Source organism: Procambarus clarkii, chromosome 11, assembly GCF_040958095.1.
Source record: "Procambarus clarkii isolate CNS0578487 chromosome 11, FALCON_Pclarkii_2.0, whole genome shotgun sequence".
Classification (NCBI taxonomy): domain Eukaryota; kingdom Metazoa; phylum Arthropoda; class Malacostraca; order Decapoda; family Cambaridae; genus Procambarus; species Procambarus clarkii.
The window spans coordinates 39911091-40032066 of record NC_091160.1 but is presented as its reverse complement, the minus strand read 5'-3'; the positions used below and the strand labels follow the sequence as shown (position 1 = coordinate 40032066).

Genomic DNA, 120976 nt, shown 5'->3' with positions numbered 1-120976 from the left:
TTGCGTACTAAGATGAATTATTCAATCGAAGCAAGTGACGTCAAGTCAGCTTATAGAGTGGGTACCAAATCATCTGGTACCAATAACAGAAAAAAAGTGTAAAATTAGATAGCTGCTCCCGCAAGACAAATCTTATCAGTGCTGCAGTCGCTAAGAAATCCACTGTTTATGTGAACGAATGCCTAACCAGATTCAGACAAAATCTCTTATTTAAACTACATGGAATCTGCAAAAGATCCACTGCAATCAAACATTGTTTTGTGCGAGATGGTAAAATATTAGTTAGGAAGACTGACACTGGAAAAACTTATGTCATAACCCACTGAGGCACACCTCACTTCTTTCCTGGATGACTGTGGGATAACAGCTGAATAACCAGAACATAAACTGTTAGTCTCATATACTACCCAAATGTACTAAGCTCTGCCTTTCCTTTCCAAAGGTTTTTTATTTTAGTCATCTTTGTTGTTGACATTTCTTGTTTTTTACTCTTAATTATATGTTCTTAGTTAATCCCCTTGTCACTAAACCTAGGACTTTTTATTACCCTGTTATAATTAAAGTAACTTGAAATTTGTTTCTTAGAAATCATTTATTGGAATTAATTAATAGTATAATTGTTTATATAAGCATCTACCTCAGTATCATTGTAAAATCTCCCACATAAATATAATCTCACCCTGTTTATTTTTACACTTAGATTTATATTAAAGTAAATTTCTAGATTCACTTAGATTTATATGTCTTTTTTTTTAATTATCTATTTGAGCTCACTTTGTTTTCTTAGGTTCATACTAATTATAGGATTTTAACTAATCATTACTAAGCTAATTATCTTTAAGATCATTTTACTTTATGATTATTATTTTTTATTTTACATTTATATGTAAAATATGAAGTTGACCAACTTCATTGATTTTTTGTTTTTCTTCTTTTATCTAACTTCTGTGTCCTTCCTGGCTATCTACTGGATCTTTATTTTACTTCTAATTTGTTACTATTTTATGTGTATTTGCTAATATTCTTGTGTTTTGCTATAATTACTTTGTTTTTACAGCAGATTTAGTATTTATCTATTTCTGTAATTGTTTGTATTATTGTATCGTGATCCCTCTGCATTTCCATGCACACTGATATTGATCCTGATCAAAATCTTCTGTCTCATATCTACACCAACCAGCACATTGATCATCATTATTGCAAGTATTTCACAGCACACCAGGCAAAAAACAAACTCCAAAATAGCACCTGCTTATCTGTTTACAACCAAAATGTTAGATCACTTGGTAAACATTTTGACGATATAAATGCATTACTCACAGCACTAGGTACTAACTTATCGTTCATTATTTTAACAGAAACTTGGCTAAATAAAGACTATACCCAACTCTACAACTTAGCTGGTTATAAAGCCATTCACAACTGAAGGCCTAATAAAAAAGGTGGCGGCACAGCTATATATTACCGAGATACATTTATCTGCAACAGTGTCATTAGTGATAGAGATGACTACTCACCTAGTTGTACTCACCTAGTTGTGTTTGCGGGGGTTGAGCTCTGGCTCTTTGGTCCCGCCTCTCAACCGTCAATCAACAGGTGTACAGATTCATGAGCCTATCGGGCTCTGTCATATCTACACTTGAAACTGTGTATGGAGTCAGCCTCCACCACATCACTTCCTAATGCATTCCATTTGTCAACCACTCTGACACTAAAAAAGTTCTTTCTAATATCTCTGTGGCTCATTTGGGCACTCAGTTTCCACCTGTGTCCCCTTGTGCGTGTTCCCCTTGTGTTAAATAGACTGTCTTTATCTACCCTATCAACCCCCTTCAGAATCTTGAATGTGGTGATCATGTCCCTCCTAACTCTTCTGTCTTCCAGCGAAGTGAGGTTTAATTCCCGTAGTCTCTCCTCGTAGCTCATACCTCTCAGCTCGGGTACTAGTCTGGTGGCAAACCTTTGAACCTTTTCCAGTTTAGTCTTATCCTTGACTAGATATGGACTCCATGCTGGGGCTGCATACTCCAGGATTGGCCTGACATATGTGGTATACAAAGTTCTGAATGATTCTTTACACAAGTTTCTGAATGCCGTTCGTATGTTGGCCAGCCTGGCATATGCCGCTGATGTTATCCCCTTGATATGTGCTGCAGGAGACAGGTCTGGCGTGATATCAACCCCCAAGTCTTTTTCCTTCTCTGACTCCTGAAGAATTTCCTCTCCCAGATGATACCTTGTATCTGGCCTCCTGCTCCCTACACCTATCTTCATTACATTACATTTGGTTGGGTTAAACTCTAACAACCATTTGTTCGACCATTCCTTCAGCTTGTCTAGGTCTTCTTGAAGCCTCAAACAGTCCTCTTCTGTTTTAATCCTTCTCATAATTTTAGCATCGTCCGCAAACATTGAGAGAAATGAATCGATACCCTCCGGGAGATCATTTACATATATCAGAAACAAGATAGGACCGAGTACAGAGCCCTGTGGGACTCCACTAGTGACTTCACGCCAATCGGAGGTCTCACCCCTCACCGTAACTCTCTGCTTCCTATTGCTTAGATACTCCCTTATCCACTGGAGCACCTTACCAGCTACACCTGCCTGTCTCTCCAGCTTATGTACCAGCCTCTTATGCGGTACTGTGTCAAAGGCTTTCCGACAATCCAAGAAAATGCAGTCCGCCCAGCCCTCTCTTTCTTGCTTAATCTGTGTCACCTGATCGTAGAATTCTATCAAGCCTGTAAGGCAAGATTTACCCTCCCTGAATCCATGTTGGCGATTTGTCACGAAGTCCCTTCTCTCCAGATGTGTTACCAGGTTTTTTCTCACGATCTTCTCCATCACCTTGCATGGTATACAAGTCAAGGACACTGGCCTGTAGTTCAGTGCCTCTTGTCTGTCGCCCTTTTTGTATATTGGGACCACATTCGCCGTCTTCCATATTTCTGGTAGGTCTCCCGTCTCTAGTGACTTACTATACACTATGGAGAGTGGCAGGCAAAGTGCCTCTGCACACTCTTTCAGTACCCATGGTGAGATCCCATCTGGACCAACAGCCTTTCTAACATCCAGATCCAGCAGGTGTCTCTTGACCTCCTCTCTCGTAATTTCGAACTCCTCCAAGGCCGCCTGGTTTACCTCCCTTTCTCCTAGCACAGTGACCTCACCCTGTTCTATTGTGAAGACCTCCTGGGACCTCTTGTTGAGTTCCTCACACACCTCTCTGTCATTCTCTGTATACCTGTCCTCGCCTGTTCTAAGTTTCAATACCTGTTCTTTCACTGTTGTTTTCCTTCTGATGTGACTGTGGAGTAGCTTTGGTTCGGTCTTGGCTTTGTTTGCTATATCATTTTCAAAATTTTTCTCTGCTTCTCTTACAATATACAATACAATACAATTTTATTTAGGTAAGGTACATACATACAATAAATATTTACAAGGATTGTTTAACTTATAGGTATAGCTAGTACATACAATGCCTAAAGCCACTATTACGCAAAGCGTTTCGGGCATATCGGGCGTTTCGGGCATCTTCTCACCCTGACGTACTCATTCCTGGTTCTCTGGTATCTCTCTCTGCTTTCTGGTGTTCTGTTATTCCGGAAGTTCCTCCACGCCTTTTTGTTCAGTTTCTTCGCTTCCATACATGCCCTATTATACCATGGATTCTTCTGTTGCTTCTCGGATTTTTCCCTTTGGGCCGGGATGAACCTGTTTACTGCCTCCTGACACTTTTGGGTAACATAGTCCATCATACCCTGTACAGACTTGTCTCTGAGGTCTGTGTCCCAAGGTATTTCACTTAGGAAACTTCTCATCTGTTCATAATTCCCCTTTCGGTATGCCAGCCTTTTGATTCCTAGTTCTTTTTGGGGGGAGATAAGTCCTAGCTCTACCAGGTACTCAAAGTTCAATACACTCTGGTCACTCATTCCCAAGGGCGCTTCCATCTTAACTTCCCTTATATCCCATTCATTTCCCTTGTGAATTCTACTGTGAATATACTTTTGCTCAGTTTACAATTAAATCCCTTAAATCCTCCTTGACTATTGGAGCCATCTATAGATTTCCCAATACTAATATAGCTTCATTCTCAGATAACCTAAGGAATCTCATTATAAACAACAATCTCAACAAAAACCACATCATTCTGGGAGAAGATTTCAATATTGACCTGGGTCAACAAAATTGCTCTCAAGTTGACTATTTCCTTAACAGCATGAACTCCTGTATGCTAATCCCCACAATCACCAAACCTACCCGAGTCACTCAAACATCAGCCACTACCTTGGATCACATATGGACTAGCATAACAGCTCCCCTTGTATCTGGTATAATCTACGACAGAACAACTGACCACTATCCTACCTTTCTCATAGCGAACATGGACATAACACCACCAAAAAGCAAGAAACTTACTTTCAGGTTACAGTGAATCAGCTTTAGGCAATCTTACAAATGCACTTTACAATGTTAACTGGTTAGTTAGTTTAGTTCATTTATTATACACCCCATACCCATCTTGTGGGCGGTAGTGGAAAGGGTTACAGAGGCACATAATGGCCTCAGGGACTGAACCCCACAATTCATTTAGCTAAGCAAGTTACAAAATTGAAAATAAATCATCACATCAACAATGGGTTCGAAATCGACCTCAAGTACAGGTTCTAAATTAAGCAACTGACATATGTGGAGAGCTAGTGTCACAATTGATATGTAAATAAAATAATAAATAAAATAAAATAAAATGTTTATTTAGGTAAGGTACATACATACAAGAAATTTTTACAAAGATTGGTTGACTTATAGGTAGAGCTAGTACATACAATGCCTAAAGCCACTATTACGCAAAGCGTTTCGGGCATGAAAAACTTGATGTCCTGCACACCGCCCCCCATCCAGTGGGCAGCGGTGGATAGGTTACAATCACTTAGTTACTACCTACAGTTAGCAAACTGGGGATATTTGGCTAAAATTTCTGGTAGCAGATCATTTTTAATGAAATATTGACACATCGCTGGAACATTGGTTATAGAATTGTCTCTAAATTCACGTATCTTTTCGCACTCCATCACATAGTGACGGAGGGTGTGCGAATAATTTTGTTGACACAGTTTACATTTGGTCAGGTCTACATCAGCAGATAATGAGTGCACGGTACTTATAGATAGAACTAAGGAAAAGTAAAATCGACACCAGTAATTCCATCTATCATCATATTATCATGCAAGAAGAGCCACACATCTATGGATCATCCAATAGGTAAATATCTGTGCTTGGGGTCCTATTACCCAAAATCATCTACGTCCTCTAATTACTCAACACAAATCTGCTATTAGAACTTTGCACCAGTTTTTCAGCCCCGCTCCTGTGCCATGTAAATCCACTACGGGCTCACCATAGCCCGTGCTGCTTGGAACTTTTTGTTCCCAGTTGCTGAATCAATAACAACAACATGGTAAATTTGTCTTTGAAAATAAGGAGTGTCTTGTGAAACGCTTCCATTAGGCATCAGACCATAAATATAGCGTGAAAATGAACTTTGGCGAGTTAACTATTCAACTTCCCTCGACATTGAAGAAAAACATAAGAAATATTAAGATTCGTGTCAGAATCATTAATCTTACCCTTTCGGTGATTTCTGGTAGCAGATCATTTTGAATGAAATATTGACACATCGCTGGAACATTGGTTACAGAATTGTCTCTAAATTCACGTATCTTTTCGCACTCCATCACATAGTGACGGAGAGTGTGCGAATAATTTTGTTGACACAGTTTACTAATTATGAAATTATTATGATAATTATTATAATAATTATTATTGTTGTAATTAATAATTATTGCTCTTCCTTGTGCTGGGTCATGAAGGAAGCGAGCCTCGGGTGAAATGGGCTGTGACGATCTCTGTCTGGAACCCGTAGGTGCGGGGCCGGGACGTCCACCTCCTGGGATGGGGGGGTTGTACCTATTTGTGCTTGCGGGGGTTGAGCTCTGGCTCTTTGGTTCCGCCTCTCAACGGTCAATCAACTGTTGTGCAGATTCCTAAGCCTACTGGGCTCTATCATATCTCAAGGAGCATATAATCTCTAAGAGATTATATGTTCCTTGATGGCGCCCTGTTGCTTATGCATTGTTAATCGCCTGGAAAGAGACGTTGTTGTCTTGCCTATATACTGAGTTCTTTGGGGCTTACAGTCCCCAAGTGGGCATTTGAAGGCATAGACGACGTTGGTCTCCTTCAAGGCGTTCTGCTTTGTGTCTGGAGAGTTTTTCATGAGTAGATTGGCCGTTTTTTTGGTTTTATAGTAAAAAAAACCAGTCCAACTTATTCATGGAAAAACTCTCCAGACACAAAGCAGAACGCCTTAAAGGAGACCAACGTCGTCTATGCCTTCAAATGCCCACTTGGGGACTGTAAGCCCCAAAGAACTCAGTATATAGGCAAGACAACAACATCTCTTTCTAGGCGATTAACAATGCATAAGCAACAGGGCGCCATCAAGGAACATATAATCTCTTCTCACAACCAAACCATCACCAGAGAAGTCTTAACAAACGACACAGAAAATCATCGATACTCGACATCTGCGAGGCACTACACATCAAAAAGTCAACACCAGTAATCAACAGCCAATTAATGTACAAGTACAATTTACCCACTTCAAGACTTCGAACCAATATAGAAGCATCAAGAGGAACCATCATGGGCCAATAGGCCTTCTGCAGTTACTTCAATTCTTATGTTTTTATACCCATTGGTTCCTGTTCTATCATGTGTAAATGTCAATCATCTCACCCCAAAACCTTTGTACCATATCACCTCACCCAAATGCGAGTATAAGTATGGATGTATTTTGCGTGTTTACAGGTTACAGTTGTGTGTAAACTAAAGTCTTTGAAAATGTAATAAGTTATTACGAAACGCGTTCAGGCGTCAGACTAGAAATAAAAATGAATTTTGGAGAATTGATTTTTCAATTACTATCGACAGCGAAAAGAAATATAAGAAATATTGAGAAAATTCGTGTTAGAATTATTAATCTTACCTTTTCGGCCATATTCAATAACATATGTTTACAACGAAGACTGCTAGCAAAATATATATATATATATATATATATATATATATATATATATATATATATATATATATATATTTATATATATATATATATATATATATATATATATATATATATATATATATATATATATATATATATATATATATATATATATATTATTAAATATGACCGAAAAAGTAAGATTAATAATTCTAACACGAATTTTCTCAATCTTTCGTATATTTCTTTTCACTGTTGGAGGTAATTCAAAAATCAATTCTCCAAAATTCATTTTTATTTCTAGTCTGACGCGACACTTGAGCGCGTTTCGCAAAACTTATTACATTTTCAAAGACTTTACACATACACAACTGAATAGAACTTACATATCTCCGATTTGTTTATATCTACATTTGAGTGAGGTGGATGGGGTGAGGTGGTATTTAATAGGGTATTAATTTCATCAACACAAGACAGAACACGAAACAATGGGTATTGAAATGGAAGTGATTGTAGAAAGCCTATTGGTCCATATTTCTTGATGCTTCTATATTGGAGCGGAGTCTTGAGGTGGGTAGAATATAGTTGTGCATTAATTGGCTGTTGATTGCTGGTGTTGACTTCTTAATGTGCAGTGCCTCGCAAACGTCAAGCCGTCTGCTATCGCTGTATCTATCGATGATTTCTGTGTTGTTTACTAGGATTTCTAGGATTACTAGAAATGTAGGTAGTTACTAGATTTTGTAGGTAGTGATCATGTCTCCCCTTACTCTTCTGCCTTCTAGTGTCGCGAGGTGCATTTCCCGCAGCCTTTCCTCGTAACTCATGCCTCTTAGTTTTGGGACTAGCCTAGGGCGGCCTCTTGAGCTATTTCCAACTTCGTCTTGTGCTTGACAAGGTACGGGCTCCATGCTGGGACCGCATACTCCAGGATTGGTCTTACATATGTGGTATACAAAGTTCTGAATGATTCCTTACGCAGGTTCCTGAAGGCAGTTCTGATGTTAGCCAGCCTCGCATACGCCGCAGATGTTATTCTTTTTAAGTGGGCTTCAGGAGAAAGGTGTGTATGTGTGCGTATTCCTTGGTAGTTAGTAGTTAGGGTAGTAAGTGAAGTGTGTACACGGAGTGTATATAGTAATACAGGCAGCAGTAAGAATGGCGCGCGGGTGCAAGTGCATAATGATATACTGATCCAATAATCAAATATACTTCCTGAGCCCACTGCGACCTAGCGAGCGAGGCCACCATCAATGACCTTATCATAAGAACATCTATATATAAATCATTGAGCTCAGCTTGAGTGAAGGATTAAAGGGCAAATAACAGAGGAGGCGTTGTCTCGTAACCCATTAATATCCTATAGCACCCTTATGGTCAATGACCCCTACCGGGACTTACAGATTTACATTCCCCTGGCAGTATATAATGGCAGTCTTCCTCGGCCAGCATGCAAGATTTTGGCTGCCTTGACGACTGAATCAATCCTTATAAATATATAATTAAACCATCAGTGTTTAGCGGCCCAACCTGTGCCAGATAGATCAATTGCTAGGCGGCTCACATGGCCGGTTGCAATTAACCGCATATTGCCCCCACGAAAACGGTATAAATGTAGGTTGGACGAGGGAGTATAAATAGAATGGAGATACATGGGTGGCGGGGCAGAGGCTCCCTCCTCCCCCCATCTGGGCCGCATTAGGACTTGCGCAGCCAAACTCATACCATGGAAACTATAACGCCCGTTTCTCCATGAATTTCCATTGACAGGTGAGTCCCCTTTGCGAGTGAGCCTTCCCCAGCGGCGTGGGAACCCCCCTCGGAGACCCAGAGCCCCGATTGAGGCCTCGGTCGGGTTCATGGGTGGGTTTTTAGGCAAAATTTCATGTGAAGTTGGAGAAAAATTCATGGGGCTCGCAGAAGGCATATTGATTTACCGAGAGCAAGTCTGAGAGGAGCCGATGCACTCGCTGTATTTCTGTAATTAGTGATTTTCTCGCCCTCTGCCAGGCGCTTTGTGTGCAGAGGTTCTGTAATTTGGAACACAGTCCGCGCAAGTTTCTCCAAAAGACTGTTAACATTATTTTCATTAACATTTTAGGAAGTTCACACAAAATGAGATCATGTTTTGCCGAGTCGTACCAACGCTTCGGATATGCATCTGTTTTGGTAAACAGTGCAGGACTCGGAATACGCCCATTATCGCGGTTAGTAATACATTAAAGCAATATTTAACTCTAAAATATCATCAAGTGTTCATAGCAATCCCACAAGTCAATATTTTTAGTCGTCGCTATTTTTTTGGCGTTAGTTTCATCTTTGTTTATTTTACAGGTGTTGGCAGCCCTGGGATCATCGGGCGGTTGTGCATCAAAATGACAGAGTTCGGAACCACGCCATTTGAAGGTTGCTTTTTTGACAAAATGTTCTTTTAGTCACTTAAGAAATGTGGGGTTCAGTCCCTGAGCCCATTATGTGCCTCTGTAACCCTTTCCACTACCGCCCACAAGATGGGTATGGGGTGCATAATAAATGAACTAAACTAACTAGTCACTAAGGCAGAGCTGTCTCCCCTCAAACTGTCCATTAACAAAATAAAGTTGTGTCACCTAGGTCTATTTTAAACCTTTAATCATTTTTGACATATGAACGAATTAGAACATTGAGGAAAATGTTCTATATTGAATGAATTCAGCAATTGTCACACATTTTTATTTTATGAAAATTACATGACAGATTCAATTGTCTAAATAATGTAAATAAATTATGACATTTATATATATATATACAATTTTGTTTTCATACAGTAAATAGATTTTCATATATTTATAACAAGACTGGTTTTTAGATGCTGTATATGGTTGTTCTGATAACTATAAAAGAAATTAATTATCTGGGTTTATATGTATATCCTTAGTACTTAACACATTAATAAGTGTATGGTACATAGAGCAGAATGGAGTAAGAGCAAGGCCTCTATATACTCTCATTATCATTGTGCATAATAGTAGTGCAGTAGTAGTAATAATAACTATTATTTAATATTATATATACTCATATAATACTAGTAACTAGTAAGTTACTAGTTACTACAAGTCAAGTCAAGAACATCATGACATGATGTTCCATACGGAAGTTATTTGTGTTATCAGTTAGCTTGGACTATGGTGAATAACAAATGTTTTGTTCTTTATGATAAGAGATTATAGTGTATAACATTAGCTCTTATTCATTGAATAAAAGAAAGGCAAAAATGGATTTGACATTTATCTAAATGTTCCAGCTTTTATTTTTTATTTATGTACAGTATTGTATTTATTTTTCAAAAGTTACGTACATTATGTTACTACTTCGAACTATTCTTTTGGTAATGATATTATAGAGCGATATTATTTATTTATATTGCTATTGTGTTATTAAAATAATTTGTGTTTTTATTTATACAGTACAGTATAGTTAAATTGAAAATCACCATTCCCCATACAGTTTTATATCCCATTCTCATATGGGATGCATACTAAATGAACTAAACTAAAAATTCTTGCAGTTGTATTATATTACAGTATTTTGAAAAATGCTTTGATATGACACTATATATTTCATTATAGAGAACTCTAAATAGTTTAATGGGCTATGTTACATGTACTTCTGACTTCTCATTTTTTGTTTCTCATTGTTCTTTGCCTTCCCAGTCCAGCCTGTTACCTAGCTTCTATTTGCCTCCTTCACTTCTCGGAGGAGTGCTTTTCACTTAAGTCTCGACTTAATGGTGGTCCACAATCAACCCAAACATTGTCACTTTTCCAGTTTCTAATGCATGGCTTTAGTGCATATTTTTATTTGTCACATTACAATGTCTTTTACTTTTTTCCCCCTTTGATATTTAATTTTCACTTTGCTTGGCCTTGAGCTGTTCTATTGTGATAGACTCCACTGTAATTCCAGGTGTATTAGTCATATATATGCTGAGAGTGCAATAATCACTGCAGAGGCTGAATGAAAACGTAACTTCCTGTTATCAGCTCATCGCCAGTCTACATCAATGTATTGTCCATAAATAATCACCATTCTTCATTTGCAATTTGAGCCTAACAATAAATGACTTGTTAATTCATAATATAGCAATAATATTTGGCTGTGTTGGGAACAGGCAGCCAGTACATCACAGAATACATAAGCTTATATCAAGGTTCCCCCCCCTCTCTCTCTCTCTCTCTCTCCTCTCTCTCTCTCTCTCTCACACTCACTCACTCACACTCTCTCACACTCTCTCACACTCTCTCACTCTCACTCTCTCTCACTCTCACTCACTCACTCTCACTCTCTCTCTCTCTCACTCACTCACTCACTCTCTCTCTCACTCTCTCACTCTCTCACTCTCACTCACTCACTCACACACTCACACACTCACACACTCACACTCTCTCACACTCACTCACTCACTCACAGTTGAACTATTGATCCTCCCCAGAATGTAACCCCACAACATGCTGACTAACTCTTAACTGCCTGTTACCTAGTAGTAAATAGGTACCTGAGAGTTAGTCAGCTGTCATGGGCTACTTCCTGGGGGTGGAGGCCTGGTCGAGGACCGGGCCACGGTGACACTAAGCCCCGAAATCATCTCAAGATAACTCTTGGGTAACTTTTTACTGCTACGTGAATTAGGTGAAATGTGCCCAACCAGTTCTGTCCCACCCAGGGTTCGAACCCGGAATTTCCGATTACAAGTCAAGAACAAATGCATCTGTACTACTGAGACCTTCAATTAATTAATTAATTAATGATTAATGCTCCTCAGTCTTGGCCTTTTTCACTGGTTTGGTTACTATTAAGATGTTAGCAACATAAATGGCACAATCTGTTAGTCTTTAAAAATTGCCAAATGATTTATGGCAAATGTTTTTTTAAATCATTATCATATGATATGTTATCATGACATGATGTCCTTATCAAACCATAATATATCGTTATATAGAAGGATATATAATTGTTATGACAAGACATTGTCAACATAGCATGTCATTATCATGTAATATATCATAATTATCATTTTTGTTAAGAGTAAGTTACTATCAGTTGCTTTGTTGATCTGTTTCTTATTATGATATGTCATTTTCACCTATGTATTATAATTTGCTTGTGGCTCTCCTAGCAGATTTGATCCTGGGCAGCCAGTTCCTTCCTGCACTAGCTACTATTGACAACGAGAATGGAGAGCCAGCAGCTAGAGTAGGCGTGCTTCAGTGTCGACGTTGTGCAGCCAGCTTCTTGCAGGCAAGTTCTTCAGTGTTGCTGATTTTCTTGAAGTGAGCTTCAACTGTTGTACCAGCGTTGATATCGTGACGAATAATAAATGATATAGATTTGTATATTTAAACTGTGATTACATTAAATTCCTGGATATTCTTAACTTTTATCCTGTGCTTTAATGGTTTCTTTGGACTTTGTCTCAGTACTTGTGTATTGTACTGTATAGGTGTTTGTGGTAGGCATGCATGTTAGTTTAGTTTAGTTCATTTATTATGCACCCCATACCCATCTTGTGGGCAGTAGTGGAAAGGGTTACAGAGGCACATAATGGGCTGAGGGACTGAACCCCACAATTCATTTAGCTAAGCAAGTTAAAATTTTGATGAGCTAGTTACAAAATTCAGTACGAGTCATCACATCAACAATGGGTTTGAGATCGACAACAAGTACAATTTCTAAATTAAGCAATTGACATACGTATGTGGAGAGCTAATGTCACACTTGATATGTTTGTCCTGCACAACCCCCCCCCCCCATCCAGTGGGCAGCAGTGGATAGGTTACAATCACTTAGTTACTACCTACAGTTAGCAAACTGGGGATATTTGGCTAAAATTTCTGGTAGCAGAGCATTTTGAATGAAATATTTACACATCGTTGGAACATTGGTTATAGAATTGTCTCTGAATTCGCGTATCTTTTCGCACTCCATCACATAGTGACGGAGGGTGTGCGAATAATTTTGTTGACACAGTTTACATTTGGTCAGGTCTACATTGACAGATAATGAGAATTCCCAGAGATACTTGTAACCGAGTCTAAGCCGAGCAGTAGTAACATCTAGAAGTCTGCTATTTTATTGGATGAACCATAGATGTGTGGCTCCTCTTGAATGATAGTATGATGATAGATGGAATTACTGGTGTCGATTTCACTTTGCCTCAGATCTACAAGATCTTGTTGAAGGTCTCAGTGTACTGCTGCTCTCAGATTGCTCATTGACAATCCAAGGTTACACTCAACGGCTCCTTTATAGGCAGATTCTTTGGCTAACATATCAGCTCTATCATGCATTCGGAGCCCAACATGAGATGGAGACCACATGAAATGGACTTTTGTTACCATCCTTAATAATTTTGTTTTATTTGTGTCTAGCTTCGGACACGAGCATATTACAGTTATGTCTTAAAGAGTTGAGAGCAATTAAGGATGATTTGTTTTGATTTGATGATCATTTGTTTTGAAATTCTTTTAAGCATTTCTTCATCCACAAATTTAAATGCAATTCTGAACCTGATCAGAGTAGCCTAGGTTCCTTTTACTATGCATTTTACATGGTCCTCTGGTGATACTTTACTATCCAATACCACACCTAGATCTCTCTCTCCTCGTCTGAAGTTTTTAGCATCTTTTAAAATAATTTGTCGGATGAATGTGTCCTGGTTTCACTTATCCACATTCCATTAAGTGGCATTTATCCTCATTGAATTCCATGTACTATGTGTTGCTCCATGTGCTTATTTTGTGTAGGTCATTTTGATGTGTATCTAAGTAAGTAGAAATTATTTACGTACCTTATCTTTCCCAGTAGTATTCCATCATCTGCAAATATGATCATATAACTGTATTCCTTCAGGTGGATCATGTATAGAGATAGTGAACATTATTGGTGCTAGTACTGACCTTTGCATAATTCTACTAGTTGCATTTCTCCAATCTGGTTCGCTGCCTCTGATCACCTATCTCAAGAAGCGATTGAGTGGCATGATAAGAAAGAAACTTTACACTCTCAAAGCCTTATTTTATGATACTCTTGCGGACCGTCCTCGGAGGGCAGTTGCTTTCTCACCCAATGAAAATTGGAAATGGAATCATGGCGAAAATGCCGATAGATTTTATTGTGCCTATTATTTATTCGTCATCCGTCTTTCTGCAGGTCCGCGAGGCATTGTCTCACTACCGGTTACACGTGTTTGAGACGCACAAGGAGCACTTTACAGTGGTGGTTGGGGGTGCTTGTCCTTTGCCAGGGTGTGCCCTTGGAGGCGACAAGATCCCTACTATACACTTCCATTGTGCATATTGCTGTTTTACATCTACAGAGGTAAAATTTAATGTTAGACAATTATATAAAGTGCTGCATCATTGAATAAATATAAGTGTTTTGTAATAAAAATGAAGGATATTGATATACACATTAGTTTCATATATTCATTAGAGAACTTCAAATATCTTACAGGTATTTAATGACCTAATTTGTCATGACCTAATGTCTTTATGAAGAGAAATGCCAAGGTGAGGCTAGACTTTATTTGGAGATTAATGTTTTGTCTATGTGGGCTTTATCACATATAGCAGAGCTTATGAGCATAGGTTTGTGGCTTGTAAATAACACCAACAACACTTGCATCACCCTTCAGAACAGGAGAATTGCCGCGTCAAATTTAAAGATGCTAAACTTGTTGCAGCACCAAAGGAGAAAATAATATTAGATGATATTGTATCAAATCTGCAGCCATTAAGCACTGCAATACCATTGAACAGAATGTAGGAAAATTTGACTATACTTCACCACTCGTTAAATTAATACCTAAAATACTATAAATTGTGACCTGTACAATCTCACACCTCGTCCCACTCATGTACCTGACATCACCATGTCTTGATGTCCCTGGCCTCATCCTACAATCATGTCCTTGTCCTCACCCCTGCCCTCATGTTCTTGTCCTCACCCCTGCCCTCATGTCCTTGTCCTCACCCCTGCCCTCATGTCCTTGTCCTCACCCCTGTCCTTGTCCTCACCCCTGCCCTCATGTCCTTGTCCTCACCCCTGCCCTCATGTCCTTGTCCTCACCCCTGTCCTTGTCCTCACCCCTGCCCTCATGTCCTTGTCCTCACCCCTGTCCTTGTCCTCACCCCTGCCCTCATGTCCTTGTCTTCACCCCTGCCCTCATGTCCTTGTCTTCACCCCTGCCCTCATGTCCTTGTCTTCACCCCTGCCCTCATGTCCTTGTCTTCACCCCTGCCCTCATGTCCTTGTCCTCACCCCTGCCCTCATGTCCTTGTCCTCACCCCTGTCCTTGTCCTCACCCCTGCCCTCATGTCCTTGTCCTCACCCCTGCCCTCATGTCCTTGTCCTCATTCCTGCCCTCATGTCCTTGTCCTCACCCCTGCCCTCATGTCCTTGTCCTCACCCCTGTCCTCATGTCCTTGTCCTCACCCCTGCCCTCATGTCCTTGTCTTCACCCCTGCCCTCATGTCCTTGTCCTCACCCCTGCCCCTCATGTCCTTGTCCTCACCCCTGCCCTCATGTCCTTGTCCTCACCCCTGCCCCTCATGTCCTTGTCCTTACCCCTGCCCTCATGTCCTTGTCCTCACCCCTGCCCTCATGTCCTTGTCTTCACCCCTGCCCTCATGTCCTTGTCCTCACCCCTGCCCCTCATGTTCTTGTCTTAACCCCTGCCCTCATGTCCTTGTCTTCACCCTTGCCCTCATGTCCTTGTCTTCACCCCTGCCCTCATGTCCTTGTCCTCACCCCTGCCCCTCATGTCCTTGTCCTCACCCCTGCCCTCATGTCCTTGTCCTCACCCCTGCCCCTCATGTCCTTGTCCTCACCCCTGCCCTCATGTCCTTGTCCTCACCCCTGCCCTCATGTCCTTGTCTTCACCCCTGCCCTCATGTCCTTGTCCTCACCCCTGCCCCTCATGTTCTTGTCTTCACCCCTGCCCTCAGGTCCTTGTCTTCACCCCTGTCCTTGTCCTCACCCCTGCCCTCATGTCCTTGTCCTCACCCCTGCCCTCATGTCCTTGTCCTCATTCCTGCCCTCATGTCCTTGTCCTCACCCCTGCCCTCATGTCCTTGTCCTCACCCCTGTCCTCATGTCCTTGTCCTCACCCCTGCCCTCATGTCCTTGTCTTCACCCCTGCCCTCATGTCCTTGTCCTCACCCCTGCCCCTCATGTCCTTGTCCTCACCCCTGCCCTCATGTCCTTGTCCTCACCCCTGCCCCTCATGTCCTTGTCCTTACCCCTGCCCCTCATGTCCTTGTCCTTACCCCTGCCCTCATGTCCTTGTCCTCACCCCTGCCCTCATGTCCTTGTCTTCACCCCTGCCCTCATGTCCTTGTCCTCACCCCTGCCCCTCATGTTCTTGTCTTCACCCCTGCCCTCATGTCTTTGTCTTCACCCTTGCCCTCATGTCCTTGTCTTCACCCCTGCCCTCATGTCCTTGTCCTCACCCCTGCCCCTCATGTCCTTGTCCTCACCCCTGCCCTCATGTCCTTGTCCTCACCCCTGCCCCTCATGTCCTTGTCCTCACCCCTGCCCTCATGTCCTTGTCCTCACCCCTGCCCTCATGTCCTTGTCTTCACCCCTGCCCTCATGTCCTTGTCCTCACCCCTGCCCCTCATGTTCTTGTCTTCACCCCTGCCCTCAGGTCCTTGTCTTCACCCTTGCCCTCATGTCCTTGTCTTCACCCTTGCCCTCATGTCCTTGTCCTCACCCTTGACCTTGCTCTGCTCTCACATTCCTGACCTCTTTTCACCCTCACCTCCCTGACCTTACCCCACCTTCATCTTGACCTCACCCCCAACCTTCACCTCCCTGACTTCACTTCCACCTACACCTTCCTGACATCACCCCCACCTACACCTCCCTGACTTCACCCCCACCTACACCTCCCTGACTTCACCTACACCTCCCTGACTTCACCACCACCTACACCTCCCTGACATCACCCCCACCTACACCTCCCTGACTTCACCCCCACCTACACCTCCCTGACTTCACCCCCACCTACACCTTCCTGACATCACCCCCACCTACACCTCCCTGACTTCACCCCCACCTACACCTCCCTGACTTCTCTTCTGTTATTGGTTAGATTTGATTAAGCCCTACACAAAATATTATCTTCAAATAAAGCCAACTCTCAGCCTGGTGTTTCTCTGCATCATGGTCAACACTTTCTGCACTGTTCTGCACACTATATATTTTCTTGACATCATTCAATATGTAAAAACAAGAATCTGTATTTAAAATTATGCATTGAAAGGGAAAACAATTCATTTAACTGTAAGAAATACGGCAAAAATAATTGCACGTGCATTAGCGTTAGTTTAGTTTATAATTCCATTCCTGCTATATTTGATTACCATAGATTATGGACCTTCCACTGCACATGGAGAGACGCCATTTAGCCTTCTACCGGGAAGTGAGCTTAGTTCTTCGTGGAGATGACATACAGCGCACCAAGGTCTTACTATAACTTCTGTAACCACTGTAATATATTTTGTTTGCTGTAGTGATCATTGTTTGTGTATTTGCAGTGATTTTAAATACTTACAAGTGCATGTTATATTTTTAAATTATTTATTTGTCATATTACTCTTGTGTGCACTGTGCAAAGCCATAAATTGTCAGTCGTGTGTGTCTTATACATACATAATACATACATAATACATACATACAATAGAAAGCTTAAGAAGTGACGTATTTATTGACATATTTATTGACGTGCATCTCTGGAGAGTAGGTGAGGTGCAAGACAGCTGGGTAAAGTTAGAAATGTTAGCCTTGTGCTAGGTTAAGTAAACGTTTGCTTATGGTTTATCTGTGGCTGGTCATGGGAGTTCGGCTTTTGCAGCTTGGCTATTGCCTAAGTTGATGATGTCTTGATCAGTGAGAGTATTGCTGGTAGCTGCCCAGATAGCAAGAAAAAGTGCAAAAATTGTTCAGGGAATCAGGAATGGTGTGAGGAGAAGGTTTGAGATGCCCAGCAAATTTACGGTGTATAGTAAGTCAGGAGAAAGGAGGCTTTTAGAGAACGTTTATCTGTAGATTAGATATTTTATGTGAAGGAAATATGAAATTGAATGAGTGTGTAATAGTTGAAAGTAAATCCAAAGAAAAGATGGACACTAATTTGCAGAAGGTAAAAAGAGGGAAAGGGAGGATTTTATTCTTGGAAGATAAGCAGACCAACTCTGGTGAGGTGTAAGATTGCAATGCCCAATGAAATATTGAATCAGCAACTGTGTAAATGTGAAAGGGGGTTAGAGAGCAAGTTGTGAATGTGACCGAATTCTTCAGATGGATAGTGAAAGGGACAAATATTTCCATGGTTGTAAAGCATGTATACTCCTGCTGGCCCTGATATAGACAAGTGAAACATGGATATAGAATGTACTGTAAATCAAGAATTCATATTTTGTTAATAAATTATATAATTAAAAAATGTATGTGATATTAGTAAAATGGAGAAGATAAATACTATGGAAATGTATGGTGGATGGGATCTTATATAGGCCTGTTGGAGTGCTCCCTAATACTTATGTTCGAACATTAAGCAGTCTCCGTGGGGTAGTGGTAAGACGCTCACCTGGCGTTCTGCGAGCGGTTTATCCTGGGTTCGTATCCTGGCCGGGAAGGATTTACTGGGCGCAAATTCTTAACTGTAGCCTCTGTTTAACCCAACAGTAAAATGGATACCTGGTTGTTAAAACGATTCTTCGTGGGGATCGTATTCCAGAGAACATAAGATAAAGGACTTGCCCGAAATGCTACGCATACTAGTGGCTGTACAAGAATATAACAACTCTTGTATATATATATATATATGCAAAAAAAAATTAACAAAAGTTGGAAGCACAAGGAGACAGTGACTGATATAAAGCCAGCATTGTGTTCAAGGAAATTGACGAAGTATTGTTCATGCGTGGAAAAGTCTCTTATGATCATAAGAGAGCTGGAAATATGTCCTTGGATTTATTTTTTTAAATTTTGCTGCTTCAACCGAGAATATCTGGGAAAAATGATCTTGGGCATAGATATACTGTAAAGAGAGAGAGAGAGAGAGAGGTAATTCTTTTGAGGCTGATTCAATTAAGGTGAATGGGGTTTCTCTTGAAACTTTGCCTGAGTGCAGGGTGTCTGTTCCTTTATGCTACACTTCATAATGTGGTTGTCAGTCACTTGCATTTCTGAATTTAGCTTTCTGCTTTAGCTATGTTCGGAATTATATTCTCAGATGCTGATTCTTGGAAGACAGAGGGACCCAGAGTTGTCTAATATGGGTTTTTGGGATATGTTGATGTGGCCTGGCTCCTCTCTGGTTGGCTCACAACCTTGGCAGTACCTTTTTTTTGGTAAAGTCTTTGGTGATGTGCTTCATTTACACACACATACAGTGTCCATCCAGTGTTACAGCAAGATGCTTTGCGAGAGATTGTAGGCAGCCTTGTATTTTTTGTCTGCTATTGTGTTGTTGGGCTAAGTGAGCACACAGCCATTGTCCTCACTTAAATTTTCTTTGAGTATTAGTTCCCCTTTGCACCAACTTTCCAACACCTGATCGGTTAATGCAGTGCCTTTTGTTTCTTGTCATATTTCCTTCTATAGTTTCTTATTAAGATCAGCTCTACAATATTTTCTTGTAACTCATTCCACTTGCTTGCAGTTCTTACAATAAAGAAGCATCCCTGACAGCCCATCAGCCTCTCTTACCTTCCTGTGTGTTCCATGGTCCTATTATTTTGATTTTGAATATCACTCTTTGTCTATTCTGCCAATTTCCTTAACTATCTTACACATTGTTAAATATCCTCCTCTTTCTTCATTCCTCCTTCCTTCCTCTTTTTTTTTTCATTCCTCCTTCCCTCCTTCTCTAGAGCTCTTAACAAACTCAACTAATATGGGTTGAGAAGTTGTCTCCAACCATCTTCATTTCAGGTCGGGGTTCTGGTCTAAGGCATTGCGGTGTGCTCACACAACCCATCCTCCTGAAATGATAGTACTTATAATTACTATTTGGTCCAAAATACCAATATGTAGTGATGGACCACCATTAAACCAATTCTTGTACTTTTAATTTTATATAGTCCAGAAAAAATAAAGCTAAAACCAAATTTAAATATTCCTAGGCCTAATATAGTGCATATATGTACCATATTAGGCCTAAGATAGCATGAATTAGGACTAGAATTTATAGGCGAGGTTAGGTTAGGTTTGGTCTTATGGTTATGTTGCAGTTAAAAAAGTATCTAGTTTGTCTAATTTTAATAATACAAATGTCAACTTTCTGGAGGCCCATCACTACAGTATGATACTTTCGACAAGTAGTTACTATAAGTACAGTACCGTACTTTCATTTTAATTAAGAGGGTGTGGTGGCTCAGATCGGTCAGGGAGATGGCAGCAGTGTGGATGTAGTTATGGCACATTCCTCGCATGCTCGACTATCTTGCTCCATTCGGACAGCACCCTGTTGGTGCACTGTCTCAATCGAATGAGAGAGGGGAGGGTTTTTTCCAGTCTTCTCTTGATGTGCCACTGTGTAGCCTTGGGTCATCTGTCTTCTCTCTGATTACTCTTCTTGTTCTAACACCTGGATAGTTTGGGTCCAGTTCCATCATGTTCTGGATATTTTTTGCTCTGATTCCCTTTCATGCTCTGGATTGTTTGGCTTCGGTTCCCTTCATGCTCTGGATTGTTTGGCTTCGGTTCCCTTCATGCTCTGGATTGTTTGGCTTCGGTTCCCTTCATGCTCTGGAATGTTTGGCTTCGGTTCCCTTCATGCTCTGGATTCCTCTGCTTCATGAAAAGTAACTTTCTTACTTTGTTCAGATATTTTAGCTAACCCCATGGTGAAATTTTTCTGGTAGTGACCAAGGGCAAGCCTTGTTCAGAAACAGGGCATCGAGTGGTATGAAGCACTTCTTTCATAGTGACCACTCGGTTTCTCCTGCCTTTAAAATTTCTATCTTCAGAACTTGCTAGGCCTGGGATTTAAGTGGGGGCTGCTAATTCACTTAGATATTTCTTATAGAAGATGCTGCCATCTGGTGGCGGTCAGGTGGCAGGTACCCAGAAAGTTCAACAACTTTCAGTTAGGACAATTGGTTGTCCCCATGACCCCAATTATTGTAAATGTGAAGTTTACTTTTCTTGTGCTCTTTGAGTTTATGCATCATAAGTATTGTTATGGATTTTTCAATGTAACATGCAGTACAGTTGAAACAAATTGCTAAATTTTAAATAATAAATTACAGATTTATTTTGAATTATCGAAGCACTACTATTACTGAATATGCTAATACTGTACTGTACTGTATATTGTGTTACTATTGTTGATTATTATTTACAGTACTTTTGTTATTTAAAACACCAAATCAATGTGCTGTTGGAACATTTTCATCAATTGTTCTCAGAATTCTCAACACGCAAATTTAAATAAAACTTACATCTGATTGTTCAAACACTATAGGCAATCTTAATGTTTTATTTGTTTTAAGTATTTTTCTTAGATTTGTTTTCTTTTCTATGTATAGGTTTACTTGAATAAATAATGTCTTAATTTTATTTTTTAACATACAGGTATACACATGTGGGGAGTGTGGCAAGAAAATCCAAGGTACTGTATCCATAGTCCAACATTTCTTAGCTCATGATTCGGACATGGTGAGGTCTGGGGCTGCCTTAAGTACCATGTTAAATGGTGGTGAACATAAAGACATGGAACAGTTGCTGCTCAACGGTGACGGCAGAAGTGAGAGTGAGAGTGTAGGAAAGGGTCCATTGCATACAAATTTGTGGGTGCTGGAGACCAGACTTCAGAATGGCTCTGATGAAGATAAAAAATGTGGGGAGGATGAAAGCAGTCAGGAGAGACTAAGTGGTGCAGGGATGGAAGCGAGATGTTTGCAGGGTGTCCCTGTCTCGGCTAGTCATATGAACATCCCAGTAACTCAGACCTTAGACCTAGGAACCCTCCTCCAGAATGGCATCAGGGAGAGTGAAGTGACTGAAAATGGAAATGTGATTGAAAATGCAAGCTATAATACTAATTTCCAAGAACCTTTACAAGTAGAAATTAATCCCTTAGACTTGTTGACAACTGTTATTGAAGAAGACCAGAAAAGTGATAACCCAGTTCTTCCTGCTGAGCACTTCCTTCTTAGTCTTCCAACTCCAACGCATTTCTTAGAGGGTGAAGGTGGTGGCCAGGAAGATTCCACAGACGGCTTTCAGGATGGCCAGGAGAACGATGACGAAGGCAGCAACGATGGCTTTTCTGATATACCTAGTGACATATTGCTCGACCATCCTGGGATATATCAGTGTGATAAGTGTGAAGAAACATTTAAATATCAATATCTATTGGTGACGCACAAACATCAGGTGGGTACAGATATATAAAGGAAAGTTTTAATACAATTCTACATATTGGATGAAATATACCTTCCCACAATATGGTGGGGGGGTCATCTTGTTGTAATTTTCATTATAAATTTAAAACATTAATTTTTTTGAGGTTTATAATTCTTTCTAAATATTAATTACTTTAAGTGGAGATGTGTTGTAATTTATCTATAATTTTTAGGGTATATTTGTTTAGACAATATCCAATATCTGCTCTTGTTTTACCCAGGTGCATCAAGGTGTTAATGTTCCGTACGAGTGTCAAGTGTGTGGCATGGAATATGTCGTCCTTCAAGAGTTAAAGCGTCATATGATGACGCACTCGGGAGCCACTATCTTCACGTGTAATGTGTGCAGCCAAGGCTTCTCAGATCGGGCAGCTCTCAAAACACATGCCCTATCCCATGGGTACGTTCTCTTGGTTTTTCACGTCTTGTTGGCATATTGACGGGATCTTTACTCATTTATTTTTGTTGGTGTTTATTCAAATATTTATAGTACATTAGATGTCATTGAGGAAAGTAGGTGCTATTATGAGTGTGAGATTTGGCAAGAATGTCATGAGTGCACTGAAATTGGAGTATCATTAAAGTGGCTAAAGGAAATCTCATATACATAAATATTGTATATTTGTCATTAAAGTAGGAAAGTCGGATTTAGTCTAGTGTGATACAATACAAATTCCCAGGGGAGCATTGTACTGGGGTAAATAACCATAAATGACATTCAAACTCCTTGTGAGAGATGTTTTTGAGTATGATGTCAATTGTGTAGTCCAATGGTTCATGTCAGTAGAATATGCCAGTACAATATAAAATTTTAAGTCATGGAACACACCAGTGCAGTATGGTGATAGATTATGCATACAAAATGCAATTATCCTCTTCATTTATCTGATACCTGAGAAAATTGATGGATAGAAATCTATACTGAATCATTAATGGAGAAATAACTAAGGGTGTTTTAATATGTACATTAATGTATATACGAGTATAAAATCTAGAAATAGGCTTAATCATAGTACACGTGTTCTACTCGGTTTAGTTTAAAATAAACTTTGTAGAAGAATTTGCAAATACAATTTTCAATATGTTACATGTACAATGTAAAATAAATGTTCTTGGCTAAAACTTGTTAAATTTTCAGGGGTACTACGGAAAGAGCTAGCAAGTGTGAATCTTGTGCGTGTGAATTCCCCTCCAAGTCTGAGCTTACTAGACATATTGTCAAGTACCAAGGAACCTGTAATCCCAACAAAAGTGGTGAGTGGATGTTGTAAAATTATTTTGAACACATTTTCATTTAGCATTTCTTTCAAGAATTTGTAAGACGTGATAGATGCATTCTTCATAGATATTTCTTCTGTAGTATAAGAAGCATTTTTTCTCCTATCCATTTCTTGATTAGCACCCCATTAAGAGTGCTTTATGAGTCCCATTTCTTTTCTGAGCCATCACGTTCTGCTGCATAATAAGTAAGTTTTAATGTGTCTATGTGCACAACACAGATGCATAGGAAAGGGGCAATATGGTTTGCAACCCAAATATATTTGGGTCTCTGAAGGTCACAGTTTTGAGTAGATCTGATTGGTCCAATTCCATTTTATTGCCTTTGGCATGGGCTAGGGAAAGTGTTGCTGGTTCATAATTTTATTGCCCTTCATCCATGTGGGCCCATTGACATGTTTGCAAAGATAATTTCTCATTACCACTTCCATTAGTTTAGCTCTCTATGTATCTGTACCTCGAAGCGAGTTTCCTGTTTTCCCAAGATATCTTATGGATAAAGCCCCCAAGATGAAGAGTGTAGACCCACTGAACTAGTCTTGTTTTGGCAATAGAATATGCATATAAAATGAAATACAGAGGATATCCCTTCCTCATTAAGAAAATGTGTGAAGTATGGGAAGAATTGCAAAGTTTTGTTGAAAAAACTCACCCAGATAAAGCTGTAGCAGGCCATTGCATTGACCTTTAAATGACAATGTGATGTCTTACTACAGACAAGTGTTAAAATGTAGGGAAAAACAAGTGTCTTTAGACAGATTCTTAGTAAGACAAGCAAGCAGTGAGCCACAAGCAGGTCCTAGTAGTATGTAGGCAAAACATGCCAGAGAGTGTATCCCAGAAAAGTCATCACTGCCTGATGTTATAATGGAAGGGGGAACTCCCCTTCCAAACAGTAACACCTCTCCACCTCCCCCCCTCATCGCCATCTTCCATACGCCATCAAGAGTCCTCCATAAAGGTAAAATAAACATATGTACAGTATTGTAGTTAGAGAAAAAAATTGTATTCAGTATAAAAGTATAAAATGTATTTGTAAGTGAATATTTTGGAGGGTGGGGAATGGATTAATTCAATTCCCTTTATTTTTTATGGGAAAAATCGCTTCGACTTACGATATTTCGACTTACGATACGTCTCTGGGAACAGATTGCCATCGTAAATTGAGGCCCCCCACTGTACAGTGTACTCTGCATTTAGCTGAACACTTTAGAGAACTGATGGATAAAAATCTATGAGTCATTAATAGAGCAAATAGTAACTGATTGATTACATCTGAAGCAGTTTTTTCAATGATAGGTATAGCTGCCCTATTATTTCTGGCATTGTTTTACCTGAGTTTTCTGTCAACTTAGGACCTCTACTTGTTATGCTTCTGTTATGAAGTCACTAAATTCTTTGAAGCCTAAAATTGACAGCTTCTTTTATCCAGTTCATTCTGATCAGTAATTACCCCTCTTTCCCCTTTTCTTCTCCCCCTTTTTTTTTTTTTTTTTACACCATAGTAGTCATTAGGGGTCTACTGCATTTCTTATGACATGACAATTTTGTCTTTGTGAGTGCCGTTAAATCCAGGTTCTCTTTGTTTGTCTGTTCCTAGAGTTTGTTTACCTTGTATGCTAGTATATTTTGATTTAAAACTTCTTCTGCTTCTTCGCAATACATGCAGTTTGCATGAAGGTATATCCTCCTGACGACTGCATGAGTGGTAATGTAGAAAGATGCTTATATGACAATGCACACAACACATCAACGGTCATGACATGCTCGCATCAAGAAGATAACGACACCGTCAAGGCGGGCGAGGATAAAGGCAAAATAAACAGGAGGAAAGGAACGTAGGATGGGAATAAAGAAAACAAGGTGAACATAAAGCGTCGCCACAGTAAGGAAAGCGAGGGATGAAGGGCGGGTGCAAAAGATGTGAAGGAGGCAAGTGTGAATGTGTAGAAGGGTAGAGGAAGTCAAGATGGGACAGGCGAGGTTAGGACAGGGCAAGGTACGTAGATGGCATCCGGAGCCTCATGACTGGGTCAACGCAACGGACTCTGCAGAAGCGCCAGCAGGACAACGGGAGGAAGATCTAGGAAGGGCACGAGGACAAGTCATGGGAGAACGCAATGTAAGAGGCCCATCAGGCAAGGTGGCAGAGCGCCTGGAAATCGGGACGACGAAGGATTGCTTCCGCTTAGTACTGGGGGAAGAGATGTGCGGCAAGGCAGCCTGGGAAGAGACATAGGGAAGGCTCGCCAAAGCGTTCTGAAGGACGTTGTCCAGCATCGATTCAAACGCATTGAAGATAGCAGAGGCAGCCGAGGGAGGATGGACGTCATCCGTAGAAGAAGCGGAGAAGAGGAGCGATGGGTCATCCTCAGGAACGGGAAGGACGGACTGCGGAAAGAATTTAGTGACTAGGCGGACCAGCCCCATCTTGAGTGCATCCACAACGCGAGCGACAATAGCGTCGACAAGATTGGGACTCAGTTGAATGGCGGGTGGGAGAGAAGAAGCCTCAGGGGCGAGAGGAACGTCGGTGACAAACGGGTCAGGCACAGGCAAAGGCGGCGATGGAGGGGGAGGGGAAAGCGGCAGGTGACAAGGAACTGGGGCAGGATGAGGCAAAGCACGACTGGAGGGCTGAGTGATGATGAGAAGAGCTTTAGGGAGCGCCGCAACATAGGAAAGACACTGCTTGAAAGTGATGGCATGATCACCACCACAGTTGGGGCAACAGAGCTTGTCGGACTCACAGTCACGAGTGAAATGGAAACCAGAGCATTTGCCACAATGGACGTTATTGGGTGCAGCCATGGGAGGTATGGTGAAAACCCTTACAACGAAAGCACTGAGTGATACGGGGAACATACACCTGCAATTTATGGAGGACGCCATTAATCCAAACCCAATCAGGGAGGAGGGAGTCAAGAAAAGTAAGGAGGGCAGTGCCGGTATTACACAGGTCGCCATCAATTCTATGCATAAATTTCTTGACACCAAAGATCGGAAGGGCAGCATCTTGCAGTTGCGTCTTGATGTCGTCCACATTGACGTCAACAACATGCCGAACCACAAGTTGTCCCAAACGGTCACCCAGAGGTGTATAACAGACCTTGTAACCACAGATATCGGTAACGTCCAAAAGCATCAAGTCTCCGGAGGAAGCATGGTACACGGCAATCAAGTTCCTGTGTTTATTTGGCCTGAAATCGTGCAACTTGATCTTAAATAACTTGGGAACGGCTTGATAGAAAAGACTGCGTACCCTACTATTTCCAAAAATACTCCAATCAGCGGGCGTATCGGCATCAAAGGCGATGATGAACGTACATAGGCCAGGAGAACTCGTCCGACTGGGAGGGAGTGGAGGGCGTAGACAGGTTGCAGGGGGGAGAGGGGGGTCACAGGGCACCGCAGGACTCGGGCATCGTTTCGCCTCCACTCTATTAGCCTTACTATGAAGTTTACTGTCCAGAAAAATACCCTCGGGATCCCCCTCCAAGACCGGGAGAACGTCATGACCGGAATGCGTGCAAAGGGACAACGGGTCTTGAAAACCCTCAAAGGGATTGGAAATGTCCACGGGAGAAACGCTGCGTGAACCACCATTCGTTGCCATGGTCGGCCAGCAAGTCAGCGGGATTTAAAACACACTTATCTTTGCATTCTCACTTATTAGCTTCCTTAGTATTGTTGTTTTAATTAACTTTGTAAATTTCATATTTTTCTTTATAATGAAATGAGTTTGATTGTAAATGTTAAGTTATAAATAAAATGGTATCCTAGTAAGAGTTTATGGGTAAATAAATGAACAGTGTTAAAGTTACACAATGGTAGCTAACATTCTGATACTGGGTATTTATAAACCAGAAAATGTTCTAATTCAAAAATCATTTAGGCCAATTCTCTCTTGATTAAACCCTGCGCTGCGCACCTGTTGCATGTGAAAACTCTGTGGAGGGGTATGAAAACAAATTCCAGAGTGCTTTTTTCATTATACAGTAATACAGTATTGTTTAAATGCATTTCTTGATTCTGGGGAAAATATAAAAAATAATATGTAGCATACTTTGACTGTGGAGGAGAGGGGAAAATTCTTGCAATGACTTCACAATTCACAGGTGTTGATGGACAAGACTCCCTGTGGAGGTTGCCTAGGCTGTGCGAGTTGCTGCAAATATATTTATTGCGATTTATTTCAGTGTCACTGATTAGTTGTTTTGCTGTTTTTTCCAATTATGCAATACTGTAGTGTGTAATTTGAGTCATTTCTAGAATAAAATGTGCAGAATATCAGTACATGCAAATATATTCGCGTCAATAATATGCAAAGAGTATTACTGTATATTCTTTGAACAATAAAACAAAACTGTTTTTGTTATTATTACACTGCATACACATGTTATATATACAGTAATTAGCTACATGTTCAAGCACCATTACAAACAGCTAAGCAGTTCTAGTGGGTGTGATATTCTTGTAAACGGGGTCGGCCGGCCGAGCAGACAGCACGCTGGACACGTGATCCTGTGGTCCCGGGTTCGATCCCGGGAGCCGGCAAGAAACGATGGGCAGAGTTTCTTTCACCCTATGCCCCCTGTTACCTAGCAGTAAATAGGTACCTGGGAGTAAGTCAGCTGTCACGGGCTGCTTCCTGGGGGTGGAGGCCTGGTCGAGGACCGGGCCGCGGGGACACTAAAGCCCCGAAATCAACTCAAGATAACCATGATACAAGCACAGAATAGCTCCACATGTTCGTCTGTTGTTGATGACACACGATGCCACAAAGTACAGTGCAACCTTGAATGAATGAATCTTGTTTTGGTGAATTTCTGGTTGGGCGTTTTGGAATTTTTGTTGTTGCAATGTTGCATTTTTTTCGTAGGACAAATGGTAACCCTTATATGCCTCCAATCACGTTTTAAATGATTTTATAGATGGGAGCAACATTAGAAGAAATAGTAGAGAACATTGGGAAAGCCATTGAGCATATTTAAAACCAAATTTTGTGGTTCATTTAATTTTGAGATTGCCCAGTTTTTGTTCACTAATATGGGTACTTTTTCCTTTGAAAATCAGGTTTCTAGGTTAATGCATGGGAAATATGTTAGATGTAGTTAAATTTCTTCTTTACAGGTTCTCTTGGTAATTGCCCTTCACATGACGGATTGAAATTAAAATTTCACTCAATTGAAATCGGCCTATATAGCATGGGAAATATTAGGGAGTGAATGGTAACTCTTTTAATATGGATCCAGTCACATTTTGATGATTTTTGTAGATGTACTCAACCTTGCAAGAAATAGTTTGAACCTCAGTCAAGCTATTGAGGATACTAAAACCAAATTCTATGGTTTGTTTACATTTTGAGGTGGCAAGTTTTTTGTTCACTTAGATATGGCCCTGCTACCTTTTGAAAATGAGTTTTGAGGCTGGGGGACGTGAGAAATAAGCTAGATGTGGTAAAATAAAATTTGCAGACATGTTCGTTTAGTTGTTGTCTATTATATTATAGGTTGAAATTTAAAAATTTTGAACTGAAATAAGCTCATAGGGTGTGGGAAATGCATCCTGGAGGCATCTCCGGTTGCACCTCACTGCAACGATGTGTGCACCACTGATGAAACGACCCTCGGTGATGTGCACAGTTGAAGGGTTAACGATACATCATTGTATAATAAAAATGGATGTTAATTATTTTGCATTTCCAGAGGGAGTAAAATGTGCCACTTGTGGAGAAGATCTTCCTACGCTAGAGGCACTGAAAGAGCACCGGCGTACAGCCCACCCCACACCAGAAATGACGCCAGGGTCCGGTAAAAAAGGATTTGAATGCGACTATTGTGGCAAGACCTTTAACTGTCGCTCTAACCTTAGAGACCATTTGGTGAGTGTCCCCGGAGATTCCTACCACAGGGTGAAAGTTGATGTTACTGTTGATGTTAAATATTGATGTATATATATTTTGACAGCACCACTACTCTGTAAGAACTGGTTTTACTTCTTATGCTCAATATGTTTGTGTTGTGTATTTAAATAACTCATCAGGTTGATTGTACAGACAGTGTATCTGGTATTAGATGAGAATGTTATCAGTATAAATGTTAATGAATTTTATTTTCTATAATTATTAAAAAGACTTGTAAATTTAGCAGTAGCTATGATTTCTTGTTTGAACCAGTCAGAATGATATTTTCATATCTTTGCAATAGCAATGTAAGATTATTTTAATTACTTTTTGCTGACTTGATTTGGATAATCGAAATGTAACTTTGAATATTCATGATAACTACAGATTTATTTGTGTAATAGGCTTTCTTTTTCTCTCTCTACCCATCATGAGCAAATTTTTCATCTAATTACTTCCATTTTCTTAAAATGAATGTAACAGTTATAATGTTGATAAACTTGACCTAATCCTTTAGTAAGCCGCACAAATTTCATTTTAATTTCCTTTTTTTTTTAAAGAAAAAATATGTCCCAGTTTTATTTTTAAATAAAAAGTAGAAGTTTGGGTATGTGTAATGTCATTTCACGTTAATAATAAAGGGACTGTATTTTATTTGATAAAAGAGCAATTCGATGTGTTACAGGTTGTTCACACTGGTGAGAAGCCATACCCATGTGATATTTGTGGCAAGTCATTTAGCTTCATCCACAACATGAAGACTCACAGACTGACGCATAATGAAGGGCGGAATGAAGTGTGCCCTTATTGTGATAAAGCCTACAAGAGCAAGATCTCGCTCTACTACCACATGAAGAAGGGCAACTGTAGAGGACTCTCGACCAAAGAGGCAAGTTTATCTCTCATCTCTCAGGGTGGATGGCTTGAGATATGTACTTATGCTCTATGTCTTTGCCTAGGAAAGAAACACCTATGTAAATACTGGTTTGTAAATAGATTGTTGATTAATGAAAGAAATTTCTGCGGAATATAATAGACATGGGATTGCTGGATTGTATGAAACGAAGGTTAGACATATGCAGTATATGAATGTACAGTATTTGGGTTGATATATGTAACTATGAGCTGTTTCATATAAATGAACAAATCCGCAAGGGCTGTGATGAGGGGTTTGAACCTATGTCCGAGTGGATCCCAGACGCTGCCTTAATTGACTGAGCTACGACACGGTTAAAAGAATTGCAACCGGGAAATCATCCTGATTTACCGACGGATTCTGCAGTCTCTCCGAGACACAAACTAAAGTTTTACGCAATTTCCCCATGCGGTAAGGGCAAAGAGGTAGAACAGCCTATTGACATAGCTTGAGTGCATGGGGGGATTTGCGTAAAACCCTGGTTTGTCTCTCGGAGAGACTGTAGGATCCGTCGGTAAATCAGGATGATTTCCCGGTTGCAATTCTTTTAACCATGTCGTAGCTCAGTCGATCTAACTGAAGGAAGGATGGAATGGTGCCTAACCATTTAGACCATCTGGTGATCAAATGTTGATCTGCAAGAACCATTGCTGTACTGACCAGCGAAGTTGTTGGATGGAGTAGTTGTAGTGTTTAACTCATTAGCTGTGACACTTCTGTTTTAGCCCCATATTTTTCTTGAATCTAAATTGGTTCTTCATTTAAAGTAAGAAATTATCTGCTCTTTCCAGTGACACCATTATTCTTTTTTAGCTGTTAATGGGGAATGTGGTTGCTCCATGAGAATTTGGCTGACACTGTGATGGGTGACCTTTTCAGGCATAACTTTCCCTCTAAATCCATGTTGTGTGTCTTTTACAAATCATATCTTGTCAAACATTTCACCAAATGGTCCTTGATTATTATATCCGATACTCTTTGCAATGCATGTTAGCGAGACCAGTCTACAATTTAGGGGCTTCCTCTATGTTCCCTTTCTTGGAGAATGGTATTAAATTTGCCTTCTACCCACAGCCTTCTTTAGCACCCGTGATGATCTGACTGGTCCTGTTGTCATGAAGTTCCACCAGGTTTCTTGCTACTTCTTCCTCAGTGACTATAGTGCTGTCCCACATTGTAGCTGTTCTGTGGGAATCATTCTTAATTAGTTTTAATCTGTAATCTTTTTAAACCCTTTCACACATCCTTGTTGTTTTCTGTGAGGATGTTGCTTTTGTAAATAGTAGTATTATTATTACAGAATTTGTGGAACATTAGTTCACATAGATACAGTACTGTATATGCCTCATTTATAGGTGCACCATATTATGTTTTTAGAATAATAAAACTTTCTATTTTAACTGTTATCACACTTTACTCATATAATTTATTACAATTTACATGTTTATACAGTGTTGTGAACTACTTGAAAGTAATGGCGGGTGTGATAATCTCCAAAGTAATTGTCCATGCACAGTGCAGCTGCACACAATCTGCACGAAGTTGTAACTGCCTTTAGTCACCGTGTGTGTTCTTGCAGAGAGTACTCATGTTGGGTGTTCTGGTATAGACGTAAGGTAGTGTTGCAGCACTACATTTTGTAGGGCGAGAGATGCTAACAAAGCAAAGTGCTGCCAGTACCACTGCTTTCTGAGCCAAGTATATAATGTTTATAGCTCTCAGAATTGTCCAAGTAATTTATAAGCTTCATAGTTGTACAGTTTTCTATTTATTTCATCATCCATAAGTGATAATGGTTACCTTGTGAGAGCAAGCCGTAGGACCAGGGTGGAAACTCGAGCCGAATTCACAACACATGTTTGCTACATTTATACCACTGGCCTGTAACTAATGCAGGGTATCCAGTTTTTTTTTGCAAGGTGGCATCTGTTTATTGGAGTCCTCAGGCATTGGATGTGAGCCCTATTACCCATTGGAGTTTCAAATGTTGCAGGGTACCTAAAAAATCTCACGATGGCTTGAGCACTAAGAGTCAAATATCTGAGGATGTTAAGTGCAGTATAAGGGTTAATTGGTCCTTTGCTTTTAGATCACTAAGCATAACTATATCCAATTGATTTACCCTGTGGATATTTTTAAGTTGAAGAGGAACTAAATTTAATTTTATTCTATTTCTATCGATAGGTGCCAGAAGGGTATCATCGATGTACTGAGTGCCTGCAGATGTTTGCCAGCGAGGAACGATTTAAGATTCACAAGGACAAAGGTCACTGTCAGATCTCGCACCGCTGTCCACACTGTGGCTTGAGATGCTCGACGGAAACACGCCTTCAGAATCATATTCAAAAGGGTGTCTGCCAAAAGAAGGTGAATGTTGTAAATGCATTTAATAGTTTATGGAATAGTGCTGCAGTCTCTTGTGTACCTATCATTATCACAAACTAATTACATTTCTCTTGACTGTTTCTTTCAGGTATGTACATGTGTGTTCACTGATCTTGAGCCTTCTGTTATATATACTTAAGTTAGTACAAGTGAATAAATAAATGAATTTATTAGTGTTTTGTGTTGGCTATGACCCCACAACACCTCTTTTCGGTCATTGTGAGGCAATTGAACTTTGGGGGTGGTAGTGTTACCCCTGTTGTGCAGTGAGTGCGTCTTTGGCCCCAGATTACAAGTGGGCCTTCTTGTTAATCCTGCTTTCCTTCTTGACCTTTCAGGTTTTAATTACTTCTTTCCTGGTCTACCCCCTCTGCATGACCACTTTTCACCAGGTCCAACTAGGTGGTGGTTTCCTGGATGGTGTCCCTGGACTTACAGGATACCTGTTGGCATATGCCTATTCATTGTTACCACTTTTGGGCTATGCTTTTTAGCTTGAATCTCACACCTCAGATTTGAACAAGGTTGGTATGGCTGGTGGTGTTCCCCATATACAGTAGTTGATAAGGATGCATATCCTGGCCTACCTCGTCAACTGGCTGGTTTGGGTTCCTAGTTGGTCTGCATGTCTGCAAGCTGGAGATTTTTCTCAGCTGGCCAAGTTCATGTCTTTGGTCATTTATTGGCAATCCCATTTGGTTCTGTTGCAGGTTTAAACTTTGCTGGGCCCTCATTTGGGATTTTCAAATGGTTTCCTTTTCCTTACCATTGGCTGTCCTGGCCCTGCTTCATTTGGATGCAAGACTCTGGCTGATGTTGGAGAGTCCCCGAGTTCTTCTGACACACAGCACAGTTTGTGGCAGTTTGGCATGCCTTGTGGTACCACAATCTTCCTCAAGGCTCTGTGGTCTATCTCCACTCTGACTTTTTCACGTTCCATTCAAAACTGTTGTGCGGTGACATGGGTATGAAATGAATGCTTGGGGGCCCCAGTGATCGTCCGCCATCTTGAAAAAAATCCCAGCATGCCCCGCGGCCATGGAGAGCCTCAGTTTCAAAGCAGCAGCCATGTCTAATGCATCATCTATGAGCTTCCGCTCCACGGTCACCCGCGGTCATGGAAAACTACTCTCTGAGGAGGAGATACACGACATTTTGTACGATGATGGTGCTATGAATGATGACTTAGACGATGATCCAGAGAATGACCTTACACAGAAGTCTGATACGAGTGAGGGAGAGACTGAGGTGGATGATGTAGCGAGCGTGTACGGTACACGGACCTCGCCGTCCTGGGTCAACACCGTTATCAGCACCATGAATATCCCCAGACGCAAGTTTATTTAGTGATAGTATATGCGATGAATCTTTCTCAGGCTTCGGTGACATAGGCTCCGATACAAGTAGTGTGGAGGACCCGAGTACGAGCAGCAAGGGTGTTACCAGGCAGGGTTTTGCTGCCTCAGCAACACGTCGCAGCAGGCGGCAGCGTGTCTTGCAGCAACAGGACAATGACGACAGTGGCCCCTCTACATCAGGTGTTCGTGGTAGGCCTACGATACGTAGATCAGCCTCATCTCCTACTATACCCTCACGCAGCTCCAGCACCAGTTGACGTAGCTGTGTTTTTGGTGCTCGTGGTGGTGTTGGCGCCAAAACCAAACCCCCGGGTGTACTTGTGTGGGAGGATTATGCCACATTAGTTCCACAAATACCAACGTTTGATGCTACCGATGTTGGTGTTACACTATCGTATACAGGTGGTGATATGGCAGAAATAGACTATTTCCTCGCGTATTTCGACAACGAAATCATGACCCATCTTGTGACTGAGACAAACCGATACGCTCACAGCCTCATAGACGCCAGCATTTTACCTGCCTCATGCGATGAAAGGACACCACAATTGACGAAATGTACGTGTTTCTCGCACTCGGCATGATGATGAAGCACTCTGAGAAAGCCGTCGTCCAGGATTATTGGAGCAAAGACAGCCTTGTTCAATCGCCCGTGTTCAACCGATACATGTCGTGTGATAGGTTACTGTTGATTCTCAGGTGCCTACATTTTGAGAATAATGCAAATGAGGACAGACACGACAGACTGTGGAAGGTATGGAAGGTGTTCAGTGACATGAGAGGCAAGTTCTGAGATTATTTTGTACCTGCACAGAATGTGGTAATCGATGAATCGCTTGTACTGTTCAAGGGACGACTGGCATTCAAGCAGTACTTCCCATCAAAGTGCCACTGTTTTGGACTAAAGTTTTTCGTGCTGTGCAACTGTGAGACTGGTCTCGTCATGGACATGATTCTGTATTGTGGTACAGACATCGACATACCAGCTCAAGATCCACACGGGTTCTCCGGCAGTGTCGTAAAAATCCTGATGGAACCGTTGCTGAACGAGGGGCATATACTGTTCACCAACAACTATTACACCAGCCCCTTTTTGACCAGATACCTCCTTGCCCACAACACTGGCGTATGTGGCACTGTGAATGCCCACAGGAAGGAAATGTCAGTGTTTGGCATTGGTATAGCAATGGATGACTGCCAGCTGTGCAGGTGTGACAATATGCTCTCAGTGCGGTGGAGGGACAGATGCGAGGTGAATATGCTGACTACGATTCACACCGGTGCCATGTTGGACAGTGGCAAAGTCCATTTTCAAATGCGCTTCCCCATTTATAAACCAGACTGCATCATAGACTACAACGTGAACATGCGTCTCGTCGATAAGTATGACATGATGCTCGGTGCAGTGGAGTGCGTTTGAAAGTCTGTGAAGTGGACGAAAAAGTTCTTTTTCCACCTAATACATGTTGCAGTGCTCAACTGCTTCAATATGTACCTGGCAAAATCAAGCAGGAGACCGCCAATACGGACATTCAGTGTTGGTGTTGTGTCACAAATGCTAGTAAAGTATGGTAAGAGGGCTCTGTTGCACCGTGCGGCGTTACCTTACCTTGAGGTGCTTCCGGGGCTTAGCGTCCACGCGGCCCGGTCGTCGACCAGGCCTCCTGATGGGTGGTGCAAGTAACATTGCCACACACAGCTCCAGACAGACTGAGGGGTAACGAGATGTTCAGTGTCCACATGCTCGAGTATATGCCAGGTACAGCATCACAGGAGAAGGGTAAACGTGTCTGTATAGTATGTAGGAACACTACCCGAAGAGAACAAAAGCAAAGATGCATCAGCACCAGATGCGTGGAGTGCAAGGTTCCACCATGCCCCGATGGCTGTTTTGCACCATATCACACACTCGCGGAGTTCTGAGTGTGTTTATGGTGTGTGTATATATAGTGTGTGATACTGTATAGTGTGTAAATATATTGTAAATATAAATAAAATCAGCATGATACATGGGAAATATGTGCAGGATATGTGTACACATATGTCATGCACGTAACACAGTGTCTTCGGACAGTACAGATGTTCTACTGCCATAATATAGTGTACGTGTTCATTATACATAGGATTCGCACAAAAAAACAAATAAATTGTACTTGGACCTGTGCACAAAAAATGAACAAAAATATATTCGTGGCAACTCGCGCATCTTTAGCCGAGCGCCCTACTGGCCCCGGGAGCGTGCACCACGGGCGATCGGGGATTGATGACGTCACGTGCGAACTTACGGACCCCTTAGCAGCCAAAATAAGTACAACATCGACTTTCTGTTAGCATATCCATACTCAGGGAAGGGTTTTTGACACTTTCCCCCCAAAAAAAAATCCAGAGTTTATTTCATGGGCACATGGGGGGTGCTGCATTTGGAAGCCGAGCAACCCAGTGGTTAAAGTAGTGGTGGAACAAGCTAACTACTTGGTGTCTCGTTTTCTGTTTTGTTCACTTTTTACTTTGTTGTTGTCTATTTGTCTCGTTCACCTCTCTGATGCAAGTTTTTTATTAGTGAACTAGTATTCTCTGCTCTGTTCCTCTGAGGGGAGCAGGTTTTGGCCTCTGGTCACCAGTAGGGTATTAATGACCCCGCAAGGGCTTGATGCAATTTGATAGATGTGGAACTATCTAAAGCAGCTAGCTGTAGGTTCTGTAAGGTCCTGTAGAACAATCATCAGGTTTTTTTTTAGAGAACTTATCATGTATAACTATAAATATCTTAAGGTTTTATATATTTTTGACTGACTTTCAATAGAAGGTTGAAAATTAAATGGCAAAACATTGTGATCAAAGTTTATATTATTTATGGGACTGATTTGAAAGATACTTGATAAATATGGAGAAGAGCCATTCTTGATGACATTCAAAGGATGGGAAGCTTGTTTTATTAAATAGAGGAAAGTATATTCAGGAAAATCTAACCATGTATATTAGGTGTGTATTTTTTGCCAATAACAAGTTATCTGAGCATTAGTAATTAAGTAGGACTGTACAGTTCACACCTACAGCCTGTTTAAGAAATATTGTACAGGTCAAAATGGTGCAAAAAAACTATTTTTCCAGTGTAAGCATATATAAAAAAAAAAAAATGCACTGTATCTGCCAGCTTGCCACCTCATTTATATATTGTTTGCATTCAGTAATCTTGGTTTTCTTTAACAAGATTTAATCATATTTTGTGTAACTGTAACAGAAGAGGGTTCCAGTTTGCGACATAAATGTCCAGTCTATATTTCATGTGTTTTCACAATAGTGGGTTATTATTCCATAAGAGCATAAGACGGGTTGGGGGGGGGGGGCAAAATTAACCTTGGAGTATGGTGGAATGTTATGCCGAGTAATGCCTTATAGTTTAATGGGGAATATTTCTGGCGGATTAGATTTTACAAAATATTGCACCTTTTATAATTAATTGTTATATATTGTTCAGTATGGCTTTTAAAAAAATTTATCCAGAAGATATTATAGCAGTATTATATGTATTATATGATAGATAACATATAGATAGCAGTATTATATGACCAATAACAAGAAATACTAAGTGTTTTGTGGATTTCAGGACTCTACATCAACCCCACATTCGTCAGACACGCCCAAGAGACGTCGTTTAAACAAAGAGCGTGAGAAAGCTCAGGAGGAGATAGTGTGTGATCGCTGTAACTATACCAAAGACTGCTGTTGCACTTTCTCCTGCAATCATTGTGGTAAGCGAGTTTTCTCTATCATGGCATACACTTTGCACTCGGAGAGAACGTGCCCCGTTCTCAAGCACAGACGAGAACGCATTCGAATGGCAATCATGGAGAAGAGGCGGCGCAGAGAGGCGTTAGCTCCAGCTGCAAGAGACTTCCTGGTGCAGCCTGAGCCCACAGTTGAAGTAGAAAGAAAAGTTCAACCTCACAGAGACTATTTCAGAATTGGAAGTGATAGAAACATTGGTGAGAATGATGTTAAAAGAAAAGCTGCCAATATTAAAGCAGAAGTGAAAATCAAAGAGGAAATAATTGAGAAAGCTGTAGTTGTTGCAAGCCAAGAGGCTGAAGATGGAGATGACAGTAGTTCTGGCAGCCTCACTGATCTCTCGACATTTACCTCGCCAAATATTCTTCAACCAGTTACTAATCCTACTGATGAGTGATGAAATGTTTTCAAACTGTTAGTACTTGGGTCGGAGAGCTGTAGGTATAGACAAATATTTAATTTGTTCCAAGGCCTTCATAATTTTAGTCTTCAAATCTACAGTGCTGACAAAAAAAACAAAATCATAAAATTAAAAGTTAAGCAGAAATGCATGTAAACCCAAGTGAAATAAACTCGTAAGCTGAGCTCCGAGAAACTGATCTAGTACCTGACTTTTCATTGTGCCAAAGAAAGGCTAGTGTCAGGGGTGGTATATTAGGGATGCAACACAGGGTGTCGTTAAATTTTCCAGGTGATGTTACTTCTTGTGTATAATTTTTTACGTAATTATATGACACTAACCCAATTTTGATATTGGTATTAAATTTCTTATGAGACCTTGCTGTCAACCCCAAGACAGTGTTACTGGTATTGAAAGAATTTTCCATAGGTGATGACAATGGCTTAAACAATACTTCGGATTATTAGCTATTCAAAAGTCATTGGTTAAGGTTTTGTTAAAGTGAAAAACCTTTGACATGTTTTTGTAGTTGGCGAGGTTCACAGGTGAAAGGTTCTTTATCTCCTATTGGGATCTAGAGTACATGTTTTTGTACTTAAAATGTAAAATTAAAAAAAAGTATAGAGAACTTTATTTAAAGCAATGCATTTGCCCAAAATATAGATAGAAAACAAAACCCAATAAGGAAATATTAAATCTTCTATGCCAGTTCTGTGTAAATATAATTGTTCTTAATATGCTTGCCAAAAGTTATTTATATATGCAACTGATATTCAGTTTGCTCTATATAGGTCACATGTATTCAGGAAGCATCTGTCACCCAGTGTTGGTGTGCTGGCAACACCACAGTAATGATGACAATTGTCTGCTTTATTAAAATTCAAAATAGTTGAAGTGCATAGTTGACAATCTGGAATTGAGCAGGAAATGTCCAACAAGTTGTTTATAGATAAGAAAATTTGAAGACAAACAATTTGAAAGTACTTTCAAATCGAGATGAAAATGTTCTCATGTTTAGTTGCATTGTATGCTTTTCTGTTCTTTTCGGTAGTTGTAATTAGTTCTCAGAGATTTGTATTTGCTAACCATAAAATGGCATTTATATATTAAATGATGTTGAAGTGAAATCATTCAATTATTTCGTAGGGGTGGTTATTTTCTGGGGGTAGCCCCGTCGGCTCCCCTGAGCTTATCCAGGCTGATATGCTAAGGTCAGACTTTGTCATCGGTCATGTGTATGGAGTTCTGTGGGCCTACTGGTGACCACGAGCCAGAACTTGGCCCCCCTCAGAGAGGCATGGGGAGCAATGGCCTATAGAAATTCCCGTGTGGTTGGAAGCATTCTATGTCTGCCATCGATCGGGTCAGGCACCCCAGAAAGGTAAGTGTCCCAAAACAAACCCCTATTCTGGTGAAAATTCCTACCAAAAGCCAAACAAGTAGATAGAACTCCCCAAAAAGAAACAAGCAAACGAGCATGACATCGCATGACGTCACACGTTGCCGTGCCGCTGTCTGCACAGCTCCCCCCTCCCCGGGAAGGGGGAGCCTCAGGCCCTCACACCGGCTATCCACCCTTCAGTTCTAAGGCTTATGCTAGAGGCAGAAATCATGTGCTCCAGTGATTTTTCAGCACTGTGCTTAGCGTGTGGTGGCTGTCTTCCAGGGGTGCGAGAGCCAGGAGTTATTCTGCAGTACTGTACTCAAGCTGCATGCGCCTAGGGTTACCTTCCCTAGGTGCCCTGTAAGTACTGCCCTTGGGGCTTGGGGTTACCTTCCACAAGGTCCTTGGGTCCTGCCTCTGTTGGGCTGTTTCACTGCTTGGTTTTTTGGCCACCCTTTGGGTGCTTGGGTGTTTTGTCTCCCTTGTTTACTTTAGGGTAAGAGGCAGTTTGCACTGGTACGGGGCGCAGGGTGCTGCTCAGCTTGTTTTCACCATTCTTAGCAGCCGGCTCTGTTCCTTTGGGTACGTTATCCTCTTGCGGGGTTTTGTTTTTGTTTGTGCCTTGTGGGGGGTCTACCTTGCTTGCCCCTTGGTATCTGACCTAATACGGTTTTCTTCTGGTGGTGCCGCCTGTTAGGTCCCCGTGAGAGTTCATGTCTTAGGGGTTCAGTTATTAGAAAGTTGTTTGATGCTTGGTTGGTCTGGTTGGGGATGCATCGTGTTTTGTGTTCGGTTGCGGCACTGCGCCATGCTTGACTTGCCACAGCTGCCGTGACTGGGGTCACACTTTGGGTTGTTCAGAGTTCCCCTCTTCCCTGTTCCAGGGTGTGGTTCTCTCAGGTCGTCCGCAGGGTGGTTCGGTCCTGCCAGCCTGCTGTCTGTCCCTGTGCCCACATCATTCGTTGGTTGGCTCTGCGTTCCTTCGGTGATGTTCCTGGGCCTTGTCGGGCCTGTGTGGCCTTGGGTTGGCGGTTGCAGTTTTGTCTCCGCTTCGCGTTAGGGGTGTGTGTCTTCCGCTTCCCGGATTAGGTCCCTCTTGTTTTTATCTTTGGGTAGGTAGCTTTGGGGAGACGATGGGATCCCCTCCAGAAAACCAGCGTTGAATGTAACGAACACCATTTTCTGGGTGAGACCTGGAGGCTCCCCGGCATCCCTCCCTCCCTCCTGTTGGCGTTTTTTTTAATGTCTTTTGACATCCAGCCTCAGAACTGAAGGGTGAATAGCTGGCGTGAGGGTCTGGGCGCAGACAGAGGTGCGGCGACGTGTGACGTCATGCGACATCATGCTCATTTGCTTGTTTCTTTTTGGAGAGTTCTATCCACTTGTTCAGCTTTTGGTAGCAATTTTCACCAGAATAGGGGTTTGTTCTAGGACTCTTACCTTTCTGGGTGCCTGACCCGGTCGATGGCAGACATAGAATGCTGCCAACCACATGGGGGTTTCTATAGGCCATTGCTCCCCCATGCCTCTCTGAGGGGGCCAGGTTCTGGCTCGTGGTCCCCGGTAGGCCCACAGAACTCCATATACATGACTTGATGCCAAAGTCTGACATTAGCATGTCAGCCAGGATAAGCTCCGGGGAGCCTCCGGGTCTCAACCAGAAAATGGCGTTTCATTACATTCAATGCTGGTTTTTTAATTCTACATGTTCATAATATTCTTTGGAGTCATATTTGTATTGCATAGCATACAACTATCAATTTGAAATTTGTTGAATTACGATATTGATAATGTAGTTGTTGTCAATTGATTTTGTGTTACTAGTATTATGCTTGTAAAGCCAAATGATACTAGGTTAACTTGATTAGCCAAAACCCTCTTATTGACTACTTAGTTGAGGTCAATTATGGCCCCAGTGGTGTATTGCAGGAGTAATTATTTTTAGTGTGGCTTGGTATGGGTTGTCAGAATAGGACAGCTTTGGAATTCATCAGTTCTTGTTTATATATTGTAACTGTTGTAGGTTGCTTTATCCCTGGGTCCTGTAGTGCAGCGGTCTATGTTCTTGACTCCCAGTCGATCCCGGGTTCGATTCCTGGGCGGGGCAGAAATGATTGGGCACGTTGTGGATTGCATCCTGGAGACGGTCAGTAGTTGGCCTAAAGAGGCCCTCTATAAGCCTAAGTGCAGGCTTCCTGTCCACAATAACTGGAATTAAAATTTTTAAATTAAATCCGCTGTGAGGCAGTTCATACTCAAACCATTACATGGCTTTAAATTTGTGTGATTATTACTAAGTTCTGTTTGTTGTCTAAATTTGTTTTCTTTGAGTACTAGTGTAGTTTGTGTTGATGACAATCTGGTGTGGCTTTACTAACTAGTTTTTTAATGCTCTAATATTTATGTTGTAGGCTGTTGATTTGACTGATAGTTTGATATATTATGTTGAACAGTACCTGCTTATCGGTCAACTCTGTTGGTGACGACAAGCTTTATTACAGTATTTATTTTCATTCGGCGAAAGTCATTTGCATCTCGTTTGATATTTTTCACGATATAACATTTTGTTTAATTTTCTTAAGCTCTCTTGACCCTCCTTATAAATTATTATTTCAAAGGAACATATATCTTGAGAACTGCTGAAAAACAATACAGAAAGCTGCAATTTCTGGAATCCCATTAAAGGTGTTGCTATTGTAGATGCTGTAGTTGTGCAGATACTATTAGATAATATGAGAGTTGTTGAAAAAAACATAATTTAAATTTTGTATGGAACCTGATATAATGTTAAACAAATCAGTGTTGTAGCTTAGCTGTACCTTAACCTGTTGACATATCTAAGAGGTTTTCTTTGGCTGTTTACAAAGTGTAATTGTGCATTTGCATTTTTATAATGATGTATGTGTTTGAAAGACAATTTACAAAACTGATGTAGAAATATTGTATGTGGACACTTCACATTAATCAGGGGCAGGCTACTTTTATGCCATCTCTATTCAGGGCCACTGATTCACCAATCGCCTGTATGCATACTTATAATTTACTGTACATTTTTATATATTTTCCTATGTGACCAATTTGTAGTTATGGAGTTTTTAATAAATTTGTAAAGGAATATCTATGCCAAAAATGTCAAGATAAGTCATTAATTATAGACACAGATAGGCACTGCTATTTCATTTGATTTTACAGTTTTCAGTGTTATGATCGACAATTTAGCTTCTTATTGCTGAAAATTGTAGGTGTGACACGTGGGATGATTTCACCGACCGTCCAAATGTCTAGTCTAGTTAGTGAGAGCGAGTTCGTAATGGAGGTGATGTATTCTTAACTCTTCATACTTAACCTGGAAATTACTCCAGGAAAACTTCTATTTGTGTGTGTGTATGCATGTACACATATCTACACACTGCACAAATACACACAGGCATGCATAAATACACATATTGTACATGCATAATTACACATACCCATACATACAGTATATATATATTTATTTATTTATGTTTATAATAAATGTTATTTCCAACATATCAAAGTAGTTAGCCTGAGAAGTTTCCTAATCCTTAGATTGCTAGGTCATTACAAACCTTGTGTGATGCAATGAAGGAAAGTTTTCAGTAGCCATACTGTAGCTTGCAATGTCGAGTGCATTATGTATACCCTTTTGATGCTGAAGGCTCTTAGGTCATTCAATTTCTGATGTAAGGAACTACCTGAACATTTCCTTAGCAATATTAAGAAGAAAAGGATATTAGATCGTGTAATACATGAATACTTCATGTATTCAGTAGTCAGGCTTAACCCTTTTACAGTCAACTTCCTTCTTTGTTCTTGTGTGGTTGTTCTACACGGAAGGTTACTTTTGTTGGTATCATTGTGATAAAGAGCTTGAAGCAGTGTTCTGACTCGTGGATGTTTGCAACTTAGAACAAAAAATGTCCAAAAGTTTTACAATTAAAACTGGATTAATTCTGGATAAATTATGTTATCCATTATTTGCATAACAATTAGTGTTGTATATCATGTTTGATTAATCATGTTTCAGCTATTTTAATAAAAATGGAAGCGAACACTATTCAGTTAGGGATTTTTTTAATATACAATATTAGTGGTGTTAATGCTATATGAAATATTAAAATGTTCTCTATTTTGTGTAAGGACTGTTATCAGCCTACACCAAATATAGTCGATGGGAATTAAACACTTGTGATATATGCCCTATATTTTTAAGAGTATTTCTATGTAACATTTAAAATTTGAAGATTTAATTATTAATTGAGTAACTAATACTATTGACTTATTTGTATATTAAACAATGATACTATTATTACTTAGTATTGTAAATCATGACTGTTTACCATAGGTGATACTGTGTAAGTTGTTATCCTGTCTCGATACTCCATGTTTATTGGTTAACTTGTGTTGAATAATATTTTGTCATTTTTCCACATGTCTGGTATCCACTTGTGATGCCTACACTTGTCTTGTGCTGCATTTATCTAGGCCACTGTGGCCTTCCTTAAGCTTCATTAGCATTCTGTATCATTTTTGTCACAAAGTAAGGTGGTCTGTGCAAGGTTTACTGAACATATCTGCTACTGATCAACAACACCAGCAGTCAAAAATGTTAATACTTGACAAAACTATACTTGAATAAGTGATATAAGTTTCCACTTATTATTTAGTTCATATTTAGAAAGAATGATTTGTTCATGAATATTTATACATGGTAGAGTAGAAAAAAATTGAAAGGTAGAATATAAGTCTACCTATATAATAAAATTAGCAAGTATAATGTGGCTGAAATTATAGACATTCAGCCCCTAACTCTAAAAAGTAGAGGAAGTGACAGTGTTTAACTTCATCCTGGACTCTTAAATCATCATGTAGATTGGTCTTTCTAAAATAATCTTTCCTGCCTCTATACTTCATAGATGCCATCTTGTTGATTTGTTTATCGTGCCCAATATGAACCATATTCCTGGCTTTATTGATGTTGATTCTTGCCTTTCTCGGTACATAATTAAATGCTCTAACCTTTTTAACAAATGGTATCTTGACTGAGCTTTCTCTTTTGTTGGTATCTTTTTGTCTATTTCACCTTTCTCTCCCCCCCCCCCCTTTACCATTAGGCCTTCTGCAGATTTTCTTTCTTTGTCTGTTAAGTTCTTATGTTATACTTTAACCTTCTTGCCTTTCACCTCACATTTTGACCTTATATATCGACTTTCTCACTCTTTCACTACACAACCTGATAAAGATCCTGGATAGACCAAAATGACATCACTTGATTATCTAATTTGTGACTTGCGTGTCTAAATAAACAGGGGCTCTTGGCAAAAGGTCTCCGAGTCCAAATTCAGTTTCAGTAGAATACATTATAATAGTTGAAGTAATAATGCAGAAATAGTGATTTATAAAGCATTAAAGAAAACTAGACAATGTAAAGTACATTACCATCTTTGAGCTCAATACTATTTCAACAATGTTGAGAGTAAATATGATAACTATAATTTATTAAATAAGGATTAATTTTATCACCGCAAACAATCCGTGATGCCGGGTATAATTATTTACGAGAAAATATTGAGGTGTAGGCAGCTGCTGTAATACGTTTACAATACAGTATAAGAAATAATGGGTCATTATTTCTTATTTCTCAACTATGAAATGACCTGGTGGTCATTTCATAGTTGAGTGTTGTGCATGAAGTTATATGGATGATCATTTTTGACAAGTGAGCTAACAATTATTATCTATATTTATGGTTTTTTATATTAGTAGTTTTTGTAACAAAAGTTTCTTCTGTAATTAGTTGCATCAGTAATGAGCATATTTTTGGAAAAAAAAAAAAAAGGATTTTTATAATTAGTGCTGTAAAGTCTCTTCCCACATACCACAGAATCCTTAACCAGTCCCAATTTTTGTTTTTACTGATGCCTTGTAAGCCTCCTTTTATATACATTTGATTAATAAGTCTCAATGGGACTAAGTTTATCATTAAACATTTTAATAATACAAGTTCATGTGGATTGTGAACTGGTCATATATTGAAGGGATTTTTTTTTTATGTAACATTAGAAGGCATTAATTTTGCTGCTGTAATTGTTTGGAGAGAATGTAAGTACATTAAGGAGCAGTAGGTTGCTTATTACAGCTCATCCTCCTGTTTTGGTAGTACAGTACTTATAGTAATGATGAGGACCATAGTGTGTGTGTGTGTGTATATACAGTATATATATATATATATATATATAGATACATATACATATATGTACAATGAAAGTAGAAATCTGAACCATTGTTGGACAAACCCTAAAATTATTTTCTACTTCTGTTGCTTTGACAAACTAAACTAACCTAACCTTCCTAGGCTTAATATAGTACATCTTTGTGGTATACTAGGCCTAGTAATATTTAAAATAACTTTGATTTTTAGCTTCATTTATTTTAAAAATTCCTTACTAGTCAGTATACTACTAACTAAAAGCTAAGTACGTACGAATTTGACTATTGACAACCGTCACCATAGGTACTATCTAAACCTATAGTTTAGATAGGGTTGCTTATTAAGGGGGTAGATAAACAAATAAATAATTTTGAACAAAAGATGTTGAAATATAAAGTGCACATTAGTTCAGTGATCTTGGCAAGACTAAACATTTGTGTAAGTATACAAAAAAAAGGCATTCATATTGCACATAGCTAAATGGGTGGTTGGTATTGCTTTTATTAAATTGTAGATCAAGTTATGTCAACTATAGGAACCAGTTTTACATAGTAATTTTATATAACCTAATCTTATGTAAAGCAGTTTATTTACTTGAGCAGATTATAATTAATTTGTCAAAATGTAAACCATCACTGAATATAGATCATAATTATCTGACTGACCACTAAAATGATGCTCACAGAAGTTTAGAAGTGTTACTGTTACATAAATGATTGTTGTAAATAAGTCATGTATAACACTTAATACAGCAGAGTGAATGTTTAACTTCCATTCTATGAATGGGATTTAGTAAACATTTTTCACAACTTTGCCAAGGGATGGCTACTTAATGATACTGTAATATTCTAAATACAGTATATATTTTGTTTGCAATCACCTTTCTTAAAATTTGAGATTAGTCATGCATGCCATAAAAATATTAAATGCTGTACTAGTAATATTGGCTAGACTAACGTAGGCATTTGGAGGAACTGTAAATTAGGCTATTTCAGTGTTGAAGATTGTAGCACTTTCAGATACCAAAGTATTGTTTGGTTATACAGCAGGTCATATTAATATCTGCAGCACTGTACTTAAGAAACTTGTTAAAACTAGTATTCTACTAGGATAAAAATTTTGTTGGTTTTCATGGATGGCTGATAAGTTTTTCAAAATTATATTACTGTACTTGGAAGTGAAATTTTAACACATTGCTAAGGTTGACTTTTGTTTGGCATTCAGTAAATTACAGTAGCAGTATTTTTGTGTGCATGTATTTACTATTTGTGCCTGCAGACTCGAGGTATTAGCTCTTAAGTATGAGCCTTAATAAAGGCTCGTATTAGCCTTTCTAACCAATCTATATTTCCTCTTATATCTACAACACATATATTTCTCTCCAACACACACATTGGAAAAATTTTCTGATAGAAAAAATGAGGGAAGTAATCGGAGGCAGTGTAGCAGACTGGGGAAATGTCACAATTGGAGTACCACAGGGTTCAGTTCTTGCACCGGAAATGTTCATTGTCTACATAAACGATCTACTAGATGGAATACAGAATTATATGAACATGTTTGCTGATGATGCTAAGATAATAGGGAAGACTAAGAAACTTAGCTGAGTGTCATGCCCTTCAAGAAGACCTGGTGAAAATAAGTATATGGAGCCACTTGGCAAATATAAGTTAATGTGAATAAATGCCATGTTATGGAGTGTGGAATAGAACATAGACCTCACACAACTTATAAATTATGAGAGAAATCTTTAAAGAATTCTGATAAAGAAAGACCTAGGGGTGGTTCTAGATAAAAAAAAAATCTGTCACCTAAGGACCACATTAAGAACATTGTGCAAAGAGCCTATGCTACCCTTTGTAACTTCAAGATTGCTTTTAAATATATGGATGGAGAAATACTAAAGAAATTGTTCACGACTTTTGTTAGACCAAACCTGGAATATGCAGTGGTTGTATGGTGTCCATATCTTAAGAAGCACATCAACAAACTGGAAAAGGTGCAAAGATATGCCACTAAGTGACTCCCAGAACTGAAGGACAAGAGTTACGAAGAGAAGTTAGAGGCATAAAATATGCAAAAACTAGAAGAAAGGCGATATGATAACTACGTACAAGTCGGTAACAGGAATCAATAAAATTGATAGGGAAGAATTTGAGAGACCTGGAACTTCAAGAACAAGAGGTCGTAGATTTAAACTAACGAAACAAGCTGCCGCAGAAATATAAGAAAATTAACTTTTGTAAACAGTGGTAGACGGTTGGAACAAGTTAGGCGAAGTGGTGGTGGAGGCTAAAACCGTTGGTAATTTCAAAGCGTTATATGACAGAGTACTGGGAAGATGGGACACCACGAGCATATCTCATCCTGTAACTACACTTAGGTAATTACACACACACATTCCCAGGAAGCAGCCCATAGCAGCTGTCCAACTCCCAGGTACCTATTTATCGAACCTGAGCCATTAGGACTACAACCTCGAGATGTGTATAGACACATACACAAGATAGAGGGGTTGAAGGGCAAACACCTATACCACACATCCACTCACACATGCACATCCATAATTTACAGCACTAATTACAAAAGTAAGACTTATATGTCTTTACAGTACTGTACTTTGATATTTATTACCTTTTTTTTTTTTTTTTACTTTGATATAATTAGGCAATTTATTTTTTATAATAAATTGTTCACATAGAAAGTTTTCATTTACAGACATGAATAGAAATAATGCAAATTTCCCCTCCAACTAATGCAGAGTGCATGATTCTTCTGAGGGGGGGTATATTGAAATAGGTACAGGTATTTTGTTGGTTAGTTTTATGTACTGTATATGAATATATTGGTTATGGAATTCTCAATTCTGGGCAGTGCTCTTAAATATGTTAATGCCAAGATTTAACTTGATGACAAGATGCAGTTTACAAACTATTGAAGAATAAACAGAGTACTGTAGTTCCTTGCATTATAATTTGAGGAGAATACTATACTTTGTCTTGGCTATGAGGTAAATGGCATTAGTAGACTTCTGATTGGAGGGGAACAGTACTTATGATTTTCACTGTGGTAACATTGATTTTCTAAAATAATTTCACCAACATAAAAGTTGATGCATTACATATCATGTACGGTGGTACGTGCTGCGAGCTGAATTGGGTTTTGTCATGTTCATACGAGTTTCACAGCATAAAATCTAAACGATCAGCGTTTCTTTTTAAACAGTTAAGCTTGTGTTCCACAGTAAAAAACGTTTATTCAGAAATAAGGCAGATGATCCAGTTTGTTGTATAACATACAGTTATACTGGATTGTGAACTGCTGTATATATGTTCAGGGATTTATTTTGATCATCATGTACATCTCACTGACATTTGCATGTCAGTGTTTGATAATGTGACACATTTTATGGTTATCATCTCAACTGGTATATGGTACATAGTTTGGGTAAATGGTCAATCTGTGGTCCGAGGCTTGAACGATCACCTGCAGCAATAAATGTAATTGTTACAGTAAAAGGTTTATATATTTTGTGTTTACATTGATCCTTCACATTACTCATGTCTTGTAAACAAACCATTACAAAAATATAATTTTCTCACTTTTCATGTCTTGATAATGTGGTCCCCCATAGGTACGTACAGCTTTATTGGGGCAATAGGGGCTTATTGATCTCTGCTACTTTGGAAGGCAGCAACCTGTCCTAAGACAAAGTCCAGTCCATCTAGCAGTCGACCCCCCCAAAGACGCATTCATAAATTTTAACATGCTGTTCGTTCAAAACAAAATTTCAAATATAAATTAATATTATTATACATTTGCGTATTTAGTCGTTGGTTAGGTTAGGTGTTTAGGTTCTGTTGGCGATTATTTGTATTTGCAGTACATGGATGAAGCATTTAAAGTGTTGTGGTTTGAACAAAAGTCTTCAGCAAAGCACGTGTTCTGGAAGTGTTTGGATGTTATCAGTTGCGAGTCGTGTATAAACCATTTTTCGTTCATAAACGGTTTGGCGGGTGCATGAAACAGACTTTAGCCTCTGTTTATGAGGACAGGCTGAGGGCAGATGAAAATTGCTTCTGAAGCTCTTCTTGCCAAAAGGTAAGAACAAGTCATTAAAATTTTTATTGGTCCTCACAGATACCACTTAAAAATTTTGTTTATACTTCTCATCTGATACAAAAAAAAATTTACTTGGATTTGCACCTTGTGATTTATAACATGATTAAAATGATGATCTATTAAGAGCCATATAGGTAAAGACATCACCCTTGCTACCAAGAGAGAGAACGTATGAAAGAAAAAGAACTAAATACATGCAATCAACCTCATGGTGACGCCCAAAAGTAAAGATCTAGTAAAAGATCATGGTGAAGTAAAAGATTTACACATTCCGTACACAAAATTTTGTAAAATGCTTTTAACTATTGACAGATCCAGCCATTGATCATCTGGAAGAGGCAGAGCCTTAGGAAATGCACAGAATGAGAACAGTGGAAAACAGGCTGAACCAGCTATGTGATGCACAAGTGACTACAATCTTGGCAATACAGGGGGGAAACATCTGGACTGCATGGTAAAGATACAGGAAAATCTATCAGTTCAAATCCAAACAAAATGTGTTTGCAGCAAAGGCCTTGCAGTTGGAAAAAAGGACACACTAGGCAGCCAATAATTCCATGCTGAAGCAAAGAGATCCACCTATACACAAAGAAATTTCACTAACATATCAATAAAAAAGTCAATTGGAGCAATGAGGTGACTCAAACCAGTGATCAAGGTACTCCCAGCCACACCCCTTACCCATGTGCCACAAAATGATTGTATAACTTATACCATGTCATGGTACAGGGGTAAGGTAAGGGAGTACAGTACCTTGATCATTGTTTCGAGTTGCCTCATTGCTTCAATCAATTTTCCTAGATCCACCTATGTGCCTTACCTTTTCTATGTCCAAACATCTTGCATGTCCAACATCAACCAAGTTGAGGACTAATGAGGCATCAACTGGGACTTCTGCCAGCTGACTAGGAAGCAAATAGCAGATGTAGGGAAACAAGCCAAGACTGGCTTGAGGCCACAAAGTTCACCAGGTACACAATAGTCACCTGGGATGTTGGGAAAGGAATGCTTATCTTGACTGTGGAAAGATCAAATATAATCTAAAGCTTGGGAGAGTTCTTGGTTACTAGAATGAAGCTGGACACTACCCAGAGTGATGGTCACCACAATAATGTCCTTGTCCAAAATGTCATGAATGACAGTAGATGGCAGAGTGGAAATTCAAGACAACTTGACTAAAAGTTGATAGCAAGAGCTCCCCCAACACTGAGTGCAAGACATCAGTTTTGGGATACTGTATGGCAGAAATGGGTTACCTGAAAATGATGCAGCATTTACTACAATTATTCTCCAAATAAAAAGGAAGTGCACATACTTTACTTACATATATTCTAAAAAAAGTTAATACCATTTGTGAACCATGTAACTTACAAATGTGTGTTACATACAGTATTTTCAAAAGGAGCGCAAGAAAAATAGTACTAGGCACCGTACATTTATTTCTGTAATTTATAAGTTCAATGTTTTTTATAATGAAGTACTACAGTATTACAAACAAGTGAAAACAAATATGTACATGCATGACCCACCAGTGAATACATGGCCCTCAATGTGTTAAAGGCGAGCATCTATCCTCCTATTGGCTTTGATGAAATTATTGTTTTTCGTAAATAAAGTAAATATTTGATTTTTTTATTATTACAGTACAGTATATGTAAAATTCTGCAACTGTACATAAGTTATACAATGTAGCTATTAGTGCCAACTTAAGAGTAGAACCATGGGTTTGAAGTTCAAGATGAAATACAAGTCTCCACAAAGTCATTTTCACTTTTTAATTCTGTACTTTATACTTTATGACTATCTAGTTTATGAAAAAAGAACAATTAATTATATAATATGAGAAATCTGTGAGCAAACTCACAACTGCTTGTATATTAAGATCTTAATGATATTGATTAAAACATGCTTTTGTTTCCCATGAATATAACAAAAATGTTCTGTTGGATGACTAGTTGCTCACTATAGTATAAAGTCTTTCTATACTGAACATGTTTTCATATCTTCTTACACTGTTCAAGTCCTGGAACTGCAACTATGCTTTTAAAACTGTGAACTTAGAAACCTTTATAGCAATATTACCTGGTTGATACCTGGTTGATGGGGTTCTGGAAGTTCTTCTACTCCCCAAGCCCGGCCCGAGGCCAGGCCTGACTTGTGAGAGTTTGGTCCACTAGGCTGTTGCTTGGAGCGGCCCGCAGGCCCACATACCCACCACAGCCCGGTTGGTCCGGCACTCCTTGGAACTCCTATTCTATGCTATCAACATACTGTACTACAGTCATAGGAAAAAATTAACAGTTAAATCAGTTTTATCTAAGATTACTCTGCTTAAAAGTTCACAAACACAGCAAAATGTTATCCAACATTATTCTTGTGCACTCCAATGTTAGTTCTCATACCCACATGAATCTCCAAATGTGTGCGTGCTACATGCACTCTCTCTCATCCTTTGTACACAGTACAGTACAGTACTCTGTACTGTACTCTATGTGGTAGCTGGAATTAATTACCGAGTCTGAAGCGGGTGCTAATAATATACCGTAATACAACTAAAAAATAAAGATGATAAATTAGTGTTGGAAAATAGAACATGATGATCATAGCTCTTTCCTGTAGCTACAATTACTGTAGACAATTACACTAAAGTGCACACATTCTCGCATATGCTTTTAACAATACTGTAATGCAAATATTTTGTGTAGTATTCAGGACAATTAATGAGGTACTAGTACAGTGGCACCTCGATTAACGAGTTTAATCCGTTCCGGCACCGAGCTCGTCATGTGGAAAACTCTTCTTGTGAAACAACAATAAAACTGTCATAAAAGGTGTTCGAGAACCAGCGGAAACACTCGTTAATCGAGGAAAAGCTCGTTAGTAGAGACAAATGTTCTGCGAGTGGCTTGCTCGTTACCCAAAATGCTCGTAGATAGAGCCGCTCGTTAATCGAGGTGCCACTGTACTTAAATTCCAAGCATAGAGACCTCATGAACAAATCCACAAGGGCCGTGATGAGGGTTTGTGGTTCAAACTTACACCAAGGATGATCCCAGATGCTGCCTTAGTTGACTAGGCCATGACACGGTCAAAAGAATTGCAACTGGGAATTCCACTGACTTCACACGGATCCTGCAGCCTCTCTGAGACACAAACCTGAAGTGAGAGCGAGGAGGTAGAACAGCTTGTTGGCAGAGCCCGAGTGCATGGGGGAATTGAGTAAAACCCTGGTTTATGTCTCGGAGAGGCTGCAGGATCCGTGTGAAGTCAGTGGAATTCCCAGTTGCAATTCTTTTGACCATGTCGTGGCCTAGTCGATTAAGGCAGCGTCTGGGATCATCCCGGGCTTAAGTTTGAACCCTTATCACGGCCCTTGTGGATTTGTTCATTTGATGCATCACGCTATTGTGATTTCTGTGTGTATAGAGACCTCATCTTCAGAAAAACATCTACTGTGGAGAACATTAAACACTGGGTGACAAAAATCATTCCTGCACTTAGTTGATTGCCACACCAGGAATGGTTGAGGGCCACAGGGCTAACAAGATTGCAAACCAGACATGACAGGGCTGATGTCATCAAAATATTTAAAATATTGAGCAATTTTTTAAGATATTGAGCCAGACCACTTCTTGAAAAAGTAAATGCAACACGAACAAGGAGCAACGGATTCAAATTCAATAAGCCTCAATGTAGGACAGAAAACTGGATATGCTTTTTCACCAATAGGGTTATACTCATGGAGCCGCCCACCCACCAAAGCTGTGAATGCCAAAACATTGCTGCAATTTAAGATCCAAATAGACAAAATCATCGGGACAAATAGGGGGAACTTTTGACAAGCTGCTGGCTTCCTGTCCTCATCAAGGCCTCTATAAATAGTGGCTCTCAGGTAAATTCATGTAAAAGACTTATTGTCAATATGTTCCTGCACAATGACATCTTCAAGAAACCACTAAAATGTCTTTGATAAAATCACTACAAAGCCCTAAATATAAAAATTGTATTAAATTGCCAAGGAAAAATTCAACATTTAGTGTATGCCTCCTTTAACTTGCTTAATTCTGCAAAAGAAATACAGTACTGTTCTCTTAACTGTATGTCTTAAATATACAGCACAAATAAATACCATGAATGGTTCTCTTAGACCAGAACTTTATCTCATCACTTAATCAATCACTAACGAGAAGTAAATAACTCTACAGTACTATTTTAAACGAATTACAATATTATTTACATAGCACATTTGTACAATTATGGTATACAACTGAAAACAAAAAATGATGCTAATGGAATGCACAAGGACAACTGGAAATATAAATTACAGTAATTTACACCAATCATTACCAGTGTTACTTCTACAGTATATCGAATATACAATTATTTTTCTTTCAATAATTACACCCTTTAGACAATTATATGAGCCATATATACCACCACATTTACAGAGGGATGGTCTTGGCAAGGGCCCACAGAGTAACAATGATACTAACTTACCACTATTGTACAAAAAGTAAACATTACTAGATTCTCTGAACAAAAACTTGCATATACAATACACTACAATACTTGTAATACTTTACAACATACTGTAGCGATATCCGATTCCCTGTTACCCGTTATAGCCGTTGTAAAGCTATAACGGGTAACATTATACCTGTTATATAATATTTTTATATAACGTGCAAAAATCACAGCCCTGGAGAGGCCACTACAAACCGACAACCAGAGTGCAACTTCATAGTCTCCCGAGACTGATGGATGCCTACTACTAACGATATCTAAGCAGTTGTATTTATTATGTCGAGCCCCAGGTCTACCCCTGTTGTAATACTTGTATACAAATTTTAGGGCCCAATGCATTTACCTACAGGAACCATAAACACATGATAACTTCAAGCAACTATTTGTTACTTTTTCAGTGTATGAAATTTTCTATTTAACTAACATCAATACAAAAATAAATTGGTCTATGAGATCATTAATTAAAATGAACAAGTCCAGGATGAAAGATAATAGCCAATGTAATGGGAGAATAGTTAATATTAAACAATATAAATCCATTATTTTCTATTTACAGTAGTACCCCTTCTCCCAGAAGGTGAGTCAAACACATCTTATCATTACATATTCTAAGCTTATGAGTAAGTTGGCCAGAACAGCTGCCGATATTACCGTTACCAGAACTGAACAAGAGCTACCTTATGTTATAGACTGGAAGTAATCAATAGTGAAGGCCTAATGCTGAACAGAGAATGGAGTACTGATAATGATGCAGAACTACTGAAAGTTAAAGAGTTAACTTTATTGAGGTCTTGTCCTGTAGAGTAAACACCTCCTTTGATATTCTCTGCAGTTTGGTTTCCAACAATGCAACAGTACAGGTATCTGGTCTTTTATAATTGATTATAACACATTGTTTTAACATTAATTTGCTCCATCTACAACAGTTAATAATATTTTCAAGAACTTGTCTCTTCCAATTTGTGCGTTTTCCCCTTTTGTTTACCTATTTGTTTGTTATATTCTCAATTCTACCTTTGCTCATCCTTTTTTTTACTTTCTCTCTGTTCTGACCTAATAGTTCTCTTTCCTTCTTAGAGTGGCCTTCTCTTACTGATCATGCATAGTTTTCCTTCATTGTTATCTTGTAACTTTCTAACATTTCTGAACTCTTCTGCCATTGGGTTTACACAGTTTAGAGTCACCTTCAGGGGGGCACCACTCCTCATTACCTGTCAAATTTCTATTGTTGGACAGTTGGTTTCAAAACGTTATATGACAAAGAGTGCTGGGAAGACGGGACACCACGAGCGTAGCTCTCATCCTGTAATTACACTTAGGTAATTACATTTATCCTTGTTGATGTGGCCTTTGACCACCGATAACTCTTCCTTAGTTCACTTCTACTTCTACGTTTCTTTCTATCTTTGATGTCATTTTACATCTTCCCCTTGCAGTTAAAAATTCGAAAGGATTTATTTCAATCACCTGCATTTCGTTCTATTTTTGGATTTGTGACAAATTATTTACAAAACTCTTGCCATATGTATTCTAGTGCATTCAGACTTGCAGCATCCCTTAAAATTTTTTTAACGATTCTTTCTGGCTATCTGAGCAAAGGTTTGTTTCGTATAAGATCTATACTTTACCCTTAGCTTTGTGACTACTTATTTGATTTTCAGATTTCCTTCCACTGAGGAATGTTCATATCTAGCTTTCTGACTTGAACATCCAAATTTGTACTAACACTTGCCACTGCTCTCAGATGATTATCTCATTCCTTCTTTAAAATTCTTAAAAATACTTTATTCTTCAAAAATCTTGATTCTCTTCATCAACAGTTTCACATTCCAAGCAATGTAGGAAGCTTAGATGTGGAGAGGACCCACAGGGAAGGTCACCACCACCACTGGCCCTCCAAATATAATCGGTTCACAATGCCATAACAATGGAAACTAGTAGCACTAACAGCCTACCTAGTATACTAACCTGCAACTGCTTGCACCATTGTGATATCATAGTAATCAACTAACAAAAACACCACCAAACCCATACAACAAATATATTAACACACACACATATCCTCAGTGGGCCGGGAAATATATTTTACCTACCTACCTACCTGTTGGGTAGGTAGGTAGGTAAATCTGCCCTCTCATCCTTTCACTACATACTGTACTATCTTTTCCCCTTTATCAACTCTTTTGGTCATAAACATAACTAAACAAATAAAGAAACCATCCACTCAGCAATGTTAAGACTATGTTCACTTTCCAACTGTGAACCTATTTATAATACTGTACAATGTTTTCTACTATAATTACAAATGGATTGGATAAACATGTCGAGTGCGAGAGGTGCTGCCGAGTTTATAAAAGTTTATTTACTGTTTCTATATAAGGCAGTTATTTATGGTTATACTTTTTTATTTTATATGTACACGAGTGAAATTATTGAGCTTTATTGCTGTAGAAAGAATAAAAGGTTATTTGAATAATATTTATTCAATAAATGTTAATTTTAACAATAATTTGTGAACTGTTACCGACTGTTGGTGTAACAAAACATTAACAAAAATTTATCCTCACTTTGGAGGATACCAAACCGATACAAAGTCCATATACAGTACTGTATTGTACTGTGTTCGTGGCAGTAAAGTGGAAAAATTTACAAATAATGTTCAGGGAGGTGTTTTATTTTATAGAAAAGTAAAAGTTTTTTTTTTTTTTAGGCCTGAAACCTAATTTCTTTGTCCCCATACAGTATACATACATACAGTATCCATAAACATGCTTAACATTAACTCGGTCCACACATTATCTTGTGCCATTTACATGTACAAAACCTTGTTCCTAGATGCTAATCCTGATCTGAAACTCTTCCTTGACAGATGTAATAGAACCCATAATCACCACACCATAAATAAATCTCTCTTTGATATCCCCCAGAGTCAAACTAAATGTGTAAACATTCTATGCAAATAGAGGGACTATGGAACTCTCTCTCTAATGAATTAAAAAGCTGTCCAACCTATGCCTTATTCAAAAGTAAAACTAAAAAGTACCTAATTTCATCCACAGAGTTTTCTACCAAGTGCTTCAAACTCGCACTGTATCTTGTGCTCCTCACTCCCCCAATATGCCCGAAACGCTTTGCGTAATAGTGGCTTTAGGCATGCCCGAAACGCTTTGCGTAATAGTGGCTTTAGGCATTGTATGTACTAGCTCTACCTATAAGTCAACCAATCTTTGTAAAAATGTATTGTATGTATGTACCTTACCTAAATAAACATTTTATTTTATTTTATTTTTATTTATATATGTGCCTGCATCATACATCACCACCACTGTAATCACTGCTATCATCTTACATCATGATTGTTGTGTTGAATGCAAATTTTACTACAATGTACCTGTTGAGAATTCTCAAATTTTACAGTAATGTACCTATTAATTTTCTTCAAATATTCTTACAATGTACCTGTTAACATTCTTCAATTTTTTCAACAAATTACCTACTTAAAACTATCTGTTAGATTAAGGACCTGCCCAAAATGCTATGCATGCTAGTGGCTTTACAAGAATGTAAAAAAAATCAATCCTATTTACTCTCATAAGTCCAATGTACCTTCTTGTATATACAAGAAGACAAGAAGGTACATTGTTGTGATACAGTACAAAGTCTCCAATAATAATGCAACCCACACACACACACACACACACGTGAAAAGAAAGGTTAAATGATGATGTTTTGGTCATTTTATTTTTGTTTCATGTGGGTTGGGGGTGTTGATTTTCATATATGTTACTGTGACTTATTCCCTGCAAGTCTCCATTGCTTTGATCAAACACAAGGTGTCAATTATGAACCCAGGAATAGGACATATGGATTTTTTTTTTTTTTTTGAACAAATTCTAATTTATCATATAAAAATGGTGTAAAGATATGAAGATAGGACTACTAAAAATAAATTATATTGTACTTTTTCTGAGGAAATTTCTTGAACTACCAATAAAGACAATGTGTGGGTCACTATGTAGCTATAGCTTTTAAAGGCTTGAAGAGCCAACAATATTGTATTCTTAAATCTAGTTTGGAATATCTCACTCAAATGGAGTAATTTAGTTGAAATAGTTATAGCCTTAGGTAGGAACCAGCTTTGCTAATGGATCTAAGACAGCCACTAGACCAGCAAATGATGAAACGCTTCCCAGGAGTCCTACCATTCCTGGAGAAAGTCTCGTGTGACCGAGGCTAGTTAAAGGAATCCATATATCACAGATGTTCTTTAAGCTATCCCAAAATATATCTCGATGGCCCTCAGCAAATTGTACCACTGGTCTTGTTACTGGAATGTAATCATAAGCTGCTTTTATGATTGGGATAGTTTTGTACAGGCATGGCTCTGGAGTCCGGCACTGAACCTGCTGTTGCAAAATCTGAAAAATTTCATATATATCCCTAAGCAAATTCAGAAATATAGACCCTAGCCAAAACTTATTAGAATAATCTGACCATTTCTGCTTGTTGATATCATAGAGACCAACTCTGCCGACCCAGATGATGTGATCAACCATGAGGAAGCAGGTCTGGTAGATCCTAGACAAGGTGAGGAGGACACGCAGGACCAAGTTTGGAAGGTGTTGTGTGCGCAGAGCTCCATGAAGAACTTCAAGACTTTTTCCTAGGCGTAACACTGTTGAAGGACATACAATGTTACTATTATCACAACATGTTCAGAATACACTGGTCTACAGCCAAAATTCCTCTGAAACAAATGAAGTCAATATTGACTAATTCTGGGTCACTGAGAATAGAAATGATATTTAAAATATTTGATTAGCTCTAGTTTTCATCCAGGATGAGTCTTAAAGCTGTTTTGCTACATAATGAGAGTCTTTTGCCATCAATTCCATTTGGTTATGCAGCCCATATAAGGAAACTTATGACAACATGAAGCAGCTTTTGATGTGCATAAATGATGACCATCAGTGGCAGCTCTCTGGTGACTTGAAATTTGCTGTTCTTGTGATGGGTCTGCAGGGTGGATACATAAAATAATGCTATTTTTTTTGCGAGTGGGAGAATCATGTGAGCGATTCCCTCTATGTCACAAGAGACTGGCCACTCCATCCATCATTGGAGCCTGGGTGAAAAGCATTCAGCATCCACCACTTGTTAAATAAAACATGATTTTGTTACCACCCTCACACATGAAACAATAGCTAATTAGCAATTTTAATGATCCTATTTGAATTCAGCATGTCAAAATGCATGATAAACATCTCTTTTTCATCTCAGGAAGAGACAACTTTTGAAAAATTGTTGACCAGTGATGTTTTTAAATAGAGGAAGAATGTTTTCAAGTCAAAATACTGAACAGTACAGTACTAAATAGATCCTTCAGTACAGTATTCTATCCAGTACAAAATAATTTCAAATAATTTGTTCTAGATTTTGTAATTGTTCAGAAATTATTATGTCGCGAGCAGAATGCTCAGTAACATGTCTCGCACGATAAAATCACATTAACGTGACGTATCGATGAGAAAATTAGTAGGAGCCACCTGCACCCAGTGTGGTGCAGGTTCAAATCTTACTCATGGCTCCTACTGATTTTATCATTGATATCATGTTAATGTGATTTCTTTGTGCATCTGAAGAGAAGCACTGAAGGTAGAACTCCTAGACCACAACCAGAGTGCATGGGGGACAATGTGTGAAACCCTGATTGGGATTCAGTGGAAGCCTCAGGACCCCTAAAGGATTCAGTTGAATCCCAGGTTAGTTTTGTTTTTGACCATGTAGTGGTGCAGTAGTCTATGGTGTGGTTGAGAGTTTCCAGCGTGCAGGTTCGAATCCTTCTCATGGCTCCTGATTTTCTCACAGTATATTACTTCCATGAGAGGACACTCTTGTCCTCATTCACAGGACAGTGCCGTCTATGTATTATTTCATGGAAACACCTAATCAATGTGACTAAATGTTTTTGAGTAGATCTCCTTTGGTTGCTCCCCTGAGGTATATACAAGACCTCACCCCCTAGCATTGCTAACATACTAGGCACTGAGCAATTTTACACTCTACCAAGGAAAATAACTTCTCAAATTGTTTTCTAACACTGCCCTGGTTCAGTCTAGCCCGAGAATTTGGTAGGGTGAGCAGCAAGTAGAGTGTGGTTTGTCTTCCTCAGATTATCATGCGAGCTGGCCCCTGGCCATCACTTGTCCAAAATTGTGTCATCCAGAGAGCCAAATATGTTTTGAAGGTGAACTAAACCCTCTCCCCATGCTATGTAAATGATGCACACTCACACAAGCTACCATCACTTCCTCTCTTGGCAAGCAGTAAATCTTTTTAAAGTTACAATATATTAAATGCAACATACTGTATTTATCATTACAGTAAAGCCAAATACAGTACTGTAATTTATGCATTAATGATAAGGAAGCAGTGGAAAATAGGCTGACTTTGGCAGGTCTATGGAATATACAGTATCTCCATTTTTCTCATACTACAGTACATAAGCTTAAGTTTGATTCTCAAGAATTTGCTCTCCATTAGTTTTTCAGCAAAATATCTTTCGTAAATCTAAGTTTACTAATCAAGACTTGTTCCAATGAATTTACTTTCACAAGGCATATGGTAAGAGGCTTACTTCTCATTTAGTATTGTTACCCCTTTAAACTTATAAATAATTTACCTAATTGTTCTATTCTAAGTTATGCTCAAAAGGCTATATGTACTATTGGCTTTATACAGTTTACACTGTGTACCTACAACTACTCCACTGTATCATGCTTCAAATGTATCTTGTATAAATAAACAATTTATATTACTATTACAGTACTACTATTACTACTAAGTAAATTTTTTTTTTATAAAAGCTCACATTTTCTAAAGGAAGAAAAAGCACTCTCCAGGATCTTGAGGCGGGCCACGGCATCCCTCAGGTTCTTCCTGTGCTCCAAGTTGTGCCAGACAAAGCGGCTTAGGTACTGAATCAGCCTACAGTGATAAAGTATATATTTAATTCAGCTAATTGCATTTATTATTAGAAAACCAGGTACAGTATCAGTTTACATCAAATCAAACATTTCTGCTATGTGAGGAAGAATGAGTCCATCAATCAGAAGCGTGCAGGAATTTCTAAACATACTACAGTACAACTTTTCATTTGAGGCTAATGAGAGATTGTTTAAACTTTGCCTAACAATTTCGGTTCAGTACTGTACTAAATTAATTATCCCTTATTTAACAATATTTCTTGAACAATGACTTTGTAATTGTCATATAAATTTCATCTTTAAATTCAATTCAAGGTTTCATTTGTTAAATATTAATCCCTCTCAAGATAACTGTTCCTGTGCTATCACTGATTAAGGCGTGTAGGTTACAACTATACCTCAAACCAACAATTGTACAATGACACAAGCCCTCCATAAAAGGTCTTAGGTGTTAAAAAAAGACCAAATCTTGTATTAACACAAAATACAAGAAGGGTCGTCGTCCCTTCACCTTCTAGTGTGTGGTCTGGTCAACTTACTTTAGCCACGTTATTGTGACTCACCGCCTGCTTAACACAAAATTTTCTTATGTTCAAAACTCTAAAGGACTGTTATTAAATTGTTACAAAGCTTTCCACTATGTGTCTAAAACATATTATGGTACAATATGAATTCTTCAAATTAGTAATCTACTTTAATCTGAAACAGAAAATTTATCACAGTTCATGATCGAAATGGTGCACATAGATAGAGGCTTTATAAAATAGACTAATACTTTATCAACTAAGTAATCACTGCTCACCTGATAAATAAAATATTACTGTATTAGTATTATTAAAATAAAAGAAGACTCGGTTACAAAACTAGAGCGAGTATAAGGTTTACTCACAACAAAACGTATGTACAAATGTCTTTTATGCATCTGACCAACCAATAGAATATGTTTATTACCTTATAAGCTTGTCCTTTCCCGTTGTGCTTGCATTCAGCCTGATCCACGAGTCCATGACTCACACTACAGAAAATACAACAGATTAAGTATACACTACAGGTTTAATTAATACTGAAAATTTTTATTTTTTTTTAGAAATATAAAATTCCTTATATTAATTTTCAGATTAAAGCATTTTATAGATAAATAAACACTGTTCCGCTGGGTCCACCCACGACACCACTCGAACATCCTAACCTACCAGAAATGCACGAACCCAAGTCAACCACCTTACTGAACGAACCCAAGCATAGAAAATGTGTATTCTGGCAAGCTGCTACTTTTTACGTTGCACTTGGTACATTGGTTAACCCATAACCAACGCTGGAAGCAATCGTATTGGCATTTGCCTTTCCATCGGAGATTTTCAGCACCGTGGATAAGGGGACCTGCTGCATGGGTGACAGCTTCTCTCCCGTATCAACCTACCCTGGCTTTGCGCCCTGCAGAAGCCACTCCAAACTGACAACCAGAGCAGAACTCCATAGCCTCCAGAGACTTATGGATGCCTACTACTACCATAATGACATTAGTTGAGAAGATGGGTTTAGGCAACCATTGCCCCACATTGACAGATAACTGTGCTAATGGTATTGCTACATAATTGTAGTAGACAAAAGGTGGAATAGAGTGAGGTTACAAAATAAAAGGTGGTCCTAAGTCAAGTCATGCTGCATTAGTGTTACTCGTAATAGAAACCTAACCTAACCTGGCAGAAATAACGGAGAAACATGATTTTGATGCAGATATAATGGTGGAGTGGGGCGACTTGACCAGGAGCTTCAGAGCCAACACAACCAACAAGTGTCTCACACACAGGAACTTGTGGCTGGTCCACGTGTATAGTACTTGTCATAATTAACGTCTTGGACATAGAGAAGAGTTGTACTATACTTTAGATAAGACCTCACACACGAGGTATGACAATAAAAGCCAAACTAGAGATCATCAAATTCTTGCAAATGTCTTAATAAATCTCTTAAGTCACCACCCAGATTACAAATTAAATAACACACTAATTCCTCACCAAATTGATAAATGTCGAGTCGAAATAAACAGCCGTTTACCAGGTGTGTAGTCTTGGAGGCAGGTGTAGGAGCCGGGTGTGGCTGGCCCAGCCTCCCGCAGCAGCTACACCAATACTAAAGAAACTAGACGAAACCTATTGGAAACCAAGGGGCCTGATAGATCATCATGACTATTACAAACATTATCAAACACAGTATTAAAAATATGTAATTATTTATATTTTGTTATCACAACAGAGGTCAATTGGATACAAATCTATAATAATAAGGTATTATGGGAGTCAGCTGTACATGCCAATATCAAGTAAATCAAGAAAATCCAGTAAATCAGGATTATTATTTTTTTTTGTATTAATAAGAAGCTTGCCTGGTTGCTTTGACGTACTCAACACTGCTAGTGAGATGCGCTTCCTATATACTGTTCTTTATAAGCTTTAAACCTTAAGGTGATCTGTCATATATACAGCAGTTATATTCTTTTGAGATCAAGGATACATACAATTAACATACAAGCCTTTGGTAAAAATGATCCAATACACAGGTATATATATATATATGTATATATATATATATATATATATATATATATATATATATATATATATATATATATATATATATATATATATATATATATATATATATATATAAAACTGAAAACTCACACCCCAGAAGTGACTCGAACCCATACTGCCAGGAGCAATGCAACTGGTGTGTATAGGATACCTTAATCCACTCAACCATCACGACCGGAGGTGATAGCCGAAGCTATTTCAACCTCCCCCCCCCGCTGGCACTCGGATGGTAACTTTGGGCATAGCATTTTATTAAATCGCCTCATTCTTTGGGGCACACGTGAGGAACACAAATGTGAACAAGCCTGAATGGTCCCCAGGACTATATGCAACTGAAAACTCGCACCCCAGAAGTGACTCGAACCCATACACACCAGTTGCGTTGCTCCTGGCAGTATGGGGAGCCGGTCGGCCGAGCGGACAGCACGCTGTACTTGTGTTCCTGTGGTCCTGGGTTCGATCCCAGGCGCCGGCGAGAAACATTGGGCAGAGTTTCTTTCACCCTATGCCCCTGTTACCTAGCAGTAAAATAGGTACCTGGGTGTTAGTCAACTGTCACGGGCTGCTTCTTGGGGGGTGGAGGCTTGGTCGAGGACCGGACCGCGGGGACACTAAAAAGCCCCGAAACCATGTCAAGATAACCTCAAGATGGGTTCGAGTCACTTCTGGGGTGTGAGTTTTCAGTTGCATATAGTCCTGGGGACCATTCAGGCTTGTTCGCATATATATATATATATATATATATATATATATATATATATATATATATATATATATATATATATATATATATATGTATGTATATATATATATGTATGTATATATATGTGTATATATATATATATATATATATATATATATATATATATATATATATATATACATATATACTGTATATATAATTATATAGTCCTGCGACCTTGCGAACTTGTAACCTCGTGCAAGGACTCTTGCACAAGGTCGAGAAATTGTTTACCTCCTGGTTGTGATATTAGGTTGACCCAATCTATGGTCTCGTGATTAAGACCCCCATTATTAGGGTTTGGGTTTCAGATGCCGCATTGATCACATTGTGCAGATCTGTAATTTTCTCTGCCGCTGCTGTGTCAGCCCTGAGGCATACTCCCACGGTCATTTGGCTACCATCCTGAGTTAATATGTTTAGTCGCGGTAACAATCCCCTTTACTCCCGGGTGCCTTAAGCTGACATGAAGAACTCCAAAATTGACTTGAGGACTACTACATTTCCTTGAAGACTACCAATTTAACCGGAAATCCATCAAATTAACTCGAAGATGAGCAAATTGACTTGAAGGACACGAGTCTGCATGTGGTAAAGCAACACACACACCCTTATCATGTGAGTGGTGATACGAGAGGGAAGTATCCGAAACGCTTTAATTGCCTGCCCGAAACGCTTTGCGTAATAGTGGCTTTAGGCATTGTATGTACTAGCTCTATCTATAATTCTATCAATTTTTGTAAAATCTCTTGTATGTATGTACCTTGCCTGAATAAACATTTATTTATTTATTGTTATTTATTATTATATAAGTAACGTAGACAGCGGGACAGAGTTGGCAGCTTCCCGCCTGGGAAAGTTGTAGATCACCGACGTATACAGGTTATGGCGACGAGGTACACACACACACACACATCCCATACTAGTTGAGAGGCGGGACCAAAGAACCGAAGCTCAAGCACAACTAGGTGAATACACACATAGACGGGAGTAGACGGAGACGCACTATCATGGGTAAGGAATTATCTGACAGACAGGTGTCAGAGAGTGAGAGTGAGGGGCGAGGAGTGGGACTGGCGGGACAAGCGGAGTGCCTCAAGGGTCGGTGCTGGGTCCCATACTGTTCCTCACGTATGTCAATGACTTGACTGCATAAGGCGAGTCTTTTATATCAATATGTTTGCAGATGATGCAACACTAATGAGGAAGGTTGAGACAGATGAGGATTGTAAGCTTCTGAGCCAGGATGACTTGAACAGGTTGCCGGGCTGGTCCGAGGAATGGCTGCTAGAGTTCAACACTAACAAGTGCAAGGTGATGAAAATGGGGACAGGAGCCAGGAGACCGAAAGGCCAATACACGATGAAGGAAAACTACCTCCCTACAACGTCTAGAACAAAAGACCCGGGAGTGGACACAACACCTAACTCCAGAGGCTCATATAAACAGAATAACATCAGCGGCATACTCTACACAACCAACAGTCAGAACATCCTTCATAAACTTGAATAAAGAAGCTTTTATATAATTGTATACCGCTTATGTGAGGCCAGCCTTTGAGTATGCCGCCCCATCGTGGAGCCCCCATCTTAAAAAAACACTTAAGGAAGCTCGAAAAGGTGCAGAAGTTTGCAACGAGACTCGTCCCAGAGCTACGAGTGATGAGGTACGAAGACAGACTGAAGGAACTAAACCTGACGACGTTAGAAAAAGAGGAGGGAGAGGGGGACATGATACAGACGTATAAAATACTTAGAGGGATTGACAAGGTGGAAAGAGAGGAAATGTTTACAATGAATAACATTAGAACAAGGGAGGCACGGATGGAAGCTTGAGACTCAGATGTGTCATAAAGATGTTAGAAAGTTTACTTTTAACATAAGGGTATAGTGAGTAAATGGAATGACCTAAAGGAACAAATTGTAGATGCTAACTCCATTCATAATTTTAAAAGCAGGTATGAGAGAGAAATAGGCCAGGAGTCATTTTATTAGACAACTAACGACTACAAAAGCGAGGTCCAAGAACTAGAGTTCGATCCTGCAGGCACAAATAGGTGAGTACACACACACAGACAGAACTTTACGGCTTCGGAGGGTAGGCGGTTCCTTATTGTACACCCCCCTATACTCATCACGTCTACACAACATATAATTTAACATGTGTGTGTGTGTGTGTAATTACCTAAGTGTAGTTACAGGATGAGAGCTACGCTCGTGGTGTCCCGTCTTCCCAGCACTCTTTGTCATATAACGCTTTGAAACTTGTCTTGGCCTCCACCACCTTCTCACCTAACTTGTTCCAACCGTCTACCACTCTGTTTGCGAAAGTAAATTTTCTTATATTTCCTCGGCATCTATGTTTAGCTAGTTTAAATCTATGACCTCTTGTTCTTAAAGTTCCAGGTCTCAGGAAATCTTCCCTATCAATTTTATAAATTCCTGTTACTATTTTGTATGTAGTGATCATATCACCTCTTTTTCTTCTGTCTTATAGTTTTGGCATATTTAATGCCTCTAACCTCTCCTCGTAGCTCTTGCCCTTCAGTTCTGGGAGCCACTTAGTAGCATGTCATTGCACCTTTTCCAGTTTGTTGATGTGTTTCTCAAGATATGGGCACCACACAACCGCTGCATATTCTAGCTTTGGCCTAACAAAAGTCGTGAACAATTTCTTTAGTATATCGCCATCCATGTATTTAAAAGCAATTCTGAAGTTAGAAAGCGTGGCATAAGCTCCTCGTACAATATTCTTTATGTGGTCCTCAGGTGATAGTTTTCTATCTAGAACCACCCCTAGATCTCTTTCTTTATCAGAATTCTTTAAAGATTTCTCACATAATATATAGGTTGTGTGAGGTCTATGTTCTCTTATTCCACATTCCATAACATGGCATTTATTAACATTAAATTCCATTTGCCAAGTGGTGCTTCATATACCTATTTTGTCCAGGTCATCTTGAAGGGCATGACAATCATCTAAGTTTCTTATCCTTCCTATTATCTTAGCATCATCAGCAAACATGTTCATATAATTCTGTATACCAACTGGTAGATCATTTATGTAGACAATAAACATCACTGGTGCAAGAACTGAACCCTGTGGTACTCCACTTGTGACATTTCTCCAGTCCGATACATTTCCTCTGATCACTGCCCGCATTTTTCTATCAGCCCGAACATTTTTCATCCATGCTAGAAGCTTACCTGTCACCCTTCCAATGTGTTCCAGTTTCCAGAACAACCTCTTATGTGGAACTCTGTCGAAAGCCTTTTTTAGATCCAGATAGATGCAGTCAACCCAACCATCTCTTTCCTGTAATATCTGTGGCTCGACCATAGAAACTGAGTAAATTCGATACACAGGATCTTCTAGATCGAAATCCATACTGTCTGTCTGATATTATATCATTTCTCTCCAGGTGTTCTACCCATTTAGTTCTTATTATTTTTCCAATATTTTGACAATTACACTTGTCAATGATACAGGTCAATAATTGTGGGGGTCTTCCCTGCTGCCACTTTTGTAGATTGGAACTATGTTAGCCTGTTTCCACCCGTCTGCTACGACTCCTGTACACAGGGATGTCTGAAAGATCAGTTAAAGTGGAATGCTGAGCTCAGGTGCACATTCTCTCAAAACCGATGGTGAAACTCCATCTGGACCAACTGCTTTGTTCTTACTTTACTTTGTTCCTGACCTTAAAAGCTTCATTGAAGGTTGTAACAGAACCCATGAGCACCACACCAGAAACAAATACCTTTTTGATATTCCAAGAGTACGACTTAATCAAACTAGAAATGCTCTACAAATCAAGGGACCCAGAATGTGGAATGACCTTCCCAATCATGTTAAAGACTGTACCTCTCTCAACGAGTTTAAGATGAAAACTAAGCACTACCTAATTAACTCCCTGTAACCTACCTTACCCCTATAATGTCAACCCATGTCTGTTATTTTTAAACAATGCTGTTTGTTGACTAAATTGTATTTTTTTATGTTTTTCTGCCATGTTCCCCCTTTTTTATTTTTATATTTTCTCAACACATTTTATACTTTAATCTCAATTAGTATTAAGTTTTAGTCTTTAGTGTTTTTCCTGCCCGAAACGCTTTGCGTAATAGTGGCTTTAGGCATTGTATGTACTAGCTCTATCTATAAATTAATCAATATTTGTATCACACCTTGTATGTATGTACTTTACCTGAATACATATTTGAATTTGAATTTGAATTTACTTACCTCCAAGAGCATTTTTTCCACTTCGTCTCTAGACACCTCTATGCGCTCTGTGTTGTTCTCTGGAATTCTTATTGTGTCAGGTTCCCTGAAGATTTAATTTTGTACAAACACACTTTGGAACTTTTCGTTTAATATTTCACCCATTTCCTTTTCATTTTCCGTGAATCTATTTCCCATTTTCAACCTCTGAATATTATTCTTTACCTGCAATTTGTTGTTTATGAATTTATAGAATAGACCTGGTTCTGTTTTACATTTGTCTGCAATCCCTTTTTCAAAATTTCTTTCTGCCTCTCTCCTCACTGCCGTGTAGTTGTTTCTCGCATCTTTGTATCGCTGGTATGTTTGGGGGTTTGGCCTATTTCTATATTGATTCAATTTTTGTGTCTTTTGGTCTCTGGCCCTCTCGCAATGTGTGTGTGTGTGTGTGTGTAATTACTTAAGTGTAGTCACAGGATGAAAGCTACGCTCGTGGTGTCCCGTCTACCCAGCACTCTTTGTTATATAACGCTTTAAAAAGTGTGTGTGTGTGTGTACTCACCTAGTTGTGCTTGAGGAGGTTGAGCTCTGGCTCTTTTGTCCCGCCTCTCAACCGTCAATTAACAGGTGTACAGTTTCCAAAGCCTATTGGGCTCTATCATATCTATGCTTGAAACTCTGCATGGAGTCAGCCTCCACCACATCACTTCCTAATGCATTCCATTTGTCAACCACTCTGACACTAAAAAAAGGCCTTCTAATATCTCTGTGGCTCATTTGGGCACTCAGTTTCTACCTGTGTCTCCTAGTGCGTGTGCCCCTTGTGTTAAATAGCCTGTCTTTGTCTACCCTATAAATTCCCTTGAGAATCTTGAACGTGATCATGTCCTCCCCTATTCTTCTGCCTTCCAGCGACGTGAGGTTTAATTTCCGTAGTCTCTCCTCGTAGCCCATACCTCTCAGTTCGGGTACTAGTCTGGTGGTAAACCTTTGAACCTTTTCCAGTTTAGTCTTATCCTTGACTAGATATGGACTCCATGCTGGGGCTGCATACTCCAGAATTGGCCTGACATATGTGGTATACAAAGTTCTGAATGATTCCTTACACAAGTTTCTAAATGCCGTTCTTATGTTGGCCAACCTGGCATATGCTGCTGATGTTATCCACTTGATATGGGCTGCAGGGGACAGGTCTGGCGTGATATCAACCCCCCAAGTCTTTTTCTCTCTCTGACTCTTGAAGAATTTCATCTCCCAGATGATATCTTGTATCTGGCCTCCTGCTCCCTACACCTATCTTCATTACATTACATTTGCTTGAGTTAAACTCTAACAACTATTTGTTCCACCATTCCTTCAGCTTGTCTAGGTCTACTTGAAGCCTCAAGCCGTCCTCCTCTGTCTTAATCCTAATTGTAATTCCATCTATGTTAGTGTACATTGCCTTGAGGCTCGCTTTCGTCTGTTCCTTCTCATATCTCCTCCTTGGCGAGTGTTCTGCTGGTGGGGGAAGCTGTTCCATGGGCGTGGATTTTTGTGAGGTGGATAACAGGGTCTCAGAGGATACTGGGGTGAGGGGTGGGGGGTCAAGTGAAAGGGGGACAGGGAGCGTATGGGATGAAGGAGGAGGGAGGACTGGAAGGAAAAGGGGGGAGGGGTAGCAGGGTAGGGATGGGGTATGGGGGAGGGAAATTTGGCTGAGCATTTGAGTGGGGGCAGGGAGGGTTTGGGGCAGGGGGATTCTCTATGCAGAGGAGGGTGGTGTGGTTGCTCTCCCCTCTGGTGTTACTGGGTAGCTGGTTGTGGGTTCCCCCCCTCACACCTGGGGATGTTGTGTTGGGAGCTGTGATTTCCTGGTTTTCCCCTCTCGTCCTGCGCTTCTTCCTTGCTTCTGCAGCCATGGCTCTCTCCTCCCTTGTCATGTCCCTCTGGAGCAATACTTTTTTTAATTCTCCCACATATTGCAGGTGACTCTTCCTTGTTAGAATCTTTTCCTTTGGGTTTTGGTTTGCAAACACTATCTTCAACACGCGGTCTCGGTTTTTGTTGTACCAGAATAGCCTGAAAACCTTCTCAATGCTATACTCGGCCCCTTCCATCTCTAGTGCCTTCAGTATTTCATTCACTTGCCGCTTTGTCCTTATCATTCCACTCTGTCCTAGTGGAGCCTTCCTGCTCTCCAATACCCACATCTACCACTGTGTGTGTGTGTGTGTGTGTGTGTGTAATTACCTAAGTGTAATTACCTAAGTGTAGTTACAGGATGAGAGCTACGCTCGTGGTGCCCCGTCTTCCCAGCACTCTTTGTCATATAACGCTTTGAAACTACTGACGGTCTTGGCCTCCACCACCTTCTCACTTAACTTGTTCCAACCGTCTACCACTCTATTTGCGAAGGTGAATTTTCTTATATTTCTTCGGCATCTGTGTTTAGCTAGTTTAAATCTATGGCCTCTTGTTCTTGAAGTTCCAGGTCTCAGGAAGTCTTCCCTGTCGATTTTATCAATTCCTGTTACTATTTTGTACGTAGTGATCATATCACCTCTTTTTCTTCTGTCTTCTAGTTTTGGCATATTTAATGCTTCTAACCTCTCCTCGTAGCTCTTGCCCTTCAGTTCTGGGAGCCACTTAGTAGCATGTCTTTGCACCTTTTCCAGTTTGTTGATGTGCTTCTTAAGATATGGGCACCACACAACAGCTGCATATTCTAGCTTTGGCCTAACAAAAGTCATGAACAACTTCTTTAGTATATCGCCATCCATGTATTTAAATGCAATTCTGAAGTTAGAAAGCATTGCATAGGCTCCTTGCACAATATTCTTAATGTGGTCCTCAGGTGATAGTTTTCTATCTAGAACCACTCCTAGATCTCTTTCTTTATCAGAATTCTTTAAAGATTTCTCACATAATATATAGGTTGTGTGGGGTCTATGTTCTCCTATTCCACATTCCATAACATGACATTGATTAACATTAAATTCCATTTGCCAAGTGGTGCTCCATATACTTATTTTGTCCAGGTCTTCTTGAAGGGCATGACAATCATCTAAATTTCTTATCCTTCCTATTATCTTAGCATCATCAGCAAACATGTTCATATAATTCTGTATACTAACTGGTAGATCATTTATGTACACAATAAACATCACTGGTGCAAGAACTGAACCCTGTGGTACTCGACTTGTGACATTTCTCCATTCCGATACATTGCCTCTGATTACTGCCCTCATTTTTCTATCAGTCAGAAAATTTTTCATCCATGATAGAAGCTTACCTGTCACCCCTCCAATATTTTCCAGTTTCCAGAACAACCTCTTATGTGGAACTCTGTCGAAAGCCTTTTTTAGGTCCAGATAGATGCAGTCAACCCAGCCATCTCTTTCCTGTAATATCTCTGTGGCCCGATCATAGAAACTGAGTAAATTCGATACACAGGATCTTCCTGATCGAAAACCATACTGTCTGTCTGATATTATATCATTTCTCTCCAGGTGTTCTACCCATTTAGTTTTGATTAGCTTTTCCAATACTTTCACTATTACACTTGTCAATGATACAGGTCTATAATTGAGGGGGTCTTCCCTGCTGCCACTTTTGTAGATTGGAACTATGTTAGCCTGTTTCCACACGTCTGCTACGATTCCTGTACACAGGGATGCCTGAAAGATCAGGTGAAGTGGAATGCTGAGCTCAGATGCACATTCTCTCAGAACCCATGGTGAAACGCCATCTGGGCCAGCTGCTTTGTTCCTCCCGAGCTCCTTTAGCATATTTTCCACTTCATCTCTAGACACCTCTATCCGCTCTATGTTGTTCTCTGGAATTCTTATTGTGTCTGGTTCTCTGAAGATTTCATTTTGTACAAACACACTTTGGAACTTTTCATTTAATGTTTCACACATTTCCTTTTCATTTTCCGTGAATCTGTTTCCCATTTCCAACCTCTGGATATTATCCTTTACCTGCAATTTGTTGTTTATGAATTTGTAGAATAGGCCCGGTTCTGTTTTACATTTATCTGCTATCCCTTTTTCAAAATTTCTTTCTGCCTCTCTCCTTACTGCTGTATAATTGTTTCTCGCATCTTTGTATCGCTGGTATGTTTGGGGGTTTGGCCTCTTCCTATACTGATTCCATTTTTGTGTCTTTTGGTCTCTTGCCCTCTCACAATTTCTGTCGAACCAATCCTGTTTTTTGGTCCTGCATCTCTGTTTTGGTATGAATGTTTGTGTGCCTTCCTCGTATAGTTTTAAAAATTTGGCATACATTTCATTTACTTCCCTGCCTAGCAACAATTCTGTCCAATTACACTCATTAAAAAAATTTCGAAGTTCCCCATAGTTGCCTCTCTTTAAATCGAGTTTATCAACTGTTTCAATGTCCCCATTTTCTTCTAGATGATATCTTAAAGCATATTTAATGTCTAACAGGACGTGATCACTCTTTCCCAAGGGAGGAAGGTACTGGATGTCAAAAATCTCTTCTTCTTTCCTGGTGAATACTAGATCCAGTACTGACGGTATATCTCCTTCCCTCATTCTTGTGGCTTGCTTTATGTGTTGATACAAGAATGTCTCCAGAATGAGGTTCACAAATCTGCATGTCCAAAAGTCCTCCGTTCTTGCTTCATAGGCCTCCCAGTCTATTGCTCTAAAGTTGAAGTCCCCCAGTATCAACAGTCGTGATTTATCTTTATCTGCTTGTATAATAATATCTCTCATGACCATTATGAGGCCCTCTCGTTTGTCATCCAGTTCTTCCTTTGTCCACGTGTTGCTTGCTGGTGGGCTGTAGGTATTTACAATTATCAGGTTATCATCCTGATTCCAGACCTGCAATGCCATTATGTCAATATCTCGAGGGTTTTCAAATATTAACTCTTTTACCTTCAGGTGTTTTTTCACCAGTACAGCCACTCCTCCTCCCTTCCTAGTTTTCCTGTCACGTCTCCAAACTGAGTAGCCTCTTGGGAATATGACTTCATTTATTATATTTCCTTCAAGTTTCGTTTCTGATAATGCAACAATATCTGGGACCCTAAGCTGGATTATATCTTGCAACTCCAAAGTTTTTGACCTCACTCCATCTATGTTGGTATATACAATTTTCAGGAACATGTTCCCTTTTCCTTTGCTCTTTACTCCCCCTTCCACTACTGATCTTGTTGCTTTGTTTTTATGTACCATTTCACAAGCTTTCCAGTCCCTGTCACTTTGTAAAAAAAGAATTTCTGTCTTCTTCATTTCTATCCCCATTTAGACGTTTTGCCTCAATTAAGTTCATTTTCAGCTTTTCTCTGTCTTCCTTGGAGAGGTCTTGTCTTATTGACCAAGATTTGCCAACCTCATCACTCTGCAGATTCCTGGCATTTCTTAGCACTTCCATCATGTTTTTCACTCCATTAAAGGTCACCCTTAAGGGGCGGTTCTTTTCTTTCTCATATTTTCCTATTCTTCTAAAATCACTGACATTTTCCTTTGAGCCTTCTCCTAAACCTACTATTTTCTCTATGATTTTCATCTCTTCTGCCGCTCGGTCCACCCTAGATGAAATTTCCTTCTCTAAACATCCAAAAATGATTATGGACTTAGTTCTATCTGCAGTGTTTTGTACCAGTTTACTGTTGGTAACCAGTTCTTTCCTAATTGCTTGCCTAATTTCTGCTTCTTGTTGGTCATTTCTGGTTTTGACTTCCGAACACACTTCTTTGATAGTCTCTTTCTCTTTTACAACTTCAGCATATGTCGCTTTTATTTCTTCTTTATACTTTTCTAGTTCTTTATTCACCTCCTCTATGTGAGTTGTCAGTGAAGTTTCCAGTTGGAGATCCTTACCTAACTCTATGTTAGCCCTTAGGCTTGCTTGGAGTTGTTCACCATATGAGTCTATCTTTTTGTTTATTTCTTCAAAGTCACCACACTTCACTTTCCATGCCTCATTTTCTTTCACTAGTTCCTTGATTTGCTCCTCCTGATTTGTTACCTTGTCTGTTAATGCAGTAATAATCTTACCTTGTTGCAGCATACTCCCTTTTAGAGTGCAAAGCTCACTCCAAAGAGCTCCATTGTCCTCTTCTAATTTAAGCACTTTTTCTTCATACTTCATTTGCATGTCCTCAATTATCTCTAACCTGCCAAGAACACCTCCTTTCCTTATATCTTGTGTTGAGAATCTTTTGAAACCATCATCTGATGGTGTGTCTACCTTCTCAGTGGGGGTGGTGGCGGCGGCCATCTTTGATTTTGTTCTAGACCAAAACAAACTTTTCCACTCGACTATTTTCACTCAGTTTTACTTGTTTATTGTATTTTATTTGCTTTTACTCTTCCCTGAACCTCTATGTAACCTGGGACACCACTGTAGCCCTCAACCTGTTCCCAATACTTAGGTAATTCGATATTTCCAGGAGCTTGCTGCAGTGTGACTTCTGCCTCCTCCAGCTTCACCTCACCTCCCACACACCAAATAGATGAGTTGGATGAGTTCCACCACTCATCCACCTCCTGGCGACTGTACTCTGCATCAAGGCAGATCATTTGTGTGTGTGTGTGTGTGTGTGTGTGTGTGTGTGTGTGTGTGTGTGTGTGTGTGTGTGTGTGTGTGTGTGTGTGTGTATTCACCTAGTTGTACTCACCTAGTTGTGCTTGCGGGGGTTGAGCTCTGGCTCTTTGATCCCGCCTCTCAACCGCCTACCCTCCGAAGCCGTAAATGCTAAAACTACGTAAAATTTAAAAATACAACCTGAAATGATCATCAGGACAAACAGAGGGAAGGGGGCGGGGTGAACCTTTGACAACCCGCCGGCTTCCAGTCCTCGTCGAGGCCACCAAAGTATTAGCGGCCTCACAGATAAACCATCAACCCAACACCCATCCTGTAAACCATGTTGGAAAAAATTTCCGTAATCCCTTAGTGGGTGCGAACTGGCACTCAATTCCGCACAGATTTCCTTGTCAGTTTCTGAATGGTCTCGTCTATTGTATAATCTAGTTCCTTGATTTTTGGATATAACTGTAGTTTGTCTGTAAAGTGACTCACCACTCTAGTGAGTCACTAGTCTAGTGACTCACCAGTCTAGTGACTCACTAGTCTAGTGACTCATCAGTATAGTGACTCACTAGTGTAGTGACTCATCAGTCTAGTGACTCATCAGTCAAGTGACTCACCAGTCAAGTGACTCACCAGTCAAGTGACTCTCCAGTCAAGTGACTCTCCAGTCTAGAAACTTTCCGGACAATTTACACTGGTAGGTCTCACACCAGTGTTGCCTCACCACCCGTGGCAGGGTCACCAGTGTTGCCTCACCACCCGTGGCAGGGTCACCAGTGTTGCCTCACCACCCGTGGCAGGGTCACCAGTGTTGCCTCACCACCCGTGGCAGGGTCACCAGTGTTGCCTCACCACCCGTGGCAGGGTCACCAGTGTTGCCTCACCACCCGTGGCAGGGTCACCAGTGTTGCCTCACCACCCGTGGCAGGGTCACCAGTGTTGCCTCACCACCCGTGGCAGGGTCACCAGTGTTGCCACACCACCCGTGGCAGGAACACCAGTGTTGCCTCACCACCCGTGGCAGGGTCACCAGTGTTGCCTCACCACCCGTGGCAGGGTCACCAGTGTTGCCTCACCACCCGTGGCAGGGTCACCAGTGTTGCCTCACCACCCGTGGCAGGGTCACCAGTGTTGCCTCACCACCCGTGGCAGGGTCACCAGTGTTGCCACACCACCCGTGGCAGGAACACCAGTGTTGCGTCACCACCCGTGGCAGGGTCACCAGTGTTGCCTCACCACCCGTGGCAGGGTCACCAGTGTTGCCTCACCACCCGTGGCAGGGTCACCAGTGTTGCCTCACCACCCGTGGCAGGGTCACCAGTGTTGCCTCACCACCCGTGGCAGGGTCACCAGTGTTGCCTCACCACCCGTGGCAGGGTCACCAGTGTTGCCTCACCACCCGTGGCAGCAACACCAGTGTTGCCTCACCACCCGTGGCCAGCAACACCAGTGTTGCCTCACCACCCGTGGCAGGGTCACCAGTGTTGCCTCACCACCCGTGGCCAGCAACACCAGTGTTGCCTCACCACCCGTGGCAGGGTCACCAGTGTTGCCTCACCACCCGTGGCCAGCAACACCAGTGTTGCCTCACCACCCGTGGCCAGCAACACCAGTGTTGCCTCACCACCCGTGGCAGGGTCACCAGTGTTGCCTCACCACCCGTGGCAGGAACACCAGTGTTGCCTCACCACCCGTGGGAGGGTCACCAGTGTTGCCTCACCACCCGTGGCCAGCAACACCAGTGTTGCCTCACCACCCGTGGCAGGGTCACCAGTGTTGCCTCACCACCCGTGGCAGCAACAGTGCCAGTGTTGCTTCACCACCCGTTGCAGGGTCACCAGTGTTGCCTCACCACCCGTGGCAGGGTCACCAGTGTTGCCTCACCACCCGTGGCAGGGTCACCAGTGTTGCCTCACCACCCGTGGCAGGAACACCAGTGTTGCCTCACCTCCCGTGGCAGGGTCACCAGTGTTGCCTCACCACCCGTGGCAGGAACACCAGTGTTGCCTCACCACCCGTGGCAGGGTCAAAAGTGTTGCCTCACCACCCGTGGCAGGGTCACCAGTGTTGCCTCACCACCAGTGGCAGGGTCACCAGTGTTGCCTCACCACCCGTGGCAGGGTCACCAGTGTTGCCTCACCACCCGTGGCAGGGTCACCAGTGTTGCCTCACCACCCGTGGCAGGGTCACCAGTGTTGCCTCACCACCCGTGGCAGGGTCACCAGTGTTGCCTCACCACCCGTGGCAGGAACACCAGTGTTGCCTCACCACCCGTGGCAGGGTCACCAGTGTTGCCTCACCACCCGTGGCAGGGTCACCAGTGTTGCCTCACCACCCGTGGCAGGGTCACCAGTGTTGCCTCACCACCCGTGGCAGGGTCACCAGTGTTGCCTCACCTCCCGTGGCAGCAACAGTGCCAGCCTCGTCCTTTGTGCTCCGTAAGATACACAATACGTATTGTTAAGACTTGCAACTTGCAATTTGTGATTGAAAATCACTTATGTGTACCATTGGAAAAAACACTTCAAACAAGAGACTCACATATATCTATCTCTCTCGCTCTGTTTGATTCTGTCTGTCTGTCTGTCTGTCTCTGTATCTCTTATATTCTTATATATATATATATATTGGTAGCAGTCTTTCTTGCAAACATATGTTGTTGAATAATTCTAACACACATCTTCTCAATATCTCTTATTGTTATCTTCACTTTCGAGGGAAGTTGAAAAATTAACTCTCCATAGTTCAATATTTGATAATGTTATATCATTTTTAGTATAGCACACCTAATCATAGCAAGAATTCAACCCATTCTCCGGATATAATAATACCTTTTGTAACTTTGTGACCGATCGTTAAAATATCGACATGATGGACAAATACAAAGTAGAATTTTTTTACTATTCATATTAGAGCCCGGAAAAAATAAAGCTTAAATCCAAACTCAAATATTTCTAGGCCTATTATAGCACATATATGTACTATATTATGCCTAATATAGCGTGTATTAGGCCTAGAATGCTTAGATCATGCTAGGCTTCATTAGGAATATAAACAGATAAACTTTTCAGGTTTACACAAATGGAATAATACAAAGAGTCTACTTTCTATTGGTCCACTACGTCAATCTTTGCACGATCGGCCACGTCGTTACTATAAGTACTTTTATTTTAGGAGGCTGAGCTGCAGTTATTAGGTTCAGTAGGGATGCATGCCGTGCGAAGGACAACTCACATAAAAATTCCCCGGAAACCCTAACTCAAAATTCCTTGCCTTGTGACTTATAACGTGTACTTATATAACCCCCCTATTGACAAATCCATTTTTTAGCGTTTCAATCACTGGCTTGTCACGCCCACACCGTGACGTGACTCTGACGTAATCTGCAAAGCCCACCAATCGTCGCATGTGAAGGACTCTGTTGCCTCCAGGAGTCTGGAACCTGAATGGGGGGGTCCAACAGGTAGTCTGTCACAGGGTCTTACTGGAGAAGGTCTTGCCTCTGCATTGCGTCTGAATATTTTCCATGCGATTTATTTTTTTGCGATATTATAAATTTAATTGTTGAGACTCGATATTTATCGAGAGAGGCTGTAGTCAGCTAAAGCCTAATCAAATTGATGAAAAGTCGCACATCGCGACATTTTGTAGAAATTGCATCACATGGCTGCGTGCGAATAATTGTGTTGTGCGTTAAGTTTATCAGAGGCTTTTATTTCGTTAACTCTTGTGACTTACTGCTGCGAACACGACCATGCGACTCAACCAACAGAAACTCTTGGCGTTTTACTAGCTAAACTTATCACAGTTTAATTACTTGAAACGCGACACTTTTAGACCAGCTGGAACTTACAATTCTTTAGAGTCAAGTGGAACTTACGACCAACTTGTCAACTTACATCCCTTTAGAACCAGCTGCAACTTTACGACGCTATAAATTAGAACAGAGCGGTGCTGCCTGTTGTAGACACCAGGAACGAGGGAGCCAGAGCTTGTGATGACCTTGTATGAGGCGCCAGGCTTACAGAGCACCCACAATGGTTCGATGCCAACGCCACCGTTGCTCGCTGCCCCGTTGGCATCGCCCGCACCGTTAGAATCCCTGGAAGTGGCTCTACTGAAGAAGAACCTGGACATGCTCTTCCTCATTGTGTTTGGTATCTTCATTTTCCGTAAGTACCAAAGTACCTTTTTCTAGCTGATATTTATATGGTTTGTTTATACATTGAGAGATTTAGAATTCAATTTGCAGAAAATTTTCGATCCATCCTTGAATTTGACATTGGTTAAGGCTTCCCATAGACGAATGAACACCGAAGAGTTTTGCCGTTTCCATCACGCTAGCTCATATCGACGCCAAAGAAATCCATAATCAATAATGGCAAAAACCGTGTAGTCACTCTTGTAAACACATTTTTGGGCGGGAACTATTTCTACCCTCGTTATTTAGCACCCGCCTGGCCAGCTGGTCCACCACGGTCAATATTTTTTGTTTACTGATTATTAAACAACGCCGGAAAGATTTGTGAAGCCTACGGACAACACCAATACTAATATAGAAAAATACTAAGACATTCCTAATACAATTCATCCTCCTGTTTTAATAGAACTTTTTGTAACTATGTGGCGATCATATCAATATGAAGTAATGAAGCTCAGTATGCTACTTTTTTGCACTAATTTTTGTAGAATTCGAAAAAGAAAGCTAAAGAACCAAACTTAAATATCCCCAGGCTTAGTATAGCACATATATGTACTGTATGAAGCTTAAGATAGCATGTATTAGGCCTAGGATGATTAGGCTAAGTTAGGTTTTATTAGCAACATAGTTATAACAACTTTAACGACTTCTCCAAATTTAGTCATACAAAAGTCTACTTTCTGGTGATCCATCACGACATTATTGTGCCATCAACCACATAATTACTATAAGTACTTACTCTTAGGAAGATGGGTTGGTCTAATCACACAATTGACAGGGCAGTATACCTAGGTCATAAAAGTATTTATGTGTACGTCTGATACCATACTACTTGTGTAAAGGAGGAAATGTATATGTTTATGTCTCAGAATGTTTGGTAATATGTTTATTGCTTATGATGTGTGTCTATGTATGTATTAACACGATGTACTGAACGGGGTGAGAATAGCTTGAGCGACCTCATCCCTTTGTGTGTATTTTACCTCAATAAACTTATTTCAATTTCAATTGGTAGGGCCATTCGTGTCCTCACGTAACCTCCGTAAACGAATAAAACAAACGTCCCATTTATTATCTTTTTTAATTTACTTTTTACTTTGTCACTTGTGAACTTTACTTTGGAATTTACAAGCTGGAGCTGCACATTCTCAGTATAGTTATACGAGGATTACTTTATACTATAAATACCCGGTAAATGACACAGGAATTAATTAATTAAAAACCAAGGTCTCGAGTCGACGGAAAGACTATTATATTCAACATCCTGCTTGTCTCTCCTTAACAACCAACACAATAGTAGTTCCCTCGACGCTGTGTATAGGCTATTAACAGACCCTCAGATAACCTCTTCGTTCTAGACCCACCAGTTCTGAAACCAGTTTCCATAAGATTCCTCTAAAATAATGTTTTTTTTTAAATATAATGTAATATATACATGATTTAGTGCTTAGCTCTTATGAAAATCAGAAATTTATTGTTTAGTCAAAGTTAATTTATTTTTGTATTGAAGCAGGAATTTTCTCCCATGATTCCATGTATGACTAACCATCTTGCGAAATGGGAACATTAGATGAACTTATAGTTAGTTTTTTATTTACAATGTGTAATCTTTCATATAGAATAGGGTAGCAGCACATTGGTGTACTCACCTAGTTGTGCTTGCAGGGATTGAACTCTGGCTCTTTGGTCCCGCCTCTCAACTGTCAATCAACTGATGTACAGGTTCCTGAGCCTACTGGGCTCTATCATATCTACATTTGAAACTGTGTATGGAGTCAGCCTCTACCACATCACTGCCTAATGCATTCCATCCGTTAACTACTCTGACACTGATCTTATTATTTAATGCAATAATATATATATATATATATATATATATATATATATATATATATATATATATATATATATATATATATAACTGAAAACTCACACCCCAGAAGTGACTCGAACCCATACTGCCAGGAGCAACGCAACTGGTATGTACAGGGACGCCTTAATCCACTTGACCATCACGACCGGACATAAGGAAGTGATGAGGACCATTCTGGCTTGTTTGGTTTGGTTTGGCTGGGGACCATTCAGGCTTGTTTGCATTTGTGTTCCTCACGTGTGCCCCAAAGAATGAGGTGATTTGATAAAATGCTATGCCCAAGATTACCATCCGAGTGCCGGCGGGGAAGTGGTTCAAATAGCTTCGGCTATCACTTCCTTATGTCCGGTCGTGATGGTCAAGCGGATTAAGGCATCCCTGTACATACCAGTTGCGTTGCTCCTGGCAGTATGGGTTCGAGTCACTTCTGGGGTGTGAGTTTTCAGTTGTATATAGCCCTGGGGACCATTCAGGCTTGTTTGCATATATATATATATCACTTCTGGCGTGTGTTTTCAGTTGCATATAGTCCTGGGGACCATTCAGGTTTGTTCGCATATATATATATATATATATATATATATATATATATATATATATATATATATATATATATATATATATATATATATATATATATATATGCAAACAAGCCTGAATGGTCCCCAGGACTATATACAACTGAAAACTCACACCCCAGAAGTGACTCGAACCCATACTCCCACAACTGGTATGTACAGGGACGCCTTAATCCGCTTGACCATCACGACCGGACTAAGGAAGTGATAGCCGAGGCTATATGAACCCTGTACATACCAGTTGTGGGAGTATGGGTTCGAGTCACTTCTGGGGTGTGAGTTTTCAGTTATATATATATATATATATATATATATATATATATATATATATATATATATATGTCGTACCTAGTAGCCAGAACGCACTTCTCAGCCTACTATGCAAGGCCCAATTTGCCTAATAAGCCAAGTTTTCATGAATTAATTGTTTTTCGACTACCTAACCTACCTAACCTAGCCTAACCTAACTTTTTCGGCTACCTAACCTAACCTAACCTATAAAGATAGGTTAGGTTAGGTTAGGTAGGGTTGGTTAGGTTCGGTCATATATCTACGTCAATTTTAACTCCAATAAAAAAAATTGACCTTATACATAATGAAATGGGTAGCTTTGTCATTTCATAAGCAAAAAATTAGAGAAAATATAATAATTCATGAAAACTTGGCTTATTAGGCAAATCGGGCCTTGAATAGTAGGCTGAGAAGTGCGTTCTGGCTATTAGGTACGACATATATATATATATATATATATATATATATATATATATATATATATATATATATATATATATATATATATATATATATATATATATATATATATATATATATATATATATATATATATATATATATATATATATATATATATATATATATATATAATGTTTTGTGTTCGTGTACATACAGTTCTCAATTCTTAACCGATCATAACTCATAATTAATATTAGAGCTTTCTTCCCTTTGAAGTACTGTTTCCTTAACAATAGAGAATAGGAGTCCATTGTCTAGTTCAGTTACAGGTTTGTTATATACTGTACAGCTTTACCTGTTTAGTTCGTGTCGAATCTCCGTGGTGTAGTGGTAAGACACTCGCCTGGCGTCTTGCGAGCCCTTTGTCATGGGTTCGTATCCTGCTGGCCGGGGAGGATTTACTGGGCGCAAATCCTTAACTGTAGCCTCTGTTTAACTCATGAAAGTAAAATGAACAGTAAATAGAACAGTAAAATGTGTACTTGGTTGTAACAATGGTTCTTCGCGGCGCGGTGTAACAGGGACTTGCCCGAAACGCTACGCGTACTAGTGGCTGTACAAGAATGTAACAAATCTTGTATATATCTCAAAAAAATAAGTAAATAAACAAATAAAAAAAATGGATATTATCTATGCTGTTGCTATCTGAGACTGTATCAATTCAAAATAGTTGTGTTATGTAATATGTAATTTACGTTATGATATTCCTACTATCTATTTTGCAAGAAATTGAGCTTTCAGTTGCTTGCAGCGGGATTCGTTCCCGACTCACAATCGGGAATTCTGGGTTCGAATCCCGGGCGGGACAGAAATGGTTTGGCACGTTTTTTTTCACCTAATGCCTGTGTTCACCTAGCAAGTAAATAGGTTTCCGGGAGTTGTGTGGGTTGCGTGAGAGCGGTTACGTTAGTTTAGTTTGTCTTTGCAACATAATTTTTTTTCCGGTTTGTCTAAATTCAATATGTCCGCTACAGATACTGGTACATTCTGACGTTCCTTCTGTAAGGCTCAAAATACATAAAACTTGTTTGCAAATAAAGGGGCCAATATGTGTACATGTATATATAACATTAATAATTTTGTAACTAGCGTCAAAAGATTGTTATTTGCCTAGCTAAACGAACTAGAGGGTTCAGTTCCTGAACCGATTATGTGCCTCTGTAATCCTTTTCACCAACCCCCCACGGGATGGGTATGGGGTGCATAATAAAGAAATTGAAATTTAATTTTCATTAACTTTACCAGAAACAACAAGTTTGATTATTATTTAGTCAATTCAAGTGAACTCCGGAACTTGGCTGCCAAAACTCCCATATATTTCCCGATTTTTATTGTATGTAATCAGGGCATTATCTATGTAAATGACACAATTGTAATTCATTCGTATTATGCTAATTAAAATGTGATATAAAGCATGGCATTCTCTCGTTAAGGTATTGTTATGATTACTTATTTAATTACACATCGCGAAGGATAAGGAATTAGGCTACACGAGCGATTCTCTGTTTGCTTAAGTCCCCAATGAAATATCTTAATTATTATAACTCAGGGGGTCTTGCCACCTAATAATCTATAACTTACTAACAAATCCAAATTTATATATCTGAAAATTTACACAAAATATGCGTCTCCATATGTTGTGTACCAACCATTTTTTTTAATGTTTTATGGGACCATTTAGAAAACTTGTATATACTGTATTAAAATATCTGTCTAAATAAATGCTGCATAATATCATCCCCTTTTCTGGGAGGTTTGAGTATTTAATAAAACTCAAATTTAATTTAAATAAATGCTGTTTGTGTTTCAGAATATGAAAACTTTATGTAAATATTGGGAGAGGTTTCTGTTGCATGAATCTGGTATATGATAGCGATGTAAATTGCATTCAGATTGTTATTAAAATTTAAGTTAAAAAACAAAAAAAATTGTCACGTCTGAGAAAAAGACTGAAAATTATTACAAAGCAATATTAATTTTTTTTCACGTAGTCAGAATTACTTCAGAGTTGACCCATTTGTTAATCAATCATTTTGACGCCTGACGATGACGGATTACAGTGTGTTCATGTGCGTGTGTACTCACCTAGTTGTGCTTGCGGGGGTTGAGCTTTGGCTCTTTCTGCCCGCCTCTCAACTGTCAATCAATCAACTGTTACTAACTACTACTAACTATTTTTTTGTTCAAACTCACCCCCAGGAAGCAGCCCGTAACAGCTGTCTAACTCTCAAGTACCTATTTACTGCTAGGTAACAGGGGGGCATCACGGTGAAAGAAACTAGCCATTTTTGTTTCCGCCGGCGCCGGGAATCGAACCCCGGAACACATGACTACGTATCCAGCGTGCTGTCCACTCAGTCACCAGCGCCCTGGTGTGTGTGTGTGTGTGTACTCATCTAGTTGTGTTTGCGGGGGTTGAGCTCTGGCTCTTTGGTCCCGCCTCTCAACCGTCAATCAACTGGTGTACAGATTCCTGAGCCTATTGGGCTCTATCATATCTACACTTGAAACTGTGTATGGAGTCAGCCTCCACCACATCACTTCCTAATGCATTCCATTTGTCAACCAAATGGAATGCATTTGAATGTGTGTGTGTGTGTGTGTGTGTGTGTGTCTGTGTATATATAATGCTAGTGTTGCGTGTGCGTGTGGGCGAGTGCCATGATGCGTACATGAGTGGGTCAATAACTCAGGAAGATCAGCAACACTCAGCCGGACTTATGAAGCAGTGTTGATCACCGGGTACACCCCCTACAGGAAGGTCCTCGGCCACAGTGCCTACCCTTGGGTGTCCGACCTGCACCATACAATACACTTAGTGTACACTCCTTGAAGCCGTAAATATCCCGTACATCCCTGTACTCTGCTCCACGTCGATGACTTCCAGGTGTGTCCTGTGTACTGAACATGTCATCTGTCATGGACAGTGACAGTGAAGCGACACTGGACAGTGGAGTGACACTGGACAGTGAAAGATGTCCCTCTCTTGATACGAGAGGCATGAGAGGTCCTCATACCTTTTGAATGAGGGAGGAGGATTTAGCTTGTATCTCTCATGTCGGTGTTTACAGTCGCCCAGCTGTAAAAGCCGGTCACCCAGCTGTAAAAGCCAGTCACCCAGCTGTAAAAGCCGGCCACCCAGCTGTAAAAGCCGGCCACCCAGCTGTAAAAGCCAGTCACCCAGCTGTAAAAGCCAGTCACCCAGCTGTAAAAGCCAGTCACCCAGCTGTAAAAACCGGTCACCCAGCTGTAAAAGCCAGTCATCCAGCTGTAAAAGCCAGTCACCCAGCTGTAAAAGCCGGTCACCCAGCTGTAAAAGCCAGTCACCCAGCTGTAAAAGCCAGTCACCCAGCTGTAAAAGCCAGTCACCCAGCTGTAAAAGCCAGTCACCCAGCTGTAAAAGCCAGTCACCCAGCTGTAAAAGCCAGTCACCCAGCTGTAAAAGCCAGTCACCCAGCTTGACAAACCCGTCGCTAAGTTGTACAAATGTATAATTCCGTGGAATATAACAGAGTGTTGCACTTACTGAGTGATATCCACGGCGCTCAGGAAAGTAGCACTTAAGGGCATATATATACTGGTCCTAACCCACCAAGGAGAGTTTATATTACAAGTGGCATTGATAGATCCCTAGGGAGCAGGGGAGGAAGAGTGAGGGAGCAAGGGAAGGGAGGAAGGGTCAGGGGGGGGGCAGGGTCAGGGAAGGTCAGGGGCAGACGACGGTGGGAAAGCTAGAGAATAAGGGAGGTCAGGACGTGTTTATTTTATTGTTATATTTCTATTATTATTCTTCCAGTTCTTCAGGCCGGGTTCGCGTTCCTTGAAGCAGGCGCGGTGAGGTCCAAGAACACCACCAACATTCTTATTAAGAACATGCTCGATGTCTGTAAGTTACCAGTTATACACCTTCGTATCTCTCTCTCTCAGTTATCAACGTATATTTCCAAACCTTTTCTCTGATGAGAAAAATATCGAAGCTGTAATATGGGATCGAACCCGTGTTAAGACTCCATTATACGGTTTCACTATTTTCTCTGAGATACATCACGTTCTTGTGATTTCATTGTTTATCTTCTCTGATATCAGCAATGTACTAGCTCTAGCTATAAATCCAACATTATTTGTAAATCATCTATAGCCTTCCTTCACAAAATTGCATCTCCCTCTCTCTCTCTCTCTCTCTCTGTCTCTCTGTCTCTCTCTTTGTCTCTCTCTCTCTCTCTCTCTCTCTCTCTCTCTCTCTCTCTCTCTCTCTCTCTCTCTCTCTCTCTCTCTCTCTCTCTCTCTCTCTCTCTCTCTCTCTCTTTGTATCTCTCTCTCTCTCTCTCTCTCTCTCTCTCTCTCTCTCTCTCTCTCTCTGTCTCTCTGTCTCTCTCTCTGTATCTCTCTCTCTCTCTCTCTCTCTCTCTCTCTCTCTCTCTCTCTCTCTCTCTCTCTCTCTCTCTCTCTCTCTCTCTCTCTCTCTCTCTCTCTCTCTCTCTTTGTATCTCTCTCTCTCTCTCTCTCTCTCTCTCTCTCTCTCTCTCTCTCTCTCTCTCTCTCTCTCTCTCTCTCTCTCTCTCTCTCTCTCTCTCTCTCTCTCTCTCTCTCTCTCTCTCTCTCTCTCTCTCTCTCCCACTTCTGCTATAGTTCCTGCTCTTGGATCCTTGTGGGTTATGTCTCCCTCTTGAAGCATGATCACGTTATGCGTCATAAACGTTGACAGTGGCTGCGTGTGTATTGGTGCTGCGAGAGTATAGCATGTTACGCTGTGTAACCTGACCATCTCTCAGCCATGTTGTCTGAGAGACAACATGACAACATATCACCTTACGCTTCCTCTCACAACTCTGGCAATCGATAACATTATGTCGAGTTATTTAAAACTTAATGATACCGTTTGTCTTTCTGAGTAATATGTTGACCGAATAATTAATTAAGTGTTTACAATAACCAGCCAAATGTGACCACTGATTGTTTTGTATTTACCCGACCTGCTGCTGCTGGTACTGGGATGACCCTACCGGTAACGATCCAATTACTAGTCGCATTAACACCTTGATGCGACTAGTACCAGTATGCGCATCAAACCATCCCCTCTACTCCCAGTGTGAGCCCTACTACTGGTACTGCCTCATCCACACCCTCCCAGTATCTGCCCCACTGCCCAGTACCACCCTTGTCAACTTTACTGATATCAACCCTCATTCCGTCATGGCACTAACCCGTTACTTGCATCAACCCAGTCATTGGTGGCATATCGTACTGGCTGGTGGGGTTCCCGCTGGCATTCGGCGAAGGGAACAGCTTCTGTGGCACGGCTTATTGGGCGTCGTACGGGCTGGCGGACGAGCGCCTGGCCTTCTGGTTCTTCCAGTTCGTGTTCGCTGCCACAGCCGCCACCATAGTCTCCGGGTCGATGGCTGAGCGGTGTGCCTTCAACGCCTACCTCATCTACTCGCTTGTGCTGTCAGGTGGGTGGATGGCCGCGCTCTCTCTTAATCACCTCCATCTAACGAGTATGTAGTGTTGTGAATAATCAACAGGTCAATATAAATGTCATCTGTCGTCATCTCGTGAGTGTGGATACCATCAACCATCTGTGGACCTGCAGGGACAAGGTCATCTCTAAGACACGGCCGAGCTAAGCACCACTTCGATCTGGGTGAACTGAACCAGGAATACCTAGATATTATAACAATTATGAGGGACAGCTTGTATAATGCGTCGGTTACCTGAGTTAAATCACCATCAGATTGCGAGAGACCTAAGGATATAATAATATATTTTTTCTAGGAAATTTTCATGCAAGGGCCTTGAGTTGATGGTAGGCCTACTCTGTCATTCTGGCTGGCCATCTCTGTTTCCCTCACGCGAACAGTGACTGCGTGTCTCTGGTCCTCGTATAAGTATTGATGACCTGCATAATGGCAACAGTGAGGCTGTGTCACAGTCAGACTGTGTTACTCTTCCCTGTCCAGCTGTGGCGTCACGTATGCTCTCTACCCGTCTGACGAGCCTCTCTACCTTGGCTACTTCTGTATGACTCCCATTGTCGGGGACTGGTAGTTGTGTTGGGCATATCTACACCTCCCTCTGGGGTCCTGGACCAGTGTTCCTTAACCTTTTCCGACCTCAGCCTCCCTCCCATCCCACCAGGCGTCACTCACCAGTGCTGGGATGTCGTATGCTGCACTAATATAAGGAGTAAACTTAAAAGAAAGACTCCTTAACAATTTATTTTGCTAAGTCTCCAAAAATGTTGCATTAAAGATGATAACACTAAACAATATCGATATAAAAAGCGAATATTGATAAAGTTGAGCATGAATAAATTGCATCAAACATAGAAAACGGAGGTATTTTAACGGGCACTCATCACTACAACTTGCTGTTGCTTGTGTGCTACACGTTTCTCGAATGAAGGCTTAGAGGTGGCGAGAGCCATCCTTATGGCATGGACTGCTCATCTTGAAGACAGTTGCAGGGTGTTGTTCGGATCTGCAGCATAGTGAAGAATGCCTTCTCACACAAATAGGTCATTGAACAGGTAATAACTTCCAGCACTGGTTTCACAGTTCCAGGGTGCGCTACCAACCCCTTACAACAGAAGTCAGACAGCGGAAGGGCACGTGTACGTCTGACAACCTTGGTTCATCTGCAGATCGAGGAGCTCCTCCTTCGAGTTGTCATCATCACTCACCTGCCAGGAAGGGCTGGTGAATCCATTAAGGATATATGAACCTAGGGAAGGTACTGTGTTAGTGGTCTCAAGGTGCGAGAGATGACTAACAATATTTTATCCAAGCACGAAACTAATCCCCCCCCCTCACCTTCCCACCCAAGACTGGAACCCTTCCTACCGTCCGTCCTGGCACTCCAGGCTTCCAGAGGGAGATCTTACTGAGGGCTTCTACCCTCTCTGTACACACTAGATTATTAGCTTTTGAACCTTGCATGGACAAATTGAGGTCATTCAAGTCATTGAAGATGTCTTCCAGATATGGAAAAGAGAGCAGGAACAATTCGTCTTAAAAATGTTCAGCATAGTTATTATGATACTGCGAGGAGCATTGTAACTTCAGCATGGAGCTCCTAAAGTGCCCTAATTTAACCAACCAGAGGACCTATGAACAGAAAACTGGACATTGTTTCGCGAGCCGCTTCCATTTTCTTGTACACTAGTGTTTGACCTTAGGTAAAGTATACATCAAAATGCGACGTCTTATAACGAGAACAGGTTGTGGTCACAGGCCGTACCGAACGTAACCGAAGTCAGACATGTTCACAAAAAGGCCCAAACGTCACTCTTTGCACGAGATTCAAATTAGAGTCCAATAGGTTACGAGCCCACAGCACTTAACTACCATAATATTTAAATTCATTCAAGCAGATGCACAGGTTACCGGGCCGGGCCTGGCCAACAAAGCCACCGGCTCCATAAATATAGATGAGTGAGGCTTTGATGCCTAACAGGCCGTGATGTGAGCGGTGATCTGTCAGACGAGGCAGAGCCGTGTCCGGGATGTCGTCTGAGTGGTGAGAGCCGGAGCCCCGGTGACGTGGACGACCACTCCAGTTTGATACAATCACTGTATCATACAATTTGATACAATCACTGAGAGACACTTCGAGGGTGAACTTGCTTCCTCGGAGGGGAAGAGATGGAGATTAAGTGATTATAATCTCTTACACAGTAGGATTTAGGTGGAGGTTTAAGGGGTGTGTAGGTGGAGGTACAGGAGGATGGGGTGCCAGGTGCGAGTATGGAGGGGTGTAGGGTGGAGGTGCGGAGGAGGGAGGGGTGTTTGGAGTTGGGGGATGAAGGTGGAGGAGGGGAGAATATATCATCATATCCCGGCCTCAATTTCATAGATAAAAGTAATTTATTCCCCGTGACAGCGGCGGCGGACCAGAGTTAATGACAGTGTTTGGTCACGGAGGTGAGGCCAGCCCTCTACACTTCAAGGTCCACCTCGGAGGTGAGGCCAGCCCTCTACACTTCAAGGTCCACCTCGGAGGTGAGGCCAGCCCTCTACACTTCAAGGTCCACCTCGGAGGTGAGGCCAGCCCTCTACACTTCAAGGTCCACCTCGGAGGTGAGGCCAGCACTCTACACTTCAAGGTCCACCTCGGAGGCGAGGCCAGCCCTCCACACTTCAAGGTCCACCTCGGAGGCGAGGCCGGCCCTCCACACTTCAAGGTCCACCTCGGAGGCGAGGCCGGCCCTCCACACTTCAAGGTCCACCTCGGAGGCGAGACCGGCCCTCCACACTTCAAGGTCCACCTCGGAGGCGAGGCCGGCCCTCCACACTTCAAGGTCCACCTCGGAGGCGAGGCCAGCCCTCCACACTTCAAGGTCCACCTCGGAGGCGAGGCCGGCCCTCCACACTTCAAGGTCCACCTCGGAGGCGAGGCCGGCCCTCCACACTTCAAGGTCCACCTCGGAGGCGAGGCCGGCCCTCCACACTTCAAGGTCCACCTCGGAGGCGAGGCCGGCCCTCCACACTTCAAGGTCCACCTCCTTCCATGTCTCGAGCCCACTCTACACCAGCTTATCTTCTTGAGTTTATCTTGAGATGATTTCGGGGCTTAGCATCCCCGCGGCCCTGTCCTCGACCAGGCCTCCTTTTTGTTACACACTTTCCCAGGAAGCAGCGCCCAGGTATCTATTTTGCTGCTAGTTGAACAGGGGCATGAGGGTGAAAGAAACTCTGCCATTTGTTTCTGCCTCTACCGGGGATCGAACCCGAAACCTTAGGACTAGGAATCCCGAGCGCTGTCCACTCAGTTGTCAGGCCCCTAACGTTGTGGGTACCCCTGTCGGGTACCCATAAAAGTAGTGCAGAATTTAGTATAAAGTATACTAAATAAGGTCCAGGCGAGGCAGGGACTGTGTGTAGTCAACCATTGGTCCAGGCGAGGCAGGGACTGTGTGTAGTCAACCATTGGTCCAGGCGAGGCAGGGACTGTGTGTAGTCAACCATTGGTCCAGGCGAGGCAGGGACTGTGTGTAGTCAACCATTGGTCCAGGCGAGGCAGGGACTGTGTGTAGTCAACCATTGGTCCAGGCGAGGCAGGGACTGTGTGTAGTCAACCATTGGTCCAGGCGAGGGGGAGGGGGGTAGTTGATATGATAGCTTGGGGAGTAGAAGAACTCCCAGAACCCCATCAACCAGGTTTGATATGATATGGAGGTTTTGTAGCCTCACCAGTCACACTGCAACATTTAATGAGGCTAGCCAATACGTTGGACAGGTTATCTTGAGGTTATCTTGAGACGATTTCGGGGCTTTTAGTGTCCCCGCGGCCCGGTCCTCGACCAGGCCTCCACCCCCAGGAAGCAGCCCGTGACAGCTGACTAACACCCAGGTAACTATTTTACTGCTAGGTAACAGGGGCATAGGGTGAAAGAAACTCTGCCCATTGTTTCTCGCCGGCGCCTGGGATCGAACCCAGGACCACAGGATCACAAGTCCCGCGTGCTGTCCGCTCGGCCGACCGGCTCCCTACAGAGGCAGACATCCTATATTATAGATATAGATTTCTGTGCACGCAAATTAAATTGGTTTAGGATAATCTGTGTGTATCCTGTGCAGCTGTTTGTATTGAGTAATAATAATGTTTGTTAATGTTTTGCCCGAAACGCTGTGCGTATTAATGCCTTTAGGGATAGCATTTACTAACTCTATCTAGAAATCCAACATTCTGTTTCTAACTCATTTTGGATGTATGTACTTTTATCTGAATAAACATTATTATTATTATTATTATTATTATTATTATTATTATTATTATTATTATTATTATTATTATTATGAGTGTGTATTGACAGCTGTGGTGTACCCAGTGGTGTCACACTGGGCCTGGTCAGACGCTGGCTGGCTCAAAGCTGAAGCCTATCAGGATTTTGCTGGCTCCGGCGTCGTCCACCTCACAGGGGGCGTGGCAGCTCTCGTCGGGGCAGTAATTCTTGGGCCCAGAATTGGTCGCTTCGGCCCCAACAGCAAGGGGATATGCGGCCACTCCGTACCGGTTGGTTCCTATCATTCAGTTTTAGAATATTAGATCACCAAGAACTTCTGGTACTATTTGACAGGAACTTTCACGACCAAAGATCACATTCACTCCGAAAAAAATATGCCATTTACGGGCTACTCATGCCCGTGCCACCTCTTATGTGGCTTAAGTTTCTTCAATCAATGGTCGGGAACTAATTGCACACAGTAATGAAGCCTAGTGGTCTTCGTCTATTATTGTTTAATTCTGGAAAAATATATTCTTTTCTTGCAAAACGTGTTCCATATTAGTGGGAAATCTAAAAAAATAAATGATAATTTATAATATTATAATTTTTGTGTATTAGCATCAAAAGTGAGTAGATATCAATTCATTAACAAATACATATTTAAATCTCCATATTATTTGAATAATAAATTATTTAAATGGTTTAGTGCTGAGCCTAAGGCCTATCATCCTCTGGAGGATTACTAAGGCCACCACAATAACTTATCCCCTTCAAACATATGTGCAAAATCTGGATGTAACGCCAGGGCTTACTTTACAGCTGGCAGCTCTGGGAGGCTTCATCCTGCTCTTCGGGTTCCTGGCCTTCAACGGAGGGTCCCAAGCGTCCATCAGCCACGAGGGTGATGCCTTAGCTGTTGCCAAGTCCGTGGTGAACACCGTGATCTCTGGGTGTTCAGGAGGCATCACTGTGCTCTTGGTCTACCGCTCCGGGATGTGTTGTCGGCCCTCAACCTGGTCCTTCCTCATGGCCCTTAATGGTTCTCTCACTGGGATGGTGAGCACCGCTCTGGCCGCTGTCACTTGTTTACAACCCAAGCGCTGATAGTGACGTCTAAAGTCTTTATCACACTTACTCAGCTCTAAGAGAATTTCGACCGAAATGTTAAAAGCATTTTGAATAATTGGAATGAATACATAGTTATTATAGGAATTATTATTATGTAATTAGTATTGGTCGCTTATAATTTATACTCATTCTTAATGCATATTTTGTATGAGGGAAGTCAAACTATGCTACACTACATGTATGTAGTGTTGCTACATACAACAGTCAGTGAGTCAAAACACTCATTTCACCAATGGTAAAAGGAGAAATGCATGGAGTGACTGTACACATGCGGCTCAGGCTTATCTTGAGGTTATCTTGAGATGATTTCGGGACTTAGCATCCCCGCGGCCCAGTTCTCGACCAGGCCTCCTTTTTGTTACACACCCTCAGTAAGCAGTCCGTAGCAGCTGTCAAACTCCCAGGTACCTATTTACTGCTAGGTAACAGGGGCATCAAGGTGAAAGAAACTTTTTGCCCATTTGTCTCCGCCTCCACCGGGGTTCCGAACCCGGAACCTCAGGACTACGAATCTGAAGCACTGTCCACTCAGCTGTCAGGCGCTTTCAGGTGCTCGGCTTGGGTACAAAAAATATTACCTGGGAATATGGAATAGGTATTAATGATGATGAAATTAAGTGTAAACTATGTGGTACCTGGTTGATACCTGGTTGATGGGGTTCTGTGAGTTCTTCTACTCCCCAAACTCGGCCCGAGGCCAGGCTTGACTTGTGAGAATTTGGTCCACTAGGCTGTTGCTAGGAGCGGCCCGCAGGCCCACATACCCACCACAGCCCGGTTGGTCCGGCACTCCTTGGAGGAATGTTAAGGTCTCACACCCTCACCCATTATGTTCTTGATTGTCCGTTGATTAATGCATATATAAATAATGAGAGATAAGGACCGTTCCTGAACAAGTAGTCTGGATGTGTCACAACGACAAGATTGATGATATTCTGTAGAGATATAAGACTTTTGTACCAAGAGTTTGCGAACATTCAAGCTTGTTCGCATTTTGTGTTGCTCACGTGGCCCCACAAAGTGAGGTGATTCCATGAAATATCTATGCCCAAGCTTACCACCAAGTCACCATTTGGTCACCACTTGGTCCGGGAGACATCTCCCGTCACGCAGGGTGCAGTTGCACCTCCACAGATCTCCAGTATCAGCTCTTGATACTGGTAATGGCTCGAAAGGGCCACCACTTACGGGCTATTCATGCCCGTGCCACCTTTTCGATGGTTTAATCGTCATCTTGGACACATTCATGGGAGACATCTCCCGTCACGCTGAGTGCACTTGCACCTCCACAGATCTCCAGTATGAGCTCTTGATACTGGTGATGGCTCGAAAGGGCCACCACTTACGAGCTATTCATGCCCGTGCCATCTTTTGGGTGGCTTCATCTTCATCTTCTTCATCTGTTTAAAACACGGGAGACATCTCCCGTCACGCTGGGTGCAGTCGCACCTCCACAGATCTCCAGTATCATCTATTGATACTGGTGATGGCTCAAAAGGGCCACCACTTACCAATTCATGCCCGTGCCACCTATTGGGTGGCTTCATCTTCATCTTAACACATTCACAAGGGAGACATCTCCCATCATGCAGGGTGCATTCGCACCTCCACAGATCTCCAGTATCAGCTCTTGATACTGGGAATGGCTTAAAACCACTTACGGGCTATTCATGCCCGTGCCACCTTTTGGGTGGCTTAATCTTCATCAATCAATCACCACCAAGTGCTGTCGGGTCGTTGGGGATATAGCCTCGGCTACCAATGACTTCTGTACAGTCACGGTGTGCATAGTGCTCCTGGCTGTCTGGGTTCGAATCCTTCTGGGGTGTGGAGTTTTTAGTTATATATATATGCAAACAAGCTTGAATGGTCTCCAAGTATATATGCGTTTGAAAACTCCACTTCCCAGAAGTGACTCGAACCCGGACCGCCAGGAGCACATTACATCTGTTGTCACGGTGCCTTAAACCACTCAACCATCAGTGACCGTACAAAAAGTGGTGATAGCCGAGGCTATTTGAACCACCACCTTGACGGCACTTTGATGGTAATCTTGGGCATAGCTATTTCATCAAATCACCTCATTTTTGTGGGGCCACGTGAGCAACACAAATGCGAACGAGCTTGAATGGTCCCCAAGCATAAATGCGTCTGAAAACTCCACACCCCAGAAATGACTCGAACCCGGACCGACAGGAACACATTGCAACTGGTGTCAGTTTGTACTGACACCAGTTGTACCAGTGATGTACTGACACCAGTTCAGTTAAACCAGTTTGTACGGTCACTGATGGTCGAGTGGTTGTTTGGACTATTGGAACTATTGTGGGTTGCATTTTGGGAAAGTCAGTCATAGAACGGGGCCCTAGGGTGCCCCCGATAATCCTAACAGGTTTCCTGTCCCAGACATTGGGAAACATTAATTTCATCAGTGTGTCCAAATAATATCGCCACAATGATGAAATCAATTGAGTAAAGACAATTCAAAGTAAGGGATATGTATATCCGCCATGCTTGCTAATATGTTCTCCCCACGCAGATTACATCCACTACGGGCTCACCATAGCCCGTGCTACTTGGAACTTTTGGTTCCCAGTAGCGAATCTTAAACAACAACAACATCTCCCCCCAGGTGTCCATCTGTGCCGGGTGTAACGTGGTGCGGCCGTGGGGAGCCTGTGTCACGGGCGCGCTGGGTGGAGCAGTGTTCCTCGCTATCCACTCCCTGCTCCCCAAACTGAAGGGTACGTCCGCTCCGTCTTTACTAGTGTGATATATTATAGTTTAAATTGGGGTTCTCGGTTATTTATTTAAGTCAAATTGGCACTACATTTCCAGCTTTACTTAAATTAACTTCAAGAAATCAAGGTTAGATTCTGTGGAGTATTTTGAAGGACAAGATATTCCTTTGTTATCTTTTAACTGTTGCTATCGTTATACTTAATTTTTCCGAATAAGATGCAGCTGTGTTTCTTCCACAGTTGACGACCCACTTGATGCTGTGGCTGTACACATGGGAGGTGGGTTGTGGGGGCTGGTTGCTGTGGCCCTCTTCCAGGATGGTGGCATTGTGTACGGGGGCAGCGCGGAGGTCCTCGCCTGGAACATAGTGGGGGCGCTGGCCATAGTGGCCTGGTCTGGTGGTCTTTGTTTGGTTATGTTTGGTTCCCTCAGGCTGCTCGGCGTCTTGAGGGTGCCTCCAGAAATGGAAATTGCAGGCAAGTGAATTTATCTTAACCGAATTACTTGAATATATAAAGTTTATCTTAATTTACCAGAGGGTCATCATCCATTTAGTGCCCTCGACGGGCACAGAAAGCCGGAGGTTTGTCAAACGTCCCCCCCTTTTGTTCCTGAGAACTTTTTCCTCCTGGATTATGAACTGCAGTAAGGTTTTGGCACTTACAGCTTCATCGGATAGGTGGTTCCATTTTCACCTATGGGTGAAAAGGCATCAGTTTTTTGTTTTACATTATGGCTTGTTGAGCTTGAGCCTCTTCTGTGTTACATCTAATCTTTTAAAGAAATGGTCTGGATCCTCCAAGTAGTTTTTGTTTGCTCATTGTATTCTAGATGTGTTATTTACGCAGTAGATAAACCCGTAACGTGTTCAAAGATATTTTACAAATGACTGGTATAATACTCCATATAACGAAAGTCCACTGCGTGTGTTAAAAAAAAATGTAGTATCATTATTTATTTTGTGTCAAGGCCAGTAGTTGGACTCAATTAAATATTCTGTATTCTATACTTTGTGCATGGGTCGACCCATGTACACTAATGTTGGGAGAGAATATGATAGAGTAGGATCCTGCAAGGATGTTTTAGCAACTTATCGCATGGAGACATTTGACGTAAAACGAAATATCTGTCAACTGCATATTTTATACAATTAACTCTTTACGATATCTGTACGTCAGGAATGGACATCTTGAAGCACGGGGAGCCAGCCTACCCGGCTGAAGCTTGGCTGGAGAGCCAGTACGATGGCTCCGTCAAGGCTCAGGAGGATATCAACAGGAACACTTGTAAGCTGCTATTTCCCGTTTTCATAAATGATCCTAGGCTGTATCCTAGTTTATTTATTTCGTTTCCTTAATAGATATAACTTTTTTATTGTATATTTTGTAGATCTTTATGTTCCTATACTCTTAGTGTTTTGAGTGTTTCCGGTAATTGTCATATAACAATTTTAAGAGCTAGGCACTTTCTTTTGATAATTATTTCCCAACAATATTCAGATTTATTATATTCTCTCAGGTAATCTTTCTAAATGTAGATTATAAAATACTGGTTCAATAGATTTGAAATATCGCTTATCGTCGTATATTCACTAAAAGTCTGTATAGTTTTGATCTACAATAGTCTTGCTGGTTGGTCAAACTATTGCTATGGCCTTAATAACCCTTTAGACTAATGAACAAATCCACAAGGACCGTGACGAGGATTCGAACCTGCGTCCGAGAGCATCCCAGACGCTGCCTTAATTGACTGAGCTACGACATGGTAAAAGAGTTGAAACCTTTAGACTAGAAGCTGATTAGGCTGAAACCCAATAAACCAATTATGAAAGTCACACTAGCAATCACTTATCTCTTATTGATGTTCAGTACTTGAGATCACAACATTATTAATTTGTTGTCATCAGTCACTAAATACTTCACTTGTATTTACCCACCAAGTCACTTGTGGGTACTGGTTCAGTAACAGGGTTGTTGATTTGTGGAACCAATTGCCGCGTAACATGGTGGAGGTGGGGTCCCTCGATTGTTTCAAGCATGGGTTGGACATGTATATGAGTGGGATTAGGTGATTATAAATAGGAGCTGCCTCGTATGGGCCAATAGGCCTTCTGCAGTTGCCTTTGTTCTTATGTTCTTATGTTCTAAGCAATTCACAATGTTACAGATCTGCCACCCAACATGTCTGCCCCGTGGAAATCCGGCTGGAGACTCCCGGCGCCATACCCAACACACCTGGTACAGTGGAAGGTGTCCGAGGCGCGAGCACCTCACAGTAACGCTCCCCATCTCACGTACAACCTCACTCAACCCATCCACAACGCAAGTGAATTCCATCCCAGTTATGACAGGTCGAGCTATGATCTAGCGGGACGGCTGCGACACCATAATTATGAAGAAACGAGAGGTTACCAAGGACCTACGACGGTGGCATGATGGTTGACACGCGTTAGGGGGGGGGGGGGGGTAGAAATAGCCTAAGCTACTCTACCCCTTTGAGATGTATTTCTTTCTTGTCTCAATAAACATACTTGAACTTGGTTGACACGCGCCTATCGCCCCTGTTCATCCAGCAGTAAACGGGGATTTGGCTGTACATCGATTGGAGGATCTTGTTCTGGGGAAAATATGCTGGTCAAGCTTTAACAAGGTCCATGATGAGGAACAGTTCTTAGCTTGCAGAAATGGTTAAAAACTTGGGTTCCTTCTCCTTTACACTCTAGAGGTAATGATGTAGGCTAACAGGCAGTAGGATAACTCCAAGCAGAAATTGTATGCAAAGACATTAACCGGTTTGGTCTTATTGTGTTTGATTTTAGTTAAGAAAGTTATGGGCTCCGAGCTTGAAATACAGTACAGTAGTCTACATGTAGGACATAAACAATATCTAAAGTTGAGCACTTCATTTTAAAGCCCTTGTGTTCAAGTTGGTTCTACAAGTCCTAAAATATGTTTGGTTATTCGCGCACGTTGCTTTATTTAAACAATTCGTGAACTATTATGATGAATGTATTTTGTTCCAGAGCGAGAGGACAGTATTTCAACATAATAAATGAGATGTGAATTGTTATAAATGGATTAATACATTAACTGTTGTGTAAATAACTTTGCATTGAACAAGTTGTCATAATTCTATTAACTGTCTGTTGTATGCTTCGCGAGGTTTGAAATATTTTCGTCCATGTCTAATGAAGGTAACTGAGAGGACAGATTGATTGATGAAGATTAAGCCACCCAAAAGGTGGCACGGGCATGAATAGCCTTTAAGTGGTGGCCCTTTTAAGCCATTACCAGTATCAAGAGCTAATACTGAAGATCTGTGGAGGTGCGACTGCACCCTGCGTGACGGGAGATGTCTCCCGGACCAAATGGTGACCAGATGGTGTGAGAGGACAGGCTCCAGATGGAGTTGAGTATGTCAACCATACTCAGGAACACTCCAGTCAGATTCACATCCGGTAAAAATGTCCATTGCCTCATCCACCACCCAGTGTTTATCCACTTGAATAGTTTTCTAGGATTTCATGTGTTGGAATCCTTAGGATTAAGCTTTTAAGTGCCTTGGAGAAGTCTAATGACAGCACATCATCTGCCAAAATTGTATTCACGAAACTGGAAAGCATTTCCAGTTATGGGCTTTTTTTTTTAATTAACACATTTTAGTACATCACAATCGACTTGAGAATGATCCAGGACGGACCGAAATGTCGTCGTCCCTTCATCTTGTGGTCTGGTCAACATACTTCAGCCACGTTATTTTGACTCCTCGCCTGCATAACAAAATCTGAATTTGTGCAGCTACCCTCGACTATATGAAGGGGAGTACAATGTCAAAAACGCTTACGGGCTCTATGTAGCTCACCATAGCCGGTGCTACATGGACACTTCGTTCTGAGTAGCTAAATATGAAACAACAACAACAACATCAAAAACTAGCAGTGAGATGCTAAAAATCCCCATCACACAGGATGGTTAGTCATACAGAGGTGGTTTGTTAGGGATGTTTTGTTTTTTTCAGCGAATCTGAAATATTACAATTATTTTTAGACGCTTCTTATTAAGGCATCAAAGAAGGTATAAAATGAAGCCATGAGAATAATCTTAGGATGACCAAGAAATGTTATGATTGAGATAATGAGGATGGAGTTGAATCTGAACAGTATTGGGGATAGAATTTCAGAGATAAATGTAGCCTCTGCCATTGGATTAATGAGAGGTGGGGGAGCTAATTAATTAATCCTCTCGGTTCAAAAGGTGGGAAGTAATGCACAATGTATGATAAAGTATAAAAAGAGAGCATATATGAGTACCTTATGTTCTAATGTTATAAAGTATGATGCTATTCCAAAATGGTTGCTTTGCCTAAGAGACAATTCACATCATCATGGGAAGATTGTAACGTAGATGTAGTAATTATTCCTATGCAAAAGAAAAGAGTATGTATGAGATAGGAGAGCTGAGGGCAACATATGATTGTAGCTACTCGGAACACAAAAGTTCCAAATATCACGGGCTATGGTGAGCCCGCAGGAGCTACAAGCGCTTTGCCCCAAGAGTGTAACACTTATATATTACTATATATATATATATATATTACCTTACTATATTACCTGCAATGTAAAATATGATTCTTGTACTGTGATTTGTGGATTTGTACTCACTGGATTTGTGCGCCCCTTGAGGGACTTGAAGTAGAGGAGGGTAGAAATAGCCTAAGGTACTTTATCCCTTTGAGATGTATTTTTATTGTCTCAATAAACGTACTTGAACTTGATTAAGGCATCGCTCTTCCATGAGGCTGTGTACTTTTAAGTGGTTCATAATGTGTGATTCAGGTTCTTTATTTAAATTTAACAAATGTATACAATGGTAATGTTATAACGTTTATATTTATATTATAGTGATTGTATTTCTAATAAAGGATCAGTATGTAAGTAAGCGTATCGTACTCAATCATTAATAGTCTCGGGAAGAGTTTACAGCTATGGAAGGTTAATTTGATTAGATGGGAGTTGGCTGTTACAGTTATTATTACTATGATATCCAGTCAAGAAATTACTATGATATCCAGTCAAGAAATTACTATGATATCCAGTCAAGAAATTACTATGATATCTAGTCAAGAAATTACTATGATATCCAGTCAAGAAATTACTATGATATCGTCAAGATATATTTCGTGATAAGATAGCCTACTAGCGTCCTCTCTTTTTTTTTTTCATCGCTTCACACAGTTCATAGCTATAATGAATATTTAATTATTTACAAAATTAGCTCAGCTTTGGTTAATTCGTTTATGAGCAATTATCCAGGATTAGCTGAATCCTGGATAATGCGCACTACTCCTATAGTTTCCTCAATACTAAAACGACGACCAATTATTAGACAATGTTGTTTTATTCAACCTATATCAATCTAAAGGAAATACAAACAAATATGATTGTACTTAACCTCTTTAACTTGAGGTTAGGATATACTTGGTTGAGTAAAGTAAAAAGAGATGCTAAGTTAGTTGTGGAGCAAGTCAAGAATAATGTCTCTAGTTATAAGCAGACTAAATTCTGAGAAAGGGAAGGAGATTAGTATAACTAAATATGTCGGTTTGCATGAGGAGTCCAGAAAAATGAAGCTAAAACCAAACTTAAATATTCCTAGACTTAAATAAATATTTAATATATATATGAAATATTCCTACAATGTAACTATTATAATATAAATCATATATTTGACCGTGCACATCGATATGTACTATATTAGGTCTCAGATATCGTGTATTAGGCCTATGATGGTTAGATTATAAAATAAATAAATAAATGTTTATTTAGGTAAGGTACTTACATACAAGAGATTTTACAAAGATTGATGGATTGTTAGGTTTTATTAGCAAGATAAATACAAAAGTGGGATTAAGGCAACATAAATATGAGTGGGATTGGGTGGATATGTTGACCAGACCACACACTAGAAGGTGAAGGGACGACAATATACTATATACTAGTCGTCCCTTCACCTTCTAGTGTGTGGTCTGGTCAACATACTTTAGCCACGTTATTGTGACTCATCGCCTGCATTGGGTGGTTATAAATAGGAGCTGCCTCGTATGGGCCAATAGGCCTTCTGCAGTTACCTTGTTCTTATGTTCTTAAAAACTTTTTCCTGTTTGTCCAAACTCTATAATACTAAATTCTAGTTTCTAGTTGTGCATTACGTCAACATATGTACGATAGTGCGGATCGTTACTATAAGCGCTATATAAACAAGAGGATGGGCTAACTAACATATATTGTAGCCCATTCTCATGTTTAGGTAATAACGATGAGGACCGTCGTACATATATTGACGTAAAAGGCAATTAGAAAGTAGAAATCGGTACTAATGAATTTGGACAAACCGTTAAAGTTTTTGTACTGATGTTGCAAAGAAAACTTATCCTAACCTAACCTTCCTAGGGCTAATACACACTATCTGAGGCATAATATAGTACATATATGAGCAGGCGAAGAGTCACAATAACGTGGCTAAAGTATGTTGATCAGACCACACACTAGAAGGTGAAGGGACGACAACGTTTCGGTCCGTCCTGGACCATTCTCAAGTCGATTGAGAATGTGTATATCACATACATATATGTGTTATACTAAGTCAAGGAATATTTAAGTTGGTTTTTAGCTTTATTTGTTTCGGACAATAAAATGAATAGTACCAAATTCTACTATCTAATTGTCTATTACGTCTATGCATATACGATGGTCTACAGAAAGTAGATTACAGTTACAGAAAGTACTATCTTAACAGGAGTGTGGGTTGTGCATTATAATAAAACATTCACAAGATCTCAGACTCCACCCGCACCACTGCCGGCTTGGCTTGGCTCAACTCTCACTTAAAAAACATCCTATAGCCACCATTCACCCAAGTATTAATGTAACCTGTGGTTAAGAGTGTACTATGTGGTTAAGAATGTAAAGTTTTATACATTTAACCACATATCCTTATAGCATAGCTAAATTAGCTAGAAGCGTATTATCCTCGTACGTTTGAGAGTGCATTAATATAACCGCCACTCTATATAATATAAATCATATATTATACTCACAAGATCACTGCTCGTACTTTGTAGGATCGAGGGTCGTAACAGCCAATCCATGTTTTACAAATAACCACCATGCACTCTGGTGTAGTTAATGCAGTTCTCCACCAAACGCGAAGACCTTCAAATGCATGTTAGTGTGATTTCCTTGGGTATACATCAATGAACTTTTGCTTAGTTGCAGAGGGTCCTTTCACAAATTCAGGAAGAATATGTTGATTCTTTTGTTGGAAAACTTGTATCTCTGTGTGAGAAGTCGACACGGTCCCAGTTTGAGTAAATTGTTTCTCAAAAATTTGTTTTTGTTTACACTCTTGTCAGCTTCAGTTTGTTTGTTAATAATACCATGCCAAGTGCTTATGTGATATATATATATATATATATATATATATATATATATATATATATATATATATATATATATATATATGTCGTACCTAGTAGCCAGAACTCACTTCTCAGCCTACTATGCAAGGCCAAATTTGCCTAGTAAGCCAAGTTTTCATGAATTAATTGTTTTTCGACTACCTAACCTACCTAACCTAACCTAACCTAACTTTTTCGGCTACCTAACCAAACCTAACCTATAAAGATAGGTTAGGTTAGGTTAGGTAGGGTTGGTTAGGTTCGGTCATATATCTACGTTAATTTTAACTCCAATAAAAAAAAATTGACCTCATACATAATGAAATGGGTAGCTTTATCATTTCATAAGAAAAAAATTAGAAAAAATATATTAATTCAGGAAAACTTGGCTTATTAGGCAAATCGGGCCTTGAATAGTAGGCCAAAAAGTGAGTTCTGGCTACTAGGTACGACATATATATATATATATATATATATATATATATATATATATATATATATATATATATATATATATGTCGTACCTAGTAGCCAGAACGCACTTCTCTGCCTACTATGCAAGGCCCGATTTGCCTAATAAGCCAAGTTTTCATGAATTAATTATTTTTCGACTACCTAACCTACCTAACCTAACCTAACCTAACTTTTTCGGCTATATAACCTAACCTAACCTATAAAGATAGGCTAGGTTAGGTTAGGTAGGGTTGGTTAGGTTCGGTCATATATCTACGTTAATTTTAACTCCAATTAAAAAAATTGACCTCATACGTAATGAAATGGGTAGCTTTATCATATCATAAGAAAAAAATTAGAGAAAATATATTAATTCAGGAAAACTTGCCTTATTAGGCAAATCGGGCCCTGCATAGTAGGCTGAGAAGTGCGTTCTGGCTATTAGGTACGACATATATATATATATATATATATATATATATATATATATATATATATATATATATATATATATATATATATATATATATACTGAAAACTCACACCCCAGAAGTGACTCGAACCCATACTCCCAGGAGCAATGCAACTGGTATCTACAGGACACCTTAATCCGCTTGACCATCACGACCGGACATAAGGAAGTGATAGCCGAAGCTATTTGAACCACTTCCCCACCGGCACTCGGATGGTAATCTTGGGCATAGCATTTTATCAAATCACCTCATTCTTTTGGGCACACGTGAGGAACACAAATGCAAACAAGCCTGAATGCCATTCAGCAAAGAAGCCTGATTGCCATTCAAACAAACAAGCAGAGTTTTCCTAAAGATATATATTTTTCTAAAAAAAAGTCTTATGAAATAATATAGCTTTCCATTATATTTTATATGATTAAACGTATTTTTAGTTTGAAACTAACATAAAAATACGACCAAACCTATCATAACCTAAATTAACATAACTAACTCAGTATTTCATGTTCCTAATATAATATAGTAATATAATATAGTAATATTATATTAAGAAATGTTCTTATTAGGTTAACCAATCCTTACAACTAAGTCAGTAATTCTTGTTCTAAATATTATAAAATATTATTTGGAATAAACCAATTTGGAAAGAAATATTTGAAAATAACGAAAATCACTCTGCATTTTAGGCGAAAATAGTGAGGTGCGACATATATATATATATATATATATATATATATATATATATATATATATATATATATATATATATATATATATATATATATATATATATATATATTTTCCAAGGAAGGGTGGAGAGAAGAAGTTCTATAGACTCAGACAGCCACCTTTCCCAGATATATTTAGAAAGGGTCATTGATGCCGACTCCTTTTAAATGGGAGTAGAGGAGATAGACCCCGACGCTCCCACTCTGGGCACATAGCCAACATTACTCACCCTTCAACGCTGGATGAGGCTAGGTCCAAGCGTCTGCCCCCCCCCCCCCCACCCCTTGAGCAGAAAAAACATTCTGTCTTAAATACATATATTTATTTAATTCAACATAATTGATTTGACTCAAAATGTGATATATCTCTTGTGCGACACCACAGGTTTGTTCAACACCAACGTGGCTACGTATCTTAACAGCTGACGATTTTCGATGGACAAGTGCAGCCTGATGGAGGCCATCCAGTACGAGGCCGAGTGTCTGGTGGTGGTGGGCCTCAGGAAGCACACGGGCGCCCCACAGCCCATGGTACAGGTCCCTCAACGTCGCCCTCCTCAATGTTATATGGAAGATTGTCTCTGGTGGATGATGAGTCTGGTGGATGATGTGTCTGACGAGTGATGATTTTGGTGGGTGATGTGTCTGGTGGGTGATGATACTGGTGGATCATGTGTCTGGTGGGTGATGATTCTGGTGGATGATGTGCCTGATGGGTGATGATTCTGGTGGATGCTGTGTCTGGTGGGTGATGTGTCTGGTAGGTGATGATACTGGTGGATGATGTGTCTGGTGGGTGATGATTCTGGTGGATGATGTGTCTGGTGGGTGATGATTCTGGTGGATGATGTGTCTGGTGAGTAATGATTCTGGAGGGTGATGATACTGGTGGATCATGTGTCGGATGGGTGATGATACTGGTGGATGATGTGTTTGGTGGGTGATGATTCTGGTGAATGATGACTCTGGTGGATGATGTGTCTGGTGGGTGATGATACTGGTGGATGATGTGTCTGGTGGGTGATGATTCTGGTGAATGATGACTCTGGTGGATGATGTGTCTGGTGGGTGAAGATTCTGGTGGATAATGTGGATGATGGGTGATGATTCTGGTGGATGATGACTCTGGTGGATGATGTGTCTGGTGGGTGATGATTCTGGTGGATGATGGGTGATGATTCTGGTGGATGATGTGTCTGGTGGGTGATGTGTCTGGTGGGTGATGATACTGGTGGATCATGTGTCTGGTGGGTGATGATTCTGGTGGATGATGTGTCTGATGGATGATGTGTCTGGCAGGTAATGTCTCTGGCGGGTGATATCTCCGTTGGGGAAATGTCTCCACTTTATAATTCCTTTTTGTTTTCCTTACTCCTTTCAAACATGTTAAAATCATTTCTTATGTTATCTTACATCCAGTTAGGTAGTAATCCACCGCAAGTCTATTATCTTATGGGCCATCAAATCATCAAGACCAGACAACAGGAAGTAATTATCCGAGAATAGGAAACTTATTGATAGTTAAACACTTGAATACAACCCATTAAGAACAATGCAAATGTAAAAAAATGCACAATTAGAGTGCATAAGCGATGGCAGTTCTTGGAAGACTGTCGGGCGAAGGTATGTGGCTAGGCACATACTTCAAGTCCCTCCATACTTCATACTTCATTCCAGTCCCTACTTTAAGTCGTAAAATATGCTCGCCATCTTTCTCTGTCAACATCCTTTACCTTAACGTAATTCTTGTTAAACCTTTAGTTTATCAGATTTCTTACTAAGTTCACCGAATAAAAAAATATATATACAAAAATATATATAATATATTTCATGTAATTAGTGCAGAAAAATAATATAAATTAATTAAGTCAATTTACCGAATCAATACAGGCAAGCTTTAATGTCGAAGAACGAACAGAGAATCTCAGAGTTTTGAGGTTTCATAAGTAATGACAAACACACATACTCTCATAAGTAATGACAAACATACACCCACTTTCATAAGTAATGACAACATACACATACTTTCATAAGTAATGACAACATACAAATACTTTCATAAGTAATGACAACATACAAATACTTTCATAAGTAATGACAACATACAAATACTTTCATAAGTAATGACAACATACAAATACTTTCATAAGTAATGACAAATAAAAGATAATCTTAAAGCTTTGTGGTTTCGTCAAAAGCCTCATTGGTGTAACACTGAGGATCTTGACCACGTTGATCTCTGGGTTCAACGAGGACTCGCAGATCATGGTCTCCCAGTCGGATTGTGAAGCCAGCTTCAGAGACACTATTGTTGGAGTTCAAGTGGTTAGCTTCGTGGTTGTTGAGGGACACGACGGGTGAGAGGTGGGATGGGACTGGTCCTGCACGACTCCAGTATACAAGGTGTCCAGGGACTGGAGCTGGGTCCTGGGAATTAGTCAAGCCAAATTCTTCCGGGGCAGACATGTTGGGTGGAAGATCTGGAAAATAATGGATTAGATGAATAGTGGAAAATGTTGATGACAAAACTGTATGAACTTCTATGATGCATTTCATTAATATCAAGTAAATAAACATCACACACAAAACTTTAAAAGCAACTTAGTTTACAACTTACTTGAATTCCTCTTGTTCTCCTGAGTGTTTACGGATCCATCGTACTGGCTCTCCAGCCAAGCGTCAGCTGGGTAGGCTGGCTCCCCGTGCTTCAAGATGTCCATTCCTGGCGTACAGATATTGTTAGAGATATAGAACATATACAATGTATAATGAATGCGTTCATAACACTAAAAATATAACAATTATCAATTATATAATACAAAAGTGAAAACTTTATGTATTATCTTCACTTGCCTGCAATTTCCATTTCTGGAGGCACCCTCAAGAGGCCGAGCAGCCTGAGGGAACCAAACATAACTAAACAGAGACCACCAGACCAGGCCACTATGGCCAGCGCCCCCACTATGTTCCAGGCGAGGACCTCCGCGCTGCCCCCGTACACAATGCCACCATCCTGGAAGAGGGCCACAGCAACCAGCCCCCACAACCCACCTCCCATGTGCACAGCCACAGCATCAAGTGGGTCGTCAACTGTGGAAGAAATATTAATTAACTTTACACTCACAACCTCAACAGTCCCAATATGCACGTACACTTCCCAATAATATAAAATTGTATAAATATTATTATTTAAGTATATGCCATCTACAGAACATAACGTTAAAGTTAAAATATTTCAAACTCAAGTTAGATAAAGCCGGCTACTTGTTGCCTTCATGAGACAAAGTTAAGAAAACTGAGCGGCGAGAGAATCAGTAACGTACCCTTCAACTTGGGCAGAAGGGTGTGGATGGCGAGGAACACTGATCCACCCACTGTGCCAATGACACAGGCACTCCACGGCCGCATAACGTTGCACCCGGCACTGATTGACACCTGTCATGGAAACATGTCCTTAAGCATTGGATAAACAAATTCAGACATATTGCAAGTAACACCATTTTGATAAGAAATTTGTTATGTTATCATAATACTAAGTTAAGTTTAAATCAAACGTCTGTCAATGAAAATTTACAGCGAGCAGAGTCCATCATACTAGCACTAATGGACTCCCGGCCACACAGCGCAGAGCGGTACATACCATGCCAGCTAGAGAACCATTAAGAGCCATTAGGAAGGACCAGGTGGACTCCCTCCCACACAGCACAGAACGGTACACCAAGAGCACAGCGATGCCTCCTGAAGACGCCGAGATCACAGTGTTAAAGACAGCCTTGGCAATGGCTACAGCATCACCCTCGTGGCTGATGGACGCTTGGGACCCTCCGTTGAAGGCCAGGAACCCGAAGAGCAGGATGAAGCCTCCCAGAGCTGCCAGCTGGAAATTCAAACACAACTTTACACCTCCACCTTGACGTGTAATATTTGTATTAAACATGATAATCCACAAATATTTATATCTTGCTTCATGACTTCAGATTATAATATATTACCACTGTTCTATGAACATACCGGCACAGAGTGTCCACGTATCTCCTTGCCCTTGGGTCCGAAGCGACCGATTCTGGGCCCAAGAATTACAGCCCCAACAAGAGCTGCCACGCCCCCTGTGAGGTGGACGACGCCGGAGCCACCGAAGTCCTGGTAGTGTTGAGTCTTGAGCCAGCCAACGTCTGACCAGGTCCAATGTGACACTACCGGGTACACCACAGCTGTACAAACACAAATATTATCATAACTGAGCTGTTACAACACACAAACATGATTAAAACACGGCACACTACAGCTGTACCAACACTGCTGTATTTTATAATGTATCTATTAATTCCGTGGGGAATGTATTATTGTTTGCATTGCCTTTTAAATTTATTGAGAAACACAAAGTTTAATTATAATGATCAGTGTTAGGCTATTATTGTCTAAAAAATTGTCTTTCTCTCAAGATTGCCCTGTTAAGGTTCCTCTCAAATATTATCTAAATTATATAAATAAAGCCAGTGAGTAAAGTTATTTATTCATTGACCACAAAATAGTGTAAAGTATCCTGCTAAATTTGAAATATACTTTACAGAGAGAAAGAGGCTTCACACCCACCTGACAGCACGGTCGTGTAGATGAGATAAGCATTGAAGGCACACCGCTCAGCCATGGACCCCGAGATGATGGTGGAGGCTGTGGTGGCGATGACGAACTGGAAGAACCAAAAGGCCAGGTGCTCGTCCGACAGCCCGTACGACGCCCAGTACTCTGTACCAGAGAAGCTGTTCCCGCCTCCAAACGCCAGCGGGAACCCCACCAGCCAGTACGCTATGCCACCAATGACTGGGGAGAGTAACAGGGCAGATGGTTAGTACAGGGTGGGGACGATTGTGGAATTCATATCATTATTACTACGTGAGGCTTGGTGGGAGGAAGTCAGTTAAATACAGAGAACAATTTAGTATATAACACCAGCAGAAGGAAAAACAAAACCAGGAAATTACAGGAATACAAGAGTCGGCAAAGTTATATACATTGAGAGCGTATTTTAGCTATGAGATAGGAATAAGAAAATCATGTGCTGGTTCACCAGACATAAGCCAGATACGATAACAAATAAAGAAGGTGTTTGATAACTTACAGACATCGAGCATGTTCTTGAGAAGGATGTTGGTGGTGTTCTTGGACCTTACGGAACCTGCCTCAAGGAAAGCGAACCCGGTCTGCAAGACTGAAATTATAAACAAATGTTAGTCAAAAGTACAAATTGCATTCCAAATACATTATTCTAAGCATAATAAAACAAAATCTAACACACAGATTATTGTACTATTATACAACTATTTTATTAATATACAAAATGTGAAATAGGTGCCATATATATGTTTAAATACTTGAAAAAAGAGAGAAAACACAGATTTTGGTACTTACTGAATATGAGGATGCCGAACACAATGAGGAAGAGGGTGTCCAGGTCCTTCTGCAGGATGTCCAGTTCCCGGGACATTGGCGTCGGGTTCTCGCCAGACATTAGTAAACTAATATTGTGTCCGGCATCCATATTGGTTGCTGGCAACGAGGCTTCCAGCTCTCTCAAATTGTAGCTTAAAAATTATTAGCAAAATAAATTTCCAGACAAAATTAACACGTCGTAAATTCCCGTGGATGTAATGTGGAGCAAGCCAAGCAGCTCCGAGGATCTCGCCCTCCCGCTGCCAGGACCTGCTACCTAATACCTAATTTCAGCGACCCTCTGGAGTATATATAGGTGAGCAACCAAGTTGCCGATTGGTACTTTTTACAGATACGTCACTCTTCCGGGTAATTTGGGATATCGATATTTATGGCAGGTGGCTGCAAGTAATGAATCCCCCAATGGTGAACATTCCAGTTGTAAAGTATGTGAACAAGAGTTGGGACATACTCTCCAACACTAATTTGTGATTGCCCTGTTATCAGTGATTTCAGACCAAATGGTATGAGGTACTCTGATATTTGTAATTATTTCATATACTAAGAAGTGTATGAAGTTGAAGATATTCTTGTGCTGTACCCAGATTTTGAAAGTGGAGGCTAATAGATACCTTACTTTTTATGCTCTCTCCTGATTCCATTTATGACTAGCTGTCCTGTGAAGTGGGGATGTTGGATGTGGGTGTAGCTGGTTTTTTATCTACACTGTGTGGTAGATCAAAAGGGGCTTCTACAGAATAGGGTAGAAGCACATTGTTGTGTATACCTAAGCTTGTTAAAAAGACATTATCTGAGAGGAATTTGATAGAAACTGGTAAAAATAAATATAATATAATATTTCCATGTTCAGTGGTTAGCTCTTATAAAAATCATAACGTTAATATTTAGTCAGTTAATTTATTTTTGTACTGAGGTAGGTATTTCCTCCCCTGATTCCGTGTATGATTAACCATCCTGTGAGATGGGAATATTAGATGAACTTATAGCTAGTTTTTAATCCTTCATATATAATAGGGTAACAGCACATTGCTGTGTATACCTAAGCTTGTTAATAAAAAAAGGTAATTTGGCAAGATGTTTAACAAAAAAGTTTGTTTCCCGACCCGCCGAGGAATAGTTCGACGCTTGATCTATGTTCCATTTTTTAATATCCTAAATAATTAGACACTTTCCATATTATCTATAATTTTCTCGTTCATATCTAAGCAATTAAGCTTCCGACATCTACCTTCCGACTTAGGACCTTTATTAAGGAATTAGTCACAAAAAGATGGTTTATTGACAATTATTTTAAATCCTACTGAAGTCAGAGCTATGATACATGAGTCGCGCCCAGTGATAGTAACTGAGGCAACCTCGTAAATCTGTTGATATGAAATACTGAGGGTGTGCAAATATCTACACCTTCATAGTATAAGTTTATATTAGGTATCTTTCGAATTATCTTCTTATCATGCTAGTTTTGTGTTGCATATGTTCTGTCAATACGCATCTCTTCACCTTAATTCGAAGCTAGAAGTTATTTCTGTGGTTGTACATCTGCTCACTGCAGCCGCAACTGTAATAAATGTTATAGGAAAGTGAAGGAAAGACCTAATACATATGTAAGTGTTATAATACTAAATTCTCTGATGAAAGAATTCATCCGAGAATTCATCCGAATGTACCTTCCTTCATGAAGATGGTAAACTGTGGACCACTGTGTCGCACTGTCCACCAGACTGTGCGACACAGTGGTTGCCAGGATCAGGTTGGGTTACCGTTACCTGTGGCAGGTGGCTACAGGTGACAGATCTCCCAATCCTGAGCACTCCAGGTGCAAACTCTGTGAGCAGGAACTGCGGCATGACCTCCCACATTACATCACTGAATGGCCAGTTATTAGACCTTTCAGACCAGTTGGCATGAGGTACCTGGAGCTTTGCAATTACTTTATTCATTATCGTGTTCTTGAAGATATCCTCACAGTGTACTCAAAATTTGCCAGTGCAGGCTACTAAACATATGGCCCTGTATGACTAACCATCCTGCGAGATGGGGACTTTTAGTATCACTGCTACCTTATTCACTCTTGTGTTGATGATATCCTCATAACGAACCCAGAGTCTGCCAGGGCAGACAACTTATCACATGCCTCTGTATGACTATCCACCCTGTGTGATGGGGATTTTTTTAGCATCACGTAGCTAGCTTTTTGGACACACTGTACTCCCCTTCATATAGTCTAGGGTAGCTGCACAAATGCAGATGTACATAAGAACATAAGAACATAAGAACAAAGGTAACTGCAGAAGGCCTATTGGCCCATACGAGGCAGCTCCTATTCTATAACCACCCAATCCCACTCATATACTTGTCCAACCCGTGCTTGAAACAATCGAGGGACCCCACCTCCACAATGTTACGCGGCAATTGGTTCCACAAATCAACAACCCTGTTACTGAACCAGTATTTACCCAAGTCTTTCCTAAATCTAAACTTATCCAATTTATATCCATTGTTTCGTGTTCTGTCCTGTGTTGATACTTTTAATACCCTATCAATATCCCCCCGGTTATGTCCAATTCATCCACTTGTAAACCTCTATCATGTCACCCCTAACTCTTCGCCTTTCCAGTGAATGCAACTTAAGCTTTGTTAATCTTTCTTCATATGAAAGATTTCTAATTTGGGGAATTAACTTAGTCATCCTACGCTGGACACGTTCAAGTGAATTTATATCCATTCTATAATATGGCGACCAAAACTGAACTGCATAATCTAAATGGGGCCTAACTAGAGCAAGATATAGCTTGAGAACCACACCAGGTGTCTTGTTACTAACGCTGCGATTAATAAATCCAAGTGTCCGATTTGCCTTATTACGAACATTTATGCATTGATCCTTTTGTTTTAAATTCTTACTAATCATAACTCCCAGATCCCTTTCGCAATCCGACTTCGCAATCACAACACCATCTAGCTCGTATCTTGTAACTCTATCATCATTACCTAACCTCAGAACTTTACATTTATCAGCATTAAACTGCATCTGCCAATCCTTTGACCATTTCAAAACCCTATCTAGATCAACTTGAAGTGATAGTGAGTCCTCCTCCGAATTAATTTCCCTACCGATTTTCGTATCATCGGCAAATTTGCAAATGTTGCTACTCAAACCTGAATCTAAATCATTTATATATATTATAAACAACAGAGGTCCCAGGACAGAGCCTTGAGGCACTCCACTTACAACATTTTCCCACTCTGACTTGATTCCATTTATACTAACTCTCTGTTTCCTTTGGTATAGCCATGCCCTAATCCAGCTTAATATAGCACCCCCAATACCATGAGACTCTATTTTTTTAATCAGTCTTTCATGTGGCACTGTATCAAAAGCTTCTACCTAATATACCTAATGTACCTAATATATTAATAAAAAAACTGACTGACATAGGCAGAACATTGTTTACATTACTTTCATAAAGAAAATAGGCTAAATCCGAAATTTTGGTATTAAAACACTTACACATGTATTGGGTCTTTCCTTCACCTCAATTCAAGCACTAAGACATTGTACTAAGTTTCTCCAAATTTTATATTACTAATAAACTAAACTTCTAAATCTAAATCTAGATAATACAGTATATGTTTATAATGATCACGTCTTATGTTATCACCATACTCTCTCTTATTTAAACAATATTCAGAAATTTTGTGTAAACTAACTCAAGTATAAACATATAGCAATTTACGAATAAATTTGTTGACTCCATTAAAAATATGTTTAACCCGAAACAGAATATCGTGTGCAACTATGACTGGAGTTGTACTGAAGGAGTTTTCACTGGAACTCTCTGCTTCAATATTATATTAATATAACAGGGCTTGTCTTAGGACTCCTCCTTGAGGTATGGTGAGTTTACACAGCTTAGCATGAGAAAAATAAACGAAACTGTAGAAGGCATATTAGGCTATACGGGGGTACCTCTTATTTATATACATCCAAACTCATTCATTTTTTAAACAATCTACATTGATTTCCTGCACTATATTCTAATGGTCAGTAAACTGGTAAATGTTGATGTTCAATCTAGTGTCTAAGTCATTCATTCAAGTTCAAGTAAGTTTATTGAGAAAACGAAAATCTCAAAAAGGATAGAGTAGCTTAGGCTATTTCTACCCTAGTCTACATAAGGTCCCTCAAGGGCTCACAAATCCATACAGTACACAATTATTAATCATATTCTATATTTCCAATGGTAATCACGTGGCATACTGTGAGATCTCTTATTGATTATGCTGCCCATATGTCTTGATATCTGTATTGTTTTGCAGACTAAACAAGTTGGAGAAGGTACAAAATGAAGTCATGCAAATAATCCCAAGAAGATTCTCATGGCCCAAGAACTACTATTACTAAGATAATAATGATATAATTGAACTTACAGAGTATTGAGGATAGAATTTCAGAGATAAATGAAGCTTCGTAAATCATTCATATCTATAGTAAACAACAGAGGTCCCAAGACAGAGCCTTTAATTGACATTAATACTTCATCCCGTGCCATAGCTGTGCTTAAGACTTTCCCAGTGTTGACTGCTGCTAATTGTCCAAGTCCACCTGGGATGTTTCCACGGGAGACATTTCCCGTCACGCAGGGTGCAGTCGCGCCTCCACAGATCTCCAGTATCAGCTCTTGATACTGGTAATGGCTCAAAAGGGCCACCACTTACTGGCTATTCATGCCCGTGCCACCTCTTGGGTGACTTAATCTTTATCAATCAATTGGGATGTTTCCGAGACTACACAGATTCTCGCCTCGGGTCGGACAAAGAAGTACACCATTTCACAGCCTAATTAAGATCAGTTTACATTATGACATAACTTTACGGGCTGCTAACGCCCGTGACACCTTTCGGGTGACTTAATCTACATCAATCAGTCAATAAATTATGACATAACTCGCTAGTGATTGCCGGAACGCTTCATTAAGTGACAGTTTAACATTTGAAATCATTCACGTTGACAGAAGTATTTGACACAGGTGATATAACTGACAGACTTAAACAGGACACATATTATAGTTATTCAATGAAAATAAGTTAAATACTGATCAAATTGAGCTTTGTCTTAAGAATTATATTACACTGAAAACAATTGTTTCCATGGCCCTCTTCGCTAATATATCAACAGCATTCCTGCTTGTTTTGTTTTATTATTATTATTTTCTACCACAGACGTGGCCATACATTTACAATGCTAACCAGCACATATACATTTTCTTCTGTCCTCCATGGACAGGGTGAGAGATTTGTCAAACATACAGTTCAGAGATTTATTGAACCACAGAAGGTGATCGTAGTGCTTTTATTAGGCTAATAGTATTAGGCTAAGCTACATACGTAAATACATAGATACACAATTTATAATGGTGAAATGTAATTCTGATCAGCTTCCACATATACTTTATACACACACACATACATACATACACACACATACATACACATATATTTGTCTCTTTTACTCTGACAGGGTGAGATAGCTGACAGAGAAACTAGTGTGCAATTAAAAACTTAACCACTGAAGGTGATTAAGATGCTTCTACAAGCTCAGGTCCCTGCTTGTGAAGGAACCTGCATAAATCTTAGTTACCAACTATTTTTTTTGTTACTCTTTCCTGCTGTTATCTCAACACTCGTCCACAATATGCTGATATACTGGTCTTCTACTATGTCATGACACCAACGCTCCTCTATCATTAAAAACACAGGCATTACTATTATTTACTACTTTTCTTTAAGCTCGCTAATACAGCTTGAAGTTCAGCCTGCGATGAAGATGCATTGTCACTTTAAGCGGTGTCCAATAACAGTATCTATGGTGCTGATGTCACTTTTCTATGCAGGCGATGAGTCACAATAACGTGGCTGAAGTATGTTGACCAGACCACACACTAGAAGGTGAAGGGACGACGACGTTTCGGTCCGTCCTGGACCATTCTCAAGTCACTTTTCTACTCTCTAATGATGTCCAATAACAATATATACGGTGACGATGCCAGTGTTCTACTCTCTAATGATGTCCAATAACAGTATCTACAGTGCCGATGTCAGTGAATTCCCTAATCAAGACATTCCGTCCTTAGCTATATATTGAGTAATCACAATAAACAGTTAGTGTTTAATTAATGTAATTTTCTAGTTATACAATCATATATTGCCCTCAATTGCCCTGGCTCGTATGTATCTTTTTATTTTGTAGGGGGAACACTCTCCACCATTACATTCCTCCCATGGTGGTTGTCGTTGTTTTAGATTCAGCTACTGGGAACACTTAGGAGGGTAGAAATAGCCTAAGCTACTCCATCCCTTTGAGATGTATTCTCTTGTCTCAATAAACATACTTCAACTTGAACTCGGAACAAAATATCCATGTAGCACGGGCTATAGTGAGCCCGTAATTGAGTTTGGTTATTCACGATAACTTTGTTATTGTGATATTTGGGTCAGAGTTTTAAATGAAGGTAGAGTTTCCTTCTTTTCGCAATGGTTTTAGTCTTTAGTTTTAATAACATTATCTTGGTGGCGGGTATAGATGCACAATGTTCACTAGTGCGTCCCATTCTTCAACTGCTTTGTTAACCATTGTTGTCGCTGTGGATTTTGCATTTATTTTATTTATTTGATCTATATACAAGAGTTCTTACATTCTTATACAGTCACTAGCACGCATAGCGTTTTAGGCAGAACCTTAATTAATCCTAATTTTTCCCAGGAATACGACCCGCCAAATCATTTAACAACCAGGTACCTATTCACTGATGGTAAACAGAGGCTACAGTTAAGGATTGGCGCCAAATAAATCCTTCCCGGCCAGGATATGAACCTAGGCCAAAGTGCTCGCGAAACGCCATGCGAGTGTGCTACCACTTCGCCACGGGGCCCATAGATTTAATGCAGCTGCTCCAGGTGGTTGAATGTTGAGTTTGATGTGCAGGGCTTCAGTTGCTTCACATAATAGTAAGTGATGCAAAAGTGGCATTTCTGCACCTGTTCCACATATATGACACCCTTTAACTATTGGGTTTATTACCTCCCAGCAGCACTTGTAGCCAAGTCTTAGTTTGTGTATGGCTACTGCAATGTCCCTGTATAGCTTTTATCCAGGCTTGAAAGAGGATTGATTGATTGATGAAGATTAAGTGCCAGGGCTATTCATGCGGGCTAAGGGCTTACGGGCTATTCATGCGAGTGCCACCCAAAAGGTGGCACTCGCATGAATAGCCCATAAGTGGTGGCCCTTTTGAGCCATTACCAGTATCAAGATCTGATACTAGAGATCTGTGGAGGTGCAAGTGCACCCTGCGTGACGGGAGATGTCTCCCGTGTTGAAAGAGGATTACCCAGTGGCTTGTTTGTACCACATCGCGGCGGGTCTGCCTTCCGTTACTTTGGCTCTGTGGCGACTTTTGACAGTCAGGAACATTTTCTTCTTGATTTGCTCCTTAATCTATGAGAAACTTGATGGTATTTTTACCTGTACCCATGGTGGTGTTAATTGTTTCTCATATAACAAAACACACTCATTAGCGTCCCCTGCACTCGTTAGCCTAATTGGAGAATAATATTTACCTCAGAAATTATCCCTAATACTCTGTAAGTGTAGTTCCTTCCTCATTACCTCAATCAGAATTTCTCTGCAATCCTAAGATTAGTTTCAGGGCTTCGTTTTGCAACTTCTCTAACTAAATCAACAGCTCTGTGTTCCATTCGGGTTTGGAACGGTTTCTTGGGTTATGGAACAAATTATCAGGTAACCTAGTAGTCGTTGGATCACTAGATTGTTTCAAGAGTAGGTTAGACACAGATATGAGTGAGTTTGGGTGGGTATAAATAGGAGGATGGGGGAATAGGGGCTCGACCCCGAGTCCTTTGCCCATACCTGTACAAGGACCTGACATCTTCGTTCAGGTCGGTGTTCTATCCCCGACCGTCCAAGTAGTTAGGAAATGTATATGTTTATCTCTCAGAATGTTTGGTAATATGTTTACTGCTTGTGATGTGTGTCTATGTATGTATTAACACGATGTACTGAACGGGGTGAGAATAGCTTGAGCTACCTCATCCCTTTATGTGTATTTTACCTCAATAAACTTATTTCAATTTCAATTTCCAAGTAGTTGGGCACCATTCCTTCCCTCCGTCCTATCCTAAATCTTAATCCCTTCCAAAGGTTATATTGTCCTAATGGCTTAGCGCTTTCTCCTGATAATTACTTTACCTCTCCTTATCCCCAAGTGTGACCTGAGAACGTAGACTACTCTGCTGTTTCACAAGGGATCAGGGTATATTATTTGTTCGTTGAGTTTCAATATATTCCTTTATATACATGCGTTGACCAGCGAATGTTGTTACATATTTATGGTTAAAACTGTTCAATCTTTCAATAACCAATTTGCTCGATGACTCGCCAATCATTGTGTGACCGTTCCACCTGTCCAACCTTGTTACTGTTTAACGTACTTCTTAACGTAATTCTTATGGTGTTTACGGGTTATTCATGCCCGTGCCACCTCTTGGGTGCCTTAATCTTTATCAATCAATATCCACAATATCCAGGATTGGCTTTGGCTCGACGTCGAATCGATGCTGATGACGTTACTTTAACGTTGAATTGGCGTTGCTCTTGGATAATTGTTCCCACTGGGGTGGGTTCATTACAACGAGGTCATTACATTACCATAAACTACCGCTTCATAGCGATATATGAACCTTCATTGGGTCCGTCTAATTACCACAAGCTACCACAAACTACACAAACTTCAGAAAGCTTCCTGGCAATACGTTAGTAATGAATAAATATGATATATTAAGTTAGGCTGACCTAATCTAACCTAACCTAACCTATCCTAACCTAACCTATCCTAACCTAACCTAACCTAACCTAACCTAACCTAACCTAACCTAACCTAACCTAACCTAACCTAACTTAACCAAACCTAACCTAACCTAACCGAAGCTTGGATCGTCGACTTGATTTGGCGTCACCAGCTTTTTATTTTCGTCTAATTTCTTTATAAAAAGATACTTTTTCAGATTAAAATTATGTTTTTTCGTGTTGTACATTCAGCACCAACATTATAATGAGTAAATATATCATATTTATTCATTACTAACGTATTGCCAGGAAGCTTTCTGAAGTTTGTGTAGTTTGTGGTAGCTTGTGGTAATTAGACGGACCGTCAAAAAGCTAGCTGCGTGATGTTAAAAATCCCCATCACACTGGATGGTTAGTCATACAGAGGCATGTGATAAGTAGTCTGCACTGACAGACTCTGGGTCTATTATGAGGATATCATGAGCACAAGAGTGAATAAGGCAGCAGTGATACTAAAAGTCCCCATCTCGCAGGATGGTTAGTCATACAGGGACATATGTTCAGTAGCCTACACTGGCAAATTTTGGGTGCACTGTGAGGATATCTTCAAGAACACAAGAGTGAATAAAGTAATTG

The 120976-nt window shown here is 40.4% G+C and overlaps 4 protein-coding genes across 10 annotated transcripts; 2 read left to right on the top strand and 2 right to left on the bottom strand.

Annotated features, from left to right (window-relative positions):
* The first annotated feature begins 8130 nt into the window (after positions 1-8130).
* LOC123758353 (uncharacterized) lies at positions 8131-49702 on the top strand. 6 transcript variants are annotated; one of them, XM_045742660.2, is made up of 13 exons: positions 8132-8842; positions 9174-9279; positions 9407-9478; positions 12228-12349; positions 14261-14428; positions 17481-17576; positions 21695-22498; positions 22749-22927; positions 23666-23781; positions 29514-29689; positions 30396-30599; positions 32811-32993; positions 37977-49702. In XM_045742660.2, exons 3-13 carry the CDS (start codon positions 9448-9450, stop codon positions 38553-38555), a joined length of 2658 nt encoding a protein of 885 aa, XP_045598616.2. In that variant the 5' UTR covers positions 8132-8842; positions 9174-9279; positions 9407-9447; the 3' UTR covers positions 38556-49702. The 6 variants fall into 6 exon arrangements, with proteins under 6 accessions (XP_045598615.2, XP_045598616.2, XP_045598617.2 ...); XM_069322669.1 differs by lacking the exon at positions 8132-8842 and adding an exon at positions 8849-8935; XM_045742659.2 differs by lacking the exon at positions 9174-9279 and having other exon boundaries at positions 8131-8842.
* A 2016-nt stretch (positions 49703-51718) lies between these two features.
* Pex11ab (peroxin 11) lies at positions 51719-63983 on the bottom strand. 2 transcript variants are annotated; one of them, XM_045742664.2, is made up of 4 exons: positions 63825-63983; positions 62758-62821; positions 61692-61807; positions 51719-59495 (listed from the first exon to the last, which is right to left on the bottom strand). In XM_045742664.2, the coding sequence occupies exons 2-4, from the start codon at positions 62811-62813 to the stop codon at positions 58942-58944; spliced, it is 726 nt and encodes a 241-aa protein (XP_045598620.1). In that variant the 5' UTR covers positions 62814-62821; positions 63825-63983; the 3' UTR covers positions 51719-58941. The 2 variants fall into 2 exon arrangements, with proteins under 2 accessions (XP_045598620.1, XP_045598621.1); XM_045742665.2 differs by lacking the exon at positions 63825-63983 and adding an exon at positions 63507-63649.
* A 15415-nt stretch (positions 63984-79398) lies between these two features.
* On the top strand, positions 79399-101847 carry LOC123758355 (putative ammonium transporter 1). Its single transcript, XM_069322668.1, has 9 exons — positions 79399-80084; positions 87114-87203; positions 88543-88770; positions 93132-93331; positions 93864-94100; positions 96805-96916; positions 97154-97390; positions 98093-98200; positions 99081-101847. Exons 1-9 carry the CDS (start codon positions 79910-79912, stop codon positions 99347-99349), a joined length of 1656 nt encoding a protein of 551 aa, XP_069178769.1. The 5' UTR covers positions 79399-79909; the 3' UTR covers positions 99350-101847.
* A 6348-nt stretch (positions 101848-108195) lies between these two features.
* LOC138363674 (putative ammonium transporter 1) lies at positions 108196-111562 on the bottom strand. Its single transcript, XM_069323055.1, has 9 exons — positions 111433-111562; positions 111143-111232; positions 110617-110844; positions 110035-110234; positions 109664-109900; positions 109347-109458; positions 108877-109113; positions 108641-108745; positions 108196-108503 (listed from the first exon to the last, which is right to left on the bottom strand). Exons 1-9 carry the CDS (start codon positions 111560-111562, stop codon positions 108196-108198), a joined length of 1647 nt encoding a protein of 548 aa, XP_069179156.1.
* Between the last annotated feature and the right edge of the window lie 9414 nt (positions 111563-120976).

Coding starts and splice junctions, on each gene's coding strand:
- Pex11ab (XM_045742664.2), bottom strand. CDS start 62,813: ATGGACTCGTGGATCAGGCTGAATGCAAGCACAACGGGAAAGGACAAG. Junction 61,808..62,757: donor GGAAAGGACAAGCTTATAAG/GTAATAAACATA, acceptor TTATCACTGTAG/GCTGATTCAGTACCTAAGCC. Junction 59,496..61,691: donor TTTTTCTTCCTTTAGAAAAT/GTGAGCTTTTAT, acceptor GTCCTTCAACAG/TGTTACGCCTAGGAAAAAGT.
- LOC123758353 (XM_045742659.2), top strand. CDS start 9,448: ATGACAGAGTTCGGAACCACGCCATTTGAAG. Junction 22,928..23,665: donor ACACATGCCCTATCCCATGG/GTACGTTCTCTT, acceptor TTAAATTTTCAG/GGGTACTACGGAAAGAGCTA. Junction 29,690..30,395: donor CTAACCTTAGAGACCATTTG/GTGAGTGTCCCC, acceptor GATGTGTTACAG/GTTGTTCACACTGGTGAGAA.
- LOC123758355 (XM_069322668.1), top strand. CDS start 79,910: ATGACCTTGTATGAGGCGCCAGGCTTACAGAGCACCCACAATGGTTCG. Junction 94,101..96,804: donor ATGGTTCTCTCACTGGGATG/GTGAGCACCGCT, acceptor ATCTCCCCCCAG/GTGTCCATCTGTGCCGGGTG. Junction 96,917..97,153: donor CCTGCTCCCCAAACTGAAGG/GTACGTCCGCTC, acceptor TTTCTTCCACAG/TTGACGACCCACTTGATGCT.
- LOC138363674 (XM_069323055.1), bottom strand. CDS start 111,562: ATGGATGCCGGACACAATATTAGTTTACTAATGTCTGGCGAGAACCCG. Junction 109,459..109,663: donor ATGGTTCTCTAGCTGGCATG/GTATGTACCGCT, acceptor TTTCCATGACAG/GTGTCAATCAGTGCCGGGTG. Junction 108,504..108,640: donor GGAGAACAAGAGGAATTCAA/GTAAGTTGTAAA, acceptor ATTATTTTCCAG/ATCTTCCACCCAACATGTCT.